This window comes from Lampris incognitus, chromosome 12, assembly GCF_029633865.1.
Source record: "Lampris incognitus isolate fLamInc1 chromosome 12, fLamInc1.hap2, whole genome shotgun sequence".
Taxonomy (NCBI): domain Eukaryota; kingdom Metazoa; phylum Chordata; class Actinopteri; order Lampriformes; family Lampridae; genus Lampris; species Lampris incognitus.
The window spans coordinates 11454144-11567791 of record NC_079222.1 but is presented as its reverse complement, the minus strand read 5'-3'; the positions used below and the strand labels follow the sequence as shown (position 1 = coordinate 11567791).

At 45.0% G+C, this 113648-nt stretch overlaps 3 protein-coding genes and 1 long non-coding RNA gene across 8 annotated transcripts in view; 2 read left to right on the top strand and 2 right to left on the bottom strand.

The window, feature by feature from the left end:
* Positions 1-15571: 15571 nt before the first annotated feature.
* On the bottom strand, positions 15572-79015 carry tsc1b (TSC complex subunit 1b). 2 transcript variants are annotated; one of them, XM_056290326.1, is made up of 22 exons: positions 78983-79015; positions 67322-67536; positions 66939-67042; positions 65805-65957; positions 63664-63808; positions 61407-61561; positions 61223-61296; positions 60948-61126; positions 56706-56812; positions 53794-53959; positions 47337-47458; positions 46861-46957; positions 46124-46231; positions 38213-38861; positions 35195-35238; positions 30238-30404; positions 24746-24928; positions 24445-24555; positions 21565-21687; positions 19234-19421; positions 17853-18026; positions 15572-16950 (listed from the first exon to the last, which is right to left on the bottom strand). In XM_056290326.1, the coding sequence occupies exons 2-22, from the start codon at positions 67428-67430 to the stop codon at positions 16236-16238; spliced, it is 3873 nt and encodes a 1290-aa protein (XP_056146301.1). In that variant the 5' UTR covers positions 67431-67536; positions 78983-79015; the 3' UTR covers positions 15572-16235. The 2 variants fall into 2 exon arrangements, with proteins under 2 accessions (XP_056146301.1, XP_056146302.1); XM_056290327.1 differs by having other exon boundaries at positions 24746-24925.
* On the top strand, positions 35078-42900 carry LOC130121509 (uncharacterized). 2 transcript variants are annotated; one of them, XR_008811078.1, is made up of 4 exons: positions 39350-39455; positions 40165-40311; positions 42543-42680; positions 42788-42900. It is a non-coding gene; the product is annotated as an uncharacterized LOC130121509 (long non-coding RNA). The 2 variants fall into 2 exon arrangements; XR_008811079.1 differs by lacking the exons at positions 39350-39455; positions 40165-40311 and adding an exon at positions 35078-35179.
* Positions 79016-94647: 15632 nt separating the features above from the next.
* Positions 94648-102206, top strand: slc31a2 (solute carrier family 31 member 2). Of its 3 annotated transcripts, none has more exons than XM_056290361.1 (4): positions 94648-94878; positions 98721-98787; positions 99245-99494; positions 100453-102206. In XM_056290361.1, exons 1-4 carry the CDS (start codon positions 94870-94872, stop codon positions 100628-100630), a joined length of 504 nt encoding a protein of 167 aa, XP_056146336.1. In that variant the 5' UTR covers positions 94648-94869; the 3' UTR covers positions 100631-102206. The 3 variants fall into 3 exon arrangements, with proteins under 3 accessions (XP_056146336.1, XP_056146337.1, XP_056146335.1); XM_056290362.1 differs by lacking the exon at positions 94648-94878 and adding an exon at positions 95179-95374; XM_056290360.1 differs by lacking the exon at positions 94648-94878 and adding an exon at positions 96297-96413.
* Positions 102207-102213: 7 nt separating this feature from the next.
* niban2a (niban apoptosis regulator 2a) overlaps positions 102214-113648 on the bottom strand; it is a 62032-nt gene continuing 50597 nt past the window's right edge. Inside the window, exons 8-14 of the mRNA XM_056290363.1 lie at positions 112353-112515; positions 109072-109259; positions 107995-108150; positions 107549-107662; positions 106512-106619; positions 106081-106192; positions 102214-105097 (exon numbers count right to left, since the gene is read on the bottom strand). Of these exons, the coding sequence (XP_056146338.1) occupies positions 104112-105097; positions 106081-106192; positions 106512-106619; positions 107549-107662; positions 107995-108150; positions 109072-109259; positions 112353-112515 (1827 nt within the window). The 3' untranslated portion in view covers positions 102214-104111. The remainder of the gene's footprint in view (positions 105098-106080; positions 106193-106511; positions 106620-107548; positions 107663-107994; positions 108151-109071; positions 109260-112352; positions 112516-113648) is intronic.

Genomic DNA, 113648 nt, shown 5'->3' with positions numbered 1-113648 from the left:
ATTGTCTGATGGCAGCAGGCAGGTTATTCCACAACAATGGAGCCCGATAGGAAAAGGCCCTGCTGCCACCAGCTGACTTCTTTTTAACTTAGGGTACACACAGGAGCCCTGTATTTTGAGAACGAAGAGCTTGAGATGGCATGTAAGGTTTAAGGAGATCAGACAGGTAGGATGGGGCAAGCCCATTTAGGATTTTATAAGTCAGCAGAAGCACCTTGTATTCTGATCTAACACGGATAGGAAGCCAATGAAGGGAGGCAAGAATTGGTTTAATATGGTCAAATTTCCTAGTTTTAGTTAGGATTCTAGCAGCAGCATTCTGAACCATCTGAAGACTTTTAGTACTAGAATGTGGCAGACCTGAAAACAGAACATTACAGTAATCCAGTCTGGATGAAACAAGTGCATGTATTAGAGTCTCTGCGTCACCACGAAAAGACCGAATTTTAGCTATGTCACGTGAGTGGAAAAAGGCAGTCTTGGTGATTTCTTTAATGTGCTTATCAAAAGAAAGGCTGGGATCAAACGTAACACCAAGATTTTTGACTGCCACACTTTGTGAAACCACAGAGTTGTCGATTGTTATCGTTACTTGATCAAATTGGTGTCTGTGTCTAGCAGGGCCAATGACCAGCATCTCGGTTTTATCTGAATTTAAAAGCAGAAAGTTAAGTGACATCCAGTTTTTCACAGTAGCCAAGCAGGCCTCTAAGTTAGTGATTTGAGTATGATCATCAGCCCTTATAGGCACATACAGCTGAGTATCATCAGCATAGCAATGGAAATTTATTCCATAACTGCGTATAATTTGGCCAAGAGGTGTAATGTAAAGAGAGAAAAGTAGAGCACCAAGAACTGAGCCCTGATGCACACCATATTTAACGTCAGAGAATTTTGATATAATATTACTATAGCAGACACAATGTGTTCTTCCAGATAAGTAGGACTTAAGCCAAGAGAGAGCTAAGCCAGAGACACCAAAATTACAATTTAATCTATCTAAAAGTATACAGTGATCAATGGTGTCAAAGGCTGCACTGAGGTCCAGTAGTAGAAGCACAGAAGTGGAATCAGAGTCGAAAGCCAGTAAAAGATCATCTACCACTCTGGTCAGAGCAGTTTCAGTGGAGTGACAGGGCCTGAAAGCTGACTGAAAAGGTTCATATAGATGGTTTTCTTTTAAATGGGTCGAAAGTTGTTGATAAACAACTCTCTCTAGTACTTTAGAGAAGATTGGAAGATTAGAGACTGGTCGATAGTTACTAAGAGACCCCGGATCAAGGCGCGGTTTTTTAAGCAGAGGTTTAACCACAGCTGTCTTAAGACTGCTGGGAACAATGCCAGTAATAAGAGATACATTTACGATGTCTAGCATTGTAGGTCCAAGAAAAGGCCAGAGGTCTTTAAAAAGTTTTGCTGGTCAGGGATCAAGAAGGCAAGCAGTTGGTTTAGAAGCTGGCACGAGTCAAAGTATCAAGAGAGATCGTCTCAAAAGCTGTAATAACTGGAACTGTCGGAGACTCATTGTGTAGATATGAATTTAGTAAGACAGGGTCTGCAGGAGTAGATGGAGTTGAAGAAATAATTTTGTCTAAGATCTCATCAACCTTATTGCAGAAAAAAATCTACATATAAACATATAAGCATGTGGTATGCTGTGCAGTGGGGGGGGGACATATAAGCATGTGGTATGCTGTGCAGTGGGGGGGGGGGGAAACATATAAGCATGTGGTATGCTGTGCAGTGGGGGGGGGGAAGAAACATATAAGCATGTGGTATGCTGTGCAGTGGGGGGGGGGGAAGAAACATATAAGCATGTGGTATGCTGTGCAGTGGGGGGGGGGACATATAAGCATGTGGTATGCTGTGCAGTGGGGGGGGGAAGAAACATATAAGCATGTGGTATGCTGTGCAGTGGGGGGGGGGAAGAAACATATAAGCATGTGGTATGCTGTGCAGTGGGGGGGGGGGACATATAAGCATGTGGTATGCTGTGCAGTGGGGGGGGGAAGAAACATATAAGCATGTGGTATGCTGTGCAGTGGGGGGGGGGCATATAAGCATGTGGTATGCTGTGCAGTGGGGGGGGAAACATATAAGCATGTGGTATGCTGTGCAGTGGGGGGGGGAACATATAAGCATGTGGTATGCTGTGCAGTGGGGGGGGGGGACATATAAGCATGTGGTATGCTGTGCAGTGGGGGGGGGGAAACATATAAGCATGTGGTATGCTGTGCAGTGGGGGGGGGGCATATAAGCATGTGGTATGCTGTGCAGTGGGGGGGGGGAAACATATAAGCATGTGGTATGCTGTGCAGTGGGGGGGGGCATATAAGCATGTGGTATGCTGTGCAGTGGGGGGGGGGGAGAAACATATAAGCATGTGGTATGCTGTGCAGTGGGAGGGTGAATGCACGCGGGCGTGATTAACCGATTCTGCGACTATTACCTTCGCGAGCGCGAGACAGCAACATTTGCCAAAAAAAAAAGTCGGAGAATGTTAAGCTTAATGAAGTTAATTAGCAGGTCATTGTGGGAGGTCACAGCCCGGCTTAAAACACGTTCGATATTAGGGAAGCCGCGGTGCGGGGGCTTTCCTCCATACCTGCCCTCGCTGTGCAGTAAGTGCGCTAATTAAGGTGGCTCGAGCCTACAACCACCCCGGTTAGCTCGCTTAAAGGGCCAGGACTTCCGGGGTTCAGGACGGAACCGGCGAGCTGCACGCACCAGGCAAGTCAGGACAGTGCCAGGGAGAGAGAGAGAGAGAGAGAGAGAGAGGGAGGGAGAGAGATAGAGAGAGAGGGAGGGAGAGAGATAGAGAGAGAGGGAGGGAGAGAGAGAGAGAGGGAGGGAGAGAGAGAGAGAGAGAGGGAGAGAGAGAGAGAGAGAGAGAGAGGGAGAGAGAGAGGGGGGAGAGAGAGAGGGGGGAGAGAGAGAGAGAGAGAGAGAGAGAGAGAGAGAGAGAGAGAGAGAGAGAGAGAGAGAGAGAGAGAGAGAGAGAGGGAGAGAGAGAGAGAGAGAGAGAGGGAGAGGGGGGGGAGAGAGGGAGAGAGAGAGGGAGAGAGAGAGGGAGAGAGAGGAAGCGTGTGCCCGCGTACCCCCGAGTAGAAACCTGACTTTTGTCTTTCTTTTTTTAAACCAACCTACTCATTTCCTCTAATGGCCCCTGTAGAGGGACACCTTTACTCCCCGCGGCCTTGCTTATTTATTACGCCCCCATTATATCAGTGCGTCCGCTAACGCAACCGACATCTTGGCCTAAATGCTGCGGCGCCCCGGTGGCTCTGGAGCGTCACTATGTACCATTTAGCCATGTCTTCCGAGGACCGAGGGGTGCGCCGCTCCTGGTAACGCATCAGGGGTGCAAAGGACGCGGCGGGGGGGGGGGGGGGGAGCCACGTGCGGGGAGTAAAAATATTCCAACAGCACGAGCTCGGGGCTCGACAGCACGTTCTCGCGGAGGAGAGGCGCGAGGAGGGCCAGTTTGCAAGAGTCCTTCCCCTCATCAGCAAGCCAGCCCGAGCGGGCCGGCGAGCGGCGCGGCGCAGGCCGCGAGGTGCAGGAGCTCGGGCCCTATTAAAAGAGGAGCCCAGCTTGCTGGAGGGATGCGCGTCCTCTCACCTCGGAGGGGGAAGAAAAACAAAAAAACAAAAACAACAACCCGCTCACCCCGACAGCGAGACAATCAGCCGTGCGCTGCTCAGGGTGAGACAGCGATGACCCGCTGTGTCCTGCGCAGCGGAGACGAGGCCGGCTGCACACACTGATGAGGGCCTTCGCAGACATCAAACGGGCTGCTGCAGACCTCCCCACGACCTGCCTCCGCCGCCGCGGCTCCGGCTCCCTCCCTTTATTTGAGCTTGATATGGGGAGACGGATCGGCAAATATCGATCATGGCGTGCGCCGTGAAATTCTTCCTCCAGGTCTGAGAGGTGATTACAAGACCAGGACGCAGCTGATGTAGTTTTTTTTTTTGGCATACGTGTGTGTGTGTGTGCCTGCGCGCGCGCTGCGCGCAGGCACATGTACACCTTACACATGAAGATACCTTCATGTGAAGATATCTTCGTCTCTCTCTCTGTCTGTCTGTCTGTCTGTCTGTCTGTCTGTCTGTCTGTCTGTCTGTCTGTCTGTCTCTTTCTCCCTCTGTCTCTGTCTGTCTGTCTCTGTCCGTCTCTCTCTGTCTGTCTGTCTGTCTGTCTGTCTGTCTGTCTGTCTGTCTGTCTGTCTGTCTGTCTGTCTGTCTCTTTCTCCCTCTGTCTCTGTCTGTCTGTCTGTCTGTCTCTGTCCGTCTCTCTCTGTCTGTCTGTCTGTCTGTCTGTCTGTCTGTCTGTCTGTCTGTCTGTCTGTCTGTCTGTCTGTCTGTCTGTCTGTCTGTCTGCCTCTTTCTCCCTCTCTGTCGCTCTCTCTCTCCCTCTGGTCTGTCTGTCTGTCTGTCTCTCTGTCTGTCTGTCTGTCTGTCTCTTTCTCCCTCTCTGTCGCTCTCTCTCTCTCTCTGGTCTGTCTCTCTCTGTCTCTCTGTCTGTCTGTCTCTTTCTCCCTCTCTGTCGCTCTCTCTCTCTCTGGTCTGTCTCTCTCTGCCTGTCTGTCTGTCTGTCTGTCTGTCTCTTTCTCCCTCTCTGTCGCTCTCTCTCTCTCTGGTCTGTCTCTCTCTGTCTCTCTCTGTCCGTCTCTCTCTCTGTCTCTCTGTCTCTGTCTGTCTGTCTGTCTGTCTCTCTCTGTCTCTGTCTGTCTCTCTGTCCGTCTCTCTGTCTCTCTGTCTGTCTGTGTGTGTTTTGTTCGCCTCGTGTCAGAGAGACAGGCCTAGGAGAGTAGCCCTATATTCTTTGGTTCGGTTGCGGAGGCTATGAGCTGCTCCAAATCATCCACAGGAGACAGACATCCGGCAAACACACAGACACACAGGCCCACTGTACACCACAGAAAATAGGTTAGAAAGTGCGGAGAATAATGCATGTGGATCCCAATCATCAAAATTCAAATGATTTGGATGCCTCCCCAAACCATCCCTCTTCTTCTTGGCTGCCTTCTGTTGAGGCCTCACAACTCACCAATAAGAGCGGCGGGGAAACAGACCGACGATGCGGAGGGCTTGCATTACGAATGGGCCGTTATTAATTAAGCTCGTGCGCCGGAGTTTTTGACAGGGGCTCCCGAGTGGCAAGCGGTGTGGATCTTGGCGCTGACCCGGCCCAGCGGGGGTAGACGCCGTGTCTTTGAGGTGCGGGGGGGGGGGGGAGGCAGCCGGGTGGAGTGGGTGGTTGGTGGGCGGGAGAGCGCGAGGCGTGGAAGCTGGCTCCATGCCGGCAGCCAGGCCTGCCGCGTCTGCGTGCCCGCTTTGAAGTGTCACCTTGAGGGAAGAGCCGATGGCCGGGGAGCAGGCAGGGCGGGAGCCGCGGATAGGAGTGGCACGCTTGGCGTTGCCAGACACGGCGCTTTAATATTGCATGGGCTCCCGTCCATCTCTCTACACACTCAGGACATTCCTTCTGCTTGATTTAGTTTGAAAGTAGATCTTTGGTTCTCTCCCTCTCCCTCCCTCCCTCCCTCCCTCCCCCCCTCTCTCTCTCGCCATGCTGTGGCTCAACACCTGTGCTGGTTTTGTGCTCATTCACGCCTAAACAAATGTCAAGCTCTGCAGTCAAAGGAACTTTAGCTTCTTCCCCCCTCATGCAACCTGACAGTTTCCACGCTGCTGAATAACTCATGTGCGAATATGCTGATCCACGTGCATATTTCCACACGAGGCCTACGTATATAGAAAGCACGCGCGCCCCAGACAGAGGCGAGGCATTTCTCATCCGGTCGACTTGCCTAATTGCGCCGATGGTTTTATGATGCGCCGGCAGCAGAATCAAGAGAATTATATGTTGTTTTTCCCGGGCGATATTAATTACCAGACGGCTGCTTCTCCCATCATCTCCTGCAATGGTTCAGAAAGCGACGTCAAACCGTGCGGGGGAAACACGCACGGCCACCCCCCCTCCAATTGTACTTGGACAATTCCCGGTTGCTGCTCCACCCCCCCCCCCCCCCCGGGGAGGACTGCAGACTACCACATGCCTCCTCGGGTACACGTGGGGTCGCCAGCCGCTTCTTTTCACCTGCCAGTGAGGAGTTTCACCAGGGGGACGTAGTGCGTGGGAGGATCACGCTATTCCAGGCGCCCCGACCGACCAGAGGGGGCGCTAAGTGCAGCGACCAGGACACACACCCACATCCGGCTCCTCACCCGCAGACACGGCCAAATTGTGTCTGTAGGGACGCCCGACCGAGCCGGAGGTAACCCGGGGATTCGAACCGGCGACCCCCGTGTTGGTAGGGCAACGGAATAGACCGCCACGTGCACCCGGACGCCCCCGCGGTCCTTACTTCTTCCTCCGTCTTGCCTGCTTTGTTGCCAAGATGGTTGTGCAGCACGGCGGACTATCAAACATGGCATTAGTATTGGGGGGAGGGGGGGGATGCATGAGGGGAGTTTATCAACAGAGGCCGAGGAAAGAGATGTTTTGAAGTGAGGAAAATGTGTTTAAAAAAACACTCACACACACTTTCTACCCACTTAAACAACCGTCCCAGTTCACAAATAGCAGTTTTAACTCCCCTGATTAGCACTGACATCTGCAGCCTTTCATCTTTCCCTCCATCTTGTTTTTTTAATCAGATTAACCCAAACGGGCATCCTTTAATGGCCTCTTTTTTTAGGAAAGCTGAAAGAGGAAAGATAATTAAAATAATTAAACCACTGGGACCGGTCGGTGCGTGCTCATCTCTTCTTTTTTTCTTTTCTTCTCTCCTTTAAGTTTGGAATCTGCTTTGCTTACTGATTCGAGCAAGAGAGCGAAGGAGGAAGGGAGAGAGAGAGAGAGAGAGAGAGAGAGAGGGAGACAACGGGGGAGAGAGCGCGAGAGAGAGAGAGACTCATCAACTTCACTTAACTGCATTAACTTGATTCTCGAAGGTCCAATTTTACCCACCAAAACCAGCAACCAATGTAGGATCTGATCTGTAGGTGCATGTCAGCGATCTAAATGTGTGCGTGCGTGCGTGCGCGTGCATGCTTGCACTCGTACGTGTGTGTGTGTGTGTGTGTGTGTTATGGGGGTGGGGGCACATTTCCAAACAGATTTTATGGCGCATATTTATTTAGTCTGTTTCAGCGTGTTTTGCATAAGGCCTTAGATAAAAAAAGAAAAAAAGTATCCTCTTTAATGATTATTTATTCATGGACTTTTAAGCTTTTAATGAGGACAAATGAAGCCGTTTTCCAGAGTGTCAGTATGTAGTATGCTTACCAAAAATATTCTTGTTTAGCATTTTCTTTCTGCACGGCGCGTCCGTGTGGAATAAACACCAACATTTAAATATAACTAGGATTTTGGGGCGAGACTTTAAGTGATCAGTTAATCTCGCCTCCGCATGAATATCAAATGGGCCATAAGTTCTGATCAGACTGGGTGATGATACTTACATTAGAAATTAATTTCACAGGCGTAAATCCCGCCGTTGCGCGCGCTCGCCACGGGAGACGACGAGACGCCCAGCCGCTCTGTGACGTCACAGGCGACCATTTTAAACCGCAACCGGAGCGGAAGCGCATCGCGGCAAATTCTAACACGCTGCGTTGACTTAAAAATCACCTCACATAACTTGACACGATTAAGTCCGCTTACTTACTTTCCCCGAGGTCATCGGTTTCCTAATTGATTTTTTTTTTTAATTAAACTTCACCTTTCATCAGGTTCTCTGAAATACATTTCACAATAAAGGCAACTTTTCCCTCCTAGTAAATCCTCAACTAAAAAAAAAACAAAAAAACAAAAAATTAGCATCAACTTCATCAATCGGTGACCTTATGAACCTGGCACATGTATGTTCTCCTGAATTAATTATTCCCTCCTGTGTAATTTATTCTTATTCATACAAGCGAGGCTGTGTTGCACGCTTTGTACCTCCTAACTCAGCCAGACGCTCTGGAAATAAAACAAGTGCAGGCTTATATATATATATATATATATATATATATATATATATATATATATATATATATATATATATATATATATATATATATATACCGTGTCGTCCCAGCTATATTCTGCATTAAGCATAGGTGTACATATCCCGCATATTATAACTGCATATCTCCAATATGAATTCAAACTTTTACTTCTTGTCAAAAAGAATGTGATGAATTCTTGCATGAGGATTTCACCAAGAGCCCGACACTCTCCTCCTCGGAGTACAGACCCCCTAACTTTACACGGCTCGCTGTCTTTCTCCCTGTTACACTTCCCCTCATTCAGATCATTTTCACAGGGCTTCATTTCAAGTTGGCAGGAAAAAGAAAAAAAAGAAGGGAAGACTCCCTTTGCTGGAAATACTTAAGATTTTATGTTTAAATTTTCATGGAATCTTTGAGAACATTGAGGAGCAATTTCACATTTGCACTGACATCTAATTTCTCAAGTAGAGTCTGAAAGCACAAATTGCCAAGGATTCCCTGTGTGCCCAATTATCCTGCATCAATTTCCTTGACCCTGCGGAACGCTGGTAAATTAATCATACCGCTTTTTTTCTCCTGTTTTTTTTTTTGCTCTCTCATGAAATACATATGCACACGTTTGATAAACTAATCATACTTGGTCGGTTATACTCACAAAAATGATTCAGTCCCGGAAGCAGTATAAGGCCTAGCAGCATGGCCCAGGGATTTGTGAACTAATAAAACGTGCGCGCGCGCGTGAGTTTACCAAAACAGCCTATAATAATGGTCACTTTACAGACGGGCTGTCAACTCCGCTCAAAATGAAACGTCTGCAGCGATGTGATTGAATAAATCTCAGCGGATTCGTCTGATTATGGGGGAGACAGCGGGGGGAGGGGGGGGAGAAGAGAAGAGAAGAAGACGGCTCATATTGATCACATGACCACTTGCAGATCGCCCGCAAGTCGCTGCAGGAAGCGCGGATCGCTGCCGCTTCCTCGTTCAGTGGCGCACGTTAGCGCGCGGCCCGCCACCGCCGCGCTCGCGCAGCGTCAGTATTACTGGCCCGCGCTGACCCCAGCAGCGCCGGGACACCCACGGACACCCACGGACTTGTTATCTCCAATCATCCACCATGTAACACCATATTTACCACTCACTCCCCCTTACCTGTTGATTTCACAACACAGCTGCTGTTTTGTCTTGTTTGTTTTTTTTGTTTTATTATTTTTATTGTTTTTTATTTTTTTGGGACAACAGTGCTCTCTGGTGGCTCAGGTCAGAGAAAAGAGAGGTCGTGTTTTGTGATAACAAATGAAATTTACACGGCTGGAAACGAGTCACACGTCGCCCTCTTGCAGAATGACCGGGAGACGGAGAAACGCCGCTTCCTAAGAGGCTGAGGATAAGGTGGTGCACTGACGGGGGGCAGAGACCTCCGGCCTCCTCAAGCGTCGCAGCTGACGCCTCCTTAACCCCGGGGGTCAACGTCTTATGACGTATGTGTGACGTATGACGTTTGTATTGAAAAAAGGCAACAGCTAATGCCGCGTGATACGGGAAATATCATCATCATGGAAATGATATAACAGTGTGTGCTGTCATATTCAGTAATCCAACCGAGATCCATCATATGCCCCCTTTTCCAACCCGACCCGACCCGTAACAGTACCCCCTCGGAGTAGCTGGTCTCCATTTTGTTTTTCAATTTCAAAATGTGCTTTTAAGATAACTCCGCCTCGACCACGTCGGTATTTAAAAATGCCGGGTGATAGCCAATGCGCGCATTGATGACGCAGTGACGCAAAGTGACGTAGTGACGCGTTTCTCCGACCAATCAGCGGTCTGCATTGATTTTGGTACCCGCTTGGAACCTCGACAAAGGTGGTACCAGAAAAGCGGTAACAGCTACCAAAATGCCGGCACTCCCCAGTAATGGAAAACGGAAAAAGGGCGAGCTGAGTGGAGTTGAGTGGAGCTGAGTGGAGCCGGTACCACGTAGTGGGAACGGGGCATATTATATCGTCGTGTTACTGTTTGGTAACGTAAAAATACTTGCATCGACTCAAAACTGCCTTTCAAATGACACTTCCGCAGATATTCCTGAACTTCTAGACGGGAAGACCCTTTACCTCCGAGCCGGAAGACATGACGTCTTAACTCTTCCCCTCCTTCCGCTGTGACGTAGCAGGGCGTTGCTTAACGTGGCGCGGTATTATGCAGGCCTGCGGGCCTGTTCAGTAAGTGATCGGGGATATATCGCTGCGTATTCTGGGAAAAAATATCAAATATATACGAGTTTGAGTTTGCGTGCGTTTGGCATTTGCGCTTCTCTGTCGATGAGCTCTGAGCTTGCTGCCAGGCCCGTGGGCTCGGGCAGTAATTCAGTTATCACCATCTATTCTTTCAGTTGCGATGAAATCCGGAAGTTGTCATATCACGGTGCATAATTTTGCTGTCTTAAGTTGGTGATGCTGCACCATAGCTCAGTCGGACACCACTGACACAGGACATTAGAAAACAGGGTACAATAGCCACACTAAATGATATTGTATTAACTGGTGTGGGCTGCAGTACACGTTCAGCCCTGCAACCCACACTAGAAGAAACCAGGACGAAACGTGGACAGATGAAGAACCGACCCAGCAACATATTACAAAGCAAATAAAACACGTCATATCGAGTATAGACCACCACTACCGTCCATAAGGCTATTTGTATACATTTGCCTAACAAAAACTGAGAAGCCCCCCCCTCCCTCCCAAAAAAGGAAAGAAAGGCTGGGTACTATAACATGATTTTTCTCAGCATCATCTATGCGTGGTTTGTCTTCAATTTAGACATCACATCTTACTTTATTGTCAGGAGGCTCCTTTTGCTGCAGTGTAAATAGCAGCTCCAAGGACGCCACAGCAGAACCGAATCAATTCAGTCACCCCCCCCACCCGCGCCCCCGCGCGCCCAGATGAGATTTCATTCAGAACCGTGTTGATTGATTTAAGGTTCATTCTACAACCGCACTGATCAGCTCCGGAGTACATATGGCTTAGTTTAGATCGTGTACCTTGTTATTCCGCGTAAGCAGAGGGCCCCGTAACGTGACAAGGTAGTGGCGACTAGTCCTACACCGGAAATGGCTCAGCGTTCAAGACCCCCCACGCTGCAGAAAAGGAAGCCGGAAGACATCATGTTTACCACACGCTTTTAGCCCCCCCCCCACAAACCGATCCCCTTAAACCCAGTTCCCCGGATCTTGACATTATTAGATAGAAAATAAGATCCCTCAGTGTTTTTCATTCCCACTCTAACTATACTTTACAGCACCAGCTTGTGTCCCTTGTGTTCTCTATGTCTGTCTTTTCTGTGACGTTGCAAACGGAGCTGCTGCGATACAAGAACATTTTCTGAGTTCACCTGACAACGTATCGTCGTCATCATCACCGTCATCATCATCATCATCATCGTCATCATCACACCAAGTCAAAACCTTGTTTTGTGATGTATTATTCAGTTTCACAATTCCGTGTGTCATCATTTGTCTTTTGTAGGGTTGCAATTATTGGTTCTATGTTGCATATTTTAGTGTTTAATAAATGTGTTTTATGCTAAAACCTGTGACGTTTTCCATGAATAATGTCCTTATGGGGCGTCTGGGTAGCGTAGCGGTCTATTCCGTTGCCTTCCAACACGGGGATCGCCGGTTCGAATCCCCATCTGAACGGAATTGGGGTGGTGGTGGTGTAATCTTCCCACGCGCTACGTCCACCTGGTGAAACTCCTCACTGTCAGGTGAAACGAAGCGGCTGGTGACCCCACACGTATCGGAGGAGGCATGTGGTAGTCTGCAGCCCTCCCCAGCTCAGCAGAGGGGGTGGAGTAGCAACCGGGACGACTAGGAAGGGTGGAGTAATTGCCCGGCCGCAATTGGAGGGCAAGAAAAAAATATTCTGTAACTTTTGGTACATCAGCAAGGGCTCGTTGACGAAGACTGGCTTTCCTTGCTTCATCTGAACTTTCACGCCCAAAGACCACCACGTTAAACAACCCTGATGGATTTTCCGGGGAGGAAACGTCTCCATAACCTTGGACTAAACATACTCAACAAGTTGGCCAATAGTCACACGGAGGCATCGACTAGACTCTAGAAAAAAAGACAATAGAAAACCAACACTCAGAATTGTAGTGCAAAACATTGAAGACGATTTTTATTGTTCACAGTTAAACACAAGCAACTGCTTTAAGAACTTCCTTTTTTTCTTGTTTTTTTTTCTTGTTGCCTTTTTTGTCCCAAATCCTCAAGCTCCAAACAGAGTCCTGGCTTCCAACTCTGCGTTTCAGTTTACACTGATTGTACCTTCTGGCTTGGTTCGCTGTAGTTACTTAGGTTGGCATTTAAAGTGGATTGTTGAACATGCTTTAGATAGCGAGGCGGAAGGAAATGACAGCAGGGGTTCCCGGTGGACAACAGGATTCAGACTACCTCCAAGACTGGGAGTTTTCAACTTCTAATACTTTGCTTCGGAGAAGCGAGGCCACTCCATACCTGCAGGAAGGGAGGGTTAAGCTGGTCGCACACGGCTTGTTTGTCTTTCCTCCTGTGCAGCTGATGACCTGACGGCCCCTGCCAGGTCCTACAGTGGATGTAAAGTCTGCACACTCCTGTTAAAACGGCAGGTTTTTGTGATGTTAAGTTAAACAAAATGAAAGCAAGGGCATCTGGGTAGTGCGGTGGTCTAGTCCGTTGCCCACCACCACGGGCATCGGGGGTTCGAATCCCCGTGTTACCTCCGGCTTGGTCGGGCGTCCCTACAGACACAATTGGCCGTGTCTGCGGGTGGGAAGCCGGGTGTGGGGTATGTGTCCTGGTCGCTGCTCTAGCGCCTCCTCTGGTCGGTCGGGGCGCCTGCTCAGGGGGGAGGGGGAACTGGGGGGGAATAGCGTGATCCTCCCACGTGCTACGTCCCCCCCGGTGAAACTCCTCACTGTCAGGTGAAAAGAAGCGGCTGGCGACTCCACATGTATGGGAGGAGGCATGTGGTAGTCTGCAGCCCTCCCCTGATCAGCAGAGGGGGTGGAGCAACGACCGGGACGGCTCGGAAGAGTGGGGTAATTGGCCGGGGAGAAAAAAAAAAAAAAAGAAACCAAGATAAATCACGTCAGAACTGTTTCCACCCTTCAGAAACGTGTATTTGGGGCACCCGGGTGGAGCGCGTGCCACATGGGGCTGGGTCCTCGCCGTGGCGGCCTGGGTTCGGGTCCGGCCCGGGCCCTTTGCTGCATGTCGTCCCCTCTTTCCCCCGCCTTTCCTGTCTCTCTCTGCTATCTCTATCAAGTGGGGGCAGAAAAAGCCAAAAAAAAAACAAAAAAATGTATTTTTTGTATTTTAATTTTTTCCCTAAAATGTCTCTGAACATTTTTCCCTGGCGATGTACAAGTTCACCATTTCACATTAAAGGTGGATAAGCTTCTGCCATGATTCATACTGGTTTCATTACTCCATCCATCCATTATCCAAACTGCTTATCCTGCTCTCAGGGTCACGGGGATGCTGGAGCCTTTCCCAGCAGTCACTGGGCGGCAGGCGGGGAGACACCCTGGACAGGCCGCCGGGCCATCACAGGACCAACACACACACACACACACACACACACACACACACACACACACACACACACACCTAGGGACAATTTAGTACGGCCGAGTCACCTGACCTACATGTCTTCGGACTGTGGGAGGAAACCCACGCAGACGCGGGGAGAACATGCAAACTCCACACAGAGGACGACCCGGGACGACCCACCAAGGTCGGACTACCCCGGGGCTCGAACCCACAACATTCTTGCTGTGCCGCCCGGTTCCATGATTCTACATCAGAACCTGCCGTTACACCAGGGGTGTGTAGGGGTTTTACATCCACTGTACGTGAGAACACACCTCTTCTGAACCACAACCCTCGCACACGCACATACACACACAAGAGAGAACGTCTGTTGTGAAATGTGTTAGTTACTCGGTCAGAAAGTTTGCTCGGCGTTTTTTGAGTTACAGCTGGTACACCTGGAAAAAAAACCAAACAAAGCAAAACAATACCCACCGCCACCCAATAGATGCCGGGCTCACGTGAACTCCGTGTCCGATTCAAATTCTGGACATGAAACAGAGGGCACCCCTCCTCGTTCGAGTCGGTGATTCAGGTCTGGATAAATACAGGTTGAATGAATATTAAATGAGGCTCCAGCAGAAAGTGGCGTTTCCACAGAAAACTGCGGGATTGGAAATCTTCTACACCTTCCTTTAGATTTGAGAATCTGGGGCGAGGCCCGACACTACCACACTGCCACCTTCAGTCTAATCCACACCACCACCACCGCTGTCCTCTACAGCTACGCCTCTTCACAGCCTTCCTCACAATGTGAGCGGGCGAGGATGGCCGAAAAATGGGTGCATTAACGTAGCCATTTTGGGGTCATCAAGCATTAACGTAGCCATTTTGGGGTCATCAAGCATGGGTTCAATCATGTAAACTCTCTTCCTACCGTCAATGCAAATGACAATTGAAAAAAACTACGTTATGTAACACAAGCCTAACCTCTCTTGCTCGACTTGAGTTTCAAGCATGTCGAATAAGCTTACATAGGAGCATCCGGGGAGCGTAGCGGTCTATTCCGTTGCCTGCCAACACGGGGATCGCCGGTTCGAATCCCTGTGTTACCTTGGTTGGGCGTCCCTACAGACACAATTGGCCGTGTAGGCGGGTGGCTAGGCCGGATGTGGGTATTTGTCCTGGTCGCTGCACTAGCGCCTCCTCTGGTCAGCCGGGGCGCCACACCCCCGGATCGGCCAGAGAGGGGGTGGGGTGGCTACCGGGACGGCTCGAGAAGAGCGGGATAATTGGCTAGATACGATTGGGCGGGTGGGAAGCCGGACATGGGTGCGTGTCCTGGTCCCTGCACTAGCGCCTCCTCTGGTCGGTCGGGGCGTCTGTTCAGGGGAGGGGAGGGGGAACTGGGGGGGGGGGTAGCGTGATCCTCCCACGCGCTACATCCCCCTGGCGAAACTCCTCACTGTCAGGTGAAAAGAAGCAGCTGGCGACTCCACATGTATGGGAGGAGGCATGTGGTAGTCGGCAGCCCTCCCCGGATCAGCAGAGGGGGTGGCTCAGAAGAGTGGGGTAATTGGCTAAGTTCAATTGGGGGGGGGGGGGGTAAAATAAATGCTTACATACATGGTAGCTTTTAAGTTGGGAGTGATGTTTGGTTGGGAGTGATGAAGAAGGGCCGGATTAGGAACGAGTATATCAGAGGGGCAGCTCAGGATGGACGGTTTGGAGACATGGGATGAAAAAATAAAATAATGAAAAAAAAAACAAAACTTGGCATCGCGACCGTTTTCTGTGTCCTCTTGTAAAACGAGTCCTCACAAATCTCGTGCTTTTTTTTCTTTCCAGAAACGGCTTTTTTATTCCAGATCACTGTGCCAAACAACAATGTTGGAAACCATAATTCTAGTAAACACAATAACACTGCATCCCGTCTTTCTCTTTTCTATAAGTGAGCAACTTGCTAGCTACCCCCCCCCCCCCCCCCCCCCCCCGGCTACAGCTGATGAGTCTGTGTCGGGATCGGTCAACGCCGCGGCGCAGCATGGACGGGGGTGGCAGTCAAGAGTCAAACAAATATGCTCCCTCGCGTATGTACGGATGTGGGCGCATCCCATGTGTACACTATTCACAGTTTAGGGGCGACAAAAATTCAGAGCTTATCAAATGCTGGAGGCGAGAGAGATCGTGACTGTTAGCGGACACGGGGCAAAAAAAAAAAAGAAGCCCTCCTGACACTTACTGGGAGGCCGCTGCTTGAAAACAAAGATGGAGTAATTAACGTCCTTTGCATGATTTTATATTTACGTTCCCATTTTGAGTCAGCAACTTTCAACAGACCTCCTGGCGGGGCGTCGTGTCATGGTACACCGTGAGAGAACGGTGTAGACCGCTACACTCACATGTCAATGCATCTCTTTAAGCATCGCTGTTCGCAGACCAGATCATCAAATCTAGCGTCTTCAGTTGAAACGTGGGGGGGTAATCCTGTTGTCCACGCAGAGGAACGAAACTAATAACACTGAATTCAAAAGAGTTCCTGACGTGTACTCTTTTGCTGATCTATGCTTGTAGTTCTTCTTCCAACCCGTCTCTTTTACACCGAAGTCTCTCCTCCTTTACCCTCTCTCAGTCTCAGCTCCGTATCTCTAACTGTGCTCGTGGTGTGTTTCGTTGTAGTCCATGATCTTTAACTGCTGCTGTCTGGGCCTCGCCGTGCCGGCCGGGGCCCTCCCCCCGCCGTGGCCCACCCCGGCCTTCCTGCGAGGGCTATCCTGACTGGGGACCCGCTGCTTGGAATCAGACGGGGGCTCCTTGGCGGACACAGTGAAAGGGCTCCCCTGGGCTTGCGGGGCAGTAATGTGGGCAGGTCTGGGTAAAAGGGTAACGGCAGGGAGAGGGGAAGGTGTCGGGGCAGTGGAAGGAATGACTGGAGCGTTATCACCCCGGCAGGGCTCCACGCAGAGCTCAGTCTTCAGCCCATGGGCCAGGCCAGCCAAACGCAGCGGTGGTTGGTCCTCGTTGCACTGGCTCTCGCTCTTGTTGCGGAAAAGCTCCCGTGCCCTCATACCCAGGAAGCTCTTGGCGCTGGGATAGGAACCCACGGTGAGGGGAGCATCGGAGGGTGGCAGGGGTGTGATGGGGTCGGAGCGCATACATGACAGGGAGGGCTCCACCAGCAGAGGAGTGGGTAGGTCTTGGCTACCGTTGATGGAATTATTGGTTGTTGTCTTGGAAGAGTTGGTTGCCTTTGGTTGCCCTGGCGATAAAGTGCTGCCTTTGCCTCTGGAGGACTCGTAAGGAGGTCTGTCGTCCAACTCCTCTGTGGCATTGGTTTTTATTGGTCCGTCTGGCACTGTGACACTGTGGAGGAGAAAAACATCTTTTATGTATAACGAGGACCATATTGACCCAGGCCACCTTGGGATTTTACAGCAGCACTACTACAACTATTTCTTTGGGCTGCCCCCGTTAGGGGTCGCCACAGCGGATCATCAGTTTCCATCACTTCCTGTCCTCTGCATCTTCCTCTGGCACGCCAGCCACCTGCAATGTCCTCCCTCACCACATCCATAAACCTCCTCTTTGCTCATCCTCTTTTCCTCTTCCCTGGCAGCTCCATAATCATAAAAAATAACCAACAAAGCTTATCGTCATCTTGATTATGAACATTAACAATATTTATTGTTAATAGCTGTTATTAAAAGTGGGTCATTTTGACTTGAACAGAACACAAGGGTTAATTATTTATTAAAAACTAGAGCAACATTAATAACAATATTTACATTATTATTACTATTATTATTATTATTATTAAATCAACAAAACCATAATATAACTAATAATATTACTGCGAGTTATATTATGATTTTGTTAATAATAATAATTTAAATCTATTATTAATGTTGATCTACATTATTTTATTATTTTATGTTTTTTTCCCTAACAAAACCATAATATAACAGCATATAAAAATCTCGTCAAAGGAGTAAAAACAACCAAAACAAACAATGGCAATGAAACATCGATAAATAAAGAAAGACAAGTAATGGTGTCCTAATTCAGGGGACGCGCTTGTCAATAGCAGTTCTGCAGAATTGGCAGTCTCTATTATCTAACAGATTACAATCTGAACTGCATAATCTCAGGTTATCTATTGAAATCCTTCTCCCCAGTTCAAAACAACAAACACAAGATATCAACAGAACAACGAAGCATAAAACCTTGTTAATCTTATCCTTTAGTCATACAACCCAAACTCTCACCATGATTCTGTGGGAGTGTGTGGGTCTGCCCTGCCACCTTGTGGTGAGCTGGTGGGGTTGCAGGCGGGAGCCTCCATTTCCACTCTGCTGTAGAGTTGCAGGAGCTCTGTCTGCAGCATCTGAGTGACTCTCCTTTGGGCTTGGTACCTAATCTCGGATGCTTGCAATTCAGCTCTGTGGGGGGGGGGGGGTAAACAAAGGAAAAGTAATTTTAAGAGATGAAGATTAGAGGTTAGAGTAAAATTAGGAGTAAAACAGAAAGAGAATAAAGGCAAACGAGGCAGAGGTTGCCTCGTTTACCTTTTAATACCAGACAGACTTGTCAACTCGTTGCACCAAATTTCCATCTTCAGTCTGACACTGCCTCCACTGTAACCAACTTCCATGGGGGAGGGGGGGATTCGATTTTTCCTACCCAATCACTAGAGACCAAGGTAGGCGCCTGAGTCTAACGTCTTTATAGTAAGTCGACAATGATGTGTAGCCGTGCCAACATACTGGTTTTTCCAGGGTTTTAAGAGTGCAGCGGAGCGAAGTAAAAACAAATCATGATGTTGGGCGATATTATGAACACGTGTTGCTTGACACAACAGCTTGACAACGGCGTTAGTCTCTCCCCCCCCCCCCCCCCCGGCACTCACTGGATGATAGTTTTTTCAACCGAAAAACCGCTGTCCCATGTCATGATGCCAGACCAGAAGAATCCGTCAGCTCAGTGGAGTGGACGGATCCAACGGTCTGGACCCAGGCAAAGGGAGGGAGATTAAGAAAGAGAGAATGGAGGAAAGCCAGCAAGGCAGTGAGAAGGTTAGAGATGGCTGACCGGGGGGGGGGGGGGGGCGTGACAAGGGAGAGGCAGAGACAAATACAGGACAGGAAGAGATGGAGAGAAGAAATGATGAAGGGAAAAAAGGAAACAAAATAGGAACGGCAAGACTTATAGCACATGCAGGCACATAAACAGGTGACCGAGTTCTTCACATCACGGCACAGCAGGAGCGTTGTGCCTGCCTCCATTCGTGAAAACAAAGGGGTGAAGATTGACCTACCTATTTGTCGTGATGTTTTATTTACCACTGTAGAACATTTTCCTCCCTTGGACAATAACATTTCCCTCAAATGTAATCCAGCTTTCATTTTATCTCTACTGAGCCATGGTGGTGTGATAAAAACTGCTGCAGGGGAAGATTTCCTGAACCTTCTGCAATATCTTGGTGCAGAGCAAAGCCATGGTAATGATCCATCTCAATCCTGATGTAGATAAAACTCATAATGGCCTGATTTTGTAGACCAACCCACTAATGCACACAAACAAACACACACCGCACACAAACCAAAACACACCGCACACATGCGTGCACACACCCACACCCGTACTCACTTTGCCTGGCATTTGACATCCTCGAGGAACTTCTTCTGCTCGGCGATGAGGTGTTCCCTCTTGGAGAGGAGGGTCTCCAGATCAACCACTCTCTGCTGTGCCGCCTCCAGCTTCTGACCCTGCACCAGCAGGCTCTGCCTCAGCCTCTCTACCTCCTTTCCGCAGGACACCTGCAGCATCCGGGCTTCCTTCACACAAAACAGAAGTGCAGGTTAGGTGGAGGGGTGTTACAAAGGGACAGGATCACTGCAAGGTGGCGGAGAGAAAGAAGCAACCCCAGAGGGGGTGGCTAACACTTACCCTTGTCCAAGTCTATATATATGTATATGTGTGTATATATGTACATGTGTGTATATGTGTACATGTGTATATATACACTCACCGGCCACTTTATTAGGCACACCTGTCCAACTGCTCGTTAACGCAAATTTCTAATCAGCCAATCACATGGCAGCAACTCAATGCATTTAGGCATGTAGACATGGTCAAGACGATCTGCTGCAGTTCAAACCGAGCATCAGAATGGGGAAGAAAGGTGATTTAAGTGACTTTGAACGTGGCATGGTTGTTGGTGCCAGACGGGCTGGTCTGAGTATTTCAGAAACTGCTGATCTACTGGGATTCTCACACACAACCATCTCTAGGGTTTACAGAGAATGGTCCGAAAAAGAGAAAATATCCAGTGAGCGGCAGTTCTGTGGGCGAAAATGCCTTGTTGATGCCAGAGGTCAGAGGAGAATGGCCAGACTGGTTCCAGCTGATAGAAAGGCAACAGTAACTCAAATACCCACTCATTACAACCGAGGTATGCAGAAGAGCATCTCTGAAGGCACAACACGTCGAACCTTGAGGCAGATGGGCTACAGCAGCAGAAGACCACACCGGGTGCCACTCCTGTCAGCTAAGAACAGGAAACTGAGGCTACAGTTCGCACAGGCTCACCAAAATTGGACAATAGAAGATTGGAAAAACGTTGCCTGGTCTGATGAGTCTCGATTTCTGCTGCGACATTCGGATGGTAGGGTCAGAATTTGGCGTCAACAACATGAGAGCAAAGCAATCCAATAGAGCACCTTTGGGATGTGGTGGACCGGGAGAGTCGCATCATGGATGTGCAGCCGACAAATCTGCAGCAACTGCGTGATGCTATCATGTCAATATGGACCAAACTCTCTGAGGAATGTTTCCAGTACCTTGTTGAATCTATGCCACGAAGGATTAAGGCAGTTCTGAAGGCAAAAGGGGGTCCAACCCGGTACTAGCAAGGTGTACCTAATAAAGTGGCCAGTGAGTGTATATAGACGATAAGCTCTTCATTGCTCCTGGGTTCGAGCCCCGGGGTAGTCCAACCTTGGGGGTCGTCCTGGGTCGTCATCTGTGTGGAGTTTGCATGTTCTCCCCGTGTCTGTGTGGGTTTCCTCCGGGGGCTCCGGTTTCCTCCCACAGCCCAAAGACATGTAGGTCAGGTGAATCGGCCATACTAAATTGTCCCTAGGTGTGTGTGTGTGTGTGTGTGGGCCCTGTGATGGCCTGGCGGCCTGTCCAGGGTGTTTCCCCGCCTGCCACCCTATGCCGATGGAATAGGCTGCAGCTTCCCCACAACCCTGAGAGCAGGATAAGCGGTTCAGATAATGGATGGATGGATGTATATAGTATTATAGCAAAGATAGATGTAGGAAAAAACTTTAATACATAGCAGAACAAGCTTGTTTTGTGTGCGTCACACACTCATCAGCTGCCAGTGTGGTCTATTTGTGACGTTGCTATGTAGAAGGTTGTCATACTGATCGGGCCCTAGCTTATAAAAATTAAAAGTTTTGTCAGCGAGGCGACCGCGCTAACCACTGCGCCACCGTGCCGGCAAAACAAAAATGTATTAAAACATTTTTCAAATAAATAAAATACAAATGATAAAAATGGATAAAAGTGATTTCAATTATTTAAACTCTTAAAGGGCTAAATTAACAATAGGTCAAAGGGAGAGGTCCACCGGTACCTAACAAATCCAACTACTGTCCCTCTTCTCACTACAGTTGGTGTGTTCTATGGCCTCCTTCATCCCATTGCATAAACAGCTTTACAACGAGCACACACACGGATACCCTCACACAACATTTGCACACTCAGATACACACACACACACACACACACACACAGCAATATGCACACACATATTATGCATGCACATGGCAGGAATGCACACACTCATACATGCATGTAGGTACGGATGGACGGACACACACACGTACATGCATGCATGCATGCACGTGTGCACACACACACACACACACACACACACACACACACACACACACACACTACTCTTTTTACCTTTTTGTTGTCCGGGCCTGCGTGGTGCACCTCCTGCATAGACAGCTTATGGGCCTCCCCAAGAAGCAGCAGCTGCTTGTTTAGGAAGCTCATCTGCTGCTGCGTGCTCTCGCTGTTGTTTAGCTGAAGGACACAGAAGACAGCTAATGACAACGGAGGACAAAACAGCAATTACGCTACAAACCAAGCCTGTCACAACCATCTGTGAATATATCAATAATGCCGAGGCCCAGGAAGTCATCATGAGATCGGGTTTTGCCAAATCGTCCAAGTAGGACTATCTATTAGGATTAGGACGGCCAATGTGTCCAACTTGCCATGAGTCGGCATAATGAGCGAGAAACACTGCAATAATAAATTACATTCAGTTGTGTTTCCGTTTTGGATGTGACTTAATACACGCTGCTGGGACTTGTGTTGAGACCCTGTACTGATGCTTAAATTTGTCTTGGTCAGGTCTGCAAGTTCAGCATCCCAGAAGCTAGTATTAATTTTTTAATTTGGTGTCTTGCTCAAGGACACCTCTGAGGGGCAGGAACTGGGATTTATGGGGGTATCAAATCTGCAACCGTGCAATTACAGGACGTTCTGCAACAAATAGCAAATGAGAAAAAAAAAACTTCAAAATATGCTCGTTTGCATGTTTTACGTATGAAACAAGTTGTGGTCTCCGAGAATTTACAGGAATAAATCAATAAATGTCACAGCTGCAAACCTAAATAAAACACATTACCAGCCGTGGTAAGATATACCACCAGACTGAGCTGTGGGGCAGGTAGATGGTAAGTGAAACACTGAAGGACACTCTGACTTGTACAGACATCTTGGCTGTTGGAAGTAATTAAATGTCTGAACTTAAACTTAAAGGCCAAGTTGGGATGACAGGTGAACCAAGTTTACTATTTCAATAAGTGTGACTTAAGCATAAGGCTATTACGTTACTCAGTAGTACTATATATACCCATGGAGAATTTATTCTGTTTACTCAGAAGTACTATATATATCCATGGAGAATGTATTCTGTTACTCAGAAGTATACCCATGGAGAATGTATTCGGTTACTTAGAAGTACTATATATACCCATGGAGAATTTATTCTGTTTACTCAGAAGTACTATATATACCCATGGAGAATTTATTCTGTTTACTCAGAAGTACTACATATACCCATGGAGAATTTATTCTGTTTACTCAGAAGTACTATATATACCCATTAGAATGTATTCGGTTACTTAGAAGTACTATATATACCCATGGAGAATTTATTCTGTTTACTCAGAAGTACTATATATACCCATTAGAATGTATTCTGTTTACTCAGAAGTACTATATATACCCATTAGAATGTATTCTGTTTACTCAGAAGTACTATATATACCCATTAGAATGTATTCTGTTTACTCAGAAGTACTATATATACCCATTAGAATGTATTCTGTTTACTCAGAAGTACTATATATACCCATGGAGAATTTATTCTGTTTACTCAGAAGTACTATATATACCCATTAGAATGTATTCTGTTGCAGCTGATGTTACAACACCTACCACATGATGTCATATTCTACCATAGGTCAACAACACTCCACTCGGGGCATTTGAGCATCATGGATAAGGACCTAAAGTCAAGAAACCAACTGGGGGCGTCCGGGTGGCGCGTGGTCTATTCTGTTGCCTACCAACACGGGGATCGCCGGATCGAATCCCCGTGTTGCCTCCAGCTTAATCGGGCGTCCCTACAGACACAATTGGCCGTGTCTGCAGTCGGGAAGCCAGATGTGGGTATGTGTCCTGGTCGCTGCACTAGCGCCTCCTCTGGTCGTTGCGCAAAAAAATATTGTGGCGAGCCAGCGTGGAAGAATGAATCGGGACATTCGCCGACATTCAACTGGGGAGAAAAGGGGGAATACCTCCCCTTTTTATCCCCAATTGTACCCGGCCAATTATCCCACTCTTCCGAGCCATTCTGGTCACTGCTCCACCCCCTCTGCCGATCTGGGGAGGGCTGCAGACTACCACATGCCTCCTCCCATACATGTGGGGTCGCCAGCCGCTTCTTTTCACCTGACAGGGAGGAGTTTCACCAGGGCAACGTAGCGCGTTGGGAGGATCACGCTATTCCTCCCAGTTCCCCCTCCCCCCGAACTGGTGCCTCGACCGACCAGAGGAGGCGCCAGTGCAGCGACCCGGACACATACCCACATCCAGCTTCCCACCCGCAGACACGGCCAATTGTGTCTGTAGGGACGCCCGACCAAGCCGGAGGTAACACGGGGATTCGAACCAGTGATCCCCGTGTTGGGCAGGGATTTGAACCAGCAATCCCCGTGTTGGTAAGTAACGGAATAGACCAGCCCCCCGATGTACCCCCCAAGCCCCCAATGTCTCAACTGGCGACATCAGTTTACGTCATAGTCCTAAGGTCAGTAAGTCAGTAACAGTCCTCTACCCAGTCCGAGTGAAACCCCCAAACAACACATCCCAACATGAACAGAACCCCCAAACACGCAATAATACATCACAATCAGCTCAAACATTAACAGTCCCATGAGTCCCTGCCCTCCCCCAAAGCCACTCTGCCGACAGTCAGAGCCACCGCCTCCCCCGGTCGCTACGATATATTCGAATGGGTTCGAACCTATGTGTTTTTTAAGACGGAATAATCGAGCGTCACTTTTGGCCAATTTTGACAGCCCTGTGGTAGAGTCAAATCTTATCCTGGCCTGACCTTCTAGTTTTATGATATCTCTCTCTCAACAAAAGACCAAATCCCAACCATCGACCACAATCTGCAACTGCTCTCTACTTTTTTTATTTTTATGTTGGTGTTATCGGGTGATGGTGTTGACGGTGTTGGGACCATCGCGTGAGAACGTTTACCTTAATGGTCATCTGGTTTAGAAGGTGACCGGTGTGGCACACTTTGTTGTTGGCCCTCTGAAGCTCCGCCTCCAGTTCATCCATTCTTTTCTGGCACTCCTGTAACTTGCTCTGGAGGGACACATGTTAGTGTACGTGAGCCGAGAGGCAGTGTGAATGCTGTGAGTGTCCGAAAGGGTCCATGGCTGTGGTTATTTTAGTTTAAACTCTTTATGCAAGTCCTCCAGAGCTCACACAGGTACACATATTTCTCTATGTGAGGAAATGTGTGTGTGCAGTGTGTGTGCATGTGTGTGTGTACCTGCATCTCCTGGTTCTTGGTATAGTAGTCATCTCGACCTTGCTGCAGCTGCCTGACCTGTTTGTGCAGCTTGGTCACCACTGTCTCCCGGTCGTCCCATAGCTGCCTGTATCTGTGCTGCTCCACCTGCAGACTCTCTCTAAGAGACACGATGTCCACGCTCTGCAGGTTCAGCTGGTCCTTCTGCATGCACGGGAAAATACATGTGCACACACACACACACACACACACACACACACACACACACACACACACACACACACACACACACACACAGGAAAACACAAAGAAACACACACATACTCAATATTTATTTTTTCTAATGTTCTTTACATTCACTTGGTCCACCAGCAATGACAACAAATCTGTTTTCACTTTCTGAAATGGACTTAAAATTTAGACAGCGACCCAAGCCGGACATTTGACAACAAATTGGTGTCACTTGCTGAGAACCCAACCTTTTTGAATTGCTCAAAAAGAGATGTTTTATCTCTAACATTTGGCATAAACAAATAGACATTTATGGAGTAAGAGATTCTAATGATTTATTAAGTATCATAGTGGAAGGCTATAAACCCCAGCCACCGAGGATGCACAAGCCAGTGCATTCTTAGTGCCGGTCCCAAGCCCGAATAAATGGGGAGGGTTGCGTCGGGAAGGGCATCCAGCGTAAAATTTCTGCCAAATCAAATATGCAGATCATAAATCAGATTTCCAGACCGGATCGGTCGAGGCCCAGGTCACCAATGACCGCCACCAGTACTGTTGGCCAGCAGGGTGCCGGTGGAAACTATGCTACTGTTGGGCGAGGGAGAAGGAGAGGGAGAAGGCATGTCCACAGGCAGTGGGAGAGGGGGAAGGGTAGGAGTGTGGAGGTGAGAGTCGGAACTTTGAATGTTGGCACTATGACTGGTAAAGGGAGGGAGCTGGCTGATATGATGGAGAGAAGAAAGGTAGGCATACTGTGTGTGCAAGAGACCAGGTGGAAGGGAAGTAAGGCCAGCAGCGTTGGAGGTGGGCTCAAACTCTTCTAGCCGGTGCAAATGAGAGGAGAAATGGGGTAGGGGTAATTCTGAAGGAAGAGTATGTCAAGAGCGTGTTGGAGGTGAAGAGAGTGTCAGAGTGATGAGTATGAAGCTGGAAATCGAAGGTGTGTTGATGAACGTTATCAGCGCATATGCCCCACAAGTTGGGTGTGAGGTGGAAGAGAAAGAAGAATTCTGGAGTGAGTCGGATGAAGTGGTGGAGAGGGTACCCAAGGGGGAGAGAGTGGTGATGGGAGTAGACTTCAAATGGACATGTTGGTGGAGGGAACAGGGGTGATGAGGAGGTGATGGGTAGGTATGGTGTCAAGAAGAAGAATGTGGATGGACAGATGGCGGTGGATTTTGCGAAAAGTATGGAAATGGCTGTGGTGAATATGTATTTCAAGAAGGAGGAACACAGGGTGATGTTAAAGAGTGGAGGTGCACAAGTGGACTATAATTTATGCAGGAGGCGTGCTCTGAAAGAGATTGGAGACTGCAAGGTGATGACAGGGGAGAACATACAGTGCCTTGCAAAGTATTCAACCCCCTTGACAGTCATCACTAATTTCTGGATTAATATTATTTTTGTGAACCCATAAGCTCTAACAGCATGTTCCCAAAGCCAAAATAAGTTGATTCACTGACTTTTTTAAAATAAATTTAAAACTAAACTATAGTGCTTGCATAAGTATTCAACCCCCACATATCAGTACTTTGTAGAGTACCTTTTTGCTGCAATATCAGCCACGGTTCTCTTGGGGTAAGTATGTACAAGCTTTGCACATTCTTCTGGAGTGATCTTTGCCCATTCTTCTTGGCAGAATTTGTACAGGTCTTGCAGGTTGGTGGGTTGGCGCCTCTGGACTAGGATTTTCAGTCTGTGCCACAGATTTTCAATAGGGTTGAGGTCCAGACTTTGACTTGGCCACTCCAACACGTTCCTTTTTGTTGCTGAGCCATGCCGTTGTTGCTTTAGCCTTGCGCTTAGGATCATTGTCCTGCTGGAAGGTGAACCTTCTCCCAAGCTTCAGTTTTATGGCAGACTGCAGCAGGTGTTCTTCCAACGTTTCCTGTATTTAGCTCCATCCATTCTTCCCTCAATTTGAACAAGGTTCCCAGTGCCTGCAGATGAAAAGCAACCTCACAGCATTATGCCGCCGCCGCCATGCTTCACTGTAGGGAGGGTGTTTTTTAGAGCATGAGAAGTGTTAGGTTTGCGCCACACATAACACTTTGAGTTTTGGCCAAAAAGCTCAACTTTCATCTCATCTGACCACAAAACCCACATCCCAACTGGGTCTCTCTCATGCTTGGTAGCAAACTCCAAGCGTGCTTTTATATGCATAGCTCTGAGCAACGGCTTCTTTCATGCCACCCTCCCATACAGGCCAGATTTATGGAGAGCCCGTGATATGGTTGACTCATGCACATTTGTTCCAGTTTCAGGCTTTCCTCACCAGACCACGTCTTGCTTGGACACTTAGCTTTGAGGGACGGCCTGGCCTACAAAGCGTCTGGGTGGTGTGACACAGCTTCCACTTTCTGACAATGGATCCAACAGTGTTCCATGGGACATCCAAACACTTGGATATTGTTTCATATTCCTTTCCTGCCTTCTGCATTTTAATCACTTCGTCTCTTACTTCAGTGTTATGCTGCTTTGTCTCCATTTTCTGAGGGAGTTCACGCCCGGCTAATGAACTTTACACAAAGTGCTTTTTATACCCATAAATGAGACCGTTACTTTAATATCTTACAGGTGTCCAAGGTCCAATTGTGTTTACCTGAGTTTGTTTCAGGAATAATTTGTCATTTGTGTAAACTTGGAGCTTTCAGAGCACAAGGGGTTGAATACTTATGCAAGCACTATATTTTAGTTTTTAATTTATTAATAAAAAGTCAGCAAAACATAACTTATTTTGGCTTTGGGAACGTGTTGTTAGAGCTTATGGGTTCACAAAAATGATATTGTTCAGGAACAGATGTAAGGAGTTAAGACAGGCACTGGGTGGAGGTGAAGAGCTCCCAGATGGCTGGGCAACCACTGCAGAAGTAGTGAGGGAGTCCGCTAGGAAGGTACTTGGTGTGTCATCTGAATAGAGGAGTGAAGACAAGGAGACTTGGTGGTGAGATGAGGAAGTCCAGCAAAGTATACAGAGGGACAGGTTGGCAAAGAAGAAGTGATATAGTTATCACTGCAGACCCATCACACCTTGGTCACAACCTGTTCCAACAACTCGCCTATGGTAGGCGCTACAGAGCACTGTACACCAAAACAACCAGATATAAAAACGGTTTCTTTCTGTGGGCTGTCATTCAAATGAACGCTTAACACTGTCAATAAATCTGACCATTTTGTATATACTGTACTGTACATTGTACATATACTGGTACGCTCTTTTTTTTCTTATTTTTTGTGTGCAATATGTTGGTGTCCAGTAGAATGTAGAAATGAATGTGTGTGTTTTATGTTTTTTATTCTTTTTATATTGATCTTTGCACTGATAAGAACTTTACTTTCAAATTTCGTTGTACTTGTACAATGACAAATAAAGTTATATTCTATTCTATATTCTATTCTATCATGTCCATCTGCCTCAGGCATGTACGTAAGTAACCTGCTGACATTTATCTCAGCATCTCTGATATATTCTCCAAACCACTGCACCTTATCACCTCTTATTTCACCTGTACAATCCTTGTGTATATATCTGAAGATTCTTGTGTTGTTATTCAATGTAAAGTACACTGATAGAGCCATGAAACCAGAGTTAAATTCCATGTATGTGCAAACCTACATGGCCAATAAACATGATTGTGATTCTGAAGGCTACAACATGATCAATGGTGTCAATAAGATGTGTGACAGCTATGTCTTGTGTGTTACACATAGCTGCTGGTTAAAATTCATAGTTTTAGGATTTAAACATTTAAAACTAAAAATGTTGTCCAACATATGTATACTAGTTTATACTAAAAATACCACAATGCAATACTTTGTTCCCGCTCCGCTCTGCCCATACAGTCTTTTCATTGTCAAATGAATCATGAGAGGCGACAAAGTGGCTGTTCAGTAGTGGCCAAAATCTCCATTTATTACTCCCTATAAAGCATGATTTTGTGTGTTTCATATGTAGGGAACAGTGAATGACGGAACGATTGCAGACACGACTTAAATATGCTTTGGATGTCATGGCGAGACCACCCTTGAACCAGGGATCCCTGAGCCCCACATCAAGAACCTGACAGAGTAGAGGTTAGGTCAAATAGAAATCAGAATAGAAATCAAAATGAACATAGAATTTAACAAATGATTCTTATAACGCAGGTTTCTGAAAACAATGAATATAAGGATCATTTCACAACTAGTCTCAGCGCAGTGGCCCACTTACAAACCAATTTCACTGAGTACTTTCATTGTGTTTGCTGACCACATAAAGTAGCTTATAACAAATAAACCACTTTAATCACACCTGCAGCATGTGGATGTTTGTCAGAGGACAGCTGACCTACTCCGCGAGGGTGAACATGACCTTCCCACCAAATCTAATTTTCTCCTTTGGTATGGTCAGAAACAAAAAAACAAAATACCAACCACATTATCACATTTTCATAGTTACAGATTTAACCAACACCATTACCCTGTTGAGCGACTTACATTAAGTGATTGAGTTTTGGAATTAGTGCCTTGCACATAGACACTTTGACAGGACGCTGACTGTTGCAGGTTAATCTGTGACAATTCCAGACTTGGGATGAAATCTAACTCCTGGGCCTCTCTCCTGATAAGTGTCGGTACTTATCAAACACGATGGCCACACAGTAGCATATGCCCATCCATTTTGTTGTTTTTCTACTTGTTACACAGCACTTGCATCAAGTAATGTCTACATTCATCATAAATACCTGCTTTTTTTGTACACTTGAGTACAGCATTTTTATTTGCATGTTTTTCTTCCTTTTTCTCCCCAACTGTACAATTGCCAATTACCCCCACTCTTCCGAGCCACCCCCTCTGCCGATCTGGGGAGGGCTGCAGACTACCACATGCCTCCTCCAATACATGTGGAATCGCCAGCCGCTTCTTTTCACCTGACGGTGAGGAGTTTCACCAGGGGGACGTAGTGCATGGGAGGATCACGCTATTCCCCCAAGTTCGCCCTCTCCCCGAACAGGTGCCCCGACCGACCAGAGGAAGCGCTAGTGCAGCGACCAGGACACATACCCGCATCCGGCTTCCCACCTGTAGACAACAGCCAATTGTGTCTTTAGGGACGCCCAACAAAGCCGGAATTAACATGGGGATTCGAACCGGCGATCCCTGTGTTGGTACGCAACGGAACAGACCACCACACTACCCGGACGCCCCCCCCCCCCATTATCGTATTTTGTAATGTCTGAAAAGTTCTTTATGAGTCATTAAAAACGACACTACTACTTGCATCGTATGTGTAGCATGGTTACCATAGCATTGTTCTGCTCCTCCAGTGCAGTGGCGTTGATGACGCGTCGCAGCAAGCGTCGGTTGCGGACGGCGTGCTGCTCCCTCTTATACCGTTCGTACAACAGCTGGCTGTGCAGCAGGTGCAGCTGGCTACGCAGTGTATGAAGCTCGTCTTGGGGAGCCGAGCCTGGGGGAGGGCAAAATAATGATAATAAAATCAACAGGACCGAGAGAAATGACGGCCGTTCACCCTTTAGTCGGTGATGAGGCATTATCTTCCATTCAAACATAAAAATAAAATAACAATAATCTTATTTAAAACTGACAGAACAGCAAAGGTAATTATGAAAAGCTCAATGAAAAAAAAAAAATTCTATAAGCAGAGATAAACATAACTACACAGGGTGTCAAACCTTTAACAGCAAATAAAGAATTTATAAAGAGTTCAGGACAACTCATGCAGGAAGACTTCAGTCGACACGTGGCACAAACAGTGGCAACCCTTAACATTTTTCAAAAATGAAGGGCCACAAAGGGGCCATATTGTCGAGAGGGGCTAATTTAATGTCATACACATCACTGCTTCCCCGCAAGTTATTTTCAGACCTGGTGGTAGGAGCCCAAAACACCCTCAACAGGTACTACACACAGGAGGGCATTTACTGGCACAGTCTACATCCATCAGATATGGGGCAGAAATTTATTTATTTATTTATTGCTATTTTGATTGTATTTCATAAAAATTAAGAGGGCCCACAAATTTGGAAACACGTCTTATCCAACCTCAAAGGTTTTCAGAAATGTTGTTGGCCCAGTGGTCGGTTGTGTTGAACCGGTGGTGCACCAGGCCAATACAGTGGTAGAGGAAACACTATAGTACTATAGTACAGCCATCCTCATAAATATCACACCGGTGAAAATATTTTTTGACACTTTGGCTCATTTCTTTTTTGGATCCCTCCCCTTTTTTCTCCCCAATTGTATCCGGCCAATTACCCCACCCTTCCGAGCCGTCCCGGTCGCTGCTCTGCCCGCTCTGCTGATCCGAGGATGGCTGCAGACTACCACATGCCTCCTCCGATACATGTGGGGTCACCAGCCGCTTCTTTTCACCTGACAGTGAGGAGTTTCACCAGGGGGACGTAGCGCGTGGGAGGATCACGCTATTCCCCCCCAGTTCTCCCTCCCCCCTGAACAGGCGCCCCGACCGACCAGAGGAGGTGCTAGTGTAGCAACCAGGATACATACCCACATCCAGCTTCCCACCCGCAGACACAGCCAATTGTATCTGTAGGGACGCCCGACCAAGGTGGAGGTAACACGGGGATTCGAACCGGTGATCCCCGTGTTGGTAGGCAACGGAATAGACCGCTACAAAACCCGGACGCCCGGCTCATTTTTTTTTTTAGCTGTGCATAGCCTATCGATTACAAATTAAAAATCTGGAATTTGAGTTCCCCTTCACAGTGACAATTCATATCTACAGTACAAAAAACTGAATACCAATATTTATTGCTTTACTCTATATTCAATTTATTTTGACTCAAACGAGAGAATTAGACAGGATGATAGTTCTATCAAGACATTGACCAGAGGAGGGTCATTTCCCTTTCAATCCCCCCAACATACATCTCTCTCTCTATTTGCCCAGGTACTACAGGCTAAGTGTAAAGGTAATTATTGTGTATCTGGTTCAGCACAGAGGTATTTGGTAGGAAAAAGGTACGTTTAGAGCTACACAACTCTGGTTTGCTCTAGGTCAGATAGCAGTGTGAGTGACTGGGTATCATAATAAATATAAACACACTTTATTTATTCCTCAGGGTTCAGACATCCATTCATCCATTATCCAAGCCACGTATACCAACTGGGGTCGCGGGACGCTGGAGCCCATCCCAGCAGTCATTGGGCGGCAGGCGGGAAGACACCCTGGACAGGCCGTCAGTCCATCACAGGGCCCACACACACACACACACACACACACACACACACACACACACACACACACACACACACACACACACAGAGACAAAGTCTTTGGACTGTGGGAGGAAACCGGAGTACCCAGAGGAAACCCACATGGACACGGGGGAGAACATGCAAACTCCACACAGCGGGCGACCTGGGATGACCCCCAAGGTCTGACAACCCCGGGGTTCGAACCCAGAACTTCTTGCTGTGAGGCGACCGCACTAACCACTGTGTCAACGTGCCGCTGGGTTCAGATGTGCAAGTACAAAAAAATTGTATGGCTTTCTCTCTCCAGGTTAAATATAAGTAAGTATAATCTAGAACAGGCATCTTCCCAAACAGCTAAGTGGAGCAGGCAAGTACAGGTTCAACATGGAGGTACACTTTAGGTAGGCTTAGGGTTTTATAGGCTATCAAACATTTAGATCAACTAATGCTGACACAAATGTTTTAGAACGTGAGACCTCATAAATTCAACTTAATCTAACTGTCTTGAATTTTAAGGCCGAGTGTTTGTAACATTGAATTTGACACATTTTAAGACTTTATAAGGACCCAGAGACACCCAGAGGACATTATGAATATATCAAGTAAGGAGAAGGGGTCTCCTGCTTATTGGGGTCATTTTTCTTCATAGGAGGCTGAATACAAACAGTAGGGGGTGGTGTTACAATATACCCCGTTTATTTTGAAGTAGATTTTAATGATGTCTGTTAGTGTGTTAGAAAGACCTAATAATAACATTACTGATAACAACAACAGTGATAATAATAAAATAACAATCAAATATCATACTGTACCGGTACTGTGGTACATTTGTGGTGATGATGTATCAATGTATTTTATTAGTTCGTTTGAACATAATCTAGCCCTGAAACGATCAGTCGACAGAACATTAACCCACTTTAATTTTGCAAAATCAATTAATCATTTTAGACACTTATCAAGTGAAAATGCCAATGCTGGTTACAGCTTCACAAACGCTAAGATTTTCTTTCCTTTCTCCGATTAACGTCATAATAAAGTCAGTACTTTAGGGGTTTTTTGGTCAGACTAAGTAAAAAGCTGTAAGACGCCTCTTTGGGATCCAGGAACTTGAAATGGGCATCCGTCACTACTTTTGACATTTATGGACTAAAAATTGATCAATTAATTGAAACAAAAATCGATAAATTAATCAATAATGATCACCAGTTGAAGCCCAGAACTCAGCGGCTCTCTAATCAGTCAACTTCCTTATTGTCTCGAGCGTATTCTCACTTAAAAACACGTGTGTTTGTAGGGCACAGCCAAGGCTTTTTGGTGACAGCGCCACTGTAAAAAAAATTTTTTTCTTAAAAAAAAGCATCTGAAAATCACAAGATGTATGGGTCATATACACTCACCGGCCACTTTATTAGGCACACCTGTCCAACTGCTCGTTAACGCAAATTTCTAATCAGCCAATCACATGGCAGCAACTCAATGCATTTAGGCATGTAGACATGGTCAAGACGATCTGCTGCAGTTCAAACCGAGCATCAGAATGGGGAAGAAAGGTGATTTAAGTGACTTTGAACGTGGCATGGTTGTTGGTGCCAGACGGGTTGGTCTGAGTATTTCAGAAACTGCTGATCTACTGGGATTTTCACGCACAACCATCTCTAGGGTTTACAGAGAATGGTCCGAAAAAGAGAAAATATCCAGTGAGCGGCAGTTCTGTGGGCGAAAATGCCTTGTTGATGCCAGAGGTCAGAGGAGAATGGCCAGACTGGTTCGAGCTGATAGAAAGGCAACAGTAACTCAAATAACCACTCATTACAACCGAGGTATGCAGAAGAGCATCTCTGAACGCACATGTCGAACCTTGAGGCAGATGGGCTACAGCAGCAGAAGACCACACCGGGTGCCACTCCTGTCAGCTAAGAACAGGAAACTGAGGCTACAATTCGCACAGGCTCACCAAAATTGGACAATAGAAGATTGGAAAAACGTTGCCTGGTCTGATGAGTCTCGATTTCTGCTGCGACATTCGGATGGTAGGGTCAGAATTTGGCGTCAACAACATGAGAGCATGGATCCATCCTGCCTTGTATCAACGGTTCAGGCTGGTGGTGGTGGTGTAATGGTGTGGGGGATATTTTCTTGGCACACTTTGGGCCCCTTAGTACCAATTGAGCATCGTGTCAACGCCACGGCCTACCTGAGTATTGTCGCTGACCATGTCCATCCCTTTATGACCACAGTGTTCCCATCTTCTGATGGCTACTTCCAGCAGGATAACGCGCCATGTCATAAAGCTCGAATAATCTCAGACTGGTTTCTTGAACATGACAATGAGTTCACTGTACTCAAATGGCCTCCACAGTCACCAGATCTCAATCCAATAGAGCACCTTTGGGATGTGGTGGACCGGGAGATTCGCATCATGGATGTGCAGCCGACAAATCTGCAGCAACTGCGTGATGCTATCATGTCAATATGGACCAAACTCTCTGAAGAATGTTTCCAGTACCTTGTTGAATCTATGCCACGAAGGATTAAGGCAGTTCTGAAGGCAAAAGGGGGTCCAACCCGGTACTAGCAAGGTGTACCTAATAAAGTGGCCAGTGAGTGTAGAGCCACATATAAAGAAAAAAAATCTACTGTGCATATTATATTGCACATTTTCTTGCTAGAGCTTTTTAAGCATTTATCAAGGAGCGGTGTGTTTAGCATAAACTTGCTCCTCAGACAATGTCCTCATCCACACAGTCACACCTCAGTCTTCTGCTTTCGATCAATGGCTGTGGGAACCCTGTGAATAAGTACGGATCTTACCGGAATAAATTCCATGTACAATTGGGTAATGCCGTAAACTGCTGCTCATGTCCGGAGACTCGTGACACAAACCTAGTCATGCCTGTTCACCGAGGATGCATCACGTTACAGATAAAATGTTTTGGCAGCTGTTGAAAGTCGTGTTATGATCAAATATTTGGGCAGTCGTTCTAATGATACTCAACAGTACTGGTGAGTCATATTTACCTCCGAAGTGTGTCCAGTCAGCTGACTTGCTTGGCAAAGGTAATCTGTCAAAAGGAGAAACAGGACTGTGAGAGAAGAAATCAGCAACTGCTCTCATTTCCAGTGTCACATGTTTGTTGTACAAGGATGAGCACAAACAAGTTATATGACTAATTTCTCTCAGTTTGTCTGGGGCAGGTTTCCTCTCCTAAGCGCTAGAGAAATGGGCTCTCTAAGGGTGATTTTATCATTTGAAGTGGATAAGCAAAAACAAGGGCAGTTTCCGGGATTCAAAATATAAACGTCATATGAGATGTTGCAGAACTGCAACGAGTTGTGCAACTGGAAAATGGGAGAACATAAACTATCCACTTAGAATTTAACAACTTTCATTATTTTACCATCCAATAAGAATTTGAGCATCGTAACCAGCTCCAAACAATCTTCACCAAAATTTAACTCTCTGTTTCTGAGCTGGACCTGAGACCCACTGATTTAAAAAGATGAATTAAAAAAGAAAAAAACAAAACAAAACAAAAAAAAATCCAGGGTTCAAGTCAGCAAAGACGATTAGAATCTGAAAACTTCAACAGCTTAATTAAAAATATCCACCGAGTTTGGTGATGCTTGGACAAACTGCAACTGATTTACAGCCCAATTCGCGCCAGGCCTACGCATGTGTTTGGAACTGGTGGAGCCCCCTATGAAGAAATTTCAAAATAATTTTACACACGTGGTTCAACATTGCTATGAAACACATCCTGCAAGTTTTGTAATGATTGGACAAACAACTTCTGATTTATAGTCTGATTTGTTTTACGCCATGCCCATTTTTGTGCATTTTAGCACCCCCTAGTGGTCAATTTGAATGAAACTTTCAGGGTCTGTTTAAGATACTTATGTGGACATATCCAAAGGAATTGAATCAAGTGCAACTGGACTTGGTATATATCCGTGAAGACGTTTCGCCTCAGTGTGACTAGCTTGGTCTAGTTAGAAAGGCACGAACTGATGAAGCCTCTTGGATGAGAGGCGAAACGTCTTCACGGATATATACCAAGTCCAGTTGCACTTGATTCAATTCCTTTGGATAACCATGACCTGGATGAATGAGAACATTCACAGACATTATGTGGACATATCCTGCAAGTTTTGTGATGATTGGCCCAACGATTGTTAACTTTGGTCTATTTAGGAGCTGAGCCACGCCCTTTTGAAGTTCATTGGTCAATATCTTGAAAACTAACATGGATATCAGCAATGGGCAAATTTGCAATTTGTGATATTTGGCTATACAAATAAAATTGACTTGACTTTATATTGGATGGATGGATGGTCCAGTAATGATCCACAGAAAATTTGGTAGCAATTAGACCCAATTTAGGAGAAGAGATCAAAAACATGTTTTTTTGTCATTCAAAATGGCGGAAAATCGAGTCAGGTGGACTTTAGTGGTTCTTGAGGTAAATTTGTAGAGTGAGGGTGATGGCTGTGGTAGATGTCTACACTAAGTTTTGTGTAAATCGGACTTACGGCGTAGGAGTTTTCAAAGGTCACAATGTTGACCTTTAATTATTGCGCCCCCATCAGGCCGATTGGAGTCATATTTCTCGGGGAGCACTTGCACACAACTTCCAATCAATTGCAAAATCTCATTTACCATCTCACAGGAATTCGTGCAAAAAAAAAAATCTTACGAAAAAAAATGATAATAATGATGACGATGATAATAATAATAATAATAATAACAATAATAATAATAATCCAGCATGAAAACAATACGGTTTAAACCTGAAAAGCCAAATAGAAACACTGGTTTCATAAGGGTCAGACACAGGGCAGCACAGATGGAGCAGAGCATCCCCTGACTTAGAGACACACCTTGGGTGTCTGAAATAGGCTGTCTGTATTGGCTGATTAAATTCCCTCCAGCAGGCCATGTTCTGCTTTTCAGCTTTGGTGAAAATAAGGGGAATAGGGAACTGAGTTGAGCAAAGGCAGATTGTTCTCTGCCTAACCCTGTTTCTGCTGACACTGTCTCCGCTGTTGTGTTATTGGCTCCCAGGACTGACTGTGTGTGCGCGTGTGCGCGTGTGTGTGTGTGTGTGTGTGTGTGTGTGTGTGTGTGTGTGTGTGTGTGTGTGTGTGTGTGTGTGTGTGTGTGTGTGTGTGTGTGTGTGTGTGTGTGTGTGAGAAAAGAGCTGGGTTGGGTAGAGTATTAAACAATAGCCATAGTTGTTCTCAACTGGGTGTTTCCTTTGGAGCCAGGGCACTAGACTGGAGGCAGCCAAGTTTGCCTCAGTGAGCAATAGATGAAATATATATATATATATATATATATATATATATATATATAATCTATGCTAAACGTTCTGGGCAACATTTTATATATATATAATATATAATATATAATATATATTTTATATATATATATATATATATATATATATATATATATATATATATATAAAATGTTGCCCAGAACGTTTAGCATAGATTACAAATTATCTACAGGTTGAGAAAGTGCATGCTGGCTAGTTTTTAAAACTAAGGGGAATAGTTTGGCTTCCGGGTTTTTACTGTGTCCTACTTACATAGAGACAGACAAACTCGTAGATACCTTTTTTAAGTCTGTACATATAGTTTGAAGGTCACTGAACAGTGAGATTAGCATCATTTAGCTCAATTGCTGGATGTCTCACGATCACTAGAAGGGAAATAAACCTTATCTGACGCCGACTGCTAATACATTTTACTCGTTAGCCTAGCGTTACCAATTTTTCTTACCAAACATCTTCCCAAGTACATGCAAAATCCTAAGAATCAGTTTATAGTTTTGACTATTTTGCTGGAATACCTGTATGTGTCTTAGATGACATATATGCATATTACAAAAAATAAAGGAATAGAAAGGGTATCCACAAGTTTGTCTGACTGTGTAAGTAAGACATATAGTAAAAACAGCAGAAATCTAAGTATGCCTTTAATGACATGTCATACTGTGATGATGTGGAGCTGAATGAAAGCTTAGCCCCTCACCTCTTGAGAACTTTATCATGGGTGTCGCTCCCCTGCTGAACAAGGCGATCCAGCACCTCCAGTGGTGAAGCAGACACAACCCCTTCTTCCTCTCCATCTTCTAAGCCATCCCCTGACTGCAATAGCCTCTCCATTGCTGCCTTGTGCACTGCCTCCGAGGTTTTCTTGCCCACAAAAAGTGAGGCCGCCCTGGGCAAAGCCAAGTCAAAAAAGATCTCATAGGGCAACGACACCGGTGTCTTACTGCATGGGCTGGGGGAGAGCAGGCCAAACTTGGATACTTCGTCCTCTGGGGCCGAGGGACTCCGGTGAAGGTGGTGATCGATAGGGGTAAAAACTGACTGAAAGGACCAGGACTGCTCCAGGACCAGGGCTGAACTCCTGCTGTCTCCTGCACTTACAACTCCACTACTCCCTGCTCCACTGCCAACACTTGTATTTGCTGTGTTCTCTGCTTTGTCTGGAGTACACACAGTATTGTGGGTATCCCGGACAGAACCACTGGGCTGAGCGCTGGAGAAGGTCTTCTCTTGGGCCTGGTAGCCGGTCAGAGTCTCTGTAGTGTGGTAGAAAGGAGAGTCAAAGCCCCTTAGGCCAGCCAGATCTTGCTTGTCCTCAGTGATCTTCAGCAGCTCTTCTGTGATTGCAGCTACAGCACAGAAAAAAAGCAGATAGGGTTGAACATAAGGAGGGTTGTGGTGGAGTAAAATCTGGATGCATGTTGTGTATGGAATCAAATAAAGGTTATATATATTTTGAGCTTGTGAAAAAGTTTTGCAGCTGTAGAAATATTTTGTGCATGTGTGGAAAAGTTTTGTGGACGCAGATATGACTTGCACATGTGTAAAAGAGTTTTGTAGCTGTAGAAATATTTTGTGTATGCGTAATTAAAATTTGTACAAGCATATTTTCAACAGTGAGATTTCACAAGTCTGAGAGACGGACACACAAATTTCCTACTGTTGTGTATTGACTATTAGTGTGTCCCTAACGGCACTCTGTAAATTCCCCTGTGTACATCACTGATACGTGTAACCAGCCGTTCAGAAGTGTGTTACTAAAGATGAAGCCCATGTTCACTCCTACTCCTGTCTCATGTTTGGTTATTGAACAGCTGTTGTCACTAATCCACAGTGAGTATACAACACCTACCTTTGTGTGCAGCAGTGCAGTTACATGAGAGACAGACACACAAATTCCTACCTTTCTGTACATCCTTGAAGTTACAAGCTACAAAATACAAGTACGAATTTTGACCGTTTTTACGCCCGAGGAACATGCTGCCCACTGACCATCCAATGGGATTCCCTAAAAACTTGGTATTTCATCCGGATGGGCGTGGTTTTGCAGGACGTAGTAGTGCATGCTTTGGCTAGCTACGTAACCATCTCAGCCCTGCTCTGAGTGCACTTTCATGAGTTTTCCACGATGGAGGGCGAGTTACGTTAGTTTAGTACAAATAATGTAGGTTACTACTTTTAATTTGCACTATCCAGTCATGCTAACAGTAGAATGTCGTAAAATGTGCCCCATATCATGTGCCATGAAAATATTAGATGAAATGTACTGGCTAGCTAACATTAGCTAACTGTGAACAAGCTAACTTTATGTTAACAAGCTTCCTTTGTAAACAAGCGTCATGTGCGGAGCGCTCGTTAACGTTTGCCCCATGGCGCTATAAAGAATGAATTCACCCTAGTCTATTGTTAACATTAAATTGGTTAACCCCAGTGTTGAATCATACAACTCTAACCTCACCAGTTTGTCAACAAATTTAAAGTGGATTGCACCTTATCGTAAGTTGTTCAATTTACAATCAGTGAGTGAGTGTATGAGAGTCGGGTTGTGTGTGTGTGGGTGTGTGTGTGTGTTTGAGAGTGAGTCCAGTAAAATCACAGTGTGATTGGGAAGCCACAAACCTTGCTCAACAATCCTTGCTCTTTGGATTTAAGTTCAATAGATCTATCCTGGGTGCCTTCATCTTTTCAAATACTGAAGAGAAGCAGTGGCTATATTTCTGGAATTGTGAACTTAGAAGAAGAACCGGGGACCCTGCTGAAAAACCACAAAAGAGCCACACTCGCTTCTTTCAACACGTGGTATGTATGAAATGATATTTCTTGGAATTGTTTTTTTTCTTTTAAATTTGTTTTGGTTGTGTGTAAATGGCCCTTTCTTATGATCCTAGGTCTGAAAACTTGAAAGACTCTAGCAGACAGTTTTGGCAAGTGGAGTACTACTCTCAAGATACTCCCCTTTAAGTCACAAAGACCCTGTTTAAACTTGCTTTTAAAATGCATTTTGGGCAATCGGCTCACAAGTGGACAGCGAGACACATCACCGTTTACACCTGTGTCTATCATGCGTCTCCAAATGCGTCCTGCTGACCACTTGTGATCAGATTTCGTTACATCGAAGAAGATTTCCTGTTACGTCCTTGTCAGGGAGGCATCAGGACGCATTAGCGTTTACACTACAAAAGATATATGGTCAAATGTGTCCCGGACCACCTTGGCAAGCGGTTTGAGTAACCGGTTCACAGAACGTTTTGGTGGTCGTTTACACTTGTGTTTAGTGCTGTCCACTTGTGATCTGATCGCAAAAAAACGCATTTTAAAGCCAAGTGTAAACGGGTTCAAAGAGTCATTCTGACCCGTGAACATGGCAAAGCACCTTGTAGAAGACCTTCTACACTTAAGGTACATTTGCAAACAATGATCAGACTCAGACCTACAGGTTTATGATTAGGTTTTAAATATTTTGCAAATTAAGTTTGTGCAGTTGCGCAACTCACTGATTATCTTGCCTAGCATTAGCATTCTCTGGAACATGTATAAACAAAAAAAAAGAGGTTCCATGTCCAGAAAGGGGAAGAAATTGGACTGTCCAGCAAAACTGTTTATTCGGCATGTAAAGAGGTGACTTTTTAGCTTTATTTTTAAAGCATGGTTCCATATGTGATTTCCGCAAAACTGAAAAGATGAGGCCCTACTTGTGTATAACAGGTTTATCGTTTGACAGTGACTTATTGGAGTACAGGACTTAATCTTTCCAATGTATTGTAAGAGTGAGCATGGTAAGATGTGGATGTTTTGCAAACATTTTGTTTTTAAATTGTTTTAGGTATGACACAAAGGAGATGCCTCCAGAGCCAGAAAAGAAGACGCCATGAAAGGGCTAAAGCAAGAATAGGCCCAAACAAAACCACAAACCTCAATATTTATCCATGTCAAAATTGAACTCATGGAAGCTCACCAAAACCACACCACTGACTCAGGATGTTGCTATTCAAGACATATCCACCCTAAAGTGAGAGACAAAATCCAGGAGGTGGTAGGACTAGCAGTAACATCTGTCGCATTTGTGAAAACAGCCTTGAAGCAATATGTGTTGACAGATAGGTGCACATGACCTGCGCAAACCCCATAAAGAAGACCAGGCCTACTTCCCATCTAACACTATCATTCATAGCCATGTCCATATGGCTTTAGCGGCAGGCAGTTACTCTGCTCTTGACCATGAAAACCTGGAGAGGAAAGGGGCAGAATGGAAGGAGGAAGATGATGGGAACTGCTTCTTCTTTAGGAAGTGCAGAAAGGGACAAGATGATGGAACTTCTCAGTTTGTCTTTAGACGCCAACATCCAAAACAGACGAGGCTCCTACAGCGATATGGAGACATGGTTCCATGTGAATAGTACACATAGCCATCGAAACTCTAGTTAATCGGCACACCCATATTTGATCATGATACTGGTTGTTGGTTTTGGTCGTTATACATCTGTTGCCATTTTACAATGCTGTGATAGCAACGATCCCTAATCCTCTGTGAATAGTACACATGATCAATGGTCGCACCCATATTTGCATATGAAACTGGTCATTGGTTTTGGTCATTAGGCACCGTATTTTACTGTGTTGTTTATAAGGGTGGGGATACCTGCAGTCAGTTTAGACTGAAGATGTCACTTAAATGAGTGATGAAACGTATCTGTCAATAAACATTGAATTCAAATGAACTGATTCAACCTTCTTTGATTTTCTTACCTGGATTACTGAGCATGATTCAAGACATGAAATAGTTACGTTCAGAAATGGCCGTGAAGTTCTTTGGGCCCTTCAACTTAATAAACTAAAGGAAAAACAAACCAAAAAAACAGAAATGGAACCAGGGAATGTTGTAATTTTTCTGCTTGCAATATTAATAAAAATGGAAAACATGATTAGCCTATTGTATTAATTTCAATGAGGCCCCACATGGTGGGCAAAACCAGGGAAGAAAATATCTAGCATAGAATTGTGTTGTGACACAGATGTTTCCTCTCTTGCAGCCCAAGGATGTGAATCTGATCCTCTCCAAAATGTGCCGAAATGTATGTTGGGTGGAACATACATCTGTCAGCACACTGGTAAAGTCTGCAGTGGATTGTGTTACAAAAACATCATGACAAGAAAAAGACAGAATGCCTGTAAGAATGTGAATTCACCTTCATGCATGCTGACATTCAACCTGCCTTTTTAACTTCACATTTTTATTCAATTAATGGATTGTAATTTTGTTTTGTCTCTCTCATAGGTGTGTAACCACATGAATGTCTCTTATGCTACTGCAGCATTTCAAACACCTATCTAGACATCATCTAGATGACAAAGTGGCTACAAATGGCAATAAATTGCAATAAACTGTTAAGACTGAGCATGTTTACTTTGACTAGTTTTGTACACACTGCAGTCCATAAGGACTTTTCACACCTGTGGAAAAGATTCAAACATGACAAAAATTTACCGAAGCCCAAACCAAATGATGTATGGGTATGAAATGTCTGTACAGTCAAAACAGAATGCTTCTAAATCCTGGTTGATGATTTTTTGTAGCTCAGCTGGTAAAACTCAGCACTAACGCTGCTAAAGTCAGAGGTTTTGAATTTCCTCTTAGGTGACTCAATAAAGCATGACCAATTTGGATGAAAGCATCCAACAAATGGTGTATGTTACTAAAGCTCGGTCTTTGGGCTAAGCCATTTTCTCTTTTCTCAGGAGTAAAGCTGAGCAAGTCTCTCACGCCTCCATTTTGTTTTGTTTTGATTTTTGGGCTTGCTTTAGAATTTTACTGCAAGTTATTGCTGGGCAAGTTATTGCTGACCTCTTCATTCTCAACTGACTGCAGGAATCCCCACCCTTTTAAACAATACAGTGGCATAATGACCGAAAACAACGATCAGTTTCATATGCAAACTGCCGTGACCACTAACTAGAGTTACAGTGGCCATGTGTACTATTCACAGATGATTGGGTAATAGTTGCAATGTTGCAAACACAGCATCACAGCATTGAAAGATGGCGACAGATGTACTCCCCCCCCGATCCAGAACCCACAGAAGAGATTGTTTTTTGCCGACTGATAGAGCACAGGGTTGTGGCCTTACATGGACAACCCCTTGGGTGGCTTGTGACCCTCACTGTGAAATCGATCTGACTCAATGCAATGTAATTATCTGAAATTCAACAGTAGTAAAACTGAGCTACTCCTCACTCCTTGATCTTACGGACTACTACAATAATATTTTATCTTCTGCGTTTGATACTTAAGCCCCCTTTAAAACACAGGTTGTCTCATTTGCCCATACTGGTCCCTGGTACACAGCTGAATTACATCAGTTCAAGGCTATAGGTCGGCGGCTTGAGAGGCTTTGCACCAAGACTGGACTTGCTGTTCACAAACACATGTATTCAGATCATATACTCCATTACAAAAATGCTCTTTCAATAGCTAAAACATCCCACTATGCAAATATCATCAGTACAGTTGAAGGGAATACTGGAAGTCTCTTCTCCAAAGTTAAAAGGTTACTAAATCCACCTGACACCAATATGAACAGTAACCTATCTAATGAACGATGCTCTGCTTTTTTGACGTTTTTCAACTCCAAAATTAGGACCATTCATGAGCAGCTAGCTTCTGCTAATATCATGCAGACTGACTTACCATCAGCAAGTGCCATGAAACTGTCCTCATCCCCTGTCCTATGTGACTTTAGTCTTCCGGCTGAAAATCACATTTCTGAACTTATTACTAAGTCTAACACCTCCACATATCACCTGGATCCCATCCCTACAACCCTAGTTAAAAATGCCAATCATCTCCCTGATAACCTTCATCATCAACTCTGTCCACTGGCACAATTCCCCCTTCACAGAAGGTTGCCATAATCAGACCACCTCTGAAAAAACTTAATTTAGATTCTACTGACCAAAAAAACTACAGGCCTATTTCCAATTTACCATTCATCTCCAAAATCCTTGAGAGGGTATTTGCATCTCAACTCCAGATCCACCTTGATAACAATAATCTCACTGAATAATTCCAATCTGGCTTTTGTCCCAAACAGAGCATAGAAACAACCCTAGTCAAGATCACTAATGACCTCCTTTGTGCAGCTGATTCCAGTCTACTCGCTATCCTTATCCTCCTTATCCTCACTGCAGCCTTTGATACTATATCCAATCAGCTCCTCGTGGATCATCTGGCTAGCATTGGAGTTGGGGACACGGTGTATAAGCGGTTTGCTTCCTAACTTACACATGACAGGACACATTTGTATAAATTCAGAATGACCAGTCAGAAAGTTTGATAGTTCCTCATGGAGTTCCACAGGTTTCACTGTTGAGGCCACTCCTGTATATTATTTCCCTCCTCCCTCTTGGCAACATCTTCCAGCACTGTGGTATCCATTTGCACTGCTATGCTGATGATATACAGCTTTATGTGTCCACTAAGCCCACTTCCACTCTCCCCTCCAGTACCCTCACTGCTTGTCTCCATGATATACAGATATAAATAACTAACAATTATCCGAAATTAAACAGTAGTAAAACTGAGCTACTCCTCATTGGGACTAAATCTACATTCTCAAAAACTAATACTTGCTCACTCCCCATTTCTGGAGCCACCATACCTGTCTCCACTAAGGCTAAGAGCCTTGGTGTTATCCTAGATAGTACCCGTTCCTTTTCCAGTCATATAAACAATGTCTCCGGGATTGCCTTTTGCCATCTGCAAAACATCTCCAGACTACACCCTGCTTTAACACAACACTCCACGGAAGTCTTAGTCAGTGCTTTCGTCATATCACGCATTGACTACTGGAATGCGATCCTGGCAGGCATCCTCAACAAACTTATTCACCGACTTCAACTCATCCAGAATTCTGCAGCATGGATTATTACACGTTCAGAGTCCACTGACCATGTCTCTCCCCTGCTGATTCAATTACACTGGCTTCCTGTGTTACAGCAGATTAATTTTAAAATGTTATTATTAACATTCAAAGCTCTTCATAATCTATTCCCTGCTTATCTCACAGACCTCCTTCAGACTTAAACTCCATCTCACTCCCTGCAGTCTTCACCAGAAGGTCTACTGGCACTACCAGCCATCAACCTCAGCACAGTGGGTGCCAGGGCTTCCTCCTATGCGGCACCCAAACTCTGAAGCCCCATTCCCCGTCACATCCGCTTACTGGACTCCCATTACAGAATTCAAAACTGCTCTTAAAACCCACCTTTTTAAAGTAGCATACTTACTTTAGCAGCATTAACTATATCAAATTCATCTTTCTTTCTTTTTTTAAGTCCTGCTGATGTATGCTCTATTGCTAGTGGTGTATTTTACTGTTGATTGCACTAATGTTTTAATGGCTTTGTTTTATTGTATTTGCCGTAAGGTGACCTTGAGTGTCATGAAAGGGACCGTTGAATAAAATTTGTATTATGGTATTATTTTATGGACTCTCGTTCAGACTTTTTAAAGTGAGTTTCTTGTGAAATTCTGGCTTTTTCTGGTTTAGGATTTATAATTTTCATTACGAGCTTTCTAGTGCCCCATGCTGGGTCCATTAATCTGAGTGTTTACCTTCCTCTTTCTCCTTCTCTGTTCTCAGCTGAAGATCCAGCTCCTGCTTCTTCATGAAAACTGACAGTTCCGTCAAAGTCATGGAAATATTCTCAGCACCTCTCGTATCTGATTAGGAGATAGTAAAGTTTATGACCAACTAACTAAATTGGGGATGAGAACAGACATGAAATAAAAAAGGAATTAGTATAAATATTACTATCTCTTATAAGAAAGGAATGGTTGTTGTATGTCCCAAACACATGAAATGCTTAGAAAATGCACGAAAGGGAGGTCCAATATATATTTTTAACAAAGTTATATATATATAAAAATCTTTATAAAAGAAACACTCAATGGTAGGGATAGTGCTCAACAAATAAGGAGCAAAATAATTCAGTTAGTCAAGTAAATTCTCTATGAGACAGTACAAGCCTGTTTCATGCTATAAGCAATCATCAATAAATTTATTCACTGACAACTGAAGATTGCTTATATATATATACACACACATACATATAGACATATATCTTATATATATATATATATATATATATACACACACATACACACACATACACACACACACACACACACACATATATATATATATATATATATATATATAGAAAAGGTTTATGATAAATCATCTAATTCCAGGTGTCACACAATGGGTAAGAGTCTAATTTACAGAACTCACTTGGTTAAGAGGTATTTCAATAGAAATACAACAGAAATATAAGAACCTCTGTTATTACCTCTGTTATTGGCTACTTCTCCTCCACCTTTCTCTGGTTCTTTCACTGGCTCCTGTCTTACCAGTGTAGGCTTACTGGCCTCTCCTGGTCTGCGATCCTGAAAGTCACACATTAACATTGTTGCTACTTATAGTACATTTGTTTGCATTTTTTAAAATACCCCAAAGTGCAAAACCATTGAAGAAGAGACAAATAAATAATGACAGGTGTGTCTTTCATGAGTAATATTTTAGCTTCCTCTCTCTGAGCCTCCTGATTTAGACTAGGCAGCAGAGCATGGTGCAACCACAACTTTTAGGAAAATTATCCTCACTAGACCCAAAAGTGACACAAATACATGCAATCAATTTTAGACATATTTTAACTTACCAAAACAGTTTAACTTACCGAACACTGGTGAAAGACTGTTCATCGACCCAAAGTACTAGAAACTCACATAAGTCAAATGATGTGACTGTAAGGAGTATTTTGTGTACCTTTCTCTGTGGACTAGACTGGACTGTGTTTGTGGGTAGGGAAATGATGGTGAAGTCGTCTGAAAGAGTCGGGGGCGGGGAGGAGGTTGCTGGGGTACTAGAGGCGGGTGTTCCTTTCCCTCCTGATTAGAAAAAAAAGCAATAAACATGAGGAGGTAAAAAGCAACTGCAAAGCTTCCCTCGCTCATCGTTTTCCCATAGGTTGGCAGTTTACCTTAGGCATCAATAGTTTCTATGAAACACGTATGAAACCATCCATCCATTACCCAAACCGCTTATCTCTCAGGGTCATGGGGATGCTGGAGCCTATCTCAGCAGTCATTGGGCGGCAGGCGGGGAGACACCCTGGACAGGCCGCCAGTCCAACACACACAAACTGTAGAAACTTCTTCTTTTCTTTTTTTTTACCTTTTGTTCCATCTGCCATCAGGTTTGCTCAGTTGTCACAAGCATGTGGACATATGAAGTTTGTAGATATATATGTATATCAATATAAATGAGTTTGTTTTCTTTTGTCTTTGAACCTGGGGCCTTCTTGCTGTGGGGCGACCGTGCTGACCACTGCGCAACCGTGCCGCCCTTTTTGTCCTATGTATTCTTTTTAATTGTAAAATGTATTGGGACCATGCTGCGTGGTGAGTCTGCACTTTAAATAAGATTGATTGATCGATTGGTTGATTGATTGATTGATTGATTGATTGATTGATTGATTGATTGATTGATTGAGAACGCACTCTCTGGCACTGTAGTTACACAGTTATTTGATGTTTAGGGAGATGCTACAGTGGCATTAGGATGATGCTGGGTACACAAAGCAATGAAAGAATCGACATAACTGCGGTAGGACTGCTAAAAGCAAGTATGAGATGGGTTGAGGCAGGTTACTAGATTACTATTGTTGTAGTCTCATTTGACTACATTGTGTGGGAAATGGGTAAGTGCACTAGTTTGTTATATGAACTGGTCTTCTGTATGAATGCAATTTGGATTATGGCACAGGGATTATCACAGCATATTCTGTGTATCTTTGTAGTGTAAAAGTAAAGGTGGGCTATATTTTGTGTATATTTTTATTGACAAGTTATTTTACTGTTACACTCCTACTTGATTATCACTACTTTTGAAAGCTAATACAATTCAAAACGGGCTACCTCCTCAACTTGTCATCAAGATGGTACCGCGGACGGTAACCTCAGTTCTGCGCTCTCTTGTACTTTTTTTGTTTTTGTTAATTCGTTTAGTTTCCAGCGCCCCCTCACTGATCACATACAAGCAGGGAAGAACTTTTAAGCCTCCAACTGTCCACTGGAAAAACTGAACAGACTTTTTTACCGACTTTAACTGAACGTTTTAACGAACGTCTTGCCGAGCTTTTGGCTGGTACTACAATGAAGACGCCGAAGGGGTAAGTGAGACGGAGCGCTTGTTAAACTGTGAAAGCTGGGATTTAGAACTATGCTACTGTCAATTCACCTGGTGAATGCCCACTTTCCGGCCAACAAGATGGACAAACTACTCATAAATGGAAGAAAGAAAAAAAAAACTCAGACTTTTCCAGATCTGCCGCCCTGTGCTTCACTGAACTCTGGCTTAGTGAGAATATACCGGACAGTACACTTCATCTGCCACAGTTCCAACTCCTCCGAGCGGACCGCGAAATGGAGCGATTGAAAAAAAATGGGGTGGCGGCATATACTTCTACATAAATGAAGGTTGGTGTACGGATGTCACAGTGTCGAAGAAATCATGCAGCCCTCACTTAGAAACCTTTTTCATCGACTGTAAACCATTCTGTTCACCGCGGGAATTTTCATCATTTAATCGGTTTGGTGTCTACATCCCACCCCAGGCCTGTGTTAAAGAGGCGTTAAAACACCTGGCTGATCACATTACAAACATGGAGTGCAAATATCCAGACTCCCTACTCATTAACCTTGGGGACTTGAACAGCAAACCTCAGCCACGAACTGCCAAAATACAGACAGCATGTTAAATGTCCCACCAGAGACAAAAACACTCTGGATCATTGCTACACAATATTAAAGGATGCCTATCGCTCTGTCCCCTGTGCAGCCTCAGGACTCTCTGATCACTGTCTGATTCATCTTACCCCAACTTACAGGCCGAAACTAAAATCTGCAAAGCCTGTGTTTAAAACTGTGAGGAAATGAACCAATGAGTCAAAACTGGAGCTCCAGGCCTTCCTCGACTTCACTGACTTGTGTTTTTGAGGGTGCATCTACAGACCTGGAGGAACTTACTGACACTGTGACATCTTACATGAGCTTTTGTGAGGAAATGTGTGTGCCCACCAAAACCTTCTGTACCTTCAACAACAATAAGACCTGGTTCACAGCAAAACTCACGCAGCTTGGTCACAAAGAAGAAGCCTACTGGAGTGGAGATAGGATCTGGTCGAACAAAGCCAGAAATACACACGCAAAGGAGATCAGAGTGGCAAAAAGACGCTACTCTGAAAAGTTGAAAAACAGATTTTCTGCCAGCGACCCATAAGTCTGGAGGGGTTTGAAAGACATTACCAACTACAGGAGACCATCCCCCCCACACTGCAGGGAACCATCAACTTGCTGACAATGTAAATGGGTTTTACTGCAGGTTGGATAAGTAAACTTTCACACCCCTCACCATCTCTGGCCACAACACACAACCAACTGCACCCCCTGCCGGACCCTCTCCCCTCCCCACCGAACCCCCATCCGCACTCAGGATCTGTGATGAGGACATACACCAGCTCTTCCAGAGACAGAAGACTGGGGAGGCACTGGGCATGGATGGCTAGCCACCCTCTTGTCTTAAAGTCTGTGCTGACCAGCTGGCCCTCATTTTCACATTGATCTTCAACAGATCAATGGGGCTGTGTGAAGTCCCCTCCTGCTTCAAGAGCTCCACTATCATCCCAGTCCCCAAGAAACCCTGTATCACAGGTTTAAACGACTACAGGCCTGTTGCCCTAATGTCTATGGTCATGAAATCCTTCGAGAAACTGGTATTGGCCCACCTGAAGGAAATCAGAGCCCCTCTGCGCAACCTTTTCCGGTTTGCCTACTGAGCAAACAGGTCAGCGGAGGATGCAGTCAAAATGGGATTGCACTACATCTTCCAACACCTCACACAACAGGACACTCCAGCTCAGTGTTCAACACCATCGTCTCAGATATCCTCCACTCCAAACTCACCCAGCTCACTGTACCAGCCCCCATCTGCCAGGGGATTAAAAACTTCCTGACAGAAAGGAGGCAGCTGGTGAGGTTGGGAAAATCCCATCCAGCACCTGGACATCAGCACTGGCACCCCCCAGGGATGTGTGCTCTACCCTCTACACAAATGACTGTATCTCAGGAGAGCTGTCTGTTAAACTCCGGAAGTTTGAGGATGACACAACCATCATCGGCCTTATCCAGGATGGTGACGAATCTGCATACAGACGGGAGGTTGAACAGCTGGCCCTCTGGTGCGGTCCTAACAACCTAGAGCTGAACACACTCAAAACTGTGGAGATGACAGATGATGATTTCAGGAGAAGCCTCCCAATACTGCCCTCCCCTCACCATACTCTACAGCATGGTGTCTGCAGTGAAAACCTACAGATTTCTGGGTTCCAGAACATAAGGTGGGCATCCAACATAGACACAATAATAAAAAAAAAGCCCAGCAGAGGATGTATTTTCTTTGCCAACTCAAAAAGTTCAACCAGCTTCAGGAACTGCTGATTCAGTTCTACATTGCAATAATCCAGGATGTCCTCTGCACATCCATCACTGTCTGGTTTGGCTCAGCCACCAAACAGGACAGGGACAGACTACAACCGACACTTAAGTGTCTTAATGCATGTGCAATCATCCAGGCAAGGAAATCAAAGAAAGTTTAATCAGTTCATCTGGACACAACGGTTATTGAGAGACACTCATCATCACTCATTTAAGTGACCTCTTCAGTCTACTGACTGCAGGTATCCCCACCTTTATATACAATACAGTGGCATTATGACTGAAAACAATGATCGGTTTCACATCCAAATTCATTGTCATCATTCATTATCCAAACCGCTTATCCTGATCTCAGGGTCGCGGGGATGCTGGAGCCTATTCTACCAGGCATTGGGCGGCAGGCGGGGAGACACCCTGGACTGGCCGCCAGGCCATCACAGGGCTGACACACACACAATTTCACACCTAGGGACAATTTAGTACGGCCTATTCGCCTGACTGACCAACATGTCTTTGGACTGTGGGAGGAAACCGGAGCACCCGGAGGAAACCCACGCAGACACGGGAAGAACATGCAAACTCCACACAGAGGACGACCCAGGATGACCCCCAAGGTTGGACTACCCCGGGGCTCAAACTCAGGACCTTCTTGCTGCGAGGCGACCGCACTAACCACTGCGCCACCATGCCGCCCATATCCAAATTGCCATGACTATTTACTAGAGCTTCAATGGCAATGTGTATTATCCACAGAGGATTTGAGAATAGTTGCAATCACAGCACTGTAAGATGGCAACAGATGTACGCTTAGCCCCCTCCCCCCCTCCCGGTTAAGGGATTGGTTCAGATTTGTGGATGATACCTGGGTTAAAATTAAATCTCAGGACATACCACATTTCTCCGACCACATGAACTGTGGACAACTACATCAAGTTCATTAGGGAGGATCCAAAAATGAGAGGTTAGCCTTCTAAGACTATGAAATTGCAATTGGTGATTGGGGACATTTGATTTTTGATGTTTACCGTAAACCAACACATACTGATCAGTACTTAAGGTCTGACTTTCATCATCCACTGGAGCACAAACTAAAAGTCATCATGACGCTGTACCACCAAGCTGACAATGTCCCCACTGACACAGCCACCGGGGACAGGGAGAAATCCCATATTAAACAGGCCCTGGTTAAGTGTGGTTATCCTAACTGGGCGTTTGTCAAAGCCAGGAAGACGCCCAAACCGCACCAGCTGGTCGAAGAGAGGAGAAGAACAACAGCTGCCTAACCAGCGGTGATTCTGTATGTGGCGAGAGTGTCGGCAACGTTGAGCTGCGTATTTTCCAAACACCGCTGCTTTCAAACCCCAAAACTCACTGCGTCAGAAATTGGTGCACCTCAAGGATCGGGTCCTCCGGCACAAACAGAGCAATATAGTGTACGTTGTTAAGTGCCAGGAGGATTGCCGTGATTTGTACATCGGGGAAACAAAACAGATGCTGGCCAAGAGGATGGCACAACACAGGAGAGCAAACGCGTCAGGCCAGGACTCCACAGTCTACACCCATCTACAGGCCAGTGGCCACTCTTTCAGGGACGAGGATGTGCACATCCTTGATAAGGAGGAACACTGGTTTGAACGGGGAGTCAAAGAGGCCATCTATGTGAAGAGGGAATGACCATCCCTGATCCGAGGGGCGGGGCCTAAGAGTACATCTGTCACCATCTTACAATGCTGTGATTGCAACCATTCTCAAATCCTCTGTGAAAAGTACAAATTGACGTTGAAACTCTAGTAAATGGTTAATGCAATTTGCATAATGAAACCGATCGTTGTTTTCTGTCATTGTGCCACTTTATTGTTTATAAGGGTGGTGATACCTGTAGTCAGTTGACACTGAAGATGTCACTTAGATGAGTGATGAAACATTTCTCTCAATAAACGTTGTGTCCAGAGAAAATCACTGGTGCCAATCTGCCCTCCATTCAGGACTTATACCTCTCCAGACTCAGGAAACTGGCAGGCAACATCACTGCAGACCCATCACACCCTGGTCACAACCTGTTCCAACTCCTTCCCTCTGGTAGGCACTACAGAGCACTGTACACCAAAACAACCAGATACAAAAATAGTTTCTTTCCGCAGGCTGTCATTCAAATGAACGCTTAACACTGTCAAATAAATCCAACCATTTTGTATATACTGTACTGTACATTGTAGGTATACTGGTACTCTCTGTCATGTCCATCTACCTCAGGCATGTAAGTAACCTGCTAACATTCTTTTCAGCATCTCATATATTTTCTGCACCATTGCACTTTGTTGCCTCTTATTTCACCTGTATATAGTCAATCCTTGTGTATATCTGAAGATTGTTGCGTTGTTGTGTTGTTATTCTATGTTAAGTACACTGAGAGAGCCACGAAACCAGAGTCAAATTCCATGTATGTGCAAACCCACATGGCCAATAAACATGATTCTGATTCTGAACTTCAGTTAAAAAAATCCTCCTCTACATGAAACATGGCGCCATCAATACAACCACAGAAAGCTCGGGCTGCATTTGCTTCATCACAGGTGCAATGGATTATGGTTTTAGTAGTTCCCTTGACTGTTTTCATTGACGGTGGTTTCAAAGCACCAGCATCAAATAGAGAGGACACATGAGGAACACTGTCCGTAGGCTAGAAGAACTGACATATAAAAAGCACAACTACTTATGTAACTTCTCACCTGAGGTGCAGTGGAAGCGGCTGGGGAGATGTGAGGCACTCTGGGAGAGCTCCAAATTGGGCGACATGCCCCTAGAGGAAGGGGGAGTGGCCATGCCACACAAGGAGGAGGGGCTCCACAGAGGGTCTTTACCCCCGCAGGAAGAGTTGAGTTCACAGCTGGAGTTCTAAGAGGGAGGAAAGATGAGCCAATGAGATCCGTTTATGTTGTCAGAGAGAAATTATCACCGATCTTGGTTACATGAAACACCACAAAGAAAAAACAGCTTGCCAGCGTGCTCGGATGACTTGTATCGAGAGTTTTTTGAAAGTTGGTAAGTTGCTGTTTGCTAAGAAGGCTTAATGAATCTTCCAAGAATAGACCTGGAGACCACTCCAAACCAAGTCACTCTTCTTCTGTTAAGTTAAAACGCCTTTATTTCAGTGGCATGGTTTGGAGTGATCTCCGGTTCTGTTCTCAAAGATAAAACACTACAACTTGAACTGAAAGACAAACGGCAATAAAATGTGAAAGAGGAGAAGAGGGGTGGTGGTGGGCTCTTGCCGAGAGGTAAACGAAGACACGAGTACGTGTGGGTCTTGAATGGTAGAGCATGGTAAACTGGTGAGGAGGTGCCCTATAAAATCCATTGTATATTTTCCCATATTCTATTTTATTTCTTCCCATTTATGGTTTTCTCTGTCATTTTTTAGTCAGATTTTTTTGTCCTTTCACCCATATTTACTATAAGAAAGTCAGTATAATTATCTGCAATAATAAAAACAAAAGCAAAATGGCTGTTTCCAGTTTTTTGGATACTGTTGTCTTTTATGATACTGGTCACCATCCAGCCATCCATTATCTACACCGCTTATCCTGCTCTCAGGATCACAGGGATGCTGGAGGCTATTCCAGCGGTCATTAGGTGGCAGGCGGGGAGACACCCTGGACAGGCCGCCAGTCCATCACAGGGCCGACAAACACACACACATTCACACCTAGGGACAATTTAGTACGGCCGATTCACCTGACCTACATGTCTTTGGACTGTGGGAGGAAATCGGAGCACCCGGAAGAAACCCACGCAGACACGGGGAGAACATGCAAACTCCACACAGAGGATGACCTGGGATGACCCACCAAGGTTGGACTACCCTGGGGCTCGAACCCAGGACCTTCTTGCTCTGAGGCAACCGTGCTAACCACTGCGCCACCGTGCCGCCATGATGCTGGTCACATCAAAAAAAAAAAATCTCTATCCCATGCAAAAAAAAAACACGTGAGTTTACTGATGTGTGCATGCTGATGCGCACACTTATATACACAAAGACATTGAACTGCATGTATGTGCACTGGGTTTCCGTGAGAGAAAGGAACGGGTGGTCTAAAGTTAATTTGCTTTAAATTCTTCATATCATCACAAATTAATCTCCCCAATTCTCCAAATTCTAAACACTTCAGTGTTTCTATCTGAAATCCAATTTTTATGTCTCCATTCCATGATTCCCTCCACGTTTTCAAAATCCCAGAAATCATGGGGCCCTAGGTGTGCTCGTCATTTAGCTACATCAACATGAGGGTACGTTAAAGAAAAAGATTCTGCATCAAATAATCAACCCTTCATTGTCTATTACCCAAGCTGCTTATCCCAACTGGGGACGCGGGATGCTGGGGGCTATCCCAGCAGTCATTGGGCGGCAGGCAGGGAGACACCCTGGACAGGCCGCCAGTCCATCACATGGGCCAACACATTCACACCTAGGGACAATTCAGTACGTCCGATTCACCTGACCTACTACATTGTTGTCCAAAGACCTTAAATAATCTCAAGTAAAACATGTTAATTTAGGATGGGGAACAAATGTTATCAAATCGGCTCAGGATCTGTATGTGGGCAGAGCAACCCGACCACCAAAATAAGAAAGTGTAAATAAGATGGCCATCATACAAAAAGGTTTTGCATGTGATTACAGTTAAGAACAATGAGCGTCCATAGAGCAGGGACACTGAGGAAGGAAGCTGCTCTGTCTCCCGCTAAAAGACACCTCGGGAGGGATGGACATATTACTTATTGTAGTAATAAAACACCCTGTATATGAGCTGCTCTTTCTGAGTACCGGGCTAGCTGGGATGATTAGTAAATAAAGTGAACATTAGGAGACAATTCTACATAAGCACTTTGTTAAACTACTATCTTTGAAGAAATACATGATTTGCCCCTAATAAGACATGATATTAAATCATAGAGCAAAGAAAACTCCACTCATAGCATTTGAACATTATGAATATGGCGCTTAAGTCCAAAAACAAACATTTAAAATGCCGACTAACTAAATTGGTGGGTCTCCCTTGCTTTCCAGGATTTCCGTTTGTCTGTGCCAGAAAAGGGTAACAAACACACAATTCCTCAGACAGACCCCAGGGGTCAGAAAAACACCAAGACCCCCTGTGCGGCTGGCCCAGAAACAGACAGAGTGACAGACAGACAGACTGAGAGAGAGACAGACAGGGAGAGAGTGAGAGAGCGACAGAGAGACGGCATCTCTATGGCAACCAACCCTGAGACAGAGGAGTGGCAGGACACGGATGAGGACGAGGGTGAGTTGTATTGCTCCTGAGGTATGACCAAACCACCTCCTTTCCATCCTCTGTCTGGAGTATTCCCACTCTCTCCCCCTCTCTATGAAAATAAGGGGACTGTTCGTTGACCTGATTGGAGTGGACTTGGAATAAAGCAACCGATTCATCAAGTCCAACACAGCTGACATATCATGTGTAAACAACCCTCGGTGCACAACAAAAAGAAGTGAATAGAAAAGCAACAACTGCATGCTTAGTGCTTCTCTATACAGATCTATTGACAGACTGATCCTGCATTTCTTTCACCGCTGAACCCAAGGCACCTCTGTTGATGACAATATAAATTACCCCACCTGGCGTCTAGAGGTCTGTGGGCTACGATAGGAGGACTGCGTCCCTGAGAAGGGGGGTAAGGACAGAGGTGGGAGCAGGGGTTGTCGTGGAGTTGAAGACGAACTTCCTGTTGACAAGAGAACAGAGACAGCACAGCATATCAGCTATTTATAAGACTAAACTTCCATTCAATCTCCACTCCCTTGTACCACGTCATCTCTCTGCTGAGGCAGAAATATCCATCTCCTTTTGCCTGAGTTGCACTGGAAGCTTCCATGGTGATTTATACATTAAGTGAAAGTCATGATCCTTAGTTCCTTTACATCATCTAGAAAACTTGATGCATAATATAACACTAGGTCAAAACCTAGTATATGGCTGGACCGTGTATGGGCAATATTTGAAATTGTGGCCAATTTGTTCCAGGGATAGTCAGTGTCTACAAGTTCCTGGATACTAAATGTTCATCTGCAATTTTCTGAGATGATCCCAGGAATATTTGCTGTTAAAGTGTACTGAAGCAGCATATCCCATGACACGGCTGAAGGTAGAACGAGTAGGATTTGTCGGTTGCGGTTGGTAAACACAATATTCAAAGTTGGCCCCTCCTCACCGGCTCAACGACACCAGAAGCGCACACCCCCTGACTGCAGCTGCCAGAGCACATCCCTCTTCATTACCGTCGTCGGTGCTCACCGGCAGGTGCAAGTCAACCCCAGATTCACTCTCATTTTGGAACGAGCTTCGTCCGCTTGGCGTTTTGCCTTGCTATATTTGCATCTTTTCAGTGTGGTGTCTGCCATTGTCGTACCTTCCTCTTAGATGTGTGCTCACAATCTCGATCTGGCACCTTAGTCGCTACTTTTTTATAGAGTCCCGCTGCCCAAAGGCGAACGCGCGGAAACGTCTCGTACACAGCAAAATAAGAAAATACAAGCTGAGAACAGACACCGCCACACACGTCTAGTGGGTCATAAGTGACGATTGAGAGGGATTATTTTTGTATGAGTCTATACAGTGATTTTTAGGAAAATCCTACTCGTTCTATCTACCTTTAAACTATGTTCAAGTAAAATTTAGAAAAGGCTATAAACGCAGTTGCAAGAACGCGAGAGCAATAATTTCTGCTCATATCGTGGGATGTTTGATTTGAAAGAGAACTTAATGTATTTGTAATTCTATCATTCTAATTATCTGTTAACTCCCCCTCCTCTTTCATCTCTTTCTATCTGCGGATGTCTCTCGTTTTTCACAGCCTAAATCTAAATACACCAAGCACGGATGCGGCGTGACACATCTGCTGCAGCAGAACACATCCATTAATTATTAATAATTATATTAATTATAATCAACTGAAGCTGCTACACTGACCATGGAGTCTGCGTGGGCATCGCACTACTGATCTCACTAGGACAGCTGGGCACGGATATCCGCGGACTTGGGCAGTGATGAAATGTACATCATGGGAACCCTGGCGTATTCGTGGACACGCAAAGTATAATCCCCATTTTATTCATCTTGCCGTCATGTTTGGTTGACTGACATCATGAAGTGCCACAGACTCCAGTGTTGAAACGCTGCTATAAAAATACTATTCCAAGAGTAGTATTGAATAAATTGACAATCAGGCTATCATAATTTCAAAGCCCTTACTAAAAGACTTCAAATGTGTTTAACCATCATGGTTTTCATGCATAAGGCAAGGCAAATCTATATGTTTAGCACATTTCAGCAACAAGGCAATTCAAAGTGCTTTACAACAAGGCAAAAAGGCATTACACAAAATGTAAAAGCAACATGAGGCAATAAAAAGACATTTAAAAACAAATAGAAAATAGAGTAAAAGTTACAGTGCAGAGTAAGATGATAACCAAAAGCTTCAAATTTGAGCATGAAAACTGAAAGCAGCTTCTCCATGTTTAGTTTTGACTCTGGGGACAGAAAGCGGACCTGTCCCGGACCATCTAAGAGGTCTGCATAGTTCCTAGCATAGCAGAAGATCAGAAATGTGTTTTGGTCCTAAATCATTCAGTGCTTTATAAACTAAGAACAGTATTTTAAAAAAATCAATTCTTTGGTGGACAGGAAGCCAGTGTAAAGACCTCAGAACTGGAGTGATGTGATCCACTTTTTTGGTCTTAGTAAGAACTCAAGCAGCGGTGCTCTGAATCAGCTGCGGCTGTTTGACTGATTTTTTTAGAGAGACCTGTGAAGACGCCATTACAGTGGTCGAGTTGACTGAAGATAAATCTATTTTCCAAATCCTACTGAGACATAAATCTTTTAATTCTTGCTACTGAAATTGAAGTCTTAGTCCATGACTACACCAAGATTTCTGGCTTGGTTTGTGGTTTTTAACATTACCGATTGTAGCTGAGCGTTGACTTTTAATCATTGTTCCTTGGCTCCAAAGACAATTACTTCAGTTTATCTTTGTTTATTTGAAGAAAATTCTGAGACATCCATACGATTTTTTCAATGCACTTACTCAGCGCTTGCATGCACTTTAATGCACTTAGCACTTTAACTTTCAGATGTACATCACTTTGGATAAAAGTGTCTGCTAAATGAAATTGTAACATTGTAACATTGTAAGGGATTATAGTCCCCTGGTGACATGATTACGAAAATCTGTGTATCATCTGCATAATTATTTTAACACATTTTGTTGTTTTCATAATCTGAACTAGTGGGAGCATATAAATGGTAAACAGAAGAGGCCCTAGAATGGAGCCTTTGGGAACTCTACTGGTCATTTTTGTCCGCTCAGATTTATAATTACCTACGCACATGAAGTAGTCCCTGTCTTTTAAGTAGGATTCAAACCAGTTTAGTGCTGTACCAGAAAGTCCCACCCAGTTTTCCAGTCAGTCTAGTAATATGTTGTGGTCGGCTGTGTCAAATGCAGCACTGAGATCCAATAATACCAGGACTGAGATTCTGCAATTGTCTGTGTTTAAGTGGATGTCATTAAAAAGACCTTAATCGGAGCAGTCTCAGTGCTGTAGTGTGGTTGAATCCTAAGCGGAAGACATCAAGTCAAGTCAAGAAAATAGTTTAGTGCCAAGAGGTTGTTCAGCTGCAGGAAAACGGCTTTTTCAATGATTTCACATAGAAAGGGGAACTGATGTTTACTAATGCTAAATTTAGTGTGTTAAAAGTATTATCTGCTTAATTTTTTTTTCAACAGGCTGTGGCTGCTGGCATACAACTGGAGTCAGATTAGATTAAGTAGCTGTGCACTTTGAGTACACTTGGTTCTTCCTGAGATAGTCAAAACAGGAATTGCAGACCTTGGAGCTACTCTTCGCTGGAGACATGAGCTGAAGCGGGGGCAAAGGACCCAGTCAGTCCTACAAGCCAACATGCCCTGTAATGCTGACTGCAGCGAGATTGCCCTTGCTTTGTTTGGATAAGCGGGATCTTTTTGTAACATCTCGTCAATCCCTTTTTTCTACATCCTTAGCTTGTGTGAGATATCTCTGAGAGGCGGGGGAGGGAGGGGGGCTAGGAATGATCCATGGTGTTGTCCTTGTTCTCAGGTAGAGAAGATTACTTTTCCTACATTTCCTGATCCTCTCTAAATATCAGTGCTAGAGGCCATAGATTAAGTTTGCAGTAAGCGTGTGGACCCCCACTCTGTTTAAATGAACCCCGTCCATTCTGAAATGGTTTCATTGCTCCCGGAACAGATTTAAGTTGACAATGAAGCTCAATTATGAGCAGTACATGCAGGGGAAAGCCAGGTATTTCATGCCAGCAAGCGGTTGAAATGTTAGATTCTTTTCCATTGGAACATACAAATATCTGAGCTGGGACCTGTTGTAGAGTGTCCATTAGGTGCATGAAGTCTCTTTTTAACAGCTCTGAGCCATGTGTCATTTCAGGACAAGTGCCATTTGTTCCAACATGCACAGTAAGTGTGTCCATGCCCGGATGGTCTAATAACACTTGTGGCACAGTTTAAACTATGTCGCTAACCATAGCATTGGATAGACAAGACAGTTTTCAAAACTTTGCTTTTAACATCTCTTATTAAGCGGATCCAAACAATGCATTTAAAATAAACCAGAAGTAGCTTGTTATAGATGATTTTAGTATATAACTAAGACCATTATCAACTGAGGATGCCGCAACTGCATTCTGTGCCTTTGAAATACCTTGTTTATAGTCCCAGTCCCTACTTCGGAGACTGTATTAGGCATATGTAAAGCACAGAGAGTACACAGACTAACAATTAATAATAAAAAACCTGTTCTTACCATAACTGCTGTGGAAGTCAGTGTAGGGGCTAGATGTGCAGTCCTGGGGCCGGAAGTGGAGATGAGGATAAAAGTTCTCAGGCATGGTAGTATAGCCCTCCTCACATGAGGCCTCCTTCGGGTCCAGGGACACTTTGGCACATTCGATGACAATATCATGGATTTCAAACTTTTTCCACCTGTATAGTAGAACAATTAACATTGTATAACGCTCATTTTTAAAAAATCAAGTCAATCTGTCTCTTTGTTTAGCAAGGAAGTGATAAGAGACTTGCCTGGTGGGGTCAAGTTCATGGTCCTTGGTTCCTGTCACTAATTCCGGGTGTATACGAACGTGTTCAAGCATCGGCTGCATGTAGAAAATTGGGGCAAAAAAAGATATTATCCATCATTTTGAATAAGCAATACAAAAAACATTTCGTAAAACTGGTTACTAGCATCAGAGGAAGAGTAACCCACCTTCACGACCTCCTCAAAGGTCTCCATGTTTTCCTTCATGCTGTAGTGGGAGCGCAGGTAGGAGACAAAGTTGCAGGGGTACATCCCATAGAGACGGTGGAATAGCGAATAGACACTGGCATGCAGATGAATCAGATACACCTCTAAAACATGTCCTATTAGAGACAAGACAAAAGACAAAAAAAAAAAAGAGGACTTCAGCTCCAAAACCCACCATAAATTCTCAGTGTAATGTAATGCTCTCAGGACCCTGAGAGCATTACATTACATTACAGTCATTTAGCCAACGCTTTTATCCAAAGCGACTTACAATAAGTGCATTTAACGTAGGAAATCAGGAGAACTACTAGTCATCAGAGGTCATAAGTGCATCTAAACAAGCATCTAAGAGCAAAACCAGTGCTAAAGTAAAAGTGCAAGAAAAGAGTTTTTTTTTCTTTTAAATGAGTGAATACAATAAGTGCTAAGAACAAGTAACAGGGTAGTAGTTCTTAAAGAGGAGAGTTTTCAACCAATGCCAAAAGATGGGCAATGACTCCGCTGTCCTGACATCAGCAGGAGAGCAGGATAAGTGGTTTGGATAATGGATGGATGAATGGATGGCTGGAAATTAGCATGGTTATGAGTAACGTTTTCTCTTTCCTGAGGCTTAATATGAATAGATAATACAAGTTGGGGTTGCTGAGTGGAAGAGATCAAAACAAAGTATAGGACTCGCTTACCCACCCACTCCCCTGATTTCTGCTAGGATTGGACAATATGTCAAAATCTTCCTACCGGCCACCGTCAGAAAAACAATCGGTGATTGCCGATGCATATAAATATGGGTTTGAGATCCTCTGTCTACCAGCCGCAGCTTATAGGCGCACGCAAACACTCTTTTCATTCTGAGATGTGTGACTGTGATCCTGTTAATAACAAAACATACATCTCTGACTGGTAAAGGCAAATTGACCTCAGGATAAATTCATTTAATCTGTGTGAAGAATGAATGGAATAATTCTGCTGCGCCATCTCAGTTTGATGACGCCAGTGATAATAATGTATAGGTCAAATATGAAAACTAATTATGATTTTGAGTAATATCTTAGCAAGATGAGAACAATATTTTTTGGGGGGGGGTTCCCGTCTTTTTTCTTCTCAATTGCATCCGGCCAATCACCCCACTCTTCCGAGCTGTCATTGCTCAACCCCCTCTGCCGATCCGGGGGAGGGCTGCAGAGGGCTGCCTCCTCCGATACACGTGGAGTCGCCAGCCGCTTCTTGTCACCTTGTCATGGTGACCGCCCATGGTCGTTTTAGGCAGGAGTGAAATCCCTGTCGTTCTAGTGTTAAATCAAGTCACTGCAGTCCCTGCTCTGTTTTGTGAAAGACTCATCAGAAATCGGTGCAACAGTAACGTGCGTATGGCCCAACTCCAACTGCCAGTTTGTATCCGGGCACACTTTGAATTACACTTTACAGGTTAATTATATACCGAGTTGAATTCTCGAGGAGGCAGACCATTAAATTAGCAAAATAAAAGGATAAAAACATGCAAAAAAATCACCCAAAAAAAAACAACTGCCGATTGGACTCTTGTCAATCGCTGATTGCCGATATATTCATCCAAACGCCCAAGCCTAATTTCTGGGTTACACTTTATTTTAGGGGGTCAGATGGGTTGGAAATTACCTAGTCATTTCCTAGTAATAAGGTGGTAATTATCACGTAATTTCTTAGAAATAAGGTTGAAATTACCTTGTAATTTAGGTTAGGGTTAGCTGTAAAATTACCTGTAAAAACTACCACGTTATTACTAGGAAATTACAAGGTAATTTCAACCTTATTTCTAAGAAATTACGTGATAATTACCACCTTATTACCTAGAAATTACTAGGTAATTTCTGACCCCCTAAAATAAAGTGTTACCAGTTTTTGTTGTTTGAGGGACCGTGATCCACTGTCCTAAATAACTGGTTAGCACTTGCAGTCCTCACAGAAGTATGCTATGATCACAGCAAACTGATGCCTACTGACGCCGCTGGAAAATAGCATGTGATGGCAAGAGAGCTGTGTATTCTCTACCTCTCTATTTGAGTTTGCTTGCCTTGTCTATTTCTATTTATTTTTGTCATTCATAATGCTGGACAACAGAAGTCAGCACTCAGGTAGCCATCACACATGGCCTCTATACAAAAGAACACTCCAAAACATCCCCACGTGTGCAACATGTGATTTGGCAATATACTTTGGGTACAATTTTTTTATGCTTTACCAGGGTTTTTCAGGTTCCAGGATGCCAGGCGGCCAAAGATGTCAAAGAACTCCCAGAGGTGTTGTTTCCCGGCCTGGGGGATCATGGGCAGCAGTGTGATAAGCACCAGCACTCCAGTTATCAGGACCACGACGTCAGTGTCAGTCTGGAAGCAGAGGAAGTTATGGCAGACCATTTAAGATGTAGCAAGATAATGATGGAGATGACAGACAGACAGACAGCCAGACAGACAGACAGACAGACAGAGACAGATGGATGGAGAGATATCCATCCATCCATCCATTATCTAAACCGCTTATCCTGCTCTCAGGGTCGCAGGGATGCTGGAGCCTATCCCAGCAGTCATTGGGCAGCAGGCGGGTAGACATCCTGGACAGGCCGCCAGGCCATCACAGTGGACAGACTGATGTTAATAAATAATAATAATAATAAAACTTAGACAAAGTTTAAGTTTTATGATAATTAACAATGACAACTAGAAGCATGTACTCAGTAGAGTGCAGATCTGAACTTTGCTTACCGGGAGAAGGGAAATATACACACAGACAGAAAACTAGTGATTCCCTGCTATTATAAGACTTTTGCACAGTGCCCAAGTTGACTGAATGGGAAATATGGGGGAAAAAAGGTTTTAATATACTGTGCTCAAGCTTAAAAAATCTACCTGATAAAAAGGTTTTGCCCATCAGTCTCCTAGGTGGACCCTCGCACAAAAGCAACCCGGTCTGACGTGAAATGAGAGATCAGGCTATCAAAATTTCAAAGCTGTTATTAAGACGTCAAATGTTTTTAATTAACCATCGTGGTTTTCATGATATAAAATGAAAGAAGGTGAATGGCTGCTCTGCTAACTGACTTTCATTCATAAAACAACGGGAAGATGGGAAATGTTTTATCGTAGCTACTGAGATGAGTCCCAGCCTTGACTGTGAGTAACTCTACTCTTGAAATTGTATTCTTATAGTGAAGTTTTAACATCGGAGGCTATGGCACTTCCGCGTAGCGGCGCAGTGAGTAAGGTGGATTATTTTTGGTTCATCCAGTTGGTTCATCGGCAGTGGATGATTTGCTGGCTTGCGAAATACGATCGACTTCTCGTTCACTTTCGAGACTCGTACCCGAATACATGTTGCTTTGGTTGTGACACTGCTGCCGCCCGATCTGACGTAACCGTAGAATGTGAGCCGCACGCACACGGTCAACTCAGAAGAGAGCAGCGACAGTGAGAACAAATGTTTTTCAAAGGTTTTGAATCACCGCAACCACGAGAGGTTTTAGGCCGCTAAGTCCAGTCGTATTAGATTAGCTGTGGACACACACACACACACACACACACACACACACACACACACACACAACATTTATACACACAATACATTTATATAAAAACAAAGTTCCAGCATGACATTGTATGAGAATGCAAGGTAAGCCATGACTCCCAATGCAATAATGTTTCCATTAAAGACAGGATGTCACAGGCGTCCAGGTAGCGTAGCGGTCTATTCCGTTGCCTACCAACACGGGGATCACCGGTTCGAGTCCCCATGTTACCTCCGGCTTGGTCAGGCGTCCCTACGGACACAACTGGTCATGTCTGCGGGTGAGAAGCCTGATGTGGGTATGTGTCCTGGTCGCTGCAATAGCGCCTCCTCTAGTCGGTCGGGGCGCCTGTTCAGGGGGGAGGAGGAACTGGGGGGAATAGCATGATCCTCCCACGCGCTACGTCCCCCTGGTGAAACTCCTCGCTGTCAAGTGAAAAGAAGCGGCTGGCGACTCCACATGTATCGGAGGAGGCATGTGGTAGTCTGCAGCCCTCCCCGGATCGACAGAAGGGGTGGAGTAGTGACCGGGACGGCTCGGAAGAGTGGAGTAATTGGCTGGATACAATTGGGGGAAAAAAGGGGGAAAATTTTAAAAAAAATAATAGGATGTGACCAACTAAAGGCCAAAAGTTTAATCAAAATATATTCTTTAGCATATCAAATTAAATACATGAGCAGTATAATGCTTTTCCATCCATCCATCCATCCATCCATCCATCCATCCATCCATCCATCCGTCCATCCATCCATTCGTTCGTCCGTCATCTGACTCCTTGCTAAGAAAACCTCCTTGTTCACTGAATCATAACTGGGTCACACCTTGAGGCATTTGAGCAGTGACAGCAGGAGAGGATATCGGGCGATCTTGTGGATCCAGGACGGCTGCTTACGTACTACATGGCCGAGAAGGGTGAGGGTGGGCAGTCGATAGGCCTGTTTGGTCATACACTCGTTCATCTTGTCCAGAAGGTGCTGTCAGAAGTACAACAGAGAGAGAGAGAGAGAGAGAGAGAGAGAGAGAGAGAGAGAGAGACAGAGACAGAGACAGAGACAGAGAGACAGAGAGAGACAGAGAGAGTAAAATGAAGTCTGTATGCTATACCAAGGGTTCATAAATGTTTTCATGTTGCAAATCCTCAGACGGACATGCCGATCAACTACAACACACAAAGAGGGAGTTACGCAAGTACAAAATCACAACTTAGAGAGCTATTCAGCATGCTGATATATATAGTTCAATGAAACCCTCAAACCAGGTTTAAGACACAGAGCAGGCAGTAGACTGCACATACACCCTACATATACATACTTAATACCCAAAAGCTGTGTGGCTTTGGACAGTGCAGGCTACGGTATGGCTGCAGCTATGAGTGATATGCACTGAATACACCAGGAGCTTTACTGTTTTTTTGTGTGATTGAAAAAAAGTGGAGCTGCAGGTAATGGTTGTTTCCAGCAGATTTTTTTTTTGATTAACCAATTAATCATTTAGTCAATAAAATGCAAAATATATTGATAAATGTCCATCACAACTTCCAAGATCTCAAAGTGATGTCTTAAAAAAGTTGTTTACTTAGTCTGAGAAGCAGCCAAAAAAAAAACCCCTTAAAACAAATTCAGTATGTAATGAAATGAATCAGAGAAAGGCAAGAAAAGCATTTATTAAGCTATAAACAGCAAATGTTTTGTATTTCCCTTGATTAAATGACTAAAACCATTAATTGATTACCTAAACTATTTATTTTCTGTTGGTTGAACAACCAACTAACTAATCATTTCAGCTCTACTGCAAAGCATCATGTGCAAAGTCAGTGAGGAGACATCTGAACAGAGTAATAGTGTGACGCTACAAGAACCTCTTGGAATAATGTGTAAAGTTTTAATAATACTGTTTAATAACAAATAGTGATGGTAGTTCTTCTTAGAAAGTCACAATGTAGGCTTATTTCTCACCTTATCATGTGGCTCTCTAACTGAAGAAAGGATATGCATGGCCTGGACAGAGTTTGTTTCCAGAAAGTAGTCTACCAGTCCATTAAGCAGCATGGACCCTCGCTCTGCAAGGAGGACACAACAGGGATTTAGACTTGATCTTTGAGTGAGTGGGTCAGTTATTTCAACAGCTTTCATCAGTTTAACGCTTGACTTTGTCCTTGTAATGAAGCCAGGTTAAAGTTTCCAATCGGTGGAAAAAAAGAAGCCATTAGGAGCATAGCTGAACAGATAAAAGCCCACCTCAGAAGTTCTTGAACCATTGGCTGAAGTCAAAACTCAACGGCTTAAAAGAGCAGGGCAGGCAAATCATAACCGCATTCGGGTATGTTGAGTGGTCTTACCTGTACTAAGGTGCTCATTGATAAGGCCTCTGATCTCCTCTAGTTGTCGAAGGTCGGAGGTCTCCAGGAGAGGGAGGAGGTCCCCCACATTGGGCTGCTCCCTGGCCATGGTGGCAGAGCTGGAGGTGGAGGCAGCAGGTCTCTCACACAGCGTCGTTCCCTGCCTGCCTGGGAGGGTTCCTGGGGCCACCCGCCAAAACAGTCTCCAGGCACCACTAAATCAAACCAGGGCCCATTCAGAAAGAGTTCCCAGAATAAGAGCTCTGATCTAGGATTAGTGGTCATATGATGATACCAACTCACTGCTGTTCTTAAACAGAATTGAACTCTATGCATTTCCAGTTCAATCGGTTCATAAAGTTAATTTTCTTCAAAAATGAGAAATAATCTGCCATAAGGAGGCGCTTTGTACTACAACCAGTCTATCGATAGAAAAAGGGTACGGTTATTCTTGAAATGAAATTATGGCTGCAACTTATGCAAGTTATACTGTAAAGAATTTTTATGCATGAAATCAATACTGAGAACAGGTAAGCCTAGATTTTTAAGCATGAGACACAATTGTGCAAGGTCTGAAGTACACAGGGTTGTGCTGACACTGTAGCAGCAAAATGGCTGAAAGGGCAATAATAAACACTTGGTTAATAAATGGTGACATTAGTAGGGAGAGGACCAAGCAAAAACTGTGTGGCTCTGTGCGAGACCTATCTTCAGAGTAATGTTGTAAAAGGGGGAGTGCTTCCAAAAAGGGGCAGCTGAGGTTATGGGTGGTTCAGGCTTGAAAAAATAAGCACTCATTTTTATCCCGTCTCTGCCCATTCATACATACGGATAAATGATATAAAAAGGGGCAGATAGAGAGGACAGTGATGGTGGAAGCCATAGTGAAGCTGGAAGCCTTGTAGTAAACACCTCATCCCAGCTTCTCACAAGTCTAACCAGAGACTTCAGTTGGCTAACACCAGTGTGTCACCTTTCTACTCGCCTCATACTGTATTGGTCTAACAGTCTGGACTTCATGTGTGTCGCCTATATAATATAGGTCTTGGTGCCTTGGTAAGGTCACTATGCATCAAACAGCTCCAAAAGTCAGGCTTCGACAGGTCATTTCTCAACTGTATACAGCTAGAATGTGATAAACCAAACAGGAGAGAGGAATGATTAAGTGCTCATACTACCCATGGAGTGAAAAAAAGTACTGAAATCTTAAGGGCAATGTCTAGGAAAATATATTTTAACAAGGTTAGACATTCTATTAGAGTCTGCAAGGCCCCTGCTGGAAGTAGTTAAAAATGAATTAAGACTGCAGCCTTTTAAGCCATTTTGAAACATATTACAACATCTTGGCGATTATTGCTGGCTATTGACCCTTCGCTAAGCCCCGCCCTAGAATAGCCACTGTCCAATCCTATGTTAGTAACCGTAACTAAGCAGGGGAGGCCTGGCAAGCCATCGAGGAAATGCCGAAGCGGTGCGCTTACGGTACCTGCAAATCAGACAGCAGATATCCTAAAAGTTTGCGCCAAGGTAAGCTTGCTAACGTTAGCTAGCCTAGCTAGCTAGGTTAGCTAACGTGACAGTCAACTGGTCTCCGCTTTCGATCCTGTCTAGCCTTTGCGACCACCACCGATGATACGGGCACAGCCTTTATTTTACCACCTCTTGGTTTGTGCCATTGTTGTGGCAAACTTGTGCAGGACTTAGCTGACTCTTCTGTTCTTGCCTTTATAAGATCCAGTGTATGGATCAAGCCCACGATATGTGAGCAATATCCTGGTGCACTTTAAACAAACGGGAAAGTGCATGTGCGCTCCCCTGATCCAGCTGGCTATTCTGGCTAGCTAAAACATAGCCTAATGTTAGCTAGATCTGAAAGCTAGCTAGTAGGCTATATGGACTCATAACTGTCAGCTTAAAATACAACTTAAAATACAACTATCTATATTGTCTTACCCTGCTGTACACGAGCATTGTTGTTCATTTATCTCCTTGTCCTTAACGTGAATAGTTAAGACGTGGGGTGCCTGGGTCTTATATTGGGACCTGTAGGCTTTAGCCTCGATTTTAATTTCCCCTTCATTCCCACGCTGACAAATTATATCATGGATGTAGCTTTCAAATGCATATTGCAAGCCTTTCTGTCTACTTCTCTCTGATACCTCCTTGCTTTTCCAGAAATTGGATGTCAATTCACCTGGAATATCTGTTACTGACATGACAGTAAACGCCATGTTTAAATTTCGCGGACGGACGATAGCTTGCCAGGCGTAGCAACAGTAACCAAGGGGGGCGGGGCTTAGCGAAAGGGTCAATTGAAAACCTTTAAAAACATTTGTTCTCACTCTCACCAATCCCTCTCTTCATTCACTCTCTAGCTCGCTCGGCCGCCACTGCTCTGTCGCTGCCTGATCTGAGTCAACCCTGTGCATGTGTGACTCACATCTACAGTAGACAGATCAGGCTGCAATATGATCAAACGTTATTATAGAATTTTGATAATTCAAACAATATGTAAATTATAAAGGAATAACTTGCTCTAGGTTACAGTCAAAACAGGAAGTTTTGCATATTTTTGCTGCTGCCTGATCAGAGTCTACCATAGATGTGAGCCACACATGCGTGACCATTGACGGTTTACCCAGCTTTATTATACTATGAAAATAAAGACAGGGTTAGGGTTACACCAAAATGGTTGCATAGCAAACCTTTTTCTTTTTGAAAAGTGCAAGTTCATATTAGACTTGGTCTCATTCGTGCAAGGGTCCACCTAGGAGGCTACACATCCACAGACTGACAGGCAAAAACGTTTTTATTGGGTAGATTTTTGAGCTTGAGCGCTGCATATTAAAAACTTTTTTCCCCCATATTTCCCATTCAATCAACTTGGGTACTGCAAAAGTGTTATAATGGCAGGGAAACGGTGGTTTTTCTGTCCGTGTGTGCATACATCTGTCCGCTGCTAATCTCACATACTACGCGCCTGTCAGCCTAACAATTTTTGTGCACAGTTATGACTGTATGATCGAGGACCTCCCGTGGTTGGGCTGATTTCAAAACCTTTGAATTACAATTACAATTTCATTAAGCAGATGATTTTATCCAAAGCAACATACATCTGAGAGTTAATACAACACAAGCAAGGATCTAGCAGGAGGCAACAACGCAAGTAAGTGCCAAAAAACTAGGTTCAAGTCCAATAGGACATAGGTGTCAACAAGCAGTGCACAAAGGCAATGCATAGGGTGAATAGAAGCAAATTTCTTTCTTTTTTTCCCTTTTTTTAAAAAAAATATTAATACCATCAGGTGTGGAGGTGTTTGAGAAAGAGCTGGGTCTTAAAGCTGCAACCTCAAAAACATTTCTCAAATAATAAAGTTATTTTATCCATCCGGACCATGTAGTAAGGTTGCATAATACTAACTGCCATCTTTACCATGGTTAGAGACACTCTCCAGTCTACACCACTGTTGACATTTTTTGACTGGGAAGGGCAAAAACTGGTGCAGAGGCAAACACCTATGTGTCGGAAACAATTCCAGCAGGAAAAAAAGATGACGACAATTTTTTGTTGAACAGACAATCGGATCAATATAACTATAGAAATATGTGGCAATGTGGTTAGATGAAGTTTAGACCACCTGTGTTATCTTTAGTCCAAGTATCTCATTTTACTATTTACTAGTGAGCTGATGGTACACAAGCTACAACAGCTGCTACACGTTGTTTGTAGTCCGAGAAATTCAGTGTCAACAGGACTATTTCTCCCTGCCTCCTATATCCAACTACGTGCTACTGTAATATATCAAAACCCGGACTAACAGGCTGAGGAACAGCTTCTTCCCCAGAGCTGTAGCCTCCATCACCCCCCCCCACACACACACACACATACACCTGCCTATAGCTGCTGAGGACTACCTGCTAGTAAAGCCGCTGCAATATGAACAACTATGTGCAATAATCCCATGCACTATTTTGAATTTTAAAAGCCGCTGCTATCTTTTATTTTTGCTACCTCACTTGTTAATACTAATGTTGTTTGTCGTTGTTTTTATCTTGTTTTTTGTTTTTGTTTTTTAATCATTTACCTTGTCTAGTGCTGCTGGTCCGAGAGTCACCAAATGTAATTTCGTTGTGTGCGCACAATGTCAATAAAGTATCTTATCTTATCTTATCTTATCTTATCTTATTTTATCTTATCTTATCTTACTTTATCCGATTGACTGTCCAACAGAATAACAACAATGTCATTCTGTTTGACATGGGTAAAATAATGCTAAATCTTACGGCTTGCAATTTTAATTATTAAAGACTTTCAGACAAATTTGTTTTTACTAAATTTATCATTTTGGCCAACATCCTTATGCTACTGGCTAGCTTTTTTGTTGAGCTGCGTCACACTCAAAACGGCATGAACACACATCACTGGACTATGAAATCTAAAAAAAAAAAACAAAAAACTTAGTAATCAGTAAATCAGTAAACTCCAGCATAGTAAATGCTGTTTCGCTATCCTTTTACAACTCTTCCTAAACAGTTTGCTTCTAAGGCCTGTCTAAATGTAATTTTTATAATGAAGAAAATAACAACAAAAAAGTTGCCTTTGAAAATAAACAGACAATTAAGACACTGTGCTGCAGAGTGCCATAACTGGCACAAGAATAGTTGGCTCCAGGGTAAATCAAACTAAGTGTAAATACTCCCCTACCTTTTACAGTTTTTTTAACCTACCAACAGTGAGTTAACCTACGTACATCTGTTCATTTTAAGGGTAAGACAGTATCTAACTCAAAAATTCGGGAAGATAATGGAAGTCCTTTAGTTCTTCCGGTCTGAAATGACTGAACCAGATAACTTTACGCTTTTGAGCACATGGATCATAGTGGATTAGTCTAAGTGGGTGGAGCGTTGCGTCAAGGACGGGGGATGGCTTAGGATGGTGCTGAACACCAGAACCAGTCAATGCAGTGTCTGAAAGCTCCAGGTGAATCCGTTAGCCCAACACCTTGAAGCTTTCCTTGGTGTTTTGCTGTGAAGAAAGGTTTTAAAATATCTCTTGTGGTGAGGAGGGTCCCTGGCTGCAGGTGCGGGGAACTAAGGTCTGAGGGCTGTCGGAGAGATGATAAACAAGTGATTAACTTCTTTTGTTTGTCTCGCGCCTCATGGGTCAGTCCTCTAGAACACTGTTTCCAAACCCAGTCCTCAAGGACCCCCTGTCCTGCAAATTTTCTTTGCAACCCTGAATAGGTACCTGTTCGTGGTTATTCAACCAATCAACAATGAATTATGTCAGATGTTGCACACCTTGCATAATTAAGTGCTATGAGATGATTGGTTGAGTAAGTACAAGCAGGGCTACCTATGCAGGGTTACAATGAAGAGCTGCAGGATAGGGGGTCCTTGAGGACTGGGTTGGGAAACACTGCTCTAGAATGTAGCTGTCCTCTTGTGTGTCAGCACCAGTTAAACAGAACAAAAATGGTGTGTTGTCTTGAAAACTTCCTACCCTCCAGAACAGCAAACGATAATCAAGTTTACACTGAGGGGAAAAAAGCAAAAACAAAACAAAAAAAACTCCAAGACGCAGGAGGAGTCTTGGGAAGCTGTGGACAGTAATCGTAATGCAATCATGTTGTTGTTGTTGACTAGTGAAGAATAGTCAGTGAGGTGCGATGAAGGAGCCCTCTTCAACACGCTGCCACAAAGGTATGTGCTACCTCTGTGTGCAACAACAGACTGGCGAGAAGAACCCCAGATCCGCCATAATGTTACTTATTATGACATCTGTGGAAAAGCTAAGAATGTGAAATCAAATCTGGTTGCTATTATGTGTCTAATGATCAAAAGCACTTTACAGCTGATAATTTTTTTTTTAAATCCACCAATCACAAAATAGTAAGGAAAATGGAAAAAAATAATGGATCATGAATCCATTTTGCCAAAAGGACCAGGATTTTAGTATAGATGTTAAAAGAATAGGCTTTAAATATATCTCTAATACCCTTACTTTTAGCTTAATTGTTTTACAGCATTATGTGCCACGTTCTTATTTCTGAAGCATAATATTAATAATACATATCAGCGGGGGTTGCTGAATGGTAGTGATTGAAATAAAGTAAACAACCATTTCTCCCTAGGTTTCTGCATTCATAAAAGACAGGGGCCAAGCTGGCTGCGTGTTTCTGTTGTTGTTTGAAGGCCTTTGACACCCCCCCCCACAACCACCACCACCACCAAGACTTGGCTCTCACTCTCGGGCTACAGTGAATTAGTGATCACAGCAAAGTGAAGTCCTCTAAGGCAGTTTGATAATGACAGATACCAGCAAAGAAGCTGGTTATCTGTGACCTTTCTAGTTCAAATTGCTTGCCTTGCTCACTTGATGTGTTACTGGAAACTCACTGAACCTCTAAACTCTTGTGTCAGTGTATTTTTTGTCTCCTGGTCCCTTATGTATGTCATGTGTATAGTATATGTGTTTACTGTATAAGAGGCTCTGTACAAAAAGTGAAAACAAATATCCTCTTGTGAGGACAATTATGTATCTATCTATCTAGTTCATTATTCACATTTCTGAGTAACAGAAGCCAGCATTAAAAGGTGCCCTACAGGGGCGCCCTGGCAGCTCACCTGGTAGAGCACGTACCACGTAAGGCTGAGTCCTTACTAAAGCAGCCTGGGTTCGAATCCACCCCAGGCCCTTTGCTGCATGTCATCCTCTCTCTCTCTCTCTCTCTCTCTCCGCTGCCTTTCCTGTCTCTCTCTTGACTATCGCTATCAAATAACAGTGGAAAATGCCAAAAAATAATCTCCAAAAAAAGTGCATTGCACCTTTAAATGTAGCTAGACATCATGCAGAGATCAGTCAATCAAGTTGCATTTTACATAGCACTTTTCTAGCTGCAACAGCCACTCAAAGCGCTTCACAATTAATGAATTCACACACATCACTGTGTAAGATTTTGTGAGAAAATACATACTTAAATGAAAGTAGTGATTTCGTTTTATTTATACAAGTTAGAAATGGGAATGCCCCGAAGTACCCATGAACCATAAACTTCACCATAAAGAACCATAAACTTCACCTATCTGTGAAAAGTGTTTATCGAGCTTACTGAGGGGAGATGCTTGTAGCTGTTGTAGTACAATCTACATCTGATCTTGTAGCTGGTCTAGATCTCCCTGGTGTAGATCATTGAGGTTGTACCTCAATGATCAGTTGGTGTCCTTACATTCACTTTGAGAAAAAAAAACTATTTTCTATATTTCAGTCATTTCGCCGACACTGGAAACAAGTGAATAACTTGCCGATCAGAAGGCCGGTGAAGAGCTCTAGTGTGAGACTGTACAGGGGCTCCCTGCATAGAAACCTGAGGTCACCGCTTCAGGAACATTTTCTTCATCGACGGTAGACTAAAACGTTCAATATTAAGTCAGCAGATAAACAAGTCATGAAAATTAGAGAGCACGAATAGCTTATAACTACATTTCTTGGACGGGGGTAAATGCCGAGTGCTTGCATTTTCATAAACTGGCAATACTGACATGCAGAGTGAGCCCAGCTGAGCTGACTACTGTAAACCACTAAAACAAATACAGCATTAGTCACATACTTCTTGCTCACAACAAGTTTGCTTGGGGGGTTTAGTATTAGCCACACAAACTAGTTTTGCCAGCTCTTGTCACCTCCTTTGGTTAATAAATTCTACTTCTCCTGCCAGCCCTTCTTTAAATAGATGTTAACTGAGACCTTTTCAAATTGTGGTGTTATAATGTCAATCGGTTTGTCAAGCAGAGAAGTTCACTCCAACCAACTATGTAGAACAGGTGACCAAAGTCTCGCCAACGTGCCAACTTCTAGTTCTCCCTACGATGGTACATTTGTTTACTAAGATGTGTTCATGGTAGAGAAAGTTAAATCTGTGATGTCACCCCCTAATGGCTATATTCAAAGCTCTACAAGGATATGCTTGATATGTCATTCATTCATTCAAATAACTCCTCTTTCATTCAAAGAATATAAAATTATATTACAAGATATAATACCTTAAATAAGAATAAGTTTTAATTTCATAACTGTTGCTTTGATTGCTATTACCCTTTGGCTGTTGTACCTGAGTTTTCATGAGGTCTACGCTTTATTCTACATAGTGTAACTTATAATATAGATTAACAATATTGTCATGGTAAAGGCCACGACAGAAAATAAATTTTATCCTGGATCAAAGTGACGAAAACAAAATGCTTTCTTTAAGAATAGCCCTGCCACATTTTCCATGCAATGCACAATATTGAAGCGACTGGGGGAGGCAGTCGCTCTGACTGTCGGCGGTTCTGCACTGGAGGAGCGCAAGGGCTGATGGGACTGTTAATGTGCATGTTAATATTGTGCCTTAGTGATGTTGTGTTTATGTTGTGGTTATTGTTGTGTTCTTTGTTTGGGAGTTTCTACTCTGACTAAGTAGACGACCATTTTACTGACTGCAGGACCGCAACTAAGACTAATGTTTCCAGAATTGACCTCGGGGCAGGGGGGGCATTGTTCAGCAGCCATTTTGGGTGCAAATAAACAACCACTCCCGGGGTTGTGCGGTGTATGGGACATGGGCGCTGCCATCTCGACTCCTTCCACACCAGCTCACCACAATATGCACCAAACACCGAACTACATTAACTACAGTATAAAACTGTTTCTTTTGTGAGTCGTACCGTCCTTCAAGCTATAATTTAACTCAATCATATTCAGTTATTTTTCAACCCATAAATAAGAATGGCATATTGAATGGGTCAGTTTGTAAACATGTATAATGGTGCATAAAACCATCCTCATTTTGCTGTTCTCATAAGTTGGCATTATGTAATAACAATTTGTCTGCGGGCCCTCCCTTTTCATTTTGTGCGATGTGAAAAAAATGATGTGTAGCAGCTAAACCTAACAGATTTCATTAATATATCTTCTACAACCACGTTCGAACCCTTGATTAGGCTGTTGCGCTTGCACCTTATCCAATTTCCCCTCGGGGATGAATAAAGTATTCTGATTCTGACTGTAGAGAAAAGCAATTTCAACTGTTTGCTTTTTTTGAAACTACTTAGTAAGAATCTGAGCCTTAAAATTCAGCATTTCACCTATACTGAAGCAAAGATGGGTCAACAAAAAAAAAACAAGACTGAAAGTTAAAATCACGCATGGCCGGGCTCACTAAGTTTACCCTAATCGTTTAATTGTGAGCATGTTGCGATGCCACTTAAGACAAATGCCAAGTCAATCGTTCAAATAAATAGAAGCCATAGGAGCATTGCAGATCTTCTGCTGAAAAACAGGCATAAATAATCCTGACGGGCAGGTCATTATCACCAGGGTGTGCAGACCCAGCAGCTTATTCCTTTAGAAGAGTAATGAATCAGCAGCAGAGATTATGTCGACACTGAGGCTCCTTTCAAGATCGAATAAGCATCATAATACAGCCAAAATATGCAGAGAGCACTGCTTGGCTTGTTTTGCAGCCAGCAGACCCTTTTATTAGTGTGACTGGTCAATATGTGAATCTCTTGATACAGATCTAGCTCCACATATTGCAAAATTCAAGTATTCAACTTGTTACGAGAGTTAATAAGAAAATTACTGAGTCCACTATGCAACTAAACCACACAAAAAAAAAGTGCCCTGTCCCTTGGGGAAGGAAGAAAAACAGCTTTCTTCTTGAGTCTCTGCTAATGCTGAAGGAAAGCCTTGTTAATCATTTCATATGGACCCACAACGCAATTGTTTTCAAGTTATCATTTAACTGGTCTGTCATGGGGTTGGTCGGAGCATGTTAAGTGGATTTAAATATTGATGTTTTTGTTCCTCCTTGCAGTGTCTAGCAGGCACACACGGTCAGGCCATTGGCACAAACAGGAACCACCCTCAGCATGACCTCGAGCAGCCTCTCCTGGCAGCTTTGGAACGCTCAGGAGAACACAAGAGAACCTTTATGCAGCCCGGACACTTGCATGTAAACACTGGAAATTACATTTGGCTGTGTACAAGCTGTTATGCACAGTCTCCTTTTCTCTTGTGTTCAATTGCACACAAGAGACAAACCGCCTGTGCAATAGCTTTTTAAGGTTTGGATTTAATCAACCCAGAAGCATCATTCATCCACCAGGTTCAAGGTTGCTTCTGTAAAGGGCAAAAAAAAAAAAAGCCTGGCTCACTGCATGACTTCATGATAATTCTCTTATAATCAGACTATGAAATTATTAAGATTAACTATCATGGTACAAAGATGCAATACTCTAAATCCCTTAGCTATTATATTATAAATTTGACATTACGAAAGACTTCAATATGTACAAGCAAAGAATATGAGCAAATGAAAGCAAAGGCAAATCTGCTTGAGTGGGGTGCGCACCACTTCAGTCTTCTGTTAAAAGCTGGATTAACCATACAAGTCTGTGAACGCTTTGAAAAGTTGCAGTCTAAAGAGTTTCACAAATAGAATACAAATAACTGCTTAATAAAACCGTCTGTGAATGTTCTCATTCATCCAGGCCATGGTTATCCAAAGGAGTTGAATCAAGTGCAACTGGATTTGGTATATATCAAAGGAGTTGAATCAAGTGCAACTGGACTTGGTACATATCAAGTCCAGTTGCACTTGATTCAACTCCTTTGGACTTCATAGAACTGGGAATAAAGCAGCAATGAACGAACAGCAAAATGAATGATTGAACGCACCAGTCAGAACTGAATATGAATTTCCAGCAGTTTTGAATGGGGTCCCCCCCCCCCCTTCTTGGCTATAATCACATGAAAATGTTCACCGATTATTCAGAGTCTTGACACAGACGTTTTCACTGTGACACAAATGACAGCTGTTGGAGGCACTGCTGTGAAACGGGGGGTGCGTAGCGTTGATGACCGTGCTGCAAAAACCTCCCGAGTCTCTCCTGCAGCAGAGCGCGACAGTAATGAAAGCGATCGAAAAGAGCGACGTTAATGAAGTCGCCAGTAAGTTCGACTGCGGTTGAGATACGAGGCACGTCCACGCCTCGCACTTGGCTGTGCATGCTGCAGAACGCTGCAAGACTGCGTGCGGGACGTAGTCGAACTAGGTGAGAGAAAACAGAAAGCAAACGGGCTTCTGGTTGTGCAGCACCGCCCTGCTTGTGCGCTACGCATGAAGCATCAGGCTGGTGTGGTCGACAACAACGACCCGCTGCAAAACAACACAACCAACAGCACTTCTCCCCCCCCCCCCCCCCCCCCCGTATGAGCTGACCACCGGCTGCTGGTCGTCGTAAACAACTCGCAGAGAACAATGGGCAGGGTTCGCTTTACTTTATCCGATTATCTTTTTTTTTGGGGGGGGGGGAATTACGCTCGGTTAGCGAGAATAGCGCTTCAACGTCCGCCGGAGCACGAAAGCACAAGAAAACGACCCGATGTCGGCGACCGCAGCCCGGCCGAAATCAACTATCTTTCCAAAAACAAGCCAGTCTCACCGCCGAGAGCTAACGCTAGCTGGAGCGCAGGGACAGGGGGAAAAGACGTCCACCTGACAGCGGTGACTCGTCAGCGGAGGCGGCCGCTGATCGACGCGCCCCCGGTAAACGGCGGCACGATTGACGGGATTCGCCTCAGAAAATCGCAAGGCGCAAATAAACGGAGCTGTTTACCTGTCAGAGTAGCTGCACTCCACAGGGCGCCGCCATCTTGGCCCCTGCACCGCCCAGCCCACGGCGATCAGCCTCCGCCGTCTGACTACGCGCAAAAGTAATCCCGCGAATTAGCGCGCCCGCCGACGCGCGGCTGCGGATTTGGCGAGCCGCTGTGCGTGGACGTCGCCTCGTCTAAGTTTGTCCGGCTGGTTTCCGAAGAGCTTTTTGGTCGTGTTCGCGCGGGTACCGCGTACGCTAGCTCGCCCCGCGGGAAAACAATTTTTTTTTTTTTTGCAAAGGTGGAAGGATGAGAATGTGTAATGCGGTTTCGCGTGACACAGGTGGGGGGGGGGCGCATGCGTACAAGGGTAGGCGCAGCACAGCGGGAAAGAAATTGCATTACAAATTGGGAGTATTTTAACGTTTAACGGTTTGCGTTTGTGGACTTGAATCTGGTACACTTGCTATATTCGACCTATTATTTGAGAGTGATGGCTTCAAAAAAACAACAACCTCACATCACCTTTCCACCTACTCTTGCTTTAATAGTCATAGAGTGGTTTGACCCATTTGTATGGGCTCTGCAACCTAGATGGCGGCCGTGTATGACGTGAAACGTGTTTTCATTGGCAGCAGCGAAGGTTGAATCAGTTCATCTGGATACAATGTTTCAGGTATGTTTCATCACTCATCTAGGTAACCTCTGCAGTCTCAGCTGTGCAGGTATCCCCACCCTTATAAACAACACAGTTGCCCAATGACCGAAACCAAGAACCAGTTTCATATGCAAATATGGGCGTGACCTTTAACTAGAGTTTCAATGGCCATGTGTCCTATTCGCAGAGGATTTGGGAATAGTTGCAGTCGCAGCATTGTAAAATGTTAACAATACAGGTGTATCACGACCGAAACCAGCGACCAGTTTCATATGCAGTTATGGGGTACAGTCGTTATGCAACTGTAATGTTTATGAGGGGTGGGGATACCTGCAGTCAATTTAGACTGAAGAGGTCACTTAGGTGAGTGCTGAAAAGTATCTGGCAGTAAACATTGTATCCACATGAACTGATTCAGCCTTCTTTGATTTTCTTACCTGGATTATTGAGCGTGCGTCAAGACAAAACACGAAACTTGAAATATCAGACCTGTTGTAAAGGTCACACAGCTGGAAAATGTATGTAAGTGGTCCGAAGAACAAAACATCATTCATTCTTTATGATGAATAGCCAAATTATAGGCAGCAAATATCAACCAAACATCTATGGGATGCGTTGGAAGTTATTTCAGTGTGGCACCACCACCGACTAATGCAAAACATTGAAATCAGCATGGGCCAGCACACCTTTGAAATGCCTTCAACGCCATGTCAATAGACCCTGACCTTAGGGGAAAAGGGGGCACAATTCAATATCAGGAAATTTCCCCTGAGGTTTTAAACACTCAATGTACGTGACAAATGTGTTAAGAGATGGCATTAACATCGTAGTGGGAGCTTGATCCCATTTAAATGGATGCGGTCGGTTACATTTTAATTGTAATAAAATGTTAAAATAAACTATACAAAAATCTGGGCAGTGATAAATAATGTATACAACATAATCTAACCTAACCACACCAGGTGCAGCTAAATAAGGCTAAATATTTAGGAGCAGGAGCAGTAGGGGCTGAGTGTGATCTGAAAGAAATAAGGAGACATAATGCAGCGATAAGTAAAATATACTACTATACAGATAACAATATACTTTTCTTATTGGTGCAGTATGTCTCCTTCAAGTGCAATATCTTGTTATATACAGATACTACAATCTATAAGCGACTCCTCTATTTCCTGCACTATGTACAGAAAGATATTGCCCCATGGCGTTTACTTTCTGCACATTACACGGGTAGACATTTAAACAAGCCGAGGTGCTTAGATATTGATGCATAGATCATTTGTTTGTACTGACGTTAGATGTTTTTTCTTGTTTTTTGTTCACGTCATTATGTCTGTGTGGAGCATGCCGCCCAGACGAAACCCCTCACATTTTAAACTCACTTGTCAACAAACATGCAACTTCTAAGAGGGTTGAATCAGTTCATCTGGATACAATGTTCACTGAGAGAAACATTTCATCACTCCTCCATGTGGCCTCTTCAGTGCCAACTGACTGCAGGTATCCCCACCCTTATAAACGATACTGCCCAATGACCGAAACCAAGAAACTGGTTGTGACCATTGGCCATATGTACTATTCACACAGAGGATTTGGGAATAGTTGCAGTCGCAGCCATGTTAGATGGCGACGGTTGTATAACGACCGAAACCAGCGACTAGTTTATGCAGATGTGGGGTTCGGTCGTTATGCAGCTGTATTGTTTATGAGGGGTGGGGGATACCTGCAGTCAGTTTAGACTGAAGAGGTCCCTTAGTTTAGTGATGAAACGTATCTGGCATTAAACGTTGTATCCAGATGAACTGATTCAACCTTCTTTGATTTTCTTACCGGGATTATTGAGCATGAATCAAGACAAAACATGAAACCTGACAAATCAGACCCGTTGTAGAGGTCAAAGGTCACACCGCTGGAAGATGTATATAACGTGTTGCCTCCGGCTTGGTCGGGCATTCCTACAGACATAATTGGCCGTGTCTGCTGGTGGGAAGCCGGATGTGGGTATGTGTCCTGGTCGCTTCACTAGCGCCTCCTCTGGTCGGTCGGGGCGCCTATTAGGGGTGTGGGGGGGGAACTGGGGGGCGTAGCATGATCCCCCCACGCGCTACATCCCCCTGGTGAAACTCCTCACTGTCAGGTGAAAAGAAGCGGCTGGAGACGCCTCATATATCGGAGGAGGCATGTGGTAGTCTGCAGCCCTCCCCGGGGGGTCAGAGGGGGTGAAGCAGTGACCGGGAAGAGTGGGGTAGTTGGCTGGATACAAGTGGGGAGAAAAAAGGGGGGGGTCCAAAAAATAAAAAATAAAATGTATATAAGTGGTCCAAAGAGCAAAACATCATTCATTCTTCATGGTGAATAGCCAAATTGCAGGCAGCAAATGTCAATCAACCGCAACTTGATTGATTGATTGATTGATGCATTGATTGATGCATTGAAAGTTATTTCAGCGTGGAGCCACGGGCGGCTAATGCAAAACATTGAAATCAGCATGGGCCAGCATACCTTTGAAATGCCTTCAACACCACGTCGATAGACCCTGTCCTTGGGAGAAAGGGGGCACAATTCAATATCAGGAAGTTGCCCTCAATGTTTTAAGCACTCAATGTACGTGACAAATGTGTTAACAGATGGCATTAACATCTTCACCGGAGCTTGATCACCTTTAAATGGATGCGGCCAGTTACATTTTAATTGTAATTAAATGTTAAAACTATAAACTATAGAAAAAATCTGGGCAGCGATAAACATATAAATACTGTATACTACATAATCTAGGCTAGCCGCACCAAGTCTAGCTAAATAAGACTAAACAGGGGCAGGAGCAGTAGGGGCTGAGTGTGATCCAAAAGAAATAAGGGGACATATTGCACTGATAAGGAAAACATACTACTATATACGTATTGATAACAATAATCTCTTCTCATTGGTGCAGTATGTGTCCTTCAAGTGCAACATCCTGTTATATACACATACAACCCACAAGTGACTGGTAGTTCCTCTATTTCCAGATTCTTTATTTGTTACGTGTCAATATAAAAGTATAAGAGAGTAAAATTCTGGAGTTTTGGCTCTTCAACGCTCCAGCAACAATGGTCATTAAATAACAACAAAACAGAACAAAAAAGCAGTAATGATAATAATAATAATAAATAGTGTGTGATATAAGGTGCCGTGTGTGTGTGTGTACGCTCAGCTTTAATAAATGTGCATATGTGTGTGTAGTTGTTTGCATATTTGTGTGTGTGTGTGTGTGTGTGTGTGTGTAAAGTGATGATGTGCTGAAGACCAGTACCAGTCAGTCCGGCACCAGGCTTAGTGTCTTTAATGTTCTTTGTTCCAAAGTTGCTTGGTGGAAAAAAGCTGTTTCGGAGCCTACCGGTCCGGGCTTTGAGGCTGCGGTACCGCTTGCCTGACAGTAGCAGCTGGAACAGTCCATGGTTGGGGTGGCTGGGGTCTTTGATAATCCTGCGGGCTTTGCTGACACAACGTCCATTGTATACCTCCTGGATGGAGGGAAGCTCTCATCCACTGATGTCCTGGGTCATCCGCACAACCCTCTGCAGTGTTTTGTGGTTGTGGGCAGTACAGTTCCCACGCCAGGCGATGATGCATCCAGTCAGGATGCTCTCGGTTGGTCCTCTGTAGGAGGCCCGTTGAATCCTGGGCCCCGTGCCGAACTCCTTCACTCACCCGAGTCGAAAGAGGCGCTGCTGTGCCTTTTTCACCACATGGCTGGTGTGTTCATCCCAGGTGAGGTCCTCGGTAATGTGGACACCGAGGAACTTGAAGCTGTTGACCCTCTCTACAGCAGTCCCGTTGATGGTGATGGGGTCCAGCCCCCCTCCCCCTTCCTGTAGTCCACAATCAGCTCCTTGGTCTTGTCGACGTTGAGAGAGAGGCTATTCTCCTGGCACCACTTTGTTAGGTTGTTGACCTCTCTCCTGTACGCCGTCTCGTCATTGTCGGTGATCAGGCCCATCACCGTGGCATCGTCAGCGAACTTTCTCACCAAGTTGGCGCTACTATGTGCGGCCATGCAGTCGTGGGTGTACAAGGAGTAGTGGAGGGGACTTGGGACACAGCCCTGGGGGACTCCTTTGTTGAGGGGCAGAGCTGTTAGAGCCCATCCTCACCACCCGGCGTCGGCTCGACAGGAAGTTCAGGATCCAGCTGCGCAGGCTGGGGTCGAGTCCTACATCCCTGAGCTTGGTCTAGAGTCTGGTCTTTCCTCCAGGTGGGCGAGGGCGGTACTGCGGCATCAGTGGATCTATCGCTTACGTTGCTTTGAGTAAATTAGAAAAGAAACTGTCAATATTTCTCAGAAAAGTTAAAAACACGATTACTTTGCTCTTGTCCTCCCCTTTACACATAATGTTATGTTACTTAATGTTATTATTCTTTTTATTGATTACTGGCAAGTGGCAACCATGTCCTCCTCAGCAGCCAGGCTGTAACGGAGACAACGTGCATAATAAAAGAGATGTTTAACTTGGGAATCAAACATAACATTTCAAGTAACCCACCACCTCCACCACCGAGTCAGCTTGTTTGTATGCCATCATATTGCCTATAACCAACTCCTATCTCTCCATCTTTGGCAGCAAAAGGATTTAATAAACGGGGTACTTTCAATATTTTTCGTACTTCGAATATGCTGGCACCTATCCAATAAAGGGGAAACAAAAGAGGTGGATTTCAAACTATGTTTTATTATTCAAGTTGAATCTTACAGTATAGGGGGATGCAGTAAAGGCTGCATAAGCATTATTTCCCCCCCCCTCTAACAATCTCTTGAAGCAGTGATTTCTAGTATAGTGCTCTCCCCCGTTAAAACAACTGGCGGTTCGTTAGACTGTAATATGAAGCTTTCCTCTCTTCATTCAGGCTAATTACAGTTACACTTTCAGTACAGCTCACAATCAATGTCATGATTTCTCTGAATTTTCAGTGCAAAGCGATGCATGGTTAAGCCCCGGTCCACATTATAGACCCTCTGTGATTTAATCAGCTTTAGGTCGCCAAGCTAAAGGCCGCTCACTAATCCCGAGTCTCAAGTAAAAATCACAGCTGAACGGGCTTCTACGTCTTTTGGGATAAACTACCTGCAGAAATAAAGGCCAACTCCTTTAAAAAACGTCTCTTTCTATTTCTATAAAAGGCCTTTTGATGCTCGTATTGCAGCTTTACTTGTAAATTATTTTGTTCTGCAAGTGTGTTTTTGACAGAAATAGAATAGCAATACTACTACAATACTACCACTGCTACTGCTACTACGACTCAGGGGCATTTCTGGGATGTGAGGACTTCCGGGGCTTAGCCCGGGCTTCTGTAGGGGGGTCCGGGGGGATGGTCCCAGGAAGAAAAAAATAAAATAAACAAGCTCTATTTTGATGCTTTTTTGCGCTCTGGCACCTTATTTACATTGAAAGTACATGACTTAGTCACTGAACATTTAAAATGTGTACCTCAGAAACTGCTGTTTACTCTCCGGGCTAATTATGAATTGGGATGTTACAATAAATAAGTAGTGGTACGGTGGCGCCTCCGGGGGCTCCGGTTTCCTCCCACAGTCCAAAGACATGTAGGTCAGGTGAATTGGCCGTACTAAATTGTTCCTAGGTGTGTGTGTGTGTGTGTGTGTGTGTATGTGTGTGTGTGTGTGTGTGTGTGTGTGTGTGTGTCTCGGCCCTGTGTGATGGCCTGGTGGCCTGTCCAGGGTGTCTCCCCGGCTGCAGCCCAATGACAGCTGGAATGGGCTCCAGCATCCCCGCGACCCTGAGAGCAGGGTAAGCGGTTCAGCTAATGGATGGATGAATGGATGGATGGATAAGTATTAGTATTGAGTAGAAGCAGAATACTTCACAACTGCTCATACTACTGCTGCTGCTACTACTACTGCTATTACTACTGCTGGTACTACTACTACTATTACTACTACTACTGGTGCTGCTGTTACTGCTACTACTAATACTACTACTACTGCTGCTACTACTACTACTACCACGGCTGCTACAGCTACTAGACTACTATTTTATTACTACTACTAGTAGTAGTAGTAGGAGTAGTAGTAGTAGTAGTAGAAGAAGAAGAAGAAGAAGAAGAAGAAGAAGAAGAAGAATGATCTACACTTTTTTTCTTTATTAAAAAAGTATTTGGAACTATAAACACTTTTGTTTTTAAGTCCCTCCTATCTGCAATGTTTTCTGTTGTTGATTTCGTTTTGTATTTTATTTTTCTCCCTTGTTCTCCCCAAATTGTACTTGGCCAATTACCCCACCCCACTTCCGAGCTGCTCCACCCCCTCTGCCGATCCGGGGAAGGCTGCAGACTACCACATGCCTCCTCCGATACATGTGGAGTCACCAGCCGCTTCTTTTCACCTGACAGTGAGGAGTTTCACCAGGGGGACGTAGTGCATGGGAGGATCACGCTATCCCCCCCTCCCCCTCGCCCCCGAACAGGCGCCCTGACCGACCAGAGGAGGCGCTAGTGCAGCGACCAGGACACATACCCCCATCCTAGTCGGATTGTGTCTATAGGTACGCCTGACCAAGCCGGAGGTAACACGAGGATTCAAACAGGCGATCCTCGTGTCGCAATGGTCTTGTGTTTAAGTTTTACCCCCAAAGCGAGGCTGAACCAGACGACGTCTATCACCCCAGAAAATCGCCCAGGAGGCATGACCATAAAACGCGGGGGCTTGTCTTTGTCAATAGAAACCCCTCATATGAAGGGCAACCGCCTTCTCTCACCCCCATCGTGGTGAAGCAGCCACCCTTGCAGGGCACAAGACAAACCACATGGTGTCACTCTTTCCCCATTCGTGTCCTCATGAAATTGTGCTCAGGTGCTGATGGGGTTTATTTTTCAACGATTTATATTGATTGATTATGCTTCATCTGACATGGAGGTGATCATTTCAATTAATTTTTTTAAGCTATTAGCCGACATCAATAGAAGATAAATGGAAAGCAATTAATAAATTGACAAAACACATGTATTTATGCATGCTCAATAATCCAGGGAAGAAAACCATAGTTGAATCAGCTCATCTGGACGCAACATTTATTGAGAGAAACATCCCATCACTCATCGACTTGTTGTTCAGGATGCCGGAACTGGAAATTTTCCGAATAATTTAAGATTCCACCCAAAAAAGCCTTTGTTTTCAACTCTCTTGCAGCAAGTTTGTAATTTGAGATTTTGGGCTATACAAATAAAATTGACTTGACTTGACACTCTTTTTCTTTTTTGTTACTTGTAGTTTTGCCGTTTTGGTTTTTTTTTGTTTTTTTTTCAGGCTTCCTTAAGGCATCATGCCACATTTTCTTTTCATTGATTGACAGTTCATCTCCCACCAATACATCAAAAGCAGCCCTGAAAGTTGTCAACCATTTCGAGTTTACAGATTTGTGCAAGTCATCTCAGTTTGTCTTCAACTTCTACAAATCAGTACAATTACTCATAAATAATATTTACTGTTCACTTTCACTATACACATTTTGTGATTATGTGGATTCACTTTTTAAAATGTTTACAAGTTGTTATATTATGTAGCTGAACTGGACCGGGATCTAACTGCACAGGGGAAGCATTAATGATGGGGCACGTGCTGTTGTATGTTTACCTTCTCACCATTTGTCACCTAAGATGCTGATGTCACTTTGTATCTTGTAACTTTGCTTCGAAATCGTTTTGGTTGAAAGCATGCCCAAGTGACGATAACTGCTATTTTCACGTGTATTGACTTGACTTCCATCCATCCACTACCCAAGCTTGACTTGACTTATTGCCCAAAATTTAGTGGTTTTAATTGATCTATAGGTGACCTCAATACATATGATCTCAACATTCTGTCACCTCAGCACCCAGTTTATTTGTATGAATCACTCTCGGTTCTGCTATCAGTCATTTTATTATACATCGTAATACTGGAAATGTACATAGTTCATATTTTATATGTATTAAATTGCATTATTTTACCTCTATTATTTCTATATATTTCAGCTATTTTTCTTTATTATTACGCTTCACCATTACCTCTCTTTTAACTACTTCTAGATACATATTGTAGTCAATTCCGGGAGCAATCCGGGAACCGCCACAGCCGGGGCGCGAACCCGCGTCCCTCACTCCGCAAACGACAACGTTAACCAGCCGACTAAAGTGTCCGACCCATAAGCCAAGGACCAACGTGTCTACTTATCCATGCACGTTACACTATACTATATCTACATATTTCTACTTCTTTCTGCTCAATATCGCTGAGCTTGAATCCAAAATATCGTCATATTACAAAGGTCGTGTTTTGTTTTCGTTTTGTTGTTTTTTACTAATAGTTCATCAGCATTAACCTGCTCATTGTAGTCGGTATCCATTTTTCCTCCTTCCTGGTCTGTACACGGCATACTGAATAGTCATGTGACCGTAGACGGCACGCGCTTCCACTGCCTGAACAGAGACTGATTGGTCGTCTCTTAATTGTGGGCGTAGATATGCAGACTGCGCACAAACAGACGTTCACGCGTGTAATGTCCGTAGACGCCTTGTCTTACTGACATAAGAATAATTCAAGAACGAGCCGACTTCGTAGGTTCTTAACTGTGTAGCTTTTACTAGCGTTCATCCGACATACACCCTTCATAACATGCGCTTCTCACTTCCTGTATACGTCACACGCACTGCACGTACATCCGTGACTGGGTCAAGTTAAACACGTGACCTTTCATTCATTACATCTCCCCCTCTAAGATGATTTTCTAACCTGTATATCACCCCCCTTTTCACAAAAAAAATAAAAAATCCCCCACAGTACACAAGTCCATACGCCTCACAAATCCAGCCGGATTGCAGGCTTGCTCACCCTGCCAGAGCGAGTAACATATGGTGTGGAAGTTGGCATTTCTGCTGCTCGGGACTCATCCGTGTTTCCACTCTCCCCTGGAGTGACATGGTCAGGATCCCTGCTGACAAAGGTGAGTGTTTTAGGTGTGGCCAACAGGTGGCGCCTGTTCCTTCTGTAATGTTCACCTTGAGCTGTCTCCACTATGTAGGATCTGGGAGTGGAGCTCTGACTGTGAACAACTGCTGGCATTGTCCATGTTTTCTGTCCATCAAGTTTGGTGAGTACTGCGTCACCCGAGTTCAGTGGGCGCAGTGTCCGCACGCCGTTCCTGCGGTTGTAGTAGAAAGCCTGCCTCGATTTGGCTGCGGCGTCAGCGGTTTTGATCCGTTCCTCTTTAGGCCAGGCCGGTTTCAGGTTATGCTGCAATGTGGGTAAGGTGGTTCTGAGTCTCCTACCCATGAGCAATTCCGCTGGACTGGCTCCAGTGGAAGAAGAGGGTGTAGCTCTGTATGTCAACAGGGCGAGGAGGGGGTCTTCCTGCCTTAATATGCTTTTGGCTATCTGAACAGCCCTCTCTGCCTGTCCATTACTCTGGGGGTAGTGTGGGCTTGAAGTCACATGGATGAAATCATAATCCTCACTGAACCTCCTCATCTCTTCTGAAACTAGCTGTGGCCCATTATCGCTAACTACAATTTCAGGGATACCAAAACGTGCAAATGTAGCCTTCAGCCTAGCTACAACCTGACTGCTAGTAGTTGTTGGTAGATTTAGGATCTCCAAAAACCTGGAATAATAGTCAGACACTATCAAGTAGTTTTGCTTTTTGTACTCACACAGGTCTATGCCAACTTTCTGCCATGGTCTGAATGGGAGCTCACTTGACATTAAAGGCTCTTTTCTCTGTGTGTTCTTGTGTTCTCTGCAGAATTGACATTGCTGTATCTTTGTTGTAATGTGCTCTGTCATTTTGGGCCACCACACTGACTGGCTAGCTCTCTCTCTGCACTTAACTATCCCCTGGTGCCCGTCGTGTATTCTGTCTAAGATCACCTCCCTCATCTCTGTGGGAATGACGATACGACTGCCTCTGATGACTAAACCATCTACCGCAGATAACTCCCCTCTCACCTGATAAAAGTGTCTGAGTGTCTCCGGCACTTTATCGACATACTCAGGCCAGTCGTGTCTGATGAAGCCCAACACTGTCTGGAGCTGCAGATCCCCATCCGTGCTCTGTTTTATCTCCTGCATCCTTTGAGGTGTGGCAGGCACCTGGCACACGATGGCATCAATGTGCGCTGCAACATCATCATGAGAAGCACCATCTCCGTAGCGCTGCTCTGGGCCTCTGGAGAGTGCGTCAGCCACAGCTAAAGTTTTGCCTGGTGCGTATTCAGCCACTGCATTGAAACGCATCAGCCTCATTAACAGTCTCTGGCACCTAATGGGCACATTATCCAAGTCTTTGCTGTTCATGAGAGGCACTAGTGGTTTATGATCGGTGACAAGTCTGAAATTGTCAAGCCCAAACAAGTACTTCTCGAACCTTTCACATGCCCAGACGCTGGCTAAGCACTCTTTCTCGATCTGTGCGTACCTTGTCTCTGCGTCACTCAGCCGTCGGGAGCAGTAGGCCACGGGCTTCCAGTGTTCCCCGTGCTGCTGGAGCAGAACGCCTCCCAGCCCGTAGCTGCTGGCATCTGCTGACACCACCGTAGCCTTAGTGACGTCATAAAAGGTGAGTACCGGGGCGGTGGCGAGTGCTGCTTTAAGGTCTTGGAATGCTGTGTTCTGTGCAGGTCCCCACAGCCACTCTGTCGTTGCTTTAAGCAGTCCATAAAGCGGCTGACCTACAGTGGACAGCTCTGGGACGTATTTTGCCAAATAGTTCACCATCCCGAGGAACCTCTTGAGTTCCGTCACGTTCTGGGGCTGAGGAAAGTTCTCTATTCCGGCCACTTTGTCCGGGTCAGGTCTGATGCCTGCCTCGTTGATGATATGACCAAGGAAGCGGACTTGTTTCTGTTTGAACTTGCATTTCGCTTGGTTCAGTTTGAGACCTGCTGTTTCAATGACCCCCAGCGCTTCTGCTAGGCGCCGGTCATGGATTTCCTCAGTCTCTCCATGTATAAGGATGTCATCCATGTACACCTCTGTGCCCTCTAGCCCGGTCAGAGTTTCCGCCATCTTTCTCTGGAAAATCTCTGGAGCACTCGTTATACCAAATGGAAGGCGGCAGAAAGCATACCTCCCAAATGGGGTGATGAAAGTGGTGAGCCCCCTGCTGTCTTCATGCAAGGGGATCTGGTAAAACCCACTTGCTGCATCCAACGTTGTGAAGAACTTTGACCCTGCGAGCCTTGGCATTATTTCCTCCATAGTGGGCAGCACGTATTTCTCACGTTTCACCGCTCGATTCAGCCTCCTGAGGTCAGCGCAGCAGCGAACCTCTTTCTTGTTCGGTTTCAGCACCGGCACCATAGCGGCGCACCATTCTGTGGGCTGAGTCACTTTTTCAATAATGCCCTCATTTTCCATGCGCTGCAGTTCTTTCTTAACCAGTGGTACAAGTGGCAGTGGTATCCGTCTGGCTGTATGCACCGCGTATGGCTGGGCACCCTCCACCAGAGCTATTTTCACTGGGTCTGTTTTCAGCAGTCCACTTGAACCGAAAACTCCACTGACCTCATTCATCCGCTTCACTAGACCCATCTCCACTGCCTCTGGACGACTCAGCAGACAGCTGCCTCTCCCCTTGATCACATACACTGGAAAGGAGTATTGTTTCTCCTTGTAGTTGGTTGTGGCTTGAAACTGTCCTATGCAGCTGATGTTTCCACCTGGGCTTATGAAGCATGTGTCAGGAGGTCCCAGTTTTATGTTTGGCTTCAGCTTTTTAAATGTCCCTTGGTTGATAACAGTAGCGTCAGCCCCCGTGTCAATTTTAAAGGTTATTGGTACATCACTTATTGTTAAACTAACAGTCCAATCTTCCTGACTGCTCTCTTTGCCAACTTCTCCCAGAAAGTACAGCTGTTTAACCTCTTCAGTGACTTCTCTCACCGCCTTAGAGTGACATACACGCTCCCAATGTCCCTTTTTATGACACTTGTTGCACTTACTGTTCGTTGCAGGACACTTCCGCTCATCGGTGTGCTGCGTCTTGCCGCACCTCCCGCATTCATCTACTTTGTTGGTTGCCGGACTGCCGCCACCATGACGCTGTCCGCCCTTTTTGTTTTGGCGTTCGTCCCGCCATCGGACAACATTGACGTTAGCCAGCTGGGCCTCTGGTTGGTTAGCTTGGAGGCTGAGCTGCTTTGTTATTGCCTCCGCCTGGCGCACTTGTTCAATGACTTTGACCAGAGTAAGGTCCGCTGTGAGCTGGAACTGACGGGAGAGCACCTTATCTTTTATGCCCACTACCAGACGATCTCTGATATGTTCATCCCTCTTGTCCCCAAACTCACAGTGTTCAGACAGCTCATACAATGTCCGGATGTACATCTCCGCTGTCTCTCCTGGCTGCTGGCTACGTTGATAGAAGCACGCCCTCTCATGTATGATGTTACGGCGGGGAATAAAGTAGTCGTCGAACCTTTTCAGTACGATATCATAGTCCACTTTATCACCCTCCGCCGCGAAGTCAAACGAGCTGAATATCTTTTCAGCCTCGCTGCCCATTGCATAAATCAGCGAACTCACTTGAATCTCCCCGTCGTCTTTATCCAGCTTTGTCGCGAGCCTGAAGCGCGAAAACCGTTGTTTCCACTGCGGCCATTCAACGGGGCAGTCAAACTTGAATTCACTCGGCGGATTAAACTTCGGCATGACCGCTCGTGTTCAGATACACAGACTATTCTGACACCATGTAATGTCCGTAGACGCCTTGTCTTACTGACATAAGAATAATTCAAGAACGAGCCGACTTCGTACGTTCTTAACTGTGTAGCTTTTACTAGCGTTCATCCGACATACACCCTTCATAACATGCGCTTCTCACTTCCTGTATACGTCACACGCACTGCACGTACATCCGTGAGTGGGTCAAGTTAAACACGTGACCTTTCATTCATTACAACGCGCGCAAACTTTATTATCTAATTAAATCGCAGCCTTCTGCGGGTATATAATGGCACGGGCTGACGTCACGATTGTGATTAGATTAATCGTGCAACGATTAGCAAAACGAGTTTTGAGAAAAGCCCGAAGTTATCAGGAACCACGGGATCAAAGGTGGGTTTTTGAAGGAGGGGTTGTAAAATCCCATGCTTATATAGCTGGCGGGAGAGTTACCTGTGACTAGTGAGCTGCTGATAATAAAGAGGATGCTCGTGTAAACTACTAATAACACACGTTAGCCCCTAGCTAACGGGTCTGACCCTTTAGCCGAGCGGTTAGTGATGTCGCCTTGTGGTGCAGTACACCCCGTATCGAATCTCGCACGGGGTAAGAAAATAACCGGTTACAGTAGCCAGGGCCGACAGAATCAATAAGCCCTCTCAGGGAAGCGGGTGGGAAACATATCCAGGGAACAGTCTGTTTGCCTCGCGTGTTTCAGCAATTTCCTTTAAGTTTAGAAGAGAAATAAAACCGTCCGGTGAGGCCAAGTTTAAAGGGGTCACAGGGGGGCACCAGTCTGAGCTCTGACGCCCGAGACTTTCTTATCAGACAAAGCGGGGAACTCCTCGCATTTGGTAGGGGTGCTTTCGATAACAACATTAGAGGAGGGACACAATTTATGCTGCGCGACGCTGTTTGACCGGAACAGATGATTTTTTTTGTTGATGGAGACTGTAGTGTGGTAGCAGACGACCACCCATAGGTGGCGGTATAACCTCAAGGGACCTCTGTGAGATTGAATGTGATTACAGGGAGTAGAAGCACTTAGAGCGAGACAACGCGAGTTACAAAAGAAACAGCTAGGAACTTTACAGAGACATTTACCCTGCAAAACAATATTTATCGAAGTTTAAACATGATATAGATGTTGAATGTTCTTTTTGCCAAATGCATCCTGAAACATGTGTCCACTTGTTCTGGTCATGTCAGTTCACTTATACATTCTGGGGAGACTTCCACAAGTTTATCGCTGATTTTGTCTTTTCTGATTTTCACCTTTACTATAAGAATGTTATTTTTGGTTTTCATAATTTTAATCACAAAGATGGTGATGCACTCTTTTTTTTATAAATATGCTTTTATTTTGAGCCAAGTTTCATATACATACATGTAAATTCTCCAACAGAAAGCCTGAACTCTTTGCACTTAAAAAAGAAGTTGAACAATGTATAAGGACAATCTCTACTTCAAAAAACACAAAGGCTTTAAAAACGATCAACATTTGCACATCTCTGAATCTGTTTACATAAACTATGATCTCGCCTTTATTTATTTATTTATTTATTTTTCTATTATTTTTATTTATTTCTTATAATTCGCTTTTCTCTTTTGTGTCTTTATTGATTTTTTTGGTAACACTTTAGTATGGGGAACGTAGTCACCATTAATTAGGTGCTTATTAGCGTGCAAATTAGCAACATATTGGCTCTTAATTGGTCATTATTACGTACTCATTAATGCCTTATTCTGCATGGCCTTATTATACAACCAATAATCCATTAACTATGAGTTTTCCGTCTATAACCTCAAAATTATTGCTTATTAGTAGTACCATCTCAATATGATGTGCTTAGTATGGACTTTATAAGGTGGTAGTACCACAAGAAGAGTTATTCCCCCTTACTAACACTTAATGAATATGGTCTGTTCTTACATAACAAAACACAAAACTACAAGTGCTCACAGTGTTAAATTACTGTAAATTAAGTTTTTGTTACTTAGAATATGTTCCCCATACTAAAGCGACATCTTGATCATTACTAATTCACTAGTAATTAAGTTTTTTTATGTTCCCCATACTAAAGTGTTACCGGTTTTTAAAAAAAATCTTCAATCTATTGTTTTTGTGGTGTCTCGTGTGTCTCTATTTTGCTCTGTTTGAATGTATTTGAAGTATCAATAAAGTAAGAAAAGAAAAAAAAACACTTTACAGAGACACGCTGACTTTCCGGGGTTCGTACGACAGATGTCGCAACCACGCCGTCTGGACGCGAGGGCTCGCTCGCGAGTGTAGGAACTACACTTCCCGTCGTCCCCGTGTCTATTGTGGTAATAATAGTCATGCGCTGGGCAAGATGGCGGCTCGGTCCCCCCTCGTCTTGAAGGGAGTAAGCGAGTTTAAGGTGCAGTGGGACCCCGTCTGCTTACCGAGTGGAGGGATGCGTCCGCTTCGTCCCGTCGTCTGAGCTTTATATCGTGCCACACTGACGGGGTGTCGGGAGTGAGTGAGAGACGACCGGCTAAGTTACCCCGTTTGACTGCACCCACCAAAGCTAATCATGATGTCTGTAAGTATTGCTTTAGGGAAGACGAAGAGGAGGAAGAGGAGGGGGGGGCAAACAAACATCGCAGTTTATTTAATGAACCGCACGTGTTGTGTTTATTTACGCCTGTGGTTTGCGGAACATGCAAAATAAGACGTCGTCGAGTTGCTTTTAGCCGCATACAGACCGTCGATCTTTATCCTGAGCAATGTGAAGAGCCAGGAGAGTGGTTAACACCGCGGAACGCTTTGGACCGAGCGCACATGAGCCCGCCCGGGCTTTTCAAACCCAACTTCAGACCGACGCAGCTGTCGGTGAGCGCGCCTGTCCTCGGGCCGCGTGTCGTCGCGCGCGCGCCGGCCGGGACTTTGCGCCGCTTCGTGTTAAAGGTGTCGCGGCCGAAGAACGCGTCGGTGTTTCGGAGCCGTGGTCGACGCCGCTGTTTCTATGCCGACGGCTTCTCGTTCCCCGCCTTGGCTCGAGTCGCAGACTCCATTTTTAAAACCAGCTCCGGAACAAGGTGCGTGCTTTGTTTGTAGAGTCATGTTTTTTTTTTTTTTTAATGAATAAATAAATAAATAAACCATTCCAAACTAGGTTTGAATTTGCGCAACGGGAAGATAAGGATGTGGTTGGTGTTCGGTGTGTTTTGTGTAAAAAGCCCTCGGCGTGGTTTCAGGCCACAACTGTTAATGTCGTTCACGGTGCGCCGAGGGTGACGGACAGGCACGCCTAAGTCCAGCTGGACAGAGGCGAACGTGCGCAGGCAGCTGGCAAATGAAGCAGCCCAGACGCAGAGACCAGCAGACACTGCCGGCCGGCCCGTCAGCAGACACTGCCGGCCCGCCAGCCCGCACACAACCACCTCCCTGTTCCTCACATGGCACACGGGGCACATTCCTCAAGTCGCTCGCATACCAGCAGCAGGGGCACATAACGTGCTATGTAGGATACATGGCACGCTGTGAGCGATGTGCGCATGTCTGGCCGAATCTCGCGTTCGCTCTGCGTTGTCAAAGTCAGTTTTTGTGTGTTTTCTTTCCACAGTGATCATGCTGTTTTTTCTCATGTTGAGCAGAGCTGGTGCAGTTGTAAACTACTAATAAGACCCGTTAGCCCCTAGCTGACGGATATGACCCTTTAGCCGAGCGGTTAGCGATGTCGCCTTGTGGTGCAGTGCACCGCGTATCGAATCCCGCACCGGGCAAGAAAAGAACCGGTTCCGCACTTTCATAAGAATAGTAATATGAGGGCTGCATGACACCAAGCAGCGCCCTGCTTTAGCTCCACATCCAGTTGTGGCGTTCTTTGGACGTGCTGCCAAAGACCCGGTAGACGTATCTGTTGGGTTTTTGTCTTGAGAAAAGAGGAACAAAAGCAACCAGGAAGTCATCCCCGATTTATCATCAGGGAATTTCTAAACCATTGCACCAGGAAATGGAAGGGGAGTGGGTTGACACCTGAGCCCTGCTCTCGATATTAGGTCAAGGATTTCGAGGGGGAGCGAGATTAGCGTAACAACAACACCGGACACTTTTCCCAGGATGGACACGATAACGGTCTGTAACCCGTCTTTGCTCATCCATTCTAAACTTAATCCAATTCAGGGTTGTGGGTGGGGTTGGACTCTATCTCGGCAGGCACTGGGTGAAAAGCAGGCAGACACCCCGGACAGGTCGTCAGTAAATGGACTGCATTTCATGTAGTGCTTTTCAAGCTGCAAAAGCCACACAATTCATTAATGCCTCGCATATTTACCCACGCACACACTCGCTGTTATGTACACTGATGGCAGTGTCAGCCGTGCAAGGTAACAAGGGCAACGTCTAAACAAGGGTTTAGATGTCTTGCCAAGGATACCTCGATATTTTTCCCCAGGTGAAGACAAGGCTCTATTGTAATTAGACTTGTTGAACTGGGTTTGAGCAGTGCATGAAGCTCCGGGGGAATTCTGTACAGGTTAAAACAGCAACTCTCCAGTTACCGGAGGACCTGCCCTACCTCCTGAATCACTGCCCTACCTCCTGAACCACCGCCCTAATCCTAACCTGGTCTCTACACATTTATTACTGCTCGTTTTTTTCTTTTTGCAATTTATGTACTATATCGCACATGGGATTATACATTTTGTGTTGAGTATAATTATTTCTACATTTTTTTTAAAAGTTACTTTATATTTATGATGGTCCTGTGATGGCCCGGTGATGGTCTGGCGGCCTGTCCAGGGTGTCTCCCCACCTGCTGCCCAATGACTGCTGGGATAGGCTCCAGCATCCCCGCGACCCCGAGAGCAGGATAAGCGGTTTGCATAATGGATGGATGGATCAATACCCAATTATAGCAATTCTAGCCAATAACTTTGAACCCATCCCACATAATAATAAATACCAAGAAATTAGAATTGTAACATACATGGGGCATAATAATCCAGCTTATTTATTCCAAATTTATTGTCCCAATTTACTCTAAAGCAAGGTTATAGTAACTCCAATCCATAGCTAGAATTATTCTTTAAAACAGTGTTTCCCAACCCAGTCCTCAAGTAACCCTGTCCTGCAGATGTTCATTGTAACCCTGCATAGGGAGGGTCTGTCCATAGTCACTCAACCAAACATGTCAAAGCACTTAATTATGTCAAATGTGTCAAATCTGACACAGGTGCTGATTGCTCGGGTAGTTACAAACGGGCCCACCTGTGCAAGGTGACAAGGAAGAACTCAAGGGCGGCTCTAAACACGGCTTTTAAGTAACCACATCATTTTCTTGGACCCGTTTATGTTGCTGCGTTGAGTAGTTCACCGAGCTGCAATCTGCACCCCAACACTCCATTATGATCAGTTCCAGGTTAAAAAAAAAAAAAAACAATCTCTAATTTTGAATATACAATTTAAAAATGACACCATTTTAAACATGCAGTTGCAGTATTGTCAACAATACTTAATGATGAAAACTTAACAGGCATTGATGGTGAGAGGTGTGACTCCAAAAAGGGGAACGTTTCTGGTAGACTTTGAAAAATCCTGATCCCTATACTGTTAAGCAAGCACTGAAGTAACAATTTAATTGCCCCAAAAGGGAATGAGTAGTCTCCTCGTCTTTCCTCCTCGTCTGATGTTATGCCTTCATTTTTTTTTCTTTTTCTTTTTTGGCGGCGTTTCCCCCCCAGTTGTACCTGGCCAATTACCCCACTCTTTCGAGCCGTCCCGGTTGCTGCTCCACCCCCTCTGCTGATCCGGGTAGGGCTGCAGACTACCACATGCCTCCTCCGATACATGTGGAGTCGCCACCACTTCTTTTCACCTGACAGTGAAGAGTTTCACCAGGGGGATGTAGCATGTGGGGGATCACGCTATTCCCTCCAGTGCCCCCTTCCTCCCCGAACAGACGCCCCGACCAATGAGAGGAGGCGCTAGTGCAGTGACCAGGACACATACCCACATCCGGCTTCCCACCTGCAGACACGGCCAATCGTGTCTTTAGTGACGCCCAACCGATACGGAGGTAACACGGGGATTCGAACTAGTGAGCCCCATGTTGGTAGACAACAGAATAGACCACTACGCTACCCGGATGCCCGAATAGCAGTTTTTAAGCAGATGTAGAATAATAACAAAGATCTTTGCAGCCACAACACAAACTATACATAATAAATAACACGATTTTAATTAAATACCAGCATAGGTACAACAAACCTTGTGAAAGCAGAAAGTGATTTGAAAAATGATACAGATTTGTTTCTGCCTGAGCTCTTCAAGCAGAGTGTTCTTTGATACGAGCTGCTTCTTCTGGATAGTTTGGTCTTAGATCAGCACTTGGTGAAGAAGAGTCTACTAAATGGTGTTCGAACTTGTCCCGTCTTTGTCTAGATGACCTTTGAAGCGTCGAGCACGGTGACGCTGCTGTTTGACTTCTGGGATGTGCACGGACCTGCAGGTAGGATGTGGGCCCGGGTAAAGGGGGGTGGGGGGGCAGTGACGCAGTAGCGCCTGATTCCTGTACCTCGGGAGAATTGTCCCTTTAGCGAGTAAGCGCCGGAACCAGTTGGTCTGTTTTACACAGACAGCAGTGTTGTGAAAACAGGTCACTCCTAGTGTTTGTTTAAGAGAAAGTTATGAGACAGTGATAAATTAAAAATGTAAAGAAACATGTTTGTTTGAAATGAAATCGTCAACCAAACACTTTTACGGAATTGCATAATCGTTTACTGCTGTCATTACAGTGTGTTATTATAATATTGTAATGTTTTGCTCTAGATTAACTGTCCAGACTGTGATTACCGTCGGCCATGCTGACCAGAAGCAGACACATAACAAAATGTCAACGCTTTGTTGTCGTTCTTAGTGCCAAGTCACCATATTGTGTCTGGGTGTGTGTATTTCTGCATCTGCAGGGATGGTGCTGTCTGTGTTTGTGGTCTTGCTTCTGACAGTCCTCTATGAACTGCTCAAAGTGTGGAGGATTTGGTTGGGGAAGAGCTCTCGGCCGCTCGCTCATCAGCCTCCGTTCGTGATCCCGCCTCCCTTCCCCTCACCTTATTCGCCCTCTTCGGAGCACCGCAGGGACAGCAGGGCGGTGCTGCACAGCAGTCCCTCCGAGTCCTCGCTGGTTCCCAACGGACAGCCACCAGTCACCACAAACAGGTACGGGTGCCTTGAACAGACTAGGTCAGGGGGGGAGTTCTCGTGCTTGTTATCTGGAATGTGATAAGGACGACGTGAACGCTAGAAATAACACCTGAACCTGCTCTTTTTGCCACGATTTCAAGAAAGGTTTGTTCCAAAAACTTGTTTTTTTTTGTATTTGACGCAGGTCACGTCGGTTCGTTCATGATGTTTAATGTAGTGACATTTATTGCTCAAATCAAATCCTGACTTAATTAAAAATGTTTAAGGTACTTTTTGACCTTAGATCTAAAGTCCTTGGTTGGCAAATTGATCGTGTCTGCGCAGAACGGATCTGATGTTATTTTAGATACTGTGAAAAATGAACGTTAGCTATTTGTTCACGATTTGAGCATAAAAGGAAAACCCAGTTGCACATTTGGATGAGGAATAAAAATGTATTTATTTCCGGGAATCGCCTGTTCGAATCCCCGTGTTACTTCCGGCTTGGTCGGGCGTCCCTACAGACACAGTCGGCCATGTCTGTGGGTGGGAAGCCGGATGTGGGTATGTGTCCTGGTCGATGCACTAGCGCCTCCTCTGGTCAGTTGGGGCGCTTGTTCAGGGGGTCGGGGGGAATAGCGTGATCCTCCCACGTGATCCTCCCCCCTGGTGAAACTCCTCAGTGTCAGGTGAAAAGAAGCGGCTGGCGACTCCACATGTATCAGAGGAGGCATGTGGTAGTCTGCAGCCCTCCCCGGATCAGCAGAGGGGACGGTTCGGAAGAGTGAGGTAATTGGTTGGTTACAACTGGGGAGAAAAAGTGGGAAAAATCCCCCCCCCCCCAAAAAAAAGTCTTTATTCATTACAAAAACCCTTGTAATTTTTGCACATGCCTTTGTCAGGGTTGTACCGTATACTTATTCAAAATTTGGACATATATGTTCTTCGAAATGGAGCTCTTCATAAAATCACCTACTTCTACCTCCTCTCACAGCTGGTTGCTCCATGGTATCCAGACACTCCTCCACATACTACAAGTGACTCTGGGCTACATGCTGATGCTGTGCGTGATGTCCTACAACACCTGGATCTTCCTAGGGGTCATCGTGGGCTCGGCACTGGGCTACTTCATAGCTTTTCCTCTAGTGGGTCAGATATCGGCAAAGGTGTAGTAGATGTGACCTCACCTACATGTTGAATGGGAGAACTACTCAGTCTGATTACTCATATATGTGTGTGTGTGTGTGTGTGTGTGTGTGTGTGTTTTTTTTTACTCATTGGACAGTGTTACGGCTATTTGTGAAAAAGAACAACATAGCAGATAAATCGAGTAACCCGTTACAGTACACCGGGAGAACGCCTGGCGGCGTCTCGCATGACAGGTGTATATTTCGTGACACAGAGTTAGCAGCGACAGAATGTACAACACTAACAAAGTAATGCTCATTGGGATAAAACAAGCAGATGAGAGGTGTTACGACATTTTTTCTAATAAAATAATTTTGGTTGTTTAGCGTCCTGGTTGCCAGTACTGGTACGCAGCTGTTCATGTTCACAAACGCTGACCGAAACGTCCTTGACCACAGGATTCGCCGTGTTTTACTAGGCAGTTATTTGCTTTTAAAGGGACTTACACGTTGTGTTTCCGGCATGTAGTGTTTAGTGTGCAGTCTCACACCTTTGCTAACACAGAACCCTCACATATTGTTGACGTCCAGTGAGGTACTGAAATTTGAAGTAACGCACGGGTGAAAATGGATTCAGACATTTTGTCGAATGACCATAAAACAGCAGTATTTGGAGTAAGGGACATGGCCGAGCTTGAACAAAATCCTGTATGCAGCTCAACTCATCACGCATCACAGTAGTATTGTGTAGTTTTATGTTTCTACATGTAAATGCGGCATATTTTCTTTCGCAGATTTCAGTTTTGTTTTTTTCTTTTTGCATGGCATTATCTGGTTCAGTCACTTCATTTATGGCTATGCTTCATGACATGGGGCAGATTAGTTTCATTCGTAAAGCGAAAACATCTCCCTTTTGTAAAAGCAGAACTATTTTGACACTACAACTGCCGTTTGGGTAGTCATGCAATTTACAATGGACAAACATTTGTGTTATTGGCTATGTAAAGACGTTGTGTCTGTAAAGTAGAATTTTTTTACATGAAATTATCAAAATATTTCTGGTTAGTTTTTCGTCAGTAGATATTAAACATTATCGAATGATGCAGAATTACGCAGTGTGGAGTCAAGTAGAGCCGAGGTGAAGGAGGAACTGAGGCACAAGACCGGACGTCGCACCGTTGAAGAAACTGCGGTCCTGACAGCATCGAAGCATGTGATTTTTCTCTCACAAGCTTTATCTTGATTGAGAAACGGATCACTTGTTACCTTTCCAAAGCATATCAGGGGACAAAGGAAGTAGCTCACGTGGGTCTGTGGCAATAATGTACATGCCGTAAAATTACAGCGGCGGAAACTCTTGTCCCAGTGCCTTACCGTTGATATTTCAGTGCTGTTTTCTTTCGAAATATACCCTACTGTAGCTATTCAATGGGGGAGTATTTTGACCTTTTGTACATTTACCCGTTTTCAACATGGGCAAAACAAATGTGAAAGAAGAATCTTATTGTGGATACAGTTGGGTCACTGTTTATATGAATTTGTTCTTATGAGTGGTTTTGGATCACTAAACAAAACTAAATTCTGCTGTAATGTAATTATACTACAAATAAAGACCAGTGTTGGTGAAATCATGTTGTTTATTTACCTAACCATACATGAGTATTGCTTTATCTAAGTAAGATATAAGCACTTAGAAGTGAAGAGGGCCGTAGGGGACAACTGCATCTTAAGCCACATGTAGTTTTATAATAAATACACATAGAAAGACCTTTAAAGGCCACAACATCATAGCCTAGTCAATACAAAATCTTTCCCAAATATACACAGCGGCAGTGAATAATTCAAAAAGGTGCATTTTGAGTCAGCACCAGGAGATATTTCAAAAAGGTTGCGGGTGAACAGCACAGACCACTGAAAAACTACTGTACTCAATGCACCCTTGTCAATATTGCAAACTTTAGTGAACACACTAATTAGCATCTACATAGACATTGCAGAGAAAATATTCACATACCCATGACCAATAAAATGTATTGTCTCATGATGATTAAGTCCCCCCCCCTTTTTTTTTCTCCCTAATTGTACTTGGCCAATTACCCCGCTCTTCTGAGCCGTCCCGGTCGCTGCTCCACCCCCTCTGCCGATCCGGGGAGAGCTGCAGACTACCACGCGCCTCCTCCCATACATGTGGAGTCGCCAGCCGCTTCATTTCACCTGACAGTGAGGAGTTTCACCAGGGAGACGTAGCGCGTGGGAAGATCACGCTATTCCCCCCAGTTCCCCCCGCCCCCCTGAACAGGTGCGCCGACCGACCAGAGGAGGCGCTAGTGCAGCGACCAGGTCACATACCCACATCCGGCTTCCCACCCGCAGACACGGCCAATTGTGTCCGTAGGGACGCCCAACCAAGCCGGAGGTAACACGGGGATTCGAACAGGCGATTCCCGTGTTGGTAGGCTACGGAATAGACCGCTACGCTACCCGGACACCCATGATAAGCAAGTTCACCCATTTTAAGAAAAACAACTTTCAAGATAACCTGATGCACAGTTTATTGCAATAAAATATTACAAAAACTTAGTTTTGATTTTAGCAGTCGGCAGGAATTACAATAAATAGAATATATATATAAAAATAAAGTCATTGTAATGCTTGATGTAATGAATTGTGCATTATAGCTAAATATCAAATTGCTGCTTAGGTGTTTCCTACTAAACAAAACCACCATAAGGTGACAGGACGTTTCCCCCTATCAAAACATCTGGTAATGTGATGTGATGTGATGTACTCCCAGTAAAGATGTAAGTCACACTAAGACTGTATAAAACAAAGAGCACCCAGTTGGAAGTTGATGGCTGTCTAAACACACAGGTAAAGCTACAAGAAACATGGACACTAAAGCTGTTTTTTTTTAAATGGTGTAAAATGAATTAGTGATTGTAAAGCATTGCCTGGCAGTTTGCACTGAAACAACATCGTATTGACCCATCGAGGCCATTTATGGCTAAAAGATACGCTTAAAAAAAAACAAACTTTACAAATAAAAAAATAACACGGTTAAATCTGACAGCCATCAAATTCAGCTTTTGGTGTGTAAAAGTTGATTACAGTGCCCCCTACTGTTTAAGTAAAGCCTGTCATAATGAAATGATAGAAAGGAAACGATCCCTGCACCAACAACAGACGACTCTGGTGGTCACAATGGGCCAACAGACCTTCTGTGCCGTCCACGGGGCCTCTGTAGCGTGTGAAACTACACTCAATTCAGCAGTGTTTCGGTTAAACGACACCATATGTGTCCAATTCCTCGTTATCATCAGGAGCAAGATATGCAAACGTTTCAGATTTGATGTTTAGCAAACTGCGTAGAGAAAATATGAGACAAAACAATTTATGAGGAAATGTCATAATCCAAATGAGGGTGGGAGAAGATGAGAAAATATGCTGCTGAGCTGTATTTGTGTAGCAGGTCCATGTACGAGCAAACAATGCTGCCCTTACTCTGAAAGTATTCTCCACTCACTAATTAAATCTCACAAATAACACCCGACACGTGCGTCATTTTCTCTCCGCAGTTATCGCCAGCGTCAGAGTCACTGTGCAGGGTCGTCTCCCCCCGCTCTAAAACCAACTCAACCTCTACTGGGTCAGCTGTTTTGTCCTCCTCCTCCAGACCATTTGTGATTAGCTGTGGCTCTACTTCATCCAAACCTTCATTGGTTGGCGACTGAAATCCGCTGTCATTGTGGCCGTTTGGACTGAGGTCTTCAGCCAATGGTGAAGCTTTTGATTCCGCGGCGCAATCCCCTGCTATCCGCTTACTTTCATCATTCTGTACTGCTGACTCATTTTCGATGGCTGCGTCTTCCTGATGTTCCCCATCCACTTCCTGCTTCCTTTTTCCGACCAGCTGCTGAACTATTTCCTGTGGGGATGTCTCGTCTCGGGGTGACTTCCTTGGGATGTCATCCATCACGGTGGTGTTGAGTGTCACGTCCTTCGTTTCCCCATCATCCGAGGTGGTCGTTCCTGATCCATGCTCTGTGCCATTGGTCAATCTGGGCTGGTTTTCTACTGAAACTGGCACCACGACCTCCAACACAGGATTAATCAAGTCCCTGATCTCATGCACGCTGTCGGGGGATTTAGGCTCTTCAGGTATTTCGGGTGCCTCCTTGTCCTCCTTTGGGTTATCTGCTTTGACATCAGAGTACTCAGCATCCTCCTCAGGGATAAGTTCAACCCCTGGGACTTCCAGACAAGACTCATAGGGCAGAGGTACGCCATCCAGCTGGATCATGGAAACCACCTGCCTGCGCCGTCTCCCAGATCCACCTCCTTCAACACCTCCACCCAGATTATTCTCTGGCTCACCACTCCCTGATCCAAATTTGGCTGCCCAGTCCACAGAAGGGTTTTCCCCAAGCAGGTGCAGGTTGGGGTCACTGTTAGTCAGAACAATGCTGTCCCTGTAAAGGTTGTGTCTCCTCTGAACGGCTGCCTCCTTTACAGCTGGGGAGAGAGAGCGGATAACAAGTCACTCATTACATTATCAGCTATTAGCTATGCTAACTGGAAATTAACGTCATAGAGGTATACATATATCATATGTGCTCTACCCCCACTGTTACTGGAAAGACAAGTACTGCTGTTTACAAATCACAAAGACTGCATTTTCCCCCTTTTTCTCCCCCAATTGCATCTGGCCAATTACCCCACTCTTCTGAGCCGTCCCGGTCGCTGCTCCACCCCCTCTGCTGAGCCGGGGAGGGCTACAGACTACCACATGCCTCCTCCGATACCTGTGGAGTCACCAGCCGCTTCTTTTCACCTGACAGTGAGGAGTTTCGCCAGGGGGACATAGTGCATGGGAGGATCACGCTATTCCCCCCAGGTCCCCCCCCAAACAGGCGCCCCGACTGACCAGAGGAGGCGCTAGTGCAGCGACTAGGACACATACCCACATCCGGCTTTCCACCCACAGACACGGCCAGTTGTGTCTGTAGGGACGCCTGGCCAAGCGGGAGGTAACATGGGGATTCGAACCGGCGATCCCCATGTTGGTAGGCAATGGAATAGACCACTATGCTACCCGAACGCCCCTACCCCTCACTCTTATGGCAGTGAGTATCCTGACGTAGGTTAATAGATGGTTGCCAGTTCAAAACCCCTGACTGGATTGGTTAAGCAAAACCAAAAGGGTCTTTCTCTGAAAACTGCTTCAGATGTACCGCTGAGTAAGGTACTTCCCATCTAACCTCTCAGGTGGAGCTGTTAAGTTTTAGACTGTTGTATGCTTGAAGTTCAATGTTTGTGAATATAAATATACGTACTACCCCTGAGAATATTCTCATTGCTCATAATGAAACTATCGTCCTAGTCAGCCTTCCTCGCCGACCAAGAATAACACTGAGACGCTGACTCACTTCTCCACTATTAATATTACTACCTCCACCACCATCATCACTATTACAGCTTAATGTCCATGCCCTTACCCATCATGATGTCCTTGGTGACTGACTGCAGCACCACCTCCTCAAAAATGTTCTCCACCAGCAGGAAACGAGAGAAGTCCTCAAAGATCAGCTCCTGGAAACGAGGCAGCTCCTGAAGAGGGAGAAAATATTGACCACGTTAGTGTGGTGTCACCACGAGATGGGGAAGGGATTGGGGATGGTGTGTGTGTGTGGGGGGGGGCTGCTATGTGTGAGGTTTCTGCTAAATTAAATCTACAATCACCCTCTAACCAGGGATTCATGCATGCTATCATTAATGTGAGAAATCAGGTGTAGGGTTACCATCAAAATAAACTCAGTAAAGTAGAAGGTGTGCAGACAAACCAGGTTTTCGGAGACACAAGTTCAAAACGATAAACCGAAAGTGAAAGACGGGAAGAAGATGAGAATATATGTTCATTGCTACTCACAGACAAGTAGGATGGAGACAGTTGCTTCAGCATGTATGGGATGATAATCTGAAGCAGAGCCTCTCTGAAGAACTTCTTTCGCACTGTGCTGCTATCGTAATCATATTTCTGAAGAGAAACAGGGGAAACAAAGAGAGAAGGGATGCATAACTTGCTCGGTGTTTCTGTCTACCACACTTCATTTGTATGGGGACTACAGCCTCTCGCTAAACTGTGCTGCGAGTCAAACGTCAGTTTCATTTAATCACTTCAACAATGTGGCCTAAAGCACAACTCCCTCCTTGGATGAAGGACAGCGTTGTACCAGCTCAATGAATGTGACTTCTTTATCATTTACATATCAATACACCTGTCCATCCATCCATCCATCCATCCATCCATCCATCCATCCATCCATCCATCCATCCATCCATCCATCCATCCATCCAGCCATCCATCCATCCAACCAACCAACCAGCAGAGATGGAATATTGGGATCTGTACATATTCTACGTGGGTATTATTGCCTTCCCACTATGCTATATAAACAGTACAGTATTTTCCCTTTTTCCATTGGATTTTGAACTACATTTGCTGTTTTTTTGCAATGGCCATGTCTGCTGATGTTGCACTGTGTAATTTCCCTATGGGGCTACGTTTTAGCTCATTCCTTCTCATCTCATCTATTCATTCATAATTTCATCAGCCCCCCCCCCCATTTCTCCATCCATACCTGCATCAATCAATCAATCAGTCAATCTATCCTATCTATCTATCTATCTATCTATCTATCTATCTATCTATCTATCTATCTATCTATCTATCTATCTATCTATCTATCTATCTATCTATCTATCTATCTATCTATCTATCTATCTATCTATCTATCTATCTATCTATCTATCTATCTATCTATCTCGTATCTACATACCAACTAACTTAACCAACTGTGTTGCTGATCAACTCCCCCATCTCTCTGGTTGGTAATCTTTGATACCACCCTGCATTTGAGTACTCATCCTTCACCATTCTCCTCATCCATTTCACCTATATTTTACCTTGAGAACTCTGTCTTGACAGTGTTGGATCGTCTTACACAGGTCCTCTCCCCGTTGCCTCTCCAAAGACTGTTGGAGTAGCTGTTCAAACGTGTACACCGCGTTGTCCATTTGCTGTCACATTTGATAAATGAAAAGAAAAAAAAAACGAGAAATGGATTAGACAACGTTCAGAGGGAATCCACTGATGCCAACTGGTTGGTGCAAGCACAAAAAGCATCGATTCATGGTGCATTTAAATGTAGTACTGTCTTTGTCCAGCAGGTGGGAGTAGAGCCTTCACAGTAAAATGATCGATGACGGGTGGCGTGTCTTGGTGGGATTTAGCAGCTCTGTGGTATCCATAACACGGGGGCAGTGGTGTTTGTAACATGCCTTCTGTTTCTTTGGTTTATGCTAATTATTATCATTATTATTAGAGGAGGGGGACGAGTTTGGCACCTCACCTCCCGCATCAAGATCTGAGCCCTGTGGACAAAAACCGAGGGGCTGGAGACGTCAAATCTCTGCTGCAGGCCCTCCAGATTCAGCTGCTCCACATTCTCGTAGCAGCTCTTCATCTTCACGGGGTGAAACGCTAGCATGGACATCCTCTCCATGTACTGCAGGGGTAACAAAAATGAGGGGCGCAATGGTGAGACATAACACCAGGGGGGAGGGGGAGATGGTGGGTGATGGTATCGGAGGTTACAGTGGTGTTAAGTGGGGAGCGAGAGAATACTTGGCAAGAGAAATGCAACTTGATCTCCCGTAGAGGTAAGGTGCAGTTGAGTCTGTAACTTGGGGCAAACAAAGTCACTTACAGATTCTTAACTCCAGGGCAACACTGCGATGCAGATTAACACCTTCAAAACAGCTGACATGGATGGAAATAATGTGATTATCTTACGATAAACATGGGATATATAGATGTACAGATCCATATATGGACAGAGAGGTAGACAGATATATGTATGTGTAGATAGATAGATAGATAGATAGATAGATAGATAGATAGATAGATAGATAGATAGATAGATAGATAGATAGATAGATAGATAGATAGATAGATAGATAGATAGATAGATAGATAGATAGATAGATAGATAGGTGGGTGGGTGGGTGGATGGATGGATGGATGGATGGATGGATGGATGGATGGATGGATGGATGGATAGATAGATAGATAGATAGATAGATAGATAGATAGATAGATAGATAGATAGATAGATAGATAGATAGATAGATAGATAGATAGATAGATAGATAGATAGATAGATAGATAGATAGATAGATAGATAGATAGATAGATAGATAGATAGATAGATAGGTTGGTTGGTTGGTTGGTTGGTTGGTTGGTTGGTTGGTTGGTTGGTTGGTGGATGCATGGATGGATGGATAGATAGATAGATAGAGCGATAGAGAGAGAGAGAGAGAGAGAGAGAGAGAGAGAGAGACAGACAGACAGACAGACAGACAGACAGACAGACAGACAGACAGACAGACAGACAGACAGACAGACAGATACTAAAATAAAAACCCACCTCTCCAAGTTTGTCCTTCCCTTCCTCATTGAGAGTGTTCTTGCTAACCTCCACCATCTCCCTGAAGAGGACATCCCTGACCTCAGAGAAACCTCGGCTGGTTGGCTCCATCAGAGCCTCCAGTATGGAGCTGATGTAGGGTTGGACATTGCTCCGCAGGAGCTGCTCCGCCTTAGGCAACACCAGCGCTGGGCAGAGGAGGAGGGACATGGAGGAGGGAAGAGCACATGGTTACTCTCCATAATCTATAAACACCCGCATGCCACAAACCTCCGTACCCACAAAATGGCCAAAGAAAATCAGTCAAAAAAAAAAAAAAGAAAAAAGAAAAAAGAATGACACTGACCAAAAAGGCATGACTCTGACTTACAGGAACATGGACACTGAGTCACTTCAGAGTCACTCCGTCACTGTCTGACACCCTCTTAGAATATGTGTGTGGTGGTGATGAGCCGTATTTCAGGAAATACCAAGGTAGGGTTACCAGGGAACGATGGAAACGTGATGAAACGCACAAACAGCTCAAAGCAGATGACAGCTGTGTAGCTCTTATGACTGGCCAGCAAAACGAGGGTAACCAAAAGCATTCCTAACAGAATCAAACGCCTAACAAGGATTTGCCCCCCACCTCCCACAACCCCCCCCCCCATAAAACACAAACATGTTGACTTGAATACTGTTGCATAATAACCTCCATTATCAATAACAATGGACTTCATGTGTTGAGCTAAATCGGCTGTGTGAAAAGCGGGCCTGTGAGCAGTGCTGCTACAGGAATGCAGTTCTTCCACTCCGGTTCCATGGAAAACAAAACACAAGGGGGGGGAAAAGGAGCAGCTTGTGCCAACACACTTTTAAAAGCAAGGTCACTGGCTGACGGCTCGAAGAGCACTTGTAGAGCAGCAGTTACAGCTATGGAAAACAGGCCATAAAGAGGATGAGTGGGCAAGAAGGTAAAGGTGTCGGGAACAAATGCGGCACGATGGGGGGGGGGGGCAAGAAGGAGAGAGCGATGGCAAAACACGGGAAAGGAATGCAGGAGAGAGTGACGGAGGAGCTGGTGGAAACGTGAGAGGGGGGCGGGAGGCTCTGGTGCAGTCAAGATGCCCTGCAGTGCCAACGGTCTAAAGAAGGGAAACTGCAAAAACAGAAACATAATGCCAGCTGGCTCTCTAGCATTATTATTCTGCCCCCCCACCACCCCCCACCCCCACGTTTTCTCCCCAGTTGTATCCGGCCAATCACTCCACTCTCCCAAGCTGTCCCGGTCTCTGCTCCACCCCCTCTGCCGATCCGGGGAGGGCTGCAGACTACCACATCTCCTCTGATACATGTGGAGTCGCCAGCCGCTTCGTTTCCCCTGACAGTGAGGAGTTTCACCAGGGGGATGTAGCACGTGGGAGGATCACGCTATTCCCCCCAGTTCCCCCTTCCTCCTGAACAGGCGCTCCAACCGACCAGAGGAGGCGCCAGTGCAGCGACCAGGACACTTACCCACATCCGGCTTCCTACCTGCCGTAGGGACGCCCGACCAAGCCGGAGGTAACACGGGGATTAGGTCAGGCGATCCCCATGTTGCTAGGCAGCGGAATAGACCGCTACGCTACCCGGATGCCCGCTCTCTGACATTGTTCAGTGACAACTCGCCCAACCACTTCAGTGTGGCAACGAGTCCCGAAGCTCAGAGAATTACGGCCACGTGTCTCCGAGACAAACTGGAGTCAGACAAGAGAACCTTCCTGAAGGTCGGCTGACATCAGGCGAGCCAAATGTATCACATAACGTCCGCAAAGCTTTACGTAGCCCTACGTAAGCTAAGCAAGCTTTACACAGGTTATTTTGGAGGATCTGGGAAAGAGACCTGAGTCGGCCATATTGGAAAACGATGATTGAGTCAAAACCACTAAGGGCATATCTGAGGGGTTTGTGGTTGCCCTTTTGTGGTTGGTCGTATAGTCTGTCTGTCTGTTTACTGTCTTTCTGTCTGTCTGTCTGTCTGCTGTCTTTCTGTCTGTCTGCTGTCTTTCTGTCTGTCTGTTTACTGTCTTTCTGTCTGTCTGTTTACTGTCTTTCTGTCTGTCTGCTGTCTTTCTGTCTGTCTGTTTACTGTCTTTCTGTCTGTCTGTCTGTTTACTGTCTTTCTGTCTGTCTGCTGTCTTTCTGTCTGTCTGTTTACTGTCTTTCTGTCTGTCTGCTGTCTTTCTGTCTGTCTGCTGTCTTTCTGTCTGTCTGTTTACTGTCTTTCTGTCTGTCTGTTTACTGTCTTTCTGTCTGTTTACTGTCTTTCTGTCTGTCTGCTGTCTTTCTTTCTGTCTGTTTACTGTCTTTCTGTCTGTCTGTTTACTGTCTTTCTGTCTGTCTGTTTACTGTCTTTCTGTCTGTTTACTGTCTTTCTGTCTGTCTGCTGTCTTTCTTTCTGTCTGTTTACTGTCTTTCTGTCTGTCTGTTTACTGTCTTTCTGTCTGTCTACTGTCTTTCTGTCTGTCTGTCTGCTGTCTGTCTGTCTGTTTACTGTCTTTCTGTCTGTCTGTTTACTGTCTTTCTGTCTGTCTGTTTACTGTCTTTCTGTCTGTCTACTGTCTTTCTGTCTGTCTGCTGTCTTTCTGTCTGTCTGCTGTCTTTCTGTCTGTCTGCTGTCTTTCTGTCTGTCTGTTTACTGTCTTTCTGTCTGTCTGCTGTCTTTCTGTCTGTCTGTTTACTGTCTTTCTGTCTGTCTGCTGTCTTTCTGTCTGTCTGCTGTCTTTCTTTCTGTCTGTTTACTGTCTTTCTGTCTGTCTGTTTACTGTCTTTCTGTCTGTCTGCTGTCTTTCTGTCTGTCTGTTTACTGTCTTTCTGTCTGTCTGCTGTCTTTCTGTCTGTCTGTCTGCTGTCTTTCTGTCTGTCTGCTGTCTTTCTGTCTGTCTGTTTACTGTCTTTCTGTCTGTCTGCTGTCTTTCTGTCTGTCTGCTGTCTTTCTTTCTGTCTGTTTACTGTCTTTCTGTCTGTCTGTTTACTGTCTTTCTGTCTGTCTGCTGTCTTTCTGTCTGTCTGTTTACTGTCTTTCTGTCTGTCTGCTGTCTTTCTGTCTGTCTGTCTGCTGTCTTTCTGTCTGTCTGCTGTCTTTCTGTCTGTCTGTTTACTGTCTTTCTGTCTGTCTGCTGTCTTTCTGTCTGTCTGTCTACTGTCTTTCTGTCTGTCTGCTGTCTTTCTGTCTGTCTGTTTACTGTCTTTCTGTCTGTCTGCTGTCTTTCTGTCTGTCTGTCTGCTGTCTTTCTGTCTGTCTGCTCTCTTTCTGTCTTTACCCCGCATCTTTCCGCCGACGTGTTCTTTGGAGGTGACAATCTGGTCCATGTCTGTGCGAAGGGAAGCATCCAGGGGAGGTCTCTGGGCCTCGCAGGCTTGACTCAAGGCCCCGTACTGAGAGGTGGTCTGGGACAACACTTGCTTGTAGACTGCATCAGAGATCTGGATCGAGGAATTCAAAAAACACGTTTATTAAATAACGACCAGTTAAGTTTATTACACGACACAAGTCCCTCAGGTTAAGTTGATTATTCTCATATTCAGACCTGAATCTTGTTTTTTGTTTTTGTTTTTTTTTGGGGGGGGGGGATTTTTCCCCTTTGTCTCCCCAGTTGTATCCAGCCAAATTACCCCACTCTTCCGAGCCGTCCCGGTTGCTGCTCCACCCCCTCTGCTGATCCGGGGGTGGGGGGGCTGCAGACTACCACATGCCTCCTCCGATACATGTGGAGTCGCTAGCTGCTTCTTTTCACCTGACAGTGAGGAGTTTCACCAGGGGGACGTAGTGCGTGGGAGGATCACGCTATTCCCCCTGGTCCCCCCCCCCCCCCGAACAGTCGCCCAACCGACCAGAGGAGGCGCCAGTGCAGCGACCAGGACACTTACCCACATCCGGCTTCCCACCCGCAGACATGGCCAATTGTGTCTGTAGGGATGCCCGACCAAGCCGGAAGTAACACGGGGACTCGAACCAGCGATCCCCGCGTTGGTAGACAATGGAGTACACCGCTACACCACCCGGACGCCCCCACTGAATCTTATTCTTCATCTTAAGAGAAAGTCTGGAGATATGCCACCTGCTTCTACTTTGACTTCACTGCTTAAGGTTGTATGATTCTGCAGAAGGGTGTGATTTTGAGGCATCATGATCCACTAGCATCAAGAAAAGGACAGTCAGTATAGTCCAGCCCTGGGGACAAGTTGATTAGCAGTGTGTAACAAGTGAGATTAATCCTCCCTTGTACTTTATCAATAGAGCTAAAGGTGCATGATGCGTGGTAGATTAAGTGACTTGTGAAGTCCATCCATCCATTATCCAAACCGCTTATCCTGCTCTCAGGGTGGCGGGGATGCTGGAGCCTTTCCCAGCAGTCATTGGGCGGCAGGCGGGGAGACACCCTGGACAGGCCGCCAGGCCATCCCAGGGCCCACACACCTGACCTGATTCACCTGACCTACATGTCTTTGGACTGTGGGAGGAAACCGGAGCCCCCCGAGGAAACCCACGCAGACACGGGGAGAACATGCAAACTCCACACAGAGGACGACCCGGGACGACCCCCAAGGTTGGACAA

What these genes read in the sequence shown, in the direction of transcription:
- tsc1b (XM_056290326.1), bottom strand. Translation starts at nt 67,430, where the DNA reads ATGGCCAGGGAGCAGCCCAATGTGGGGGACCTCCTCCCTCTCCTGGAG. An exon ending in CAATGAGCACCTTAGTACAG is followed by an intron (nt 67,043 to 67,321) that starts GTAAGACCACTC and finishes TCCTCCTTGCAG; the next exon opens with AGCGAGGGTCCATGCTGCTT. An exon ending in CAGGCCCGGACAACAAAAAG is followed by an intron (nt 19,422 to 21,564) that starts GTAAAAAGAGTA and finishes TTTTGTGTGAAG; the next exon opens with GAAGCCCGGATGCTGCAGGT.
- slc31a2 (XM_056290360.1), top strand. An exon ending in GGATGTGCACGGACCTGCAG is followed by an intron (nt 98,788 to 99,244) that starts GTAGGATGTGGG and finishes CTGCATCTGCAG; the next exon opens with GGATGGTGCTGTCTGTGTTT. An exon ending in CCACCAGTCACCACAAACAG is followed by an intron (nt 99,495 to 100,452) that starts GTACGGGTGCCT and finishes CTCCTCTCACAG; the next exon opens with CTGGTTGCTCCATGGTATCC.